Consider the following 121,896-nt stretch of genomic DNA (forward strand, 5'->3'; position numbering starts at 1 on the left):
TTTATAACCTTTGTTTTAAAGTCTATTTTGTCTGATATGAGTATTGCGGCCCCCGCTTTCTTGTCATTTCTGTTTGCATGAAATGTGTTTTTCCATCCCCTCACTTTCAATCTACGTGTGTCCTTTACCCTAAAGTGAGACTTGTATAGGCAGCATATTGTGGGCTCTTTTTTTTTTTTTTTTTAATCCAACCTGCCACCTGTGTCTTTAGATTGGAACATTTAGTCCATTGACATTTAAGGTAATTATTGATAGATATGTATTTATTGCCATTTTAAACCTTATTTCCCATTGATGTTATGTTTCTTCTGTGTCCCTTTCTGTTCTTCCTTTTGTGGTTTGACAATTTCCTTTTGTATTATACTTATGTTCTCTTCTTTTTGTTTTTTGTGAATCTATTGTATGTTTTTGACTTGTGTTTACCCTGTTTTTCAAGTATTATTAACTGCTTCCTATATCTAGTTGCCTTAGACCGGTAGTCATATAGGCTCAAACACCTTCTAGGAAATGAAAAAAACCCTACATTTTCTCATTTTCTTACTCTCCTCCCCCACATTTTATGATTCTGATGTCCTCTTTTACATCTTCACGTTCATTCTTTTGCTGTTCACTGTGGTTATCTTCACTTTCACAGAAATTTTTTGATTTTTTTTTTTTGTTTTTTGATTTGTGTACTGGCTTATTTGGGTGATTTGCTTCCCAATTGTGATTTTCTCTTTCCTATAGATTCTTACTACTTTTCTATTTAGAGAATAGAAATATTTCTTTTAGGATTAGTATTGCTGTATTCTTTTAGTTTTTGCTTGTTTGAGAAATTCTTTCTCTCCTTCTATTCTAAATGATGGTCTTGCTGGGTAGAGTATCCTAGGTTGCAGATTTTTCCCTTTCAGGACTTTGAATATATCTTGCCACTCCATTTCTGGCTTGTAACATTTCTGTTGCAAGGCTATCAGAAATCAGCTGATAGCCTTATAGGGGTTCCCTTGTAATTAACCCTTTGTTTTTCTCTTGCTGCCTTTAGAATCCTCTCTTTAACTTTTGTCATTTTTATTATAATATGCCTTGGTGTAGGTCTGTTTTGGGTTTATCTTGTTTGGGAGTGTTCCTGTGTAGCTTTAATATTTTTGGTGTGAGGGCTGTTTTTAGTGTGGATGTGTGTGGCTGTCTCTGTGCTTCCTGTACCTGGATATGTTTCCTTGTCTAAGTTTGGGAAGTTTTCAGCCATAATTTCTTCAAATACATTTTCATTCCCCTTTCGTCCTTCTTCCCCTTCTGGAATCCCTATTATGCATAGATTAGCACATTCTATACTATCCCATAGGTCTCATATTGCTTTCATTTAAGAAATTTTTTATTTTATATTGGAGTATCATTGATTAACAATGGTGTGTTAGTTTCAGGTGTACAGCAAAATGATTCAGTTATACATATACAAGTATCTATTCTTTTTCAAATTCTTTTCTCATATAGGTTATTACAGAATATTGAATAGAGTTCCCTGTGCTATATGGTAGGTCCTTGTTGGTTATCTATTTTAAATATAACAGTGTGTCTGTGTCAATCCCAAACTCCCAATCTATCCCTCCACTTCCCCTCCCCCTCCCCCCAGTAATAATAAGTTTGTTCTCTAAATCTGTGAGTCTGTTTCTATCTTGTAAATAAGTTCATTTGTATCATTTTTTTTTCATTTTTTTTCATTTGGCCTTCTGTCTGCTGTCCTGATTGGGTACTTTCCATCATTCTATCTTCCAGGTCATTTACTCATTCTGCTATTCATTGCCTTTAGCTCAGCTTTTGTCTCAGCAGATGAGTTTCCTAATTTTTCTTGGTTCTTCTTTAGTCTCTAGTTCCTTTTTACAGTACTCTGCATTTCTGTCAATAGCCTTTCTTAATTGCTTCAGTATCTTCATTATCTCCTTTATGAAATCAGTGTCTGTTAGACTTAAGAGGTCTGTTTCACTGTTTGTTCTTTCAAGGGAATTCTCTTGGTCTTTTAACTGGAAGTGGTTCCTCTGCTTCTTCATTTTACTTATATTTCTCTTATTTTGGGGGTTTAGGAGAAACAATTATCTACTATGGTCTTAGAGGGTTATATATATGTGGAGTGTCCCTGTGTAGCCTTAATATTTTTGGTGTGAGGGCTGTTTTTAGTGTGGATGTCTGTCGCCCCTTTCCTCAGTGTGTGCTGACCATTACGCCCTTGATAGGGACTGTGCAGATGAGGTGATTGGTGCTCTGTCCTGGGGTTTTCGGTGGCATCAGCAGCTCATGTGTACCCCCAGAGCACACGATGGAAATGGTGACAGTTCAAGACCTCTCCTGGAGTCCAGGAGTCCAGCGGCAGTGGCTTGCAACCACTCCTGTAGCCCAGGGGTGGGGGTGGGATGGCGGCTTGTGATTGTTCCTGGAGCTTGTAGCCTTATGTAAGTTTAGGGAGTTAGACAAAGCTCAGGTGGGCTGGGCCTTCTCTCAGCAAATGCCCTTCCTCTTGGGCCTCATCACATCATTCACTGAGCCTGGAACCTTCACTAAAGATCCTTCCAGGAGGGGACTAGCCACCCCACTATCTCTGGGCAACTGTGAAAGCACAGCCTGCTCCTTTGGGTGGCCACTGCATTAACTGGTACTGATTTGATGCAAAGGCAGCATCCAATTTCAGGATAAGGGCAGGCTTAACTTCACCCGGACAAGAGGCTGGTGAGTGGTGACGGTGCTGTGCTGGGTAGCCTTCAGGCACTGTGAGATGAGGTAGCTCCAAACTTACAGGAAAACAAGGATACAGCGACCAATCACGCTGTCATTCTGCATGCTGGGATTCCCCCAGGTATTCCTGCAGCACATGCTCTGGATCTTGTCTTTCTGGTCACACTGTGAGCTCTTCAAGGGCAGAGAATGGGTCTTCAGCATCTTTACCTGCAGTGCCTAACAGAATGCCAGACCCATTCCAGACCCAACAAAATTTGATAAATATGAAAATGCATTCATTAATGGATGGGCAGATCAGGGGGTTTCAGACTATGTAAACTGCCTGCCTGAGTGGCTATTTCACATAATGTGCTTTCAGAATTCCCTGAAGATACATGCCTTCATTTCAAAAACTAATTCTGAAAAGCAGAAAAGATGTTCCCCAGCACAAAACTGACTCCATCAAAACTGTCAAACCCAACAACGCATTAAACATGCTTCAATTCCTCATTCATTCAGTGAACACTTACTGACTCTTCATTACATGTCAAGCACTATGCCAAGTGCTGGAGACAAGAAGAGATAAGATGTGGTCTCTCGCAAGGCTGGGCATCGATCACTTCTTTTTAAACTTCTTGTTGTGGTTGTGATGTGCAGCAAGGGTGGAGAAGGGCTGGCCAGGAGGACCCTCTGCTCACCGCCCTCAGCCTGCAGAGTACAGAGGGCACACCCACCCCATTCTGGGACCACCCACCAACTCCTCTTTTTTCCTCCCGATTTCTTCCTTTTTCTCTCTCAGCCTGTCAAAATCTCAGACTGAAGCACTTACTGATTTTTTGCAACTACTGAATAATATTCCTCTTCTTTATGGTAACCTTAAAACTAAAATAGAAATGTTTTTAATTGAATGAAATATTCTTTAAAGTCTATAGTGCTTTATAATTTTCAAAAGTTTCATATACATGATTTCATATAATCCCATAATAACCCCTTTTTTCTCCTACCCGTGTTGCCCCTCCCTTCCCTCTCCCTACTGGTAACCACTAGTTTGTTCTCTATATCTGTGAGTTTACTTCTTTTGTTTTACTCACTAGTTTGTTGTATTTTTTAGGTTCCACATATAAATGATGTCATACAGTATTTGTCTTTCTGTCTTATTTCACTGAGTATACATAATGCCCTCTAAGTCACTCCATGTTGCTGCAAATGGAAAATTTTCATTCTTTTTTATGGCTGAGTAGTATTCCAGTATGTGTGTGTGTACATATATATGTATATATGTTTGTGTGTGTATCTTCTTTACCCATTCATCTGTTGATGGACATTTAGGTTGCTTCCATACATTGGCAATTGTAAATAATGCTGCTGTGAACACCGGGGTGCTTGTTTCTTTCTGAATTAGTGTTTTGGGGTTTTTTGGATATATATCCAGGAGTGGAATTGTTGAGTCATCTGCTAGTTCTACTTTTAGTTTTTTGAGAAACCTCCATACTGTTTTCCACAGTGACTGTACCAAATCTCACTCCTACCAACAGTGTACAAGGGCTCCCTTTTCTTCACCTTCTTGCCAACATTTGTTACTTGTGTTCTTTTTTTTAATTAATTTTTATTGGAGTATAGTCGCTTTACAATGTTGTTGGTTTCTGCTGTGCAGCAAAATGAATCAGTTATATGTATCCATACATCCACTCTTTTTTAGATTTCCTTCCCATTTAGGTCACCACAGAGCACTGAGTAGAGTTCCCTGTGCTATACAGTAGGTTCTCATTAGTTATCTCTTTTATACATAGTAGTGTATATATGTCAATCCCAATCTCCTAACTCATCCAACCCTCTCCTTCCCCCCTTGATAACTGTAAGTTTGTTCTCTCCATCTGTGACTCTATTTCTCCTTTACAAATAAGCTCATCTGTACCATTTTTCTAGATTCCACATATTTGTTTTTCTCTTTCTGACTTACTTCACTCTCTATGACAATCTCTAGGTCCATCCACGTCTCTGCAAATGGCACTATTTTGTTCCTTTTATGGCTGAGTAATATTCCATTGGACATATGTACCACATCTTCTTTATTCCTCTGTCAATGGACATTTAGGTTGCTTCCATGTCCTGACTATTGTAAATAGTGCTGTAGTGAACATCAGGGTGCATGCATCCTTTAGAATTCTGGTTTTCTCCAGGTATATGCCTAGGAGTAGAATTGCTGGGTCATGTGATAGCTCTAGTTTTAGTTTTTTAAGAACCTCCATACCGTTCTCCATAATAGCTGTACCAATTTACATTCCCACCAAAAGTGTAGGAGGGTTCCCTTTTCTCCATACCCTCTCCAGCATTTACTGTTTGTAGACTTTTTGATGATGGCCAACCTGACCCGTATGAGGTGATACCTCATTGTAGTTTTGATTTGCATTTCTCTAATAATTAGTGATGTTGAGGAGCTTTTCATGTGTTTGTTGGCAATCTGTATGTCTTCTTTGGAGAAATGTCTATTTAGGTCTTCTGCCCATATTTTGATTGGGTTGTTTATTTTTTTTTGATATTGAGCTGCATGAGCTGTTTGTATATTTTGGAAACTATTCCCTTGTCAGTTGCTTTGTTTGCAAATATTTTCTCCCATTCTGAGGGTTGTCTTTTTGTTTTGTTTACGGTTTCCTTTGCTGTGCAAAAGCTTTTAATTAGGTCCTGTTTATTTATTTTTGTTTTTATTTTCATTACTGTAGGCAGTGGATTGAAAAAGATCTTACTGTGATTTATGTCAAAGAGTGTTCTTCCTATATTTTCCTCTAAGTGTTTTATAGTATCCAGCCTTACATTTAGGTCTTTAATCCATTTTGAGTTTATTTTCATGTATGGTGGTAGGGAATGTTCTAATTTCATTCTTTTACATGTAGTTGTCCAGTTTTCCCAGCACCACTTATTGAAGAGACGATCTTTTCTCCATTGTATATTCTCACCGACTTTGTCATAGATTAGGTGACCATAGGTGCATGGGTTTATCTCTGGGCTTTCTATCCTTGTGTTCTTTTTGATGATAGCCATTCTGACTGGTGTGAGGTGAGATCTTATTGTCGTTTTGATTCACATTTCCATGATGATTAGTGATGTTGAACTAGAATAGAATATTTTAAATCTGGCCTTTTCAAAAACAAAACCTAAAAAGTGCTTCTTTTAAACTGCAAGCTCATCGACCCAAAACATATTTATTAAATGCATATTATGTTTAGGACAACTAGGAACTGTAAGGCAATAGGAACAGTCCCAATCTTCTGTTTAAACTTTTGTCCTAAATTGAAATTTTTTCTATGGTTAAATGTTCTCAGGGGAAAAAAGGTACTAATTGCTCTTGGAGTTGTTGTCCTTTTAGTACTGAATAAGGCCTCATAATATGAAAAGGGTGTCCCAGGACCTAGCACTGTCTGAAATAGAGAATCTATAAGCCCAGGTTCCACAGGCTTGACTTCCATTCCATAATGAGTAATTGATTCTGAGTGGTCTCTTAAGGGACCAGTGGTCCTTGTCTGCCCAGGACTGAGAGGTTGGCAGAGTCTCTGCAAAGCAGGACTGCTGGTCTCCCTAATGATCACCTCTCCTCTCGCCACCAAAGTTCTTCTCTCAGAAATGAAGATACTAAATACAGAGAACCCCAGACAGAAATCATGTTGCAAGTTCAAAGATTTCATTGTAAGATGGATTATTCCACACACTCCATGCCAATGGTGATGTATACCATTTTTGCTGGTGTGCAAGATGGGTATTTTTCTTGGTCTTGCACCTCAAAATATTCCTGTTGGAGATAGACCCTGACAGATTTTAGGCACCTACATTCTCTTCCCTCTATCCACTATCTAATATTCCTCCTGGGACAGCAAAGTAGGTTACCACAAGGCTCCCTGGTTAAACTGGGGTAAGCCTCCTATGCTGGCACAAAAGTGCTACTTCTTAACTTCCATTGTCTCACATAAGGACTAGAGCTCAGGTTCTGAGCAGCATCAGGACCACACAAACTATTTAAGGGACAAGCACATCATTTCACATTTCATTGTCCAAAGAGACGCACCAGCAGGATACCTCATAGAAAGATCCACGGCCATTGGCTCTCTTGGGACCGTCTTGGGTTCAAATCTCAGCTCAAGCACTAAGTCTGTGACTCCGGGGCAGTTAGCAGCCATCTTCCTGATTCTGTTTCCTCATCTCTAAAAGGAGGTTAATCTTACCTGCACTGTTAGGAACGAAGATCAGAAATCAAACCAAAAACATCCAAGCACCTGACATGTACATATTGAACGTGTGATGCTCAAATTTTAAGCAAGTAAAACCTTGTACACATTTGTTAAAACACACACAAAATACACACACATGCTTCAGAACGGCAAGTCTGACACAAACAAAAAGCACTTCTTTTTAGAAATATTTCCTTTATGTAGAAATGCAGTATTGATTTAGTAAGAAACTCATTTTTAACCATCTGATTTGAACAAATTCTCTCCTCCCAAAGTATTTGATTGAGGGTACAACATTGTAGCATATATTTTATTATTATCATTATTATTTTCCACATTTAATACCACGTTTCCTTCTCCCACATAGAATATCACCCAATAGAAGTTTCCCAAAGGAGCCACAGCACATTCATTACAAAGATAGAAAGGAAAACCGTTTTTCAATCTCTGCTTTCTAATAGGATGATTCAACTAAAACAATATCGGATTTAATCAGCTATGAAACTGAAAAAAAATGGAGACCAGCCCGAGTGAACATCATGGGCTGTGATCATGAACATCTCTGAGAAGTGAGGGGAGAAAAGAGAAATATCTGCCTCTTCTTCCCAAACTTCAATATAACTTTAAATTACTTTAAAAAATATTTATAAAAAGACATCCCTCTGCCTTAATGGTGTGAAATCTGGGTGTCTTCTCAGGGCCATGCCTGGGCCAGCAGATGGCACATATGCAATGGAAAACAGTAGCCCCTCTGAGACTTCTGGTATGTGGACAGGAGACTTTCTGATTTCCAATCTTGGCTCATTTCAGAAGAAAGAAGGGTTACATCCCTGGGGCAGGGGGGGGTGGGTGGTGGCAGGGGAAACGCAGCCACCTTCAGGGCACGTGCCTGACCTCCAGTCCATTGAAGTGTCCATTCACAGTCCTCCAGGCTCATTGAATTTTCAGTATTCTGCAAACCTCCCTCCACACGGTCCCTCCCCGGCAGTCTTCTGAGTGTAGTTAATGTGTTTGAGAACAGTAATGTCACAAGGCAAGGGACTGGGGGCTTCCCAAGGAACAACCGTCTTGCATATGTTCTGGAAGACAAGTCATCTCAGCTTTACCTTCTAACTTCTGGAGCAGACGCCCGGGTTCCCAACGTCCAGATTTCAGTGGTTGGAGATCATGCCAGAAAAGTGAAGACCCAGCTGGCCCAGAATGGACTGTCTCTGCAGTTCTAGCACATTCTCCACACACCTCCACACTACTCAAATGTCCTAGAAAGTATTAACTCAACTGGACATGGCTGATTCAATGGTACAAAAAAAAGCTTTATAAAAATACTCCCTGCACTTAAAAAATCAAAACAAAATAGATGCATGTAAACATCACCTCTAAGTCACTGGAGAACCCTGGAGTCTTTTTATCTCCTCTGTCCAGTGATTTGCAGTCTTATGTGTTCAGCTTTTGTTTGTTTCTTTTCTTTGGAGGTATCAATCTATTTTTTTCTTATTAACAGAGTTCAGAGTCTGAGGCCGCCTTTGATTATGAGCTTGTGGTTTGATTGGCAGGAACAGTATGATCAGGAGACTGATAATGTGTAAGTAAAAGTACATGGACCTAGGAATAAACACACAAATTATATTTCAAACAAGGGTGTATGTGGGAAATGTCACATGAGGCAATTACATCACCTTTTGGCACTGGCGGACCTGACTGCACTCAGGCTCGCCTTGATCCACTCCACAGATAACTCCCTTTGGTGGGTGAGTGGGCCAGGGATGGACCAAAACCACAAAGCTGGGCAGAGCAAACCAACCAGCCCATCTGCAGACAGACGTATGGCAATGTCCCACTGACGTAATAAGCAGATGGAGAGAATTAACCCTGACAGCTAGAAACCCACCATATTAAAAGTCTAAGGATGCATGGAATGAAATTGAAGCCCTACCCTATGTTCCCCAAACACAAATGCAACTGACCCTTTGGCCAATGTGCTCCACTAAGTGTCAGGGGTTCCTGTATATATTATGAGCCTGAGGAATCCAGATTTCAAAAGCCTACTCCATAACTCGATTTTCATCCAAACTAAAACAAGTTTTGCTTTCGAGGTTTGTGGACTTATTGTTTAAGTGTGATACTGGACACAGGGTAGATGCTCAATAAATGCTGTACACATCAATGAATGCAAGTAATTAGAAAGCAGCTGTTATAAAATTGTTCTACATCCATTTGGGAAAACTGAACTTACACTTTCTCCAATGCTTTTTCAAGGGCAAAGGAAAATAATGTTAAGGGGCAGGGGACCCACAATTGATTTACATATAATTCCCCAGCTTTTGTGATCATAATGTCAGGTCTATATAGAATAGTTAAAAGCTTCAGCAGAAGCAAACATATCTTCATTTCTTCTTTCAATAAGCATTTACTGCCTAGGATGTACGAAGCATTGAACTGGGATCTACAAAAAGGCAAAGACCCCACCCCTCCTTTTGGGAATGGAAAAGAAGAGACGTATAGACACAATGGTAGTAATTAGCAGAGGGGTGAAGAGCCACAGGTAAGTGACCATCTGATTTACTATTTAAACCAGGACATTAAAGGGTGAATAACAGCTCTACAGAGAAACACACTGGTTCAGCAAGTGTAAGCTGGGATTCTCACAGGCACACCCCAGGCAGAGGGAACTCCAGCTTTCAGAGTCTGCTCTCGTAAAATGTACTTTGTTCTTGCATTTTGCCTTAATCTTTTACATGTGGCCAAATCTACACTGGAGCAATTTTGTTAGATTAAAGCCAAATATTCTGGAAGTCAAGGGAGAAAAACTTCAACTTCCCAGGGAGGTTTAGTAACCTATTCTGACACTCCATACTTCTCTCAAATTTTAAGCAATACCTCCATCTTTTTGTTATGGAAAAACTCAGCTAACATTTATAGAGCACGCTAGGACTAAACTAGGTACTCCAGATACACAGATGAATAAAGCATAGTTCTACTCTCAAGGAGTTTGCTATCTACAAAAATTCCTACACAAATTCTAACATTCTTATACATTGAATTTAATAAAGTGCTATCTAGTTAAAGACAACAACATATGAGATTTTGCTTTTGAAAATGATTTCATAGAAAGGTTCTGCTCTGGCTAAATGTTTGTGTCCTCCCCCAAATTCATACGTCGAAGCCCTGACTTCCAATCTGATGGTATTTGGAGAAGCAGACTTTGGGTGGTAATTTGGTTTAGATGAGGCAATGATGGTGGGCCCCCCATGACAGCATTAGTACCCTTATTAGAAAATAAAGGCAAATCAGAGCGTGAGCCATCTTTCTCTGTGTCCCTCTCACTGTCCCTCACCCCATCTCTTTTGCTGTCCTTGTCTCCCTCGGTCTCTCTCTCTGCTATGTGAGGACACAGTGAGAAGGTAGCCTTCTGCAAGCCAGAAAGAGAGCTTTCATCGGAAACCAAATCTGCTGGCATCTTGATCTTGGACTTCTCAGCCTCCAAGATTGTGAGACATAAATGTCTGCTGTTTAAGTCACCCAGTCTATACTATTTAGCCATAGCAGCCTGAGCTAAGACAACTTCGTTCTTTTTTAAAAAAATTTATTGGATTATAGTTGCTTTACAATGTTGTGTTAGTTTCAGGTGTACAGCAAAGGGATTCAGTTTTATATATATATATATATACACCTACATTTTTATTCTTTTCTCATATAGGTTATCACAGAATATTGAGTAGAGTTCCCTGTGCTATACAGGAGGTCCTTGTTGGTTATCAATTGATATCTTATAATATAGTAGTGTTTGTATGTTAATCCCAAGCTCCTGATTTATCCCCCCAACCTACATGTCCCCTTTGGTAAATGTAAGTTTGTTTCTGATATCTGTAAGTCTTTCTGTTTTGTAAATAAATTCACTTGTATCATTTTTTTAAATTAGATTCTAGATATGGGTGATATCATATGATATTTGTCTTTCTCTGTCTGACTTCACTTAGTATGACATCTCTAGGTCCATCCATGTTGCTGCAAATAGCATTATTTCATTCTTTTTTTATGGCTGAGTAGTATTCACTGTATATATGTACTACATCTTCTTTATCCATTCCTCTGTAAAGGGACATTTTATGTTGCTTCCATGTCTTGGCTATTTTAAATAGTGCTGCAATGAACATTGGGGTGCATGTTCCTTTTCAAATTATGGTTTTCTCCGGATATATGCCCAGGAGTGGGATTTCTATTTTTAGTTTTTTAAGGAATCTCCAGACTGTTCTCCATAGTGGTTGTACAAATTTACATTCCTACCAACAGTGTAGGAGGGTTCCTTTTTCTCCATACCCTCTCCAGAATTTAGTGTTCATAGACTTTGATGATGGACATTCTGACTGGTGTGAGGTGATTCCACATTGTAGTTTTGATTTGCAGTTCTCTAATAATTAGTGATGTTGAGCATCTTTTCATATACTTTTTGGCCATCTGTATTGCTTCTTTGGAGAAATGTCTATTTAAGTCTTCTGCCCATTTTTTGATTGGGTTGTTCGTTTTATGGGGTTTTGTTTGACATAGAGCTGCATGAGCTGTTTGCATATTCTGGAGATTAATCCCTTGTCAGCTGCTTCGTTTGCAAATATTATCTTCCATTCTATGGGTTGTCTTTTTGCTTTATGGTTCCTTTTGCTGTACAGAAGCTTTTAAATTTAATTAAGTCCCATTTGTTTATTTTTGTTTTTATTTTTATTAGGAGGTGGGTCCAAAAAGATATTGCTGCAATTTATGTCAGAGTGTTGTGCCTATGTTTTCTTCTAAGAGTTTTACAGGTCTGTGATGCATTTTGAGTTCCTCTTTGCAAATGGTGTTAGAGAATGTTCTGATTTTATTCTTTTACATGTAGCTGTCCCATTTTCCCAGCACCACTTACTGAAAAGACTGTCTTTTCTCCATTGTATATTCTTGCTTCCTTTGTCGTAGATTAATTGACCATAGGTCCGTGGGTTTATTTCTGGGCTTTCTATCCTGTTCCATTGATCTATATGTCTTTTTTTTGTGCCAGTACCATACTGTTTTGATTACTGTAGCTTTGTAAGTATAGTCTGAAGTCAGGGAATCTGATTCCTCCTACTCCGTTTTTCTTTCTCAGGATTGCTTTGGCTATTTGGGGTCTTTTGTGTCTCCATACGAATTTTAAAGTTTTTTGTTCTAGTTCTGTGAAAAATGTCATTGGTAATTTGGTAGGGATTGCATTGAATCTGTAGATTGTCTTGGGTAGTATAGTCATTTTGACAATATTGATTCTTCCAATTCCAAGAACATGGTATATATCTTTCCATCTGTTTGTGTCATCTTTGATTTCTTTCATCAGTGTCATAGTTTTCTGAGTACAGGTCTTTTGTCTCCTTAGGTAGATTTATTCCTATGTATTTTGTTCTTTTTGATGCAATGATAAATGGGATTGTCTCAATTTCTTTTTCTGATCTTTCATTGTTAGTGTATAGGAATGCAAGAGATTTCTGTGTATTAATTTTGTATCCTGCAACTTTACTGAATTCATTGATGAGCTCTAGTAGTTTTCTGGTAGCATCTTTATGACTTTCTACGTATAGTATCATGTCATCTGCAAACAGTGACGGTTTTACTTCTTCTTTTCCAATTTGGGTTCCTTTTATTTCTTCTTTTCTCTGATTGACATGACTAGGACTTCCAAAACTATGTTGAATAAAGGTGGCAACAATGGACATCCTAGCCTTGTTGCTGATCTTAGTGGGAATGCTTTCAGGTTTAACCATTGAGAATGATGTTAGCTGTAGGTTTGTCATATATGGCCTTTATTATGTTGAGGTAATTTCCCTCTATTCCCATTTTCTGGAGAGTTTATATCATAAATGGATGTTGAATTTTGTCCAAAGCTTTTTCTGCATCTATTGAGATGATCATATGGTTTTTATTCTTCAGTTTGTTAATGTGGTGTATCACACTGATTCATTTGTGGATATTGAAAAATTCTTCCATCCCTGGGATAAATCCCACTTGATCATGGTGTATGATCCTTTGAATGTGTTGCTGGATTCAGTTTGCTAGTATTTTGTTGAGGATCAGTGATATTGGCCTGTAATTTTGTGTGTGTGTGATGACTTTGTCTGGTTTTGTTATCAGAATGATGGTGACCTCATAGAATGAGCTTGGGAGTGTTCCTTCCTCTGCAATTTTTTGGAAGGGTTTCAGAAGGATATGTGTTTAACTATTCTCTAAATGTTTGATAGCATTTACCTGTGAAGCCATCTGGTCCTGGAATTTTTTTGTTGGAAGTTTTTAATTGCTGTTTCAGTTACAGTACTTGTAATTGGTCTGTTCATATTTTCTATTTCTTCCTGGTTCAGTCTTGGAAGGTTGTACCTTTGTAAGAATTTGTCCATTTTATTGGCATATAGTTATCTGTAGTAGTCTCTTATCTTTTGTATTTCTGTGCTGTCAGTTTAACTTCTCCTTTTTCATTTCTAACTTTATTGATTTATAGAGTCCTCTTCCTTTTTTTCTTGATGAGTCTGGATAAAGGTTTATCAATTTTGTTTATCTTCTCAAAGAACCTGCTTTTAGTTTCACTGATCTTTGCTAATGTTTTCATCTCTATTTCATTTATTTCTGCTCTGATCTTTATGATTTCTTTCCTTCTGCTAACTTTGGGTTTTCTTTGTTCTTCTTTCTCTAGTTGCTTTAGGTGTAAGGTTAGGTTGTTTGAAATTTTTCTTGTTTCCTGAGGTAAGACTGTATTGCTATAAACTTCCCTCCTATAACTGCTTTTGCTGTGTCCCATAGGTTTTGGGTCATTGTGTTTTCATTGTCATTTGTCTCAAGGTATTTTTTGATTTCCTCTTTGATTTCTTCAGTGATCCATTGGTTGTTTAGTAACATATTGTTTAGCCTCCACATGTTTGTTTCTTACAGTTTTTTTCCTGTAATTGATTTCTAATTTCAAGTGTTGTGGTTGGAAAAGATGCTTGATATGATTTCAATTTTCTTAAAATTACCAAGGCGTGATTTGTGACCCAAGATGTGATCCTAGAGAATGTTCCATCTGCACTTCAGAAGAAAGTGTATTCTGCTGCTTTTGGATGTAATGGTCTACAAATATCAATTAAGTCCATCTGGTCTAATGTGTCATTTAAGGCCTGTGTTTCCTTATTGATTTTCTCTCTGAATGATCTGTCCATTGATGAAAGTGGGGTGTTAAAGTCCCCCCCATTATTGTGTTACTGTCGATTTCTCCTTTTATGGCTGTTAACATTTGCCTAATATATTGAGGTGCTCCTATGTTGGGTGCACACATATTTACAATTGTCATATCTTCTTCTTGGCTTGATCCCTTGATCATTTTGTAGTGTTCTTCTTTGTCTCCTGTAACGGTCTTTATTTTAAAGTTTATTTTGTCTGACATGAGTATTGCTACTCCAGCTTTCTTTTGATTTGCATTTGCGTGGAATACCTTTTTCCATCCCCTCACTTTCAGTCTGTATGTGTCCCTAGATCTGAAGTGGGTCTCTTGTAGACGGCATATATATGGATCTTGTTTTTGTATCCATTCAGCCAGTCTATGTCTTTAGGTAGGAGCATTTAATCCATTTACATTTAAGGTAATTATCAATATTAATGTTCTTATGGCCATTTTGTTAATTGTTTTAGATTTGTTTTTGAAGGTCTTTTTTTCTCCCCTTCCTCTTTTGTTCTCTTCTCTTGTGATTTGATGTCTACCTTTATTGTTGTGTTTGGACTGCTTTTTCTTTTTTTGTGTGTGTATCTATTGTAGATTTTTGGCTTATGGTTCCCATGAGGTTTTGATATAGCAGTCTATATATGTACAAGATTGTTTTAAGTTGCTGGTCACTTAATTTCCAATGCATTTCCAATATCCTGCATTTGTGCTCTCCTCTTCTCACAAGTGCTGGTTTTGATATCATATTTGTGTGCAGATGATTTCCTACCTTTACTTTATGTTTGCCTTTACTGAGCTTTCCCATTCTTAATTTTCTTGATTCTAGTTGTGGCCTTTTCTTTTCTGCCTAGAGAAGTTCCTGTAGGATTTGTTATAAAGCTGGTTTGGTGGTGCTGAATTCTCTTAGCTTTTGCTTGTCTGTAAAACTTTTTCTCTGTTGAATCTGAATGAGAGCCTTGCTGGGTAGGGTATTCTTGGGTGTAGGTTTTTCCCTTTCATCACTTTACATAATATACCACTCCTTTCTGGCCTGCAGAGTTTCTGAGTTTCAGCTCATAACCTTAAGGGGATACCCTTGTATGTTATTTGTTACTTGTCCCTTGGTGCTTTTAATATTTTTTGTCTTTAGTCTCAGTGTGTTCCTCCTTGGGTTTATCTTGTATGGGACTCTCTGCATTTCCTGGACTTGATTGTTTCCTCTCTCATGTTAGGAAAGTTTTCAGCTATAATCTCTCCAAATATTTTCTCAGGCCCTTTATCTCTCTCTTCTCCTTCTGGGACCCCTATGATGTGAATGTTTGTGCATTTAATGTTGTCCCAGAGGTCTCTGAGACTGTCCTCACTTCTTTTCATTCTTTATTCTGTTTCATGGCAGTGATTTCTACCATTCTGTATTTCAGCTTACTTATTTGTTCTTCTGCTTCAGTTATTCTGCTCTCGATCCCTTCTACTTTATTTTTCATTCCAGTTATTGTATTGTTCATTTCTATTCGTTTGTTCTTTAAATCTTCTAGCTCTTTGTTAAACATCTCTTGTAACTTCTTCATCTGTGCCTCCATTCTTTTTCTGAGATCATGATCATCTCTACTATCATTACTCTAAATTCTTTTTCAGGTAGGTTGCCTATGTCCACTTCATTTAGTTGTTCTTGTCGGTTTTTATCTTGTTCCTTCGTCTGGAACATATTTCTCTGCTGTCCCATTTTGTCTAACTTTCTGTGTTTGTGGTCTTCTTTCTGCTGGCTGGAGGATCATAGCTCCTCTTGCTTCTGGTGTCTGCCCTCTGGTGGGTGAGGCTGGTCTTGAGGTTTGTGCAGGCTTCCTGGTGGGAGGGACTGGTGCCTGCCCACTTGTAGGTGGAGCTGGGTCTTATCCCTCTGGTGGTCAGGGCCATGTAAAGGGGTGTGTTTAGAGGTGGCTGTGAGCTCAGTATGGCTTTATGCACTCTGCTGATGGGTGGGGCTGTGTTCCTACCCTACTGGTTGTTTGGCCTGAGGCGTCCAAGCACTGGAGCCTGTAGGCTGGTGGGAAGGGCCATGTCTTGATGCCAAAATGGCAACCTCTGTGAGACCCTCCAAGACTTGTAGGTAGGTCCAGCCCCAGCTCCTATGGAGGTACTGCTTTGTGCTGGGTCCCAGGGTACATGAAAACTTGTGCATGCCCTCCAAGAGTGCAGTCTCTGTTTCCCCCAGTCCTGTGGAGCTCCTGTACTCAAGCCCCACGGGCCTTGAAAGCCAAATGCTCTGATGCCAGACCCTCATGCTGGGGAGCCTGACGTGGGGCTCAGGACTCTCATTCTTGTGGGAGAACCTCTGTGATATAATTATTTTCCAGTTTGTGGGTCACCCACCTGACGGTTATAGGATTTATGTCGCAAAAGCACCCCTCCTACCGTCTCGTTGTGGCTTCTTCTTTGTCTTTGAATATAAAATATCTCTTTTGGTAGATTCCAGTCTTTTTTGTTGATGGTTGGTCAGCAGTTAGTTGTGATTTTGGTGTTTTCACAAGAGGAGGTAAGCTCAAGTCCTTCTACTCTATCATCTTTTCGGAATCACAAGTTCTTTCATAATACATATAGATGTTCACTTGGGGCTGATTTACAACTTAAAGGAAAAAAATTAGACTAAGAAATTTAAAGCTGGGATTTGTAGTCACTGTACATTGAAAAGTGACTAGCCAGAAAAATGAAGCCCATCTGACATTTAAATGTCAATCAGGGAAGGGTATCCTGAGAAATGGATTTGCATACAACTGCCATTCATTGCCAGTTATTTAAATTATCCCCTAGTGAGGAACAGATCTGGAATGCATCTAGACCCACCTCGACTAAAAAGATGATTCAATTTTTATTTCTTTTGCCAGATTCAGTGATTCTCTTAAGAGTTTCTGAAAAAAACTTTTTTTGAGAGGCAATCTAGTAGCCATTGACAACATGTGGCTGTTAAAATTCAAATTAGATAAATTGAAAACTCCGTTCCTCAGTCACACTAGCCACATTTCAAAAGCTCAACAGCCACATGCTCTGGTGGCCAACATATTGGATGGCATTTTGGTCATTGTAGAAACTTCTATTGGACAGAGCTGATCTAGATAGGGAACTTAAATTATATACATAAGCAACTACGAAAACAAGATACCATATTAGGTTGAATTGCTTGTAATTGACAGAAGTGACAGAAATGTCAATTTCACCCTAAACAAAGGTGTTTTCTAAAAAAAAAAAAGATTGTTTTTAAAAAGAAATGGAAATCTACATGAGTGATCTAGATTGATAATGATTGAATTCTTTCCCTAGAACTCCTGCCTAAATATAGAAATTAGCATGCTTAGTTGGTTAAATGCATGTGATCACAAACAAATCACCACTTTGTGCTACTCCCCTAGCAGTAACTTTCTTCCAAAATAGCTTCTCCTAGAGAAATTTTTAGTAACTGCACTACTGCTCTTGCTGTTTAAAAAAAAAAAAAAGAAAAAAAATTTTGCATCTGAAACTCGGGCCTTGCTGTGTGTGTTTTAACTGCTCACCCTCTCTGAGCCTACACTTCCATATATGATAAACAGGGACACTGATACCTACTCTTGTCTCTTCTCAGCTCACTACTCTCTACCTTGGATTGATTCTATATTCTGCCCACACTCATGTTTCTCGGGGCTTCCTCCTATCACAACTGCTCCCTGGGTCTGGAACACAACCCACAGTGTCCCATCCACCACTCTCAGCACCCTCAGACTCCAGGACTCAAACGCTGCTTCCTCCCAAGAGCAGATTCCTGTTACAGGCTCTCATAAATCTTTGTACCATTCACTCAGAGTATGATCTTAGTGGGTATTCATCAATTTGTCAATTATTTCCTGTCACTTCCACCAAGCTATCTCCTCCATGGACGTAAGAATGATTTCTATCTTTTGCTCACCATCCCATCCCCCAGCTTCTAGAAAAGTGCCCAGCACACTGTAGGTATTAAATGGTACTGAGTTAAATACAGGCATTTCTGCTACAACATGATACATATATTCCTGAAAAAAATCTTGCATCTGGCAACATCATGTGCTTAAAACACCAGGACTAGGGTGGTTTTTCTGTCTCTCTCTAGTTCCTGTTTATTAGTCTTCATAGGCACTTAGATTTTCCAAACACGGGGGGAAACCCTCAGCCCCATCCATCTTACTCAGGAATGCAAGTCAATGTGTTTCAATGCCTGTTATAAAAAAACAAGTACCTCATTTTTAAAAATCTGATTTAACGGAACATTTTTTATTTCACCGTTCCATTTCTTTTATAAAAGTCATCTCCTCACTAGCAGCTCTCTGTCCTAGAGTAAGGGAGTGTGGAGGGGATTGGGCACCTCCAAAGAAAAGGGAGAGAAGGGCCCAGGGTTACAAGTTAACCTATGAAGACGGAAGCAGACAACTCAAAACCTATGAGACTTCGTAACACAATGAACACCCAAGCCAGAAACTTGGACAGCCTAGGCAGATAGCTCAACGGGCTAAGGCTGCTTCAGGGGGCAATAAAAGTCCCAGATAATGAAGGGCAAATGCTGGCTAGAGGGCACTGAGACAAGAGAAAGGACAATAGAGCTGTGAGCAAGTGGGGCTGCCCAGAGGGAAGGTGCAGAGGAGGTAAACCAAGACTGTGCAGCTTGGGCAGGGCGCCTCTGAGAAGAGGAAGCCCAGCGCTGGGCGGGCACTCATGGCTCCTACCGCTGTAGCAGCTGAACTGAGGGCTATTTTTGGCTGAAGATTTCATCGTTTTTCCACTCTTCTGGCATCCCTTATCTAGAAAAATTTGTGTATAAACCAGCTCAACTTCCATATTATACGGACATAACTCCTGTGACCTAACCGGCATTATAGAAACAGAATTCATTGAGGAGCACGGTGTACTTCCCTCTACCTTCTTTTCCTATAACCTAAAAAAAAAAAAATCATCCTAGACATTGATACCTGTACCAAGTAGTAAAACTTCTTTGATCATTCCTGACCAGCGAGTCCAATCCCTGACGTACAATAAGGCATGTTTGCATGTTTATTTCTAAGCCACTTTTCTGACGGTAGCTATGGTCCAAACTCAATCTGCAAAAGTCTCTGCAAATCAGTAAAGAACACAAGTTGGTATTTATCCAGTACAGACTACACGCCAGACACTGGGCTGAGCCCCTTGCATGTTTGCCTCATTCAATCCTAACACCTAAAGGTGCTTGGAGGTGAATTCTATTCTTACCTTCATTGTACAGTTGAGAAAACACTGGTAAAAGAGGTTAATAACTTGCCAGAGGTCATGTAACCATTTCTCCAAGAGCAGAGAAACACGACTAATTCAACAAAAGAGGGAAACAATAAAAGCACAAAGAGGTCTGCAATTCATCTGGAGGGCTGGTGTTTGAATATAAGGGCCTGACACCCTTTCCCTAAGACACCCTTTCCCTAAAGGCCTCTTGTCTGTAGGGTGAACCCAGCCCCAGCTGCGGCCTGCTTCTGTCCCTCTCTGAGGCCCCAACATAGCCTAACTCCCGGAAACAGAGGCAAAGGGCAGCGAACTCACCCTCTGAGTCTGTAATCTGGATACATCCCTTCAGAATTCACTGCCATAAGCATCTCTTACTTACATTAGTCATGGCTGAGGGGCTATCTGTCAACTCTGCTCACTGTATTACTATTCGTCTGTTGGCATCTCCAGGATGGACACTTCCTCCTAAAGCTTTCTCTAGACATTTTCCCATCGAAAGCGTACATAGAGATTGTCAGTCCTGATTGATTCAATTTGCCAACTCCTAAGTCCAACACAGAACAGACAAGTTTACTATAGAGCAACCGAGAACAGTGGAAACTTACTTGTATAAACTGATGGTGGGTTCAACGGCCAACATAACGAAGGGGGCGACGGTATAAGAGACGGCCAGCTGAGTGGCAGCCCAGGTGACTATGTCATAAACAACCTTGAGGGTTTTTGACGAAAGGAAGTAATGTCTGTAGTTGTTCCTCACCTGCTCACCAAGGAAGTCATGGTGGATGTGGGGGGGGGGATGAAAAAATAGAAACTTTTACTCCATGCATGCAGGTAATACCCCTCAGGAACACAGGAGATAAAAACTACCAACCATCTGAGTTCTATTTTCAACGAAAAATACCACTATGGTTTTTCTTATTATTAAAAAAATATAAGTTCATTCACTGTAGAAAAATGTTTAAAGAGCTAAGCAGAATCAGATTTTTTTTTCTTTAATATCTCCCAGAGAAAAGCACCGTTGAAAAACTTGGCACATACCTTCCAAGTCCTTTTATATTCATATATATCCATATTTACGTTTCCAGTGGCGTCAATATATGTTTAGCCTGTTTTTTCATTTAGTAACATAGCATGAATGTTCTTCCATGTCATTAAATATTCATCTGATACAATTTTAATTATGGGAAAGTTAGTCTCCTATCCCCTGCTATTGTAAACAATTCTGTGATGTATACTCTTGTAGAGAAGTCTCTGCCCTGTTTCCTAATTATTTCCTTTGAATAACAGTAATAATATAATAGTATAATAACATGAGCTACCATTTATTGAGTGCTTACTGTGTGCCAAGCCTGTGCGAATTCCTTATGGGTATCATCTCTGTTGACTCTCCCGGGACACAGGCCTATCATGTAAGCATCAGTATGCCTATTTTCCAGACAAGGAAACAACATTCTTTGAGATGGAAAATGCTGGGTCAAAGGATACTCATTTGTAGGTCTTTTGACACAGATTTGGCTCCAGAAAGACACTTAATTTCCAGATGCCAGAACCAAAGACAGAGCTGCAACAATGGCAGGCTTACAGGTAGGTCAGCCTCAAATCAGGAAAGGCTTCCTAGGGCTGCCTGGGAAGCTGAGGGCACCTCCTAGGCTCTGAGTTCCTCAGGACAGAGGCTAGGGGTCCATCTGTGGGCAGTACTGAAAAGCATGTAAGAGATTTCACTAGGTAACTTCCTGGGCCTGAGACACTTCATGACTGTTTGAGTTCATTCTCCTTTTGGGAAAAAAATGGAAATACTGTTCTATCAACCCTCTCCCCTCCATCCCTTACCTAACTTATTTGTGAAAAAACATTTCCAGGTCACCCAAGAGGCTTTACATAAATTAATCCTTTTATACCCACTGAAATCAACTAAAGACAGCTTAAGAAATAATACTCTGAAAGTATTAACAAAATTCTGGCCTTTGTTCAAGTTTGTCCTCCCATCTGTGTTTTAGTTTTGTGATCCAAGTCAGTATATGTACGGGAGAAAAGAAAATGTCTTCTGTTTTCAACGCACAAATATGTAAAATATGTACTTTAAAGAGTGCTAATCAGAATAATCAATTATCCATCTTGTTCACACATGTATCCCCACAAACCTTCTTCTAACTAAAATAGAAATTCCATGGGCGAGGAACTTTTGTTCACTGCAATAGCCCAGCACCTACTAGCATATAGTAGGCCTCCTGAAATATTAATAGAACAGATGAATTCAAGAATCAGTGACTAGCTAAAAGAAGTGGAAAAAAATTCCCACTCTACCTGTCTCTCCATCTAACAAATATGAAGAAGTTATCCATTTCTATTCCCGGCACTAGACCAGGAGCAGGGGCCACGTGTGTTCTACTCTCCATTTTTTCTCCAGTACCCATCACAGTACTTGGCACGTACTAGGCACTCAATAAATATATTTTTAAGATAAAAAAAAAAGAACGAGTGAATAGCTGTGCTGGGGCTCCCAAATCCACATCTAAAAATACAGCTCAACAAATCTCAGTAAAAGCTTCTGGCACCTGAATCAGGAATGCCAAAATCATTATCAAGTATTGAAATAAAATTCAGAATACAGTGAATTGTAATTACTTATATACATGTTCATCTCATTCTTTGAGGGCAGGCATATTTTTTAATTCTGTTATTATTCTTGCTCTACAGCCAGCAAATGGCAGGAACAGTCTAGGACAAACGGAAGGCTACCCCCAAAACCTAGAGAACCAAATTTATCAAATTCACAAAGGACTTTACACAAACTAATTTAACTGGATCCAACATGAGGGCTGAGAGCAATCTTTAAGAGAACAGTTCCTATGGCTGCAATTTTTCCAGTTGCTCTGAAACCAAATTATTTTTAGGTGTAGGATAATGAAAAGAGAAATCAAGTAGACTATAAGCAAAATGAAGTTTTACAGAGCCTACGTTATAATCATTGTCACCTGTAATTAGTAGACTGTATGTTTACAGCCTTTAATGATTAAACATGTTTTCATTTCTTAAGGCACTAAACATTGTTCCTAAAAGTCCTTTTGTTTTGCATACACCCCCTGCAAGTAATATGAAAATAAAATGCTTAACCATTTTATGACCATAAGTTCCAATATATTTAAGTATTTCTCTAATGGGAAGACTTTTGTTGATTTTTCAAAACATCACTCCTACCATCACCCCCAACACCACTTCTGCTGGGACCTAAAACACAAACACACAGGCATCCGATTACTAAGGAAAAGACCCCACAGCCAAAGGGAGCTTACCGTTCTGGCTGCTAGTGTGACAAGGATTCCAGTTAAGAAGGTAAAGTAGTATCCAGGGTAGACACCATGCCACAAGGCAGACAGGATGAAGGTTAGCACTGTGGGGTGCCAGGGAACCCGCTCATAGCACACTCTGTGAAGACAGGAAGGTACAACGGGCCACAGGTCAAACATACCAGAAACTTCCGCCTACACCTGCATCATTTTGGAACCAATCATGCAGAAATCATTTGATCCAATATTGATGGGGTGCCTGCCTCACCCTTTTCAGGCACTTGCAGCGCAATCCAAGCAGCTTTGAGCTCTAGTTTTCTTAAACACTCCCAGATGGGCCATTCACACAGTCCAATCCCTTTGTAAGATGCATGAATGTTTAACCTCCATAGGACTAAATGATCTGGACCCCATCACACAATATCTAATAAAAGAGTGGTCGCTTTTCCCCAATGAGAGCTCCTGCCTTATAGAAGCTTATTCCACCAATGGCCTAATCTACCAGGATACTTATGGATAAATAAGTGTCATTGGCACTAAAACTTTTAGAATCAGGGTCTTTAGAAGTGAGATCCTTATTTCGTCTAAATTAAGTTACTTTTCCACACTGGCCCCAATGTCATCTAACTCATCAACACTGCAGCCTTCTCATCTCTCTTGGCCATGACTCCAGCACAAAATCAACGTGTCAGTTATATGGCTTCTTCAGTCCTCAGTATCTATTGGATTCCAATCCATGAATTTGCCTTAAAGAGTGAGGACATCGTAAGAATCTAGAAACTGTCAGCAAATACTCCGGAGATCTTTAGCTTCTTGGTTGTTTATTAAAACAACATGACAGGGGACTTCCTGCCAAATTCAGTCCACGGATTGCCAGTGGCACCATAGGAGCAACGACATGGCTTCCTAAATGAGAGGGCCCAGATGAAAAGTAAAACAGAAATCCCAACAGTTAATACCAATCCAGCCTGGATGGGCTGTCAAAAGTGACCAAGTTAAACCCAAACTAAGGACTATGGCTCTCTCTTCATAGGAAGAAAGGGAATGCATTTGAGGAAAGAAACACAGGATGGGACTCCATTTGTAATGTTTCTTTTTGAAATGAGAGGTAGTTTGCATGGGTATTTGTTTCTTACCCTCTGTATTTTTGTATGAATGAAATATTCCATTTTCTAAAATGATTTTTAAATAGTGTTTTTTCATTTTTTATGTGCCCACATGTATGTTCAGTCACATAAAAAATGTTTATGTAGAACAAACTCCTAGTGGAGACTGTAGGACTCTCCATACATTGGGATTATTCAATATACAGAAAGAGGTTTATGCTAAAATGACTTGCAAAATGAATAGCAATAACATTAAGGGCAAATTTTCGAAAACTGCACGTTCAGAGTAGTTGCATGAGTTTACTTTGTTGGAATTATTATACATTGTCTCTTCTTTTACCCCGATGTTTTAACTGATGAAAAATGCTACTTATCAAAAACAGCAGAATCAACAGCTTAATATCTTTATACTCTCCCTGCACTCATGTGAAAGGAATATTCACGAGCTCAACTTTGCCACTTCAAGGATAGCATATCATTAGCTCCACAATAACTAATGTTTCTAATTTTGGAATGTGTAGAAAAACAAAAGGACAGAGAAACAACAAAAATACAAAGTTGAAAAGCACAAGCATTTGGGGCACCATAAAGCTTTCGATACGGGGGATAAAATAAACACAGCAATCTTCAGTGATCTGATGCTGACACTGACTTTCCATGACATCTGAGCAATAGGCTCTCCTCTAGATAAGAGGCAGCACATCATAGAGCTTAAGAGCCTGGCTCTGGAGAGACACTCATATCTATTATCTATGAGATATGGGCTCATATCTATTGCTCATAAGCTGTGTGACTTTGGGCAAGTTACATAACCCCTCTGTGCCTCACTTTCCTCATCTGTAAAATGGGGATAATAATTACCAACACCTCATGGGATCGTTATGAGGATTAAATGAGTACCTGGTACACAGTAATGGCAGTATGAAGTATTTGGTACAGTAAAATAAATATGCTACCTTGTGACCTTCTCAAATTACTGTATTTCTACTTTTTCATTTACACAGCATAGATGTTAATACCAAACACAAGTGTCAGATGAGGTTACCACTGGCAGACTATCGCTGTTCATCTAATGACACCCATCTAAACATATCCCAGTGCCATGAGTAATGAGGTCGTTTTTGGTTTCCTTACCGCTTTAGCCAAGTAGCTGTCTGAATATTCCAGTTTTCTAAGTACATTTTGAAACTTGTGGCAGTCTAGAAAGGAGAAAATAACACCTATCATTAGCTTTAAAAATACCCCAAGAAATGGAAAGTCCTCCCCAGAATTTCCCTGGCGGCAGATTAGACGTGCTATTTCAACAGTGAGTACTGACTCAGGAGCAGATCCGCTGTTCCATTGCACACAGTCAAATTTTCGGGGGTTTATAAGATTTACTTTGCAACTAAAACTTGGCTCACAAAGTCTCAATTTTTCTCAATCTATTTTCAAATTATAGGACGACTGAAGGAACGTTTTGTAGGTTTTCCTTCCATTCTGGTGAAACACAAAATTTAAGTCATCTGAATTTTAAAACTAAATACTCTAAAATGGGATTTGCCACCGGAAAAGTTTCATCATGTGAATTTAGCGCCTTTACGGAGACGGCTTGAATTTAATTGTCATCTTTTCATTCTGTGGCCATCTGTAAACCAGGTCAGTCTGGTGAAGTTATTCTACAAATAGCACAGGTTCAAGTGCTTCCACTTGTATCTAGAATAGTAAGGAGATTTTATGCAGGAAGGAGTCACAATACAGAAAAGGAAACAGATATCACCCAACTGGCAATGATGCAGGTAAATCAACCATTGAGAAAAAGAGATTCCAAAATAAGTCATCAACTGGGTTTTCTCATTCAAAAGAAAAAAGAAGACAAAAAGACTTAATAAAGGCTGGTGGTAGACAGCATGAAGCAAACATTTAAGAACCAGAATTCCTAACGAAGTTGAAAAGTGCAAATGTCACTGTTTTCTGTTTCAACCGTAAGAAAATCTTAGGCCACACACTGGCCTAATGTAATATGTTTGGAAGGAAGGGAGAGAGATATCAGACCAATGATGGACGGACAGACAGACAGACTTTTGTACTATGAGTTTTTAATGTCAAAACCCTACGGAGTTTTATTTAGCCATTTAGACACCTTCTATGGCTGATAAAATGCTATACACACAGCTTCAAGGTGCCTTAAATAAGTCGCACTTCCTTGGTATCCTTTAGCTCCTTGCTCTATATCAACTTTATTGGAAATACAAACTTTCTCCTTCTGGTTTTCTTTTATAATAAATACATAACTCAGCCCTTTACCCAGAACACAGGTCCCCTGAAGGCCTAGTTTCCACCAAATGTGGGTGGCAGGTGGTCAGTCTCCACATCCCGGGTTTCCTGCCCTATATGGCATCCCCTTTCTGCCCAAACTCTCCAGTGGCACTCTGCCTGCCCTGTGGCAGGTGGAAAATCAACCACCAGCAACCATGAGTCACGTGGCTGGAGAACCAACACTTTGGTATGTTGAGAATCATGCCCTTCCTCCCAACCAGCTGCCAGGAGGAAAAGGGCCCAAGACTTGGCATTCCTTTCAGCTCCGAGGGATGACAATGCCAAGGGAACCAAGAAGGATGGGGCCCCAGAGAGACCACCTCTAGAGACGGAAACATATCCAGAACTGTGGTCCAAGAACAAAGCCAGCGAAAAAGAAAAACCACACTAATTCTAGTGGCCTAAAAGCTGTGCACCAATTACAATTCTTAAAAGCGAAGGCATTACAAATGTTTCCAAAGGAACCACCAAGAACACTGGCAATGCTGAAATCTAAATACAACTGCTAGTCTGTACCCTTGACTGAGGAAAGGAGAATGTGAACAAGAGAAAATGATATCTGTACTTTCTAGTTGACAGGACAGGAATGTAAGCAACAAAAAGATTTTCCTGGCTCTTTTTCAGATTTTTCGTGTGTTGTTACTACTTGAACCATTAATACTGCCAAGAAAGTAGGCACCTTAAAAGAAAAGAAAAAAAAAAAAAAAAAAAAAGGAAAGAGTTCCAAGATACAAAATGTCCCCGAGCCTGCTGGAGCCAGCATTTCCTGCTAGCAGCTTTTCCTCGCACACTGATGATAAACTTCTGTGGATGCCACACTCACAGCAAACCATCTGCTTTATTCACAATGGCAGCTTGATTCAAAAGCATGATAAACTCACCTCAATTTTCCAGATGTTTAGGTTAGAAAGCAGATCCCAACAGAAATTTCCATTCTTATCCACTCCGCTGAACCCAAAGCCAGCTGCGTTATTCACTGCGTCAGCTATGGTTTTTAAAACAACACATTAGGATGTGGAGCAAAAGTCACATTGCTGCTTTAACAGATACTAAATGTCTGTCTAGCTTTAAGATGAAGAGAGAGAGTTTCCTTGGAAAAGAAACCAAAATAAATTTAAAGGACCTGGCACCATTATGAATCAGTTTGGGCTCTTGGGTGACCTCAACTTTTATTCATTTTTATTCATTCACTAGCATTTAGTGAGCACCTGCTAAGTAAGAAGGAAGGTGCTAGATGCTCACAGAATGCAAAATGAAAAAAAGAGAAATGAAGAAGCAAAACAAAGAAACAGGAAGATTTAGTGACCAACTGGGTATAAGGGGAGAAAGGGGAAAAGGTGAAAATACATGTAAGCTCAGAGACCAGAAGATATAGGGGACTCCGTCCAAGAGCTGTCATTAAAGATGGCGGGACACAGGCTGATATCATTGTATCAGGAGGAGAACCAGCTCTGAAAGAGAAATTGGAGCTCGTTCTGGACACGTTAAGCATGACATGCCAGTAGGATATCAGTTGGGGCAGCCAAGATACAGTTAGAAAAATTTAGAACCTAAGAAAAAGAACGGTTCTAGAGATGTGAATTTGGGACCAGCTGCCATAGAGGCCACATGTGGACACAATGACCAAAGCCACCCTACCCACAAAGTCAGTCCAAAAGCTCCTGTGTCCACCGTTATGTCACTTCACTGAACTCTATGAAAATGTCCCCCTGCTGTAATTCAGTTCTACTCAATTCCTTAATGAAATTTTTTACACTCAAAAAGAGATCTGATGAAATCAACACAGTTGTATTATGATAGCCAAGAGGCTAATTTTTTCTCTTCACTTATCTTCTTTCAAGTTCAGTCTGTTAGAATATTTTCCTAAGAAAAATAAACTCATGAAATTTTAAAGTCTGAGATCTGGGGGAGAGCTCAGAGAAACCTTTCCTTCGCTAGTTCTGTTCATTCCATTTCTATGGGAGTTCAGGTCCAACTCCAGCTGGACTTCTGAAGAAAAATCACCCGCTCTAAGTATGCCTCCTTTCCCTTTTGGCATCGTTGATGATTTAGTATCGCTTATCTTATTCTTAGCTTCACTGTAAAATGATCTGGTTTCTTTTAGAAGAAAGGAGGAAAAGTACCGAGTCCTAACACGTCTTTCTCCCAAGCCGACCGGAGGGAAACTCAGTGGAAAAGAAAAAGAAGAACAAAGGCAGAGTGTACCAGTTAAGAAACCAAGAGTTTTAAAATGTGTGGGCACAAACTGTGAATGACAGAAATAAACTAAACCAGGAGAGGACAAGCCCTTGAGGGTTGTGTTGACAACTAAAAACAGGGCTGGGCTGACCATGCTGGGACCGGCATAGCAACCCCGGAATTCCCTCTCCCATCTCCAGCCTCAGATCTAAAAAAAAGAAGAAGAATGACTTTTTTTTTTTGGTCCTTACTATTTTCCCAGGATTCTGTAAAGCATTCCATAGACATTTCTCATTTAATCACACCATTGTGAGCAAGGTGGTGGTTCAGGGTGGGAATGACAGCTCTCCTGGGTTCCCTTCTCCACTTGGGAACAGGGTCAATTCACAGCCTTGGGAGAGTTGTCTAACTTCTAGAAACCTATTCCCCTGAGTAGAAAATGGATGTAATAACAGTACCCATTTTAAAGGGATGTTGAAAGGATTAAACCAAATTGAATATATGTAGAGTGCATAACACAGGGCCCGGCCCAAGACAGCGCTCAAGAATGGTCAGCTGCCACCATTATTATCATTATTATTACCACCCCCATCTTGCTATTGAGAAGACTAAAGCTTAGTAATGTTACCACCTGAGTGATCTTAATGTTAAACAGTGCTAGAATCTGAATACTAGAACTCTGGTTCCACAGCCTGAGTGGCTAGGAGTCGTCTGAAAGATAAATGTAAGAACCAGAAGCGGTGACTCTCCGAACTGCTGCATTTAGAGGAGGTCAGAATTCCCTGCTCCCCCGAGCGCATTCTGCTACTCTGTATCCAAGACTGGTTTTTGCTTTAGAGCAGTTAGAGGTTCTAATTTCACCAGTCTAAAACTGGCTTCGCTTGCATGGTACACGGCTCTAACATATGACTGAAGATAAATTCATTTAGACACCCACATTTTGGAATCTGTGATCTTTAGAACACAGCCTGGGCTAAAATTGAGTCTCACTCATTAGTACTAATTAGAAGAAAAACAACCACCCAGCCTCCTATGCTAAGTCCAAAGAAAATAGCTGTACTCTTTCCATAGAAACGGTAACTAGAATTAGGCTTACACAGTGCAACTTAGCTGAGATTCATCAAGAGGCCAGCTTTAAGGATTAAATTTATAATCATGTATTATTAATCAATTATATGTAAATGGTGTTTGAAGGAGCTGGATAAAACAATTATTCAGTTAAGCAGTTTAAACATTCCCTGTTACACTATTCATTGCTTCTTTACTCATAAATAATACAAAGCTTAATTTCAGACCAGCCCATGCAATCGAAACTACAACAAACTTCAAATGGAGGTCAAAGTAATGAAGTGTTTCTACGGAAGCCACGAGAAACAATAAAGAAAGGGCAGTGGGGGAGAACAAAGAGGTAAGTCCACAGAGAAAGCTGTCCATGGAAAGGGTCACTCCTCTATTCCAAATATCTGGGGTCACTCCGCAACGAGCAGACTGACGGCGGACACCCCTGTGCCCCGTAAGCCCCTCCCCACCCAGGTCCCCGCCAGCACAACCCACCTCGTGTTAGACTTTCCCTATGAGACTACGGCATGGCCTTTCTTTCCTCCTTAAATCAGGAGCTGCTTTACTCCAGAAGCCAGCCCATAAGCCCTGGGATACAGAATACGGCAGCGGGAAGGGGAGGGAGAGGGGAAAAGAAAAGGAGGAAAAGTGAAGAAGTAGAGGTTAGGAAAGGAGTGAGATTCTATTACACACACACACACACTCTCTCTCTCTCTCTCTCTCTCCCTCTCTCTCTCTCTCAAGGTTGGAGCAAAGCGAAAACTCTACTTCACATACAAAAATATGCCCAGTATTCCATCCATAGTAGGCCTAATGCCTACCTACGAAGGAAATTAGTTTTCAATAATAAAGCATCTGCAGAAAAAGGAATCAGATACACGGAGACTCTGGAAGCCCTCCCCAAGGACCAGTCCATATACATCATCCCCTCTGTAATCCTACTCCTGGGGCAGCTCTTGACGTGTATTGCCTGGTTGGTGTACACGTCTGTGTCCTCACAGACTGTAACGGTCTTGAGGGCTGAGATATCTTACTCACCTTTGAGTTCCTCACAGCACACAGACTGGTACTCCACAAAAAAACTCCTTGAATTAAACTGAATGGGACCAGAAACAAAATTTCCCCCGTGGCAAATTTTGGAAAAGCTCTGAAGTCTCTCTCTGGTCAAGCGTAACATAAATACTGCGCTAGACTGAACCTGTCTCTGAACATTGTGACCTTTAAAAATAATTTGGACCAGGAGCAGGGAAGAAAGAGGAATGGGGGGTTATTGCTTTGTTTAATGGACAGTTTCTGTTTCAGGAAAAGTTCTGGAGATGGATGGCGGTGACGATGGTTGCACAACACTGTAAACGAACTTAACGCCATTAAATCGTACACTAAAGATGGTTAAAATGGCAACTTTTACATTCTGTATATTTTACCGTAATAAAAATAATAAATGAAAAAAACAGTAGCTACGAACTTGATTTGGGGGCTATAAACGTGGAGCATGAAATGAGAGAAGAGAACTCAATTAAGTGCTGTGCCCTTATGAAATATGGACTAAGCACTGGGAACTGAGTTTAATAATCTATTTGGCTTCATAAACCAAGTCACTGTTCCCTGACATCAAGCCCCAGGTCACTGGCAGCTAAGGTGTTAAACTTCCATTCCTGAAAGGGTTCCAAATGTGAAATAGATACGGTTACCATGCCTTATCAAAATACTTTACCATTCTTGGTAAGTAAACAGAAGGTTTACTGCTCACTTTAGCAAAGGTTTCAACTTTTCTGGTCTAAAATTATTTAAAAGGAAAGAGATGAAACCTTAATATTGACTAAAGTTATCTCACAGGGGGGAAACAAGTGTGATAATACCAAATTAAGTTGAACTTTCTACCTTTAAAAAAAAAAAGTCACTTGAAATCAGTTTCTTTCTAAGGCATAAAGCTTAACCAACCATTTCTTAAAGAAGTGTAACCTAAATGAGCATGTGTGTTGATACAATTAAGTCAGTGTATATCCTGTATTACAGACAAGCCAGAAAAATTACCAGAAAGCCAGATCATTCTGGAATTTTCCCCTAACTTTCCAAGTAGGATTGGTAGAAGCAGCAGCTTCCAGGTTGTGACGTCTGTTGATAACAACAGCCGGGATTTCTTTCCTCCTTATCACAGATAATTGAGTTTATGGGCGGCGGGAAAGAAGAGGGTTACTCCGGAAGGTAGAAAGTGACCCTGGCTCAACTGCCTTCCATCACGCATTGGACTTTTTTTAGATTAGCTGATCCAAATGCTGCCCTGGCCAAGCCGTCCAAGGAGTATCATTTTTCCCTCATTCATTTAGCACCCTCCAACAAACTCACCTAACGTCCAGGCAAAGTAATACTTCGGCTTCGAGGCTTGCATGACCACATATAAGTAGCAGAGTCGGGTCAGAAAGTTTGCTTTATGAACAAACCAGTCGTCAACCAGGCAGGTGACAGGGAAGGTCTTCGTAAGCGTCAAAAACAAAAGGAGAGACACCAAGGTCATGCACAATTTGTGTATCACGGCTCCCTGAAAATGGGGGGAAAAATGAGGTAACTATTCAGAAGACACTGGTATGAGGAAAACAATTTCAGCAAAGGCATACTGAGAACAAAGCCGTTTCAAAGCTGCTTTGGCAATATTCTCTAGAAGGAGTGGCAAAAGGCATTCTTCCTCAGGGCACGTATTGGGTGATGGGCATTATGTGCTATATTTAGATGCAGAATACACCTCTGACACCGGAGGTGGATGGATCTAAAACAAAAGAAAACGTTTACCGGCACATTCTACCAACAATGGGCAGCTGGTTTATTACCCAAAACGTAAGAGAAATCAGTAACATTACAGGGTGGCGATCTTCCATCAGAAAGAACGAACCATTGGCCTTGCGGTCCTGCAGCCAGCAGAGCCAAGCAAATGGGTTTGAATCACCAGCAAGGGGCACAGAGGCTTAGTTGGGAAGGATTATGTGCACATGATTACATGTCTGAGCCAGAACGTGGGCAGGTAGTAGAAAGCTTTAGAAAACCTTTCCGGATGGTTTACATGTAGTCTACTCTGGGGTTAAGCTATACAGAGGTTTCAGATTCCTCTGGATGGAATCGTTTTGCCTGGTTCCCCTGACATTCCAAACATCAACAGAATTATAGTTCCCAACTTTATAAAAACAGACTTCTTTTACTTGTAACATAGGGATAGCAGTAGCACCTCCCCCAGAGGGTGGCTTGGGGTTTCAGCGCGTCAATATTTACAAGGGGCTGAAAGCAGTGCGGGGCTCCCCGTTAAGTGCGCACCACGCTTAACTATGATGACACTGCTGAGGGGCCAGCAGCTTGTGTGCGCCAGCCCCTCCCATCCGTGTGTCCTTAGCCAAAATGCAACCTTACCGCTTCATGTTCTCTGGGCACAAAAAAATGCGAGAGTCTCCTTGGAGAGTGATGTGAAGACTCTCTAATAATGTTATTTTCCAAATTCAAGTATGTGAAACGCAGCACTCCTGTGACAGAGACTCCCTAGAAACACCTGTGGTTACTTTGATGTCTCCCAGCCACGGTGACCTCACTCCTAGATTATGTCAATAAAACCGCTGGGGCTGAGACATCTAAGTAATCATAAAGAGCAGAGGACCCAAATGTGTCAAAACTCTCCAAAAATGCATGCTGTATTAATCACTTAAATTTTCAAATACTTAATGCTGCCTGATGGTAGCACTTTAAAAATATTTAAATTATCCTCAATTTCTCCCTTTCCAATGTTCCCTATCCCTTCAATTAATTACAAATTTCCCTTAAATATAGGATATTTGATCTGGATAAATTCAGCATATTTGTAAAGTTCAGTGAATTAAGCGCATGTTGACTAATCTGAGGTTAATACACTTCAGATTAAAATTTAAATGTTGTTTTAAAAAACCACCTAAACTCTCTCAAAGTCAATATGACCAAACTACAGGCATGCCAGTGTAAAACTGGTTTCCCTTGCCATAAAAGCAGGATCTGCAATAAAAAGCACATTTATTCTGGTCCCACTCTTTCCTCCTCCACCATTTATGACATAGTATCTTTTGGCTGTCTATGAATTTCTATTCATAAAGAGAAAACACTCATAAATTTGAATGTGTTCACAAGCACAGTCATAGGCACATTGTAGGCACTAAATATTGGCTGGTTGGCAAATGGGTTAATTGCTTCAATATTCCCAGCCAATGAGCTGTGAATTGGCTCTGTGAAATAAACATCTGTTGCTCCAACACAGAGAACTACTGCAAATAAATACCAATATTGATATTTTAAACAAACGGGGGGAAAATGTTACCAGCCAAGATTTCTGATAAACTGTTTGGCTTTTTAATTAGAACAATTAAAAGTGACAGTCAGCCCTGGCAGCAAAGCTCATTTTCTGGACCTCTGGGTAAATACTTGGCACTAAAAACTTACAGTGGGAGAAGGCTCTGGCAGGCTGTGGAAGCCTTTTTCCTTCCAGTTCACTTCCAGCAACTTCATGTGTGTATGTCTTCCCTCAATGAAGGCTATATACTCCTTGAAATTGTTACAAGGGCCTGCTATGACACTCATGAAGTTGAGAAGGTAGCTTACGTATTCCAAAAAGGAGGGTTTTGCTCTGCGAAAATAAAGTAAAAAGTTGAAGAGTCTTCGGTCTTTGATTTTTCGTTCATATTTGCAAATATGCCGATCGTAAACACAGGTGTTGTTTCTGTGGGTTGTTAAACGCGGCATGATCTTTCCTTGTTCTGGTTCTTTAAAAATCCGTCTAAGGAGAAATCTAGTTGAAAGGAAGTTATTGAGGTGGGTGGCGCAGAGAAGGCACAGCACTCCGTGGCGCCCTCTGCTGGCCACCCACAGCTATAAACGCGGAGGGCCAGGAGTGGGCCAAAGGCAACCCTGAGGCTGGGAAACGTTCTTTCTCAACAACCTTGGCTTTCTGTCTACCAGAGAAAATGAAGGTACTGAACATAAGGCAGGGTCGGAACCCGACCTAACGTGAGTTGGTTGAGATGCTTTGAAATGGGAAAACTCCCTCCCAACTGCCAAAATAAATACAAAACAAATGATGGGTGGAACCGGTTTCCACTTGAGGCCACACAAACTACAGCTGTAACAGCCTCTTGTCTGCTTTGGCATCCAGACACGAGGTCCTGGACAACGGACAAGGGTAGTGGCGGGAAAAAATTTCTAGAGACCAGTTCTGTCTAGTGTTTTAAGGGCCTTTGAAAGGGCATGCTCGTCAAGCAGGACAGAATTGTGGGCAAAGGCTTCCTCAGATGCCATTGCTAACCAGTCACTGGAATTATGCCCTATAGCATTTACACCCCCATGATGCTTAGCAAAGAACTTGGTTCATTAGACTTCCAATGATAACTTTCTATGTGGCTTCCAAGTCCCAATATCTTAATGAAGGAATGAAGCTGGGACCCTCTCTTACATATCCCAGTTATTTCCCGCTACTCTCTGGTAGGAACCCTCCACCATGGCTGCACCACTCTCCCCCATGTGCTACCCCATGAGCCATTTCTGCTCCTCCGTCAGCGTTATTCTCCTACTTTATACGGCCTCCCTTCCTCTCCGATACCCATCCTCTTTCTACTACATATCAACACTGGCCGAAGACCACCTTCAGCTTCCTCCTTCATCCTATTCTCCAGCCCATATTTATCTCTCCAACCCCACTTCCTATCTTTTTTCATGCCAGCATAATCATACTGATAGGCACTGATAATTAACTGTTTCTTGGCAACCCTCAGACACATGCCCAATAAAAATAATTTTGGAATAAAGAGAACAACCCCACTGAAGGAGAATCCTGTAAAACTAACAAAATACAGAGCCATTTACCCTTCGATCTAGCACTCTCAGTTCTGGGAATCTATCCCACAGCTATACCCAAACCCATTTAAAATGACCTATGGACAAGGTTATCATGGCTTACCATTTATAAGAGCCAAAGACTGGTAGACAACCCAAGTGTCCATCAATAGCAGATTCATTCAATAAACAACATTAAGGAAGATCTCTGGATACTGATACCCAAGGGGCTCAAGAATATATTGTCACACTTACTTTACAGCAAGCCGACGTTGCTCAGTGGAAAGATCTTCAGCCTTTCGACCTAATCCTATGAAAAGAAATATTGAGAAATAAGAAGTTTTTTGTTTTTTGTTTTTTTTTAAATATTTATTTATTTATTTAATTTATTTGGCTGCACTGGGTCTTAGTTGCAGCATATGGGATCTTCCTTGTGGCATGTGAGCTCTTAGTTGTGGAATGTGGGATCTAGTTCCCTGACCAGGGATGGAACCTGGGCCCCCTGCACTGAGAGTGCAGTCTTAACCACTGTGCCACCGGGGAAGTCCCAAGAAATAAGAAGTTTTAAGTGAAGTAGATAACTTAATCCTTAAAGAGGCTTATAAAAACTCATTTGAAAGAAGTGATTCGCTTTTGTTTCATCAATCATAAACAGTCCCCGTTCTCCATTTTTTTCAATGGATCAAAGCGCTGCCTGTAAGGACACGTGTGAGGAGGAAAGTCTCTATAGGTTATGAAGAGGGGAGAATTCAGGGGTTACCCCGATTTAATTCACACAGTATGAACATGGATCCCAGAGAACCCTTCACACCTCATACACTCCTTACCACGCTGTATACGTTTTCAATGCTCCATGAGAGACATAAGCCTGCCTTTGCAGCCAGCACCTGCCTAACTGCCTTCCTGATTATGCTGGGTGCAGATACCTGGTATAAGCTGGGAATGCAATGGAATGGATGGGGAAAGGAATAGGGGACTTTCCTCTTCCACAAAAAACAGGAAACGTAACCCTGAATGCACGGAAAACACAAAAGAATTATCAAGAGGTTTTTCTTCTTTTAAAACTCATCCATGCCAGAAAAACTCCCAACCAAATCACATTTGTGCTTCCTATAAAATCTGTATGTTAACTAATAGTCAAGGAAACCGAACTGTCATCTTAAGAGCAGAAGAAGTCGACTTTAAAACTGTATATTCAGCTAAGACTGATTAGGGTTACCGACCATCAAGGCAACTCAAAAACATGCCTAAGAGAAGGCAGAGTGTTTCTGGAATTTACTTGTTCCTCCCACACACAAGAAAAAAAAAAGAAAAAGGCAAATAAACATTTTGCTGCATGTAAGGGATGTTCCAAAAAACAGGGTAAACTGAGAATGCTTTAAAAAGTAAATTTAGGCAAAAATCCTGTGTATTAAAAACAAAACAAAACCAAGAAGCAATGTTAATAAAAGAAAAATATCACACTCACTTTTTTCTAAGATCTCATCAAATAGTACAGCTCTGGCAATCCCAGGAATTAAATTGATTTTAGCTATTGACTTACGGTGCTAATGTGAGTCTATAACAACTACCAAATGGTTTTCAGGTACAAAAATATTGACCAAATCATCCCATTTTGCCCAGGACTTTGCCAACGTGGGCACTAAAAATCTCATATCCTGGGAAACTTCTGGGTTCTGGGCAAACCAGGACAGTTGCTCACCCTAGAAAGACTCCATCCTCAGAATAAAATTACTCAGTTCTCTACAGAATGACTAAATCACCAAGTATGAACTAGGAATAAACAGGGTCAAAATGAAATTAAATCAGCTCCCCAGCTGTAAGGAAAAACAGGAAGACTCGCTAGCAGAGACTAAATCTTCCCACCCGTCAACACATAAAGAAGTTTCAACAGTCGCAAAGCATTTGCCAGAGCCGTACAAATCCGCAGAAGATACCTTTACTAATTGCACCTGGCATCTCTTAAGCCCATATTGAAACCTTCCACATGGATGGAAGGGCCATCCTCCTTTCCTGGAACCCAGTATCAACAGTGGAAATAATCACACTTTCTGGCCATTATCAGGAAGGGCCTGAGCGAAGAAAATGTTCAGTTTTATAGAAAGAAAAGATAATTTTTCTTCCCAGCTTTTTATAGGTTTGGGCTAATCTCATTAGATAATTTTCCAAGCCCCCGCACCCCCCAAAAATGGTTAACTAGCCAATGCTGTTTAACATTTTATTACCTCATGAGCTTCTCAGAGATTAAACCAAAGAAAAAGGATTCCATTTCTTCTGAATGGATTTGGAAATGAAGGGCAGAGAGCACCACACATTAACTTAAATTTAAAACGCTGTAAAACTAAACAGAAAACCCACCATTCTCAATATAAACATTTTAGCCAAGACTATGGATTCAGCAGGGAAATGGTAAATAATAGCTGGGAAAGTAAAAAGCTATGATTAAAGTGGGCTGCAATTTTTTTTGCAAGATCTGCCAGCCCTTGTCTAACCTTTGGACTGTGTATACGGTAGAAAAGAAGAGCTCTGAAGGTCAGGCTCACTCTTAGAACCAAAAGGAGGGCTGTTTTTCTCACCGTCATGAACTTGGAATGCCAAGGTTGTGATCTTCTGAGTGACAATCATCAAAGGCCTAAAAGGAAGATAGAAAACAATCAAGATTGGCAGGACTGCCACTGGAGAAAACGTTTATTCCATTTCTGGGCATGGTAGTGTTTCATCTTGAAGATTATGAAATAAAATACAGAATTCAAACAATTGTTTTTCCCTTCCAAATCACTTTAAAGAAGTAGATAGGCAACAGTGAACAAGGAGATCACCGGAAACTCCCTCTTGCGTTCTCACTCTAAGCTAAGTTCTAGGACCAGCCCCGCCAGCATCGCCTGGAGCTTGTCAGAAACATAGACTTTCACACTCCATTCCCACCGGAAAATGAGAACCTGCATTTTCACAAGATCTCCATGGAATTCAAATGCACATTTAAATGTAAGCAGCGCTGGTTTGGGAGGTGACCTAATCCAGGGCCCTGGTTCCACCTGGATGGATATGATCTTGGCTTCTTCATGTGAATATGCTCTAACCTGCTTCGTTCTATTTAAAGGCAATTCTTTCATTCACACATAGTAAAAGATACATTTGTAAAATGTAGCTGCCTGGAAATAAACCATTTAGTGACCAAAAATAGCACCAATCTTATTTTGAAAAAAGCCATCCAATACAAGCCTAAGAAGTGACACCCATGTCGACAAGCATGTCAAGATAATTCAGTGTATACCTATATCCCCATATATATGTATACATATAGCTGATTCACTTTGTTATACAGCAGAAACTAACACAACACTGTAAAGCAATTATGCTGCAATGAAGATGTTCAAAAAAAAAATCATACACACACAAAAAGATAATTCAATGGAAGCAATAGTCTCTTCAACAAATAGCGATGGGACAACTAGATATCCACATAAAAAGCATACAAAAAGTAACTAAAAATGGTTCAAAGACCTAAATGTAAGCGTTAAACTATAAAACTCTTAGAAGAAAACACAGGCATAAATCTTCATGACCTTAGATTTGGCGATGGCTTCTTAGATGTAACACCAAAAGCACAAGTAACAAAAGGAAAAGATAGATTAAATGGATATCATTAAAACTTAAAATTTTGTGCTTCAAAGGACACACACAATCAAGAAAGTGAAATTCACAGAATGCATGAAAATATGTGCAAATCATATATCTGCTAAGGAACTCGTACTAGACTATATAAAGAACACTTCCAACTCAATAATAAAAAGACAAAAGTAACAATTTAAAAATGGCCAAAGGATCTGAATGGACATTTATATTAAAAAAAGATAAAGAAATGGTGAATAAGCACATGAAAAGATGCTCAGTAGTAATCAACCCTCAGAGAAATGCAAATCAAAACCATGAGATACGACTTCACAAGCACTAGGATGACCAGAATCAAAAAGACAGATTGTTTTGGCCACAACGTGGAGAATTGGAACCCTCACACATTACTGGTGGGAACATTAAACAGTGCAGCTACCTGAGAAACAGTCTGGCAGTTCCTCAAAACGTTAAACATAGAATTACCACATGACCAAGCAATTCCACTCCTAGGTATATACCCATGAGAAATAAAAACATGTCTACACAAAAACTTGTACATACATGTTCAGAGCAACATTATTCATAACAGCCCCAAAAGAAATAACCCAAATGTCCATCAACTGATGAATGGATAAATAAAATGTGATATGTCCCTCTAATAGACTATTATTCAGCAATAGAAACAATAAAGTACTGATACATGCTACAACATGGATAGACCTTGAAAACACTATGCTAAGTGAAAAAAGCCAGACATAAATGGCCACATATTGTATGATTCCATTTCTATGAACTATCTAGACTAGGCAAATCCACAGAGAAATGGGTTGCTGGTTGCCTAAGTCTCGGGGAATTGGGAGGAAGTGAGGTGTGACAGCTAATGCATACAGGTTTCTTCGGGTTGGGTGGGTGACGAAAATGTTGCAAGATTAACTGTGGTAAAATGGTTACACTCTGTAAATTCACTCTGCATATGTGTTTAAACCTGCTGAATTGTATACTTTAAGTGGTTGAATTGCATTGTATGTGAATTATATCTCAATAAAGCTGCAATTAAAATGACACCTGAAAACTGAACAGCTACACGTAAAAGAATGAAACGAGAACATCCTCTAACACCATAAAAATAAACACAAAATAAGCACAAAAATAAACTCAAAATGGATTAAAGATCTAAATGTAAGGCCAGACACTATAAAACTCTTGGAAACATAGGCAGAACACTCTCTGACATAAATCGCAGCAAGATCTTTTTTGATCCACCTCTGAGAGTAATGAAAATAAAAATAAACAAATGGGACCTAATGAAACTTACAAGCTTTTACACTGTGAAGGAAACCATCAATAAAACAAAAAGAAAACCCACAGAATGGGAGAAAATATTTGCAAGCGAAGCAGCAGATAAGGGATTAATCTCCAAACTATACAAATAGCACATGCATCTCAATATCAAAAAAACAAACAACCCAATCAAAAAATGGGCAGAAGATCTAAATAGACATTTCTCCAAAGAAGACATAGAGATGGCCAAGAGGCATATGAAAAGATGCTCAACATCACTAATTATTAGAGAAATGCAAATCAAAACTACAATGAGGTATCACCTCCTACCGGTTTAGACTGGCCATCATCAAAAAAATCTACAAACAATAAATGCTGGCGAGGGTGTGGAGAAAAGGGAACCCTCTGACACTGTTGGTGGGAATGTAAATTGGTACAGCCACTATGGAGAACAGTATGGAGGTTCCTTAAAAAACTAAAAATAGAGCTACCATATGATCCAGCAATCCCACTCCTGGGGATATATCCAGAGAAAACCATAATTCGAAATGATACATCCACCTCAATGTTCATTGCAGCACTATTTACAATAACCAGGACATGGAAGCAACCTAAATGTCCATCAGTGGAGGAATGGATAAAGAAGATGTAGTGTGTACATATATATATATATATATATACACATACACACATCTCACACACACACACACACACCCACACCCACACCCACACACACACAATGGAATATTACTCAGCCATAAAAAAGAATGAAAAATGCCATTTGCAGCAACGTGGTTGGACCTAGAGATTATCATACTGAGTGAAGTAAGTCAGACAAAGACAGACAAATATCGTATCGCTTATATGTGGAATCTAAAAAATGGTACAAAGGAACGTACTTACAAAACAGAATAGAGTCACAGATGTAGAAAACAAACTTGTGGTTACCAGGGGGGAAAGGGAGGGAGGGATAAATTGGGAGATTGGGTTTGATATATACACACTACTGTATGTAGATCACATAACTAATAAGAACCTACTGAATAGCACAGGGAACTCTATTCAATACTCTGTAATGACCTATATGGGAATAGAATCTAAAAACCAGTGGATATATGTGAATGTATAACTCACTCACTTTGCCGTACAGCAGAAATGAACATAACATTGTAAATCAACTCTACTCCAATAAAAAATTAATTTTAAAAAAGACATCTGTTTTTCCAATCATCTAGCCTAGCTTAGTACCTTTAATAGCTCTATCCTTGCCCAGTGAGACAAGATAAAATCCCACTGCCCAACTACCCTACTTTCCTTCAAACCTTCTAAGTTTAGCCTGGTTATCTGATCTCCATTCTCATAGCGTCTTATTGAATTTGCTATCTCTGACCCGTATGAACTGATGACTCATTTACATAGAAAGCTGAGGTTTGGTCAACGTCCTATGACAGCATCCCTGGGATAAACCTAGGATGCCGCACAGCCTCTGTGCCCTGAGCTCAGGCCACACCCAGGTGTGGCAGGATGGGATCAGACGCAAACCATCTTTAGGCCAAGGCTGATGTGTCCACTGCACTCGGCCACCTCTCTGTGAGTCCATTTTCTTTAATTCCTCTCGTTCTCATTTCCATTTTCCATCTCTTTAAAATAATAAGCATGTAATATTTTCAACTGTCAATATGAACGAATAAGATAAACTATTTTAAAGAAAGTGTCAACAAATGCCCTTTGACATCTTAACACCTACACCCAACTTTATATCTTATTTGTAAAAGTCCAGTGGCCAACGTTTGAAACAAGATTCCTAATGTTGTGTAAGGCGAAGAGAAGGAGAAGTGATTTGTCTGACTGTGGAAGGGAGGGGTGACTTGCTCTCCAGGACTGGGGAGAAGTGGGGGGTGGCAGACAAGGGAGCCCCCAAAGTGGTCATTCTAGGGCAGCAAGACATGCTCACAGCTGACAGTAATTTTGACCACTCTCTTGTATAGTGAAAAAAATAACTGCTTCCAGAACACCGAGGTTGGGGTCCTAGAAATAAGGATTACATCAAAACTTTCTATAAGAGCAATTTCGTCTTACAGACAAATATATAACTTCACAGCTCATCTTCTTGATGTTCAACAACACCTCTGACCCAGAATGTATAACAGATGCTGAGAGCTGTTTTTCTTGACAGGGACTTACACTAAGCATCACATTCAATGTAGTTGCCAAATATGACTGTTTTTGTTTTCAAAGCCTCTTTGTGCTTTTTTTTTTCCTGTAAGATTGTAAGCCTGAGGAATCAGTAACAGGACTTAAACTCCCAGCCTTCTTTACACAAAGCCCGGCACACGTTTTTTGTGTTTTGAGACACACATTCTGGTGACCATGCAATTTGCAAACCAAGTTCCTACATCTGATTTAATTCACAACTTCATTTTCAAAGGGTCTAAAACATTGATATATCCATAAAGGAAATGTGTCATGGAATTAGCCTGACCTTCAGCCTCTATAGAAATGTACCATTTGTTTTCCTCTTTCTGGGGTTAGATTTAATGTATTCCATAATTAGGCACACGTTCAGCAAAGCATTTAGAGTCTATTCACAGAAGTGGTGGGCATGAGAACGCACCTCTCAGGTTGGCTGCTGGGGGTGCGTAACTGACTGGCTGCAGCTGCATCCTCTGATTCCACCACCTTGCTGGTGCTCAGCCCACGCCTCCCTGAGGCTACGTCCAGCCAATGACTGAGCACAGCAGGGTAGCCACACCCTCCAGACCAGGCGTGGTGCTCCTCAGCCCGGGAATTCCAGCTCGAGGACTCATCCTTGAACTCGCTGAAACAGGCTCAGAACTGCACCGCAGCCCAAGACCTCCCTTCCTTCCTTCCCTCTCCCATCTCAGGAGTGAGACGTGCATTTTAATCTGATGGCTCTCCCAGCCTCATCCAGTTGCCTCCCTGTTTTCCCTCACAGGTATTTCGCCCAACAAATCTCATACATCTGTTCTCGCCTTGGCGTCTGCTTCTCAGAGAACCCAGACTAATGTAATACACACTACTGAGCATCTAGATCAATGTAAATAAATAATAATTACTCCATGTTCAATCTGTACCTTTGAGCCTATGTAAGAACCACATTGTTATCATTCTTTAAGGGAAAAAAAGTCTCCCTTTTGGGGGGAAAAAACAAGAAGCTATGGATCAAATTTTGTTACCCATGATCTAGACTATACTTTTAATAATATATTGTTTCTGTTTTAAATATCTGAAGAAGTTTCTAGTAACTTAAATAAGAAGCGACTCACACATGTGATCATGGGCTTATAAAAAACAACATACTGACAACTTGCAGAAAAGGAAATGGAGTTAGAGTCCTCCTACATTCTTACTTTTCTGTGGGTGTAGGGAAGAGCGCCATACGCTCCTGAACAGAGGAAGTCCATTCTGAACACTTTTCACTGATCAATTTATTTAAACCGATGGGTAGATCAGATGCCAAACTCAGACTGCACAGCTTACTGAGATTTCAGAGTCAAATCCAGAGAGTTACCGACTTAGGATAAAACTCAAATACCGGGACTTCCCTGGTGGCACAGTGGTTAAGAATCCGCCTGCCAATGCAGGGGACACGGGTTCGAGCCCTGATCCGAGAAGATCCCACATGCCGCGGAGCAACTAAGCCCGTGCACCACAACTACTGATCCTGCACTCTAGAGCCCATGAGCCACAACCACTGAGCCCGTGTACCACAACTACTGAAGCCAGCGTGCCTAGAGCCCATGCTCCGCAATAAGAGAAGCCACCGCAATGAGAAGCCCGCGCACCACAATGAAGAGTAGCCCCCGCTCACCGCAACTAGAGAAAGCCCGTGTGCAGCAACAAAGACCCAATGCAGCCAAAATAAATACATAAATATATTTTAAAAAACACTCAAATACCATCAACGTTGCATTTCAATCAAAACATAATATAATCTAAGACGTGTTTGTTGGTCTGTGATCGGAATTCATGTTTTTTCCGGCAAAAATACAAAACCCAGGAGATCGAAGCACATACTACAAGCACACGAAGGGCACAGAAAGGCTCCCTGATGCAGCCAAAGGACTTCCTCAGGACAACGAGGCCTTAGAAGCTTAGCTGTGCTCAGATCATCCACCCCCTGAGAAGTAGGCCCTGTCCCTGGATTTTTACACACTCACCAGTCAGAGGCCCCTGCCCTTGCACCTATGGGAACTATCTGACCAATCGGAAACCAAGGTTTGAATCCAGCAGGGTTGAGATGGGGCCATTTCTCTTTTGTCCTGTGAATTTTTTTCATGATAAAAAAAAAAGTGCTGAAGAAAATTTTTTCTTCCTGAACCTAAAATTATTAGTCTAATTTGGATAAAGAAATATAGGGGGAAATAAAGTACGGGGAAAACAGGCAGATAGAGATATGTTTAGAGTAAAAAGAAACAACCATGCCACTCTGCTCTCCCCACCACACACACACACACACACACACAAAATCAATGTCTTCTGATACAGACTTCGGGCAATTTACCAGTAGTGGTACCCATTCATTCATTTCCATTTCCTGTATCAACTCCCAACAAAAAATAACCTGTTTTTAAAACACTAAGCAAAACTCTGTTTTGAGCAGTATTCCAGGATAACCTGCCTATTGTAGCTTAATCTTTGGACCTTAAGTGGTTAAGTTCTCTGTCCTGGTAAAGCTAGGATGGAACAATGAGATGATGCAGTCATCAGTTAGAGGTGTCAAAAGAGCCAACCAATCACAGCTGGCTGGACAGCATCAAGCCAAATCTGACATTCAAGGATCTTATTTTCCCTAACAGGTAATTTTAGATGCAAAAAGTTATACTTTATCTTTTCATCAATTCTTTGTTTATAATACAAATCCACTTACAATGCATACATACTAGGAAAGCAAGGAGTCAGGGCAGCAAGAAGTTTGACAGGATGGGAGAATCCAATGCAACAAACTTCCAATCAACCACAATCTAGGACAGGGCTGGATCTTGCACAACAACTAGGGGCGCCAAGATACAATGCAAACTGCAGCCCGTGGCCCAGACCCAAGAGCTGAGGGCCAGACAGGAGGCTCTTGCTTCTGCCCCTCCAGTATCCCCCTGCTCCCGGGATTACTGAAGAGGAGGGTGATGATATCATACCTTTAGTACAATGCTCCCAAACTCCTATCAACTATGCCAGCCTGGGGGAAGAAAACAAGGGACTCCTGGAGTCACAGCAAAGAAAGTACATGGTTCCACCAGGCTTCCTAGGGCTGCAAATGAAGGCAATGGAAACTCCTCTGGACTCACTTCAGAGTTCACTGGTATCTGTTCAGACCCATCTAATCTCTATATTTTTGGCACTCAACAACAACAAAATCACCAGCTCTCCATTTTAACAGGAACCCGCCAAATATACTTGGTATAACTTATACTCGTGTCCTCAGAATTAAATTCCAAGTGATGGTGCTAATTACTGAAAAGCTGGCAGCAGACTGAAGGAGAAACATGAAATACGCTAATCTGGAAATCTCTTTGCAAATCTCTTCTTTTGTTCATATTATAGAACGCAGTTATTTGCACGTACTGGGCTGGTTAGGTAGAGTGATCAGGATATCATAAACCAACAGAGGAAAACATCTCGCATGGAACAACAGGGCAATGATCTCCACTGCTCCAAGGGATGTGGGCAAGTGATACTTCTAGAATGCCCAACAGGATAACCAGGAACACAAACGACTATCGTTCCACTGGTGTAGGCTGCAGTTCACCACGATACGCATGCATAGTATGCATTCAAATATATTTAAATAACATTTAGAATTTATTATTATAATCATATAAAACAATTATTAAAATCTCCAATAAAGACCACCCCCCAACCCCAGACAGAATCACTGTCTTAGTATGTATTATTTCCTTCCACTCTTTTTTCTACACATGTCCACATTCATAAAAATGGAATCTTAGGGCTTCCCTGGTGGCACAGTGGTTGAGAGTCCTCCTGTCGATGCAGGGGACATGGGTTCGTGCCCTGGTCTGGGAAGATCCCACATGCCGCGGAGCGGCTGGGCCCGTGAGCCACGGCCGCTGAGGCTGCGCGTCCGGAACCTGTTGCTCCACAATGGGAGAGGCCACAACAGTGAGAGACCCACGTATCACAAAAAAAAAAAAAAGGAATCTTAATACATGTATTTGTTTTGTGGTTTTGATTTTCCATTATATTGTAAGCATTTTCCAATGTCATTAAATATTCTTTGACGACATCATTTTTAATGGACGTATATTAGTATCATAATTTAATCATTCACCTCTTTTGGACCAATTAGGAGCTTCCAATTTTGCACTATTATCGACAACAGCTGAACACGCTTATGAATAAATTTGATTTCCTTAAGGTAATTCAGTTCCTAGGAATTTATCCTATTATAGGATATAAACTTTAAAAAAATTCTTGCTTAAAATTTATGGCTAACTTGCCTTCCAGAACGGTTGTACCAATTCATACTCCCACTAGCAGCGTATGAGTTCTCATTTCATAATGTTTTCAAAAACACATGGGTAACTCAGATTGCCAACATGATGGGAGAGCAATTATCTGCCTGAATCTGGCCTCGCCTGCAAAAGGAATTAAGGTTCCTTCTTGCTGCTTCCCTCAGAAGAAAACTCGATTTGCGCCCTTCTGTGAGCAAAAAGGAATCAGTTCACTATCACCAACTTAAAAGGAATCAAGTATCAGCTTTATTACAAGCAGTTGTTGAGCTTCCCCGGGGAGAACAGTAAATGTTCCAGTATTGTTAATCACCCATATTCACAGAGAAAACATGGAGGACACTGGCTTCTACATGTATTGAGACAAACTACATTAGCAGCACTAATAAAAGTGTATCTTGTGCGTCGTCCTCACCATTTAACATCAGGCTTGATTACTTTCAGAATGGTAACAAAATTGCAAGCCCCAGAATCATCTGAAGTACAAGTTTATGTGCTCTCCCCAAATTAAAAACATATATACGTCATTGGACACAAACACTAACATACTCCAATCCTGTTCAATTCCTGTCTGTGCTCTTACTCTAAGTAAGTATGTTAAGCACATAGGTTCACATGCATGCTCAAAAGAGAATAGCTATCACATCAGGCTGCTTTAAAACGCCAAGTTCAACTTCAAATCACTGCTTCATTCCTCAACAAAATCCTAAATAAGATTTTTAGGCTGAAATAAATAGTAGTGTTAAACAAATTCCGTTCTGAAGGAGAACTGGTGGTTGCTTGCATGTTCTTAATGAGACTAGACACTGGAAAAGAATTTCTCTTATTGACCATTTGTGATTTAAAACATCTTATCAATTTCAGTACGTACCCGTCCATTTATGTTTCTGACATTATCCGAGAAGATGGATTTATATCAGTGAGGCACTGTGCATTTATGGTGACAGGAAAAAAAAATAATTCTGCTGCTTAATAATGCCCTATAATTTTTTTAAAAAAAGACATACCCTCCAAGAACTGGATAAAGTATGGTCACTCCACAATCAGGGATCTAAATCACATTCTACTTACAGGAGCAGACACATTTTTGTTGTATCCTTTCCCAAACAAAAGTGTCCTTTCTCATTCAAACAGTCTACACTTTTGTGTGTAAAGTCAGAGATTTCTTAATACAAGAAGATCCAAAAAATGCCAGAGAACAAACACCACCTAAGGAAATTTATCATGACTATGCCTATGCCACTGAAAGCGGAATGGACAGGAACTGATTTCCATCCTCCCCTGCTGTCAAACCCCAAATCCACCCCATTTCACAAGCACATGACTGTCTTCCCTTTATTTGCTCTTTATTTTTTCCTTTCGGTAACTTTCCACAATTCTGATTATATTAAAAATGACATAACAGTCATTCACGAGTTTACAGTTTTATGGGCAAAACCACTGGAGGAGGAGATGTGACGAGAACAGAGTGAAACGTGGAGAGTGGAGGCATGACCAGGACCAGGGGACAGCTGTCAGCTCATCAAAGGGTATGGAATCATATAAAAATGGGTATTCATTTCCTAGAGCTGCCATAACAGATGACCACAGATTGGGGGGCTTAAAACCAGAAACGTAATGTCTCACAGTTCCGGAGATCAGAAAGTCCCAATCAAGGTGTTGGCAGAGTTGGTTTTTTCTGGAAGCTTCGAAGGAGAATCTGTTCCATGCTTCTTCCTAGCTTCTGTGGCTGATGGCAACCCCTGGAGCTCCTTGGCTTGTGGCTGTGTCACTCTTACCTCCACCTCCACCTTCACATGGCCATCTTCCCTGTGTCTCTGTGTCTGTCTCTCTCGTGGCCTTCTTAGAAGGACACCAGTCATAATGAATTTAGGGCCCACCCGAATCTAGTATGCCCTCACTTTAGCTAGTTACATCTGCCAAGGTCCTATTTCCATATAAGGACATATTCTGAGGCTCCAGGGGGACGCGAATTTGGGGGAACACGCGTCAAGCCAGTACACAATGACATGCTCACATTTGACCTTCCTGTACAAACCTGAAATAGGTAACTACATTCATTCCACAGTCTTTGGTCACCCGTGTCTCCTATAATTGTGCCTGCCATATAGAGCTTCTCAGTCAGGTCTGCTGAATGATGAATGAATGAACCTTTCAATGCAGGACCAAAGCTCTTCCTTGGAGTGTGGATCTGATCAATGGAGGCTACTCTCTTACATAAATCCCATCCACTATCTCCAGAGTTGTTTCCTCTAACAAGGATTGAGAAGGTAAAAGGAAGTAAAGATGCTTGCAGAGCAATCTGAGTGCAGAGTTTTTACTTGGTATAATCCTCCCTGAGGTCCTTTCGGCCTTCTCAGCCACATCACATTTGATTCAACCACTATTACTTTTAATATACTAAATTTGCTTCAGTGGCTTTCCAAAGGACCCTACCTAGATTTAGACAAACCACTCTCTCTCCTTTCACATCCATATGTAATCAGCTTATTTATAATAAGTACAAACTGGAATAAACAAATTTGGGGATAAACACATGACACTACCTAAGCGTACAAATCAATGGATGAGAGCAGAAGTGCCCATGCTCACCACCTACAAACACTCCGTGCACTGGGGTCTCAGTGAGTATGATTCACGGGCGATGGGCAGCACCAGCCAGTGAGAGCAGATGAGAGGCCTCCTGCTACACAGGTCCAAATGCAGGGACTCACGAGGTGGAAGGAAGGGGGCGCGGGAGGGAGGAGGCGGCCAGCAGGGAAAGCTCTGTAAAGCAGTAATCTTTGAGCTGGGTTATAAAAAGTGAAGTGAGAGATTTCCATGCACTTAAGGATGGAAAAGGGGCTTCTAATCAGGGGAACGAGTAAGGCAGAGGCGCAGAGACATGAAGTAACCAAGCGCATGCACAGACCCTAAACTTTTCTGCACTGCTGCCACATGCAGTGCACACAGGGAGGCGATGCAGCAGAGGAAGCAGGTCCAAATCACCATTGGCTTTGATACTCCAGAGAGCATAGACTGGAGAAGAGGTGCAGGATGGAAGGAAAGATGGCCAATTAGGAAAGGTGCAGACATGGTGATCCAGGGTGGTGGCAGTGGGCATGAGGGGCAGTGGACGGATTCTGGGAACTGCCAGGCTGCTGACATAAGAATGTGGGTGGCAGAGGAAGGAAGGTGGCTTTCTGAGACCTCCACAAGCACCTCACATGTCTGTGCTCCTGCAGAGCTATTCCCTTTGCCAGGAATACCCCTCCTCCTGCTAAAATGCATGGTGTCTCTGACACTTGGCACTGTGCATAGCATATTGCAGACTAAAAAATTGTTGTAGAAATGAATGAATGAATATACACTTGTGTCCTAAAAAGAAAGATGATATAGATGAGAAACAAATAATAATCTACTTTAGGCTAAAGTCAAAGTTTTTTGTTCAATATCCCAACCAAATATGGCTGGAGGGGCTGTTTAATTGAGGCTCCTGGAAGCATTAAAAAAAAAAAAAAGGACTGACAAATACTAGAGTATTTAACTCATTCCTTTAGTGAACATCTATGAAGAGCCAGGAACTCTTCTAAGTATGGGGGACAGGGTGGGGGGCCCAGTTGTGAGGTTGAACCAAAAAAAATAAAATTTGCTGATTAAACACTAGGGAAAGTTATGACCACCATTTAAAACTACTTTTGAGACTTCCCTAGTGGTCCAGTGGTTAAGATTCCACCTTCCAATACAGGGGACAGGGGTTCGATCCCTGTTCAGGGAACTAAGATCCCACCTGCCGTGGGGCAATTAAGCTGGCGCGCAACTACCGAGTCCACACACCACAACCAGAGAGCCGACATGCCGCCACTACAGAGGCTGCACACTCTGGAGCCCACGCGCCACAACTGGAGAGAAGCCCGCGCACTGCAGAGGAGGATGCGTGTCACAACTGAGACCCAATGCAGCCAAAAATAAATAAATAAATAAATATTGTTAAAAAGGGGGCCTTCAAGATAGCGGAGAAGTAAGATATGGGGATCACCTTCCTCCCCACAAATACATCAAAACTACACGTACATGTGGAACAACTCCTACAGAACACCTACTGAACACTGGCAGAAGACCTCAGACCTCCCAAAAGGCAAGAAACTCCACACGTACCTGGGCAGGGCAAAAGAAAAAAGAAAAAACAGAGACAAAAGGACAGGGATGGGACCTGCACCAGTGGGAGGGAGCTGTGAAGGAGGAAAAGTTTCCAAACACTAGGAAGCCCCTTCACTGGTGGAGACGGGGCGTGGGCAGGGGGGAATCTTCAGAGAGCGCAGCCACAGGGGTGCGGAGGGCAAAGAGGAGAGATTCCCGCACAGAGGATCCCTGCCGACCAGCACTCATCAGCCCAAGAGGCTTGTCTGCTCACCCGCCGGGGCGGGCGGGACCTGGGAGCTGAGGCTCAGGCTTCGGAGGTCAGATCCCAGAGACAGGACTGGGGTTGGTGGCGTGAACACAGCCTGAAGGGGGCTAGTGCGCCACAGCTAGCCGGGAGGGAGTCCGGGAAAAACTCTGGATCTGCCTAAGAGGCAGGAGACCATTGTTTCAGGGTGCATGAGGAGAGGGGATTCAGAGCACCGCCTAAACGAGCTCCAGAGACAGGCATAAGCCGCGGCTAAAAGCGCGAACCCCAGAGACGGGCATGAGACGCTAAGGCTGCTGCTGCTGCCACCAAGAAGCCTGTGTGCGAGCACAGGTCACTATCCACACCTCCCCTCCCGGGAGCCTGTGCAGCCCACCACTGCCAGGGTCCCGTGACCCAGGGACAACTTCACCGGGAGAACACACGGCGCACCTCAGGCTGGTGCAACGTCATGCCGGCCTCTGCCGCCACAGGCTTGCCCCGCATTCTGCACCCCTACTCCCTTCCCCGAGTGAGCCAGAGCCCCCAAATCAACTGCTACTTTAACCCTGTCCTGTATGAGCAAAGGACTTATGCCCTCAGGTGACCTACACACAGAGGCGGGTCCAAATCCAAAGCTGAGCCCCGGGAGCTGTGAGAACAAAGAAGAGAAAACGAAATCTCTCCCAGCAGCCTCAGGAGCAGCAGATTAAATCTCCACAATCAACTTGATGTACCTGCATCTGAGGAATACCTGAATAGGCAATGAATCATCCCAAAATTGAGGTGGTGGACTTTGGGAGCAACTGTAGACTTGGGGTTTCCTTTCTGCATCTAATTTGTTTCTGGTTTTATGTTTATCTTAGTTTAGTATTTACAGCTTATTATCATTGGTAGATTTGTTTATTGATTTGGTTGCCCTCTTCCTTTTTAAATTTTTTTATATATACATTTTTTCCTTTTTCTCTTTTTGTGAGTATGTATGCTTCTTTGTGTGATTTTGTCTGTATAGCTTTGCTTTTGCCATTTCTCCTATGGTTCTGACTGTCTGTTTTGGGGGGATTTTTTGGGTTTTTTTAGTATAGTTTTTAGCGTTTGTTATCATTGGTGGATTTGTTTTTTGGTTTGGTTGCTCTCTTCTTTCTTTCTCTCTTTCCTTTTTTTTTATTACTTTTTTATTTTTAATAATTCTTTTCTATTTTAACAACTTTATTTAATTTCCTTCCTTCCTTCCTCCTTCCTTCCTTCCTCCCTCCCTCTCTCCCTCCCTCCCTCTTTTCTCCCTTTTCTTCTGAGCCATGTGGCTGACAGGGTCTTGGTGTTCTGGCCAGGTGTCAGGCCTGAGCCTCTGAAGTGGGACAGCTGAGTTTAGGACACTGGTCCACCAGAGACCTCCCGGTCCCAAGTAATATGAAACAGCGAAAGATCTCCCAGAGATCTCCATCTCAACACTAAGACCAAGCTCCACTCAACGACCAGCAAGCCACAATGCTGAACACCCTATGTCAAACAACTAGCAAGACAGGAACACAAACCCACCCGTTAGCAGAGAGGTTGCCTAAAATCATAATAAGTTCACAGACACCCCCAAAAACACCACTGGACGTGGTCCTGCCCACCATAAAGACAAGATCCACCTCATCCACCAAAACACAGGCACCAGTCCCCTCCACCAGGAAGGCTACACAACCCACTGAACCAACCTTTGGTGTCTTCCTGGGAGCAGACACCAAAAACAACAGGACCTATGAACCTGCCGCCTGCTAAACGGAGACCCCAAACAGAGTAAGTTAAGCAAAATGAGAAGACAGAGAAATACACAGCAGGTGAAGGAGCAAGGTAAAAACCCACCAGACCAAACAAATGGAGAGGAAATAGGCAGTCTACCTGAAAAAGAATTCAGAGTAATCATAGTAAAGATGATCCAAAATCTTGGAAATAGAATGGACAAAATATAAGAAATGTTTAACAAGGACCTAGAAGAACTAAAGAGCAAACAAACCATGATGAACAACACAATAAATGAAATTTAAAATTATCTAGAAAGAATCAATAGCAGAATAACTGAGGCAGAAGAAGGGATAAGTGACCTGGAATATAAAATAGTGGAATTAACTACTGCAGAGCAGAATAAAGAAAAAAGAAAAAAAAAAGAATGAAAAGAATTGAGGACAGTCTTAGAGACCTCTGGGACAGCATTAAATGCACGAACATTCGAATTAAAGGGGTCCTAGAAGAAGAAGAGGAAAAGAAAGGGACTGAGAAAATATTTGAAGAGATTATAGTAGAAAACTTCCCTAATATGGGAAAGGAAATAGTAAATCAAGTCCAGTAAGCACAGAAAGTCCCATACAGGATAAATCCAAGGAGCAACACACCAAGATACATATCAATCAAACTATCAAAAATTAAATACAAAGAAAACATATTAAAAGCAGCAAGGGAAAAACAACAAATAACACACAAGGAAATCCCCATAAGGTTAACAGCTGATCTTTCAGCAGAAACTCTGCAAGCCAGAAGGGTGTGGCAGGACATATTTAAAGTGATGAAGGAGAAAAACCTACAAACAAGATTACTCTACCCAGCAAGGATCTCATTCAGATTAGATGGAGAAATTAAAACCTTTACAGACAAGCAAAAGCTGAGAGAGTTCAGCACCACCAAACCAGCTTTACAACAAATGCTAAAGGATCTTTTCTAGGCAAGAAACACAAGAGAAGGAAAAGACCTACAATAACAAACCCAAAACAATTAAGAAAATGGGAATAGGAACATACATATCGATAACACCCTTAAATGTAAATGGATTAAATGCTCCAACCAAAAGACATAGACTGGTTGAATGGATACAAAAACAAGACCCGTATATATGCTGTCTACAAGAGACCCACTTCAGACCTAGAGACACATACAGACTGAAAGTGAGGGGCTGGAAAAAGATATTCCATGCAACTGGAAATCAAAAGAAAGCTGGAGTAGCAATTCTCATATCAGACAAAATAGACTTTAAAATAAAGACTATTACAAGAGACAAAGAAGGACATTACATACTAATCAAGGGATCAATCCAAGACACAATTGTAAATATTTATGCACACAAAAGAGGAGCACCTCAATGCATAAGGCAAATGCTAACAGGCATAAAAGGGGAAATCGACAGTAATACAATCATAGAAGGGGACTTTTAACACCCCACTTTCACCAATGGACAGATCATCCAAAATGAAAATAAATAAGGAAACACAAGCTTTAAATGATACATTAAACAAGATGCACTTAATTGATATTTATAGGACATTCCATCCAAAAACAGCAGAATACACTTTCTTCTTAAGTGCTCATGGAACATTCTCCAGGATAGATCATATCTTGGGTCACAAATCAAGCCTTGGTAAATTTAAGAAAACTGAAATCATATCAAGTATCTTTTCCGACCACAATGCTATGAGATTAGATATCAATTACAGGAAAAAGTCTGTAAAAAATACACACACGTGGAGGCTAAACAATACACTACTAAATAACCAAGAGATCACTGAAGAAATCAGAGAGGAAATCAAAAAATACCTAGAAGCAAATGACAATGAAAACACAATGACCCAAAACCTATGGGATGCAGCAAAAGCAGTTCTAAGAGTGAACGTTATAGCAATACAATCCTACCTCAAGAAATAGGAAAAACCTCGAATAAACAACCTAACCTTACACCTAAAGGAATTATAGAAATTAGAACAAAAAACCCCCAAAGTTAGCAGAAGGAAAGAAGTCATAAAGATCGGATCGGAAATAAATGAAAAGGAAATGAAGGAAATGATAGCGAAGATCAATAAAACTAAAAACTGGTTCTGTGAGAAGATAAACAAAATTGATAAACCATTAGCCAGACTCATCACGAACAAAGGGAGAATACTCAAATCAATAGAATTAGAAATGAAAATGGAGAAGTAACAACCGACACTGCAGAAATACAAAGGATCATGAGAGATTACTACAATCAACTCTATGCCAATAAAATGGACAACCTCAAAGAAATAGACAAATTCTTAGAAAAGCACAACATTCTGGGACTGAACCAGGAAGAAATAGAAAATGTAAACAGACCAAGAACAAGCACTGAAATTGAAACTGTGATTAAAAATCTTCCAACAGGGGCTTCCCTGGTGGTGCAGTGGTTGAGAGTCCGCCTGCCGATGCAGGGGACACGGGTTCGTGCCCAGGTCTGGGAAGATCCCACATGCCGCAGAGCGGCTAGGCCCGTGAGCCATGGCCGCTGAGCCTGCGCATCCGGAGCCTGTGCTCCGCAACGGGAGAGGCCACAACAGTGAGAGGCCCGCGTACCGCAAAAAAAAAACAAACAAAAAACTTCCAACAAACAAAAGCCCAGGACCAGATGGCTTCACAGGCGAATTCTATCAAACATTTAGAGAAGAGCTAACACCTATCCTTCTCAAACTCGTCCAAAATATAGCAGAGGGAGGAACACTCCCAAACTCATTCTACGAGGCCATCATTACCCTGATACCAAAACCAAACAAAGATGTCACAGAAAAAGAAAACTATAGGCCAACATCACTGATGAACATAGAAGCAAAAATCCTCAACAAAATACCAGCAAACAGAATCCAACAGCACATTAAAAGGATCATACACCATAAGCAAGTGGGGTTTATCCCAGGAATGCAAGAATTCTTCAGTATACAGAAATCAATCAATGCGATAAACCATATTAACAAATTGAAGGAGAGAAACCATATGATCATCTCAATAGATGCAGAAAAAGCTTTCGACAAAATTCAATACCTATTTATGATAAACACCCTCCAGAAAGCAGGCATAGAGGGAACTTACCTCAACATAATAAAGGCCATATATGAGAAACCCCCAGCCAATATCGTTCTCAATGGTAAAAAACTGAAACCATTTCCTCTAAGATCAGGAACAAGACAGGGTTGCCCATTCGCACCACTACTCTTCAACATAGTTTTGGAAGTTCTAGCCACAGCAGTCAGAGAAGAAAAAGAAATAAAAGGAATCCAAATCGGAAAGGAAGTAAAGCTGTCACTGTTTGCAAATGCCATGATACTATACACAGAGAATCCTAAAGACGCTACCAGAAAACTACTAGAGCTAATCAATGAATTTGGTAAAGTAGCAGGATACAAAATTGATGCACAGAAGTCTCTTGCATTCCTATACACTAATGATGAAAAATCTGAAAGAGAAATTAAGGAAACACTCCCATTTACCATTGCAAGAAGAATAAAATACCTAGGAATAAGCCTACCTAGGGAGACAAAAGACCTGTATGCAGAAAACTATAAGACACTGATGAAAGAAATTAAAGATGATCCAAGCAGACGGAGAGGTATACCATGTTCTTGGATTGGAAGAATCAACATTGTGAAAATGACTATACTACCCAAAGCAATCTACAGATTCAGTGCAATTCCTATCAAAGTACCAATGGCATTTTTCACAGAAGTAGAACAAAAAATTTCACAATTTGTATGGAAACACAAAAGACCCCGAATAGCCAAAGCAATCTTGAGAAAGAAAAACGGAGCTGGAGGAATCAGACTCCCTGACTTCAGACTATAGTACAAAGTTACGGTAAACAAGACAGTATGGTACTGGCACAAAAACAGAAATATAGATCAATGGAACAGGATAGAAAGCCCAGAGATAAACCCACGCACATATGGTCACCTTATCTTTGATAAAGGAGGCAAGAATATACAATGGAGAAAAGACAGCCTCTTCAATAAGTGGTGCTGGGAAAACTAGACAGCTATACGTAAAAGAATGAAATTAGAACACTCCCTAACACCATACACAAAAATAAACTCAAAATGGATTAAAGACCTAAATGTAAGGCCAGACACTATGAAACTCTCAGAGTAAAGCACAAGCAGAACACTCCATGACATAAATCACAGCAAGATCCTTTTTGACCCACCTCCTAGAGAAATGGAAATAAAAACAAAAATAAACAAATGGGAACTAATGAAACTTAAAAGCTTTTGCACAGCAAAGGAAACCATAAACAAGATGAAAAGACAACCCTCAGGATGGGAGAAAATCTTTACAAATGAAGCAACTGACAAAGGATTAATCTCCAACATTTACAAGCAGCTCATGCAGCTCAATATCAAAAAAACAAAGAGCCCAATCCAAAAATGGGCAGAAGTCCTAAATGGACATTTCTCCAAAGAAGATATACAGATTGCCAGCAATCACATGAAAGGATGCTCAACATCACTAATCATTAGAGAAATGCAAATCAAAACTACAATAAGGTGTCACTCCACACCAGTCAGAATGGCCATCATCAAAAAATCTACAAACAATAAATGCCGGAGAGGGTGTGGAAAAAAGGGAACCCTCTTACATTGTTGGTGGGAATATACATTGCTACAGCCACTATGGAGAACAGTATGGAGGTTCCTCAAAAAACTAAAAATAGAACTACCATACAACCCAGCAATCCCACTACTGGGCATATACCCTGAGAAAACCATAATTCAAAAAGAGTCATGTACCACAATGTTCATTCTCTATTTACAATAGCCAGGACATGGAAGCAACCTAAGTGTCCATCGACAGATGAATGGATAAAGAAGATATGGCACATATATACAATGGAATATTACTCAGCCACAAAAAGAAACAAAATTGAGTTATTTGCAGTGAGGTGGATGGACCTAGAGACTGTCATACACAGTGAAGTAAGTCAGAAAGAGAAAATCAAATACCATATGCTAACACATATATATGGAATCTGAAAAAAAAATGGTTCTGAAGAACCTAGGGGCAGGACAGGAATAAACACGCAGATATAGAGAATGGACTTGAGGACATAGGGAGAGGGAATGTTAAGCTGGAACGAAGTGAGAGAGTGGCATGGACATATATACACTACCAAATGTAAAATAGATAGCTAGTGGGAAGCAGTCGCATAGCACAGGGAGATCAGCTGTGCTTTGTGTCCACCTGCAGGGGTGGGAGAGGGAGGGTTGGAGCGAGATGCAAGAGGGAGAAGATATGGGGATGTATGTTTATGTATAGCTGATTCACTTTGTTATACAGCAGAAACTAACACACCATTGTAACGCAATTATACTGCAATAAAGATGTTAAAAAATATATTAAAAAAAACAAGGGATTACAATTACTCCTCTAAAGGACACATGTGTGTTATTATTAAAAATAAAATAAAATTACTTTTAATGCTATAACTTCACGACTATATTGTTATCTTTGTTGCTGCCATATTTTCCGTATTTTATTAGCAGTACACATTGTTAAAAAGTAAAGAAGTTTGTGAACATGTTTCAGAAAAATTGAAAAATTATGCTCTACAATCTGGGAGGAAAGGAATAAAGAAAGGAGGCAATTCAAAGAGAAAATGGTAAAATCGAAAGGACCGAGGGTAAGAGGAACCGATGCCCAAAAAGCTAGTCTGAGACCAAACTACGGTCATCGAAATCCCAATGCAACAGTTTCTGTGTCCCAAACCACACTTTGCCTTCCGAAGCCTCTTCACAGTGGGACAGTTTAGTTGCACAACTTGCAAAGTTCACAGCAATGGGCAGTAATCTGTAGGTCTTTATTTCATTGACTATTCTCTACCAACTCATCCAATGAAAGGCAATTCAACCTGAGAGGAGAACCCAGGCTCTCCCTGACTCCAGGCTGCCTGCGTAGACCATGACCAAACTCCTAAGGAAATAACGTGGATAATGTACAATGTGTCATGAGAAGTAGCTCTGCTTTAGTACCCATTCCTCAAGATTCATAAAAAGTTGCTCCTAAACAAATACCAACAGAGCAATAGAATTTTCACTGATCCACCGCCGTCTTCACCCAGTGACCAATCAGGAGAGGGGTGGCCCCCACGTTAAGGCTATGGTAACAGACAAAATTTTTAGAAGAAGTATGGAGACCCTTGCTGTGCCAGGCATTGCCCTTCTCATCGCTAGAAGTCTGGGGGATCTGGGGAGGGGGCCAGGGCAGCCAGGCAGCACTCACGGGGCTCAGGGTAGCAGCTATTCATCAACTAGTATGGAAGAATTTTGTATTATTAACCAGTAGGTGATAAACACCAACTCTGTGTTAAGGGCCTTAGAATAGGGGTTGGCAGACTTTCCCTGTAAAGAGCAAGATTGTAAATATTTTGGCTTTTGTGGGTCATATAATTTCTGTCATAACTACTCAACTCTACCACTGTAGTGCCAAAGCAGACAGAGACAACACATAAATGAGTGCCTGGGTATGTTCCAGTGTAACTACAAAAACGGGTGGCCGGACAGATATAGCCCGTGGGCCATAGCAGAGCTCACCGTCTCACAGAGCAATCAAATCTTCAACCTCAACCTCATTAGCACAGTCTTACCAACTGATTTAATGAGCTGCCGATGACTCTTACGCGCATGCTTGATCTTTACAGACCCCAAGGGACCGAGTCAAGGGACTCAGCAGTCAAGGGGCTGCTGGACTGAGTCAGCAGTCCAACTGTCCCCACACGAATTAAGATACTCACCCAGAAAAATCTGTAGTGAGAATGCCGTAGTGGAAGATGTATATTCGGCTGATGTGGCATATCGTAAGGTAGCCCATTGCTACAAAAAAGGAGTATCTGGAACCAAAAACACAGAGGATCAGATTGTTGCGCACCCGTTCAGTCAACTTTCTCTTCTTTCTCTCCCTCACCCGCCACATGCAATTAGTCACAAAGTCCTACGTGGTCCATCTCCATCCCAGCCCATCCCCTCTCCTCACTTTCACACCCGCTGCTCTGAGCCCTTCGTCTTTTCTCACCTGGACCACTGCAGTAGTTCTCAACTACGGCAGCGTAATGGAATCACCTGGGGAGCACCGGGCCCCACCCCCAGATACCCTGATTTCATTGGGATGGGGTGCACCTAGCAGGTATAATTCCAACGTGCAGCCAGAGCTGGGAACCGCTGGCCTGTAAGGTCCTTCACTCAGATTTTCCTCTTCACAAACCATCCTGTTTACACAATGATCTTCCTAAAATACAAACCATCATCATACTGCCAACCACTCCCTTCCCAAAACACTTTGTTCTCTTGGCTTCCATTCCCCTTGTTTCCTTCCCAGCTCTCTGGTCAGTTCTTCCAAGGCGTTTGCTCAGCTCATCTTCCTCAATCTACTCCTTAGGTGTTAGCATTCCCAGTGCTCTGCTTAGGACCCTCCCTGCTGATGCCTGAGGCTTCAATTACCACCTACCTACTCACGTTCACTCCCCGGCCTCCTTCAGAGACAGGTCCTGACCGTCCTATAGTATAAACCCCCAATGCACAGACACACACCATTCAAAACATTCATCAACTTGTACCTATAAAGATCGGTGATAATCTGATTAACTACCGTCTCCCTTACAAGCCTGAAAGCTCTATGAAAGCAAGGATGGTCATGTGTGTTTCATTCACCACTGTGTGCTGAGTGAACCTACTGTGTGCTGAGTGAACAAACAACAAATGAATGTTACTGGTCTTAAAAGTCTCCAGTGCTCAGCCATAAAAAGAAACGAAATTGAGCTATTTGTAATGAGGTGGATAGACCTAGAGTCTGTCATACAGAGTGAAGTAAGTCAGAAAGAAAAAGACAAATACCGTATGCTAACACATATATATGGAATTTAAGAAAAAAATGTCATGAAGAACCTAGGGGTAAAGCAGGAATAAAGACGCAGACCTCTTAGAGAACGGACTTGTGGTTATGGGGAGGGGGAAGGGTGAGCTGTGACAGGGCGAGAGAGAGTCATGGGCATATACACACTAACAAACGCAGTAAGGTAGATAGCTAGTGGGAAGCAGCCGCATGGCACAGGGATATTGGCTCGGTGCTTTGTGACAGCCTGGAGGGGTGGGATGGGGAGGGTGGGAGGGAGGGAGAGGCAACAGGGAAGACATATGGGAACATATGTTTATGTATGACTGATTCACTTTGTTATAAAGCAGAAACTAACACACCATTGTAAAGCAATTATACCCCAATAAAGATGTTAAAAAAAAAAAAAAAAGTCTCCAGTGGATCCCCCTATCTAATCACATCAGAACTCCTGAACACAGCATCCAAGGTGCTTCGCATGCTAAGCTCTACCTTTCCTTCTGGACTCATCTCCAACCATGTTCCATATCCACCCTGTGTTAAACCACAGTGGACTGCTCCCTTTCCACAACTACATCCTGCATTTTCAGGCCAGGAATCTTTCTCCTTCCTCTGCCTGCAACTCCTTGCTCCCTCCTATGGTCTAGCTGGAAACTATCAGATAAGGCTCAGCTCCAATGTCACCTGGCATAGTCTTGCTGTATCCATCCCACCCCCACTCCCAACACCATTCACTGCTCCACTGCCTGTATTTCTCTAGTGCTACCTGATAACATATATAATTATAACGTTAAAATCATATGTATGGATCTGTTTCCCCAACTCTGAGCTTTCATTTTTCTCCATCTCAGGAAAAAAGTCTGTATCCTATAGAGTTGTCCTAGAAAGAATATATTAGCAATAATGATAGGAAATATTAAATGTAATAGAACATTAAGTGATATACTAAATAAGGGTCTATAGATCAAAATAGTGAAACATAATATATTTACGAGGGCTCAGCCTAGCACCTGGCACTAAGCAAGTACTCCAGAATTGGCAACTGCATCACCAAGTTCCCACATGAGGCCTTCCATCCCAGGAGATATTATATTCTGTTCCAGTCGGTTCATATGAGGTAAGTGACTACCTGTGATTTCTGCCCAACAGAGTGGCTTGGGAAGGAAACAGAAATGGTACCCCAAGAACTCTCTAGATAAATCCTGAATAACAACAATCAGTCCTGAAATGGGTTAGTTCCACATAGCTGCAAATGTTCCCTGTCCCCTCCTATTCCCAGCTATGCATAGGACAGGGCTCATAACTCGGTGAAAGGAAGAGGAAAACAATTCACAGAGAACCCAGAAATTCTAGTCTTGAAGAGAACTTAAGCTCAAACCACCACAAACCCTACATTTCATAGGCAGGAAACCTGACATGTGAAGAAGCTGCCCGGCTTTTCCAAACCCACACTGCTGGAAAGAGCCAGGCTTCCTGACTCCAGCTTCTTGTCCTTTCCCAGCGGCAATAGGAAACAACTTCCATCCATCGGGAAATGTGAACCACTCCCTATTTCTGCAGTATTGGCAACCACACAAGCAAAGAAAGAGGGGAGGAACTTGTTCTGGCATTTTTTCTTTTCGGTCTTATGACATGGCTCTCTGCTACCACAACATTATTTGGGGGAAACAGTCAGAGCCTGTCTGTAAAGTCTCTGCCAAAGCTGGAAGATTCCACTCCTGGCCGGAGACTAACCCAGAGACCTGGAAATGCAGCTTGACCCTCTGCAAAACAGACTGCACCTCACCAACACCACACAAGTGTGGGGAAAGGTGACAAATTACAACTGGTAAGGCAGCTGGAAATGTGCTCTAGAGATGCAACAACGCTTTTATAAATCATTTAATTGCTTCCAACATCAAGTGCAGGAAAAGCCAGGCATCTTTACCTCCCAGGGAAAAAAGCATTTTGTCATAATATGAAGCATTTCCAAAACCCATTCGTACCAAATTATAGAAATACGGATTTCCTATTTCCCTTCTGAAGGAATGACTCTATCCCCTTCAAGAAGGGCACTTAGAAGAGAGATGATTAGAATTCAAATTTCCAGAGCTCCTTTGAATACAAAGTTGAATGACTATTCAAGTTAAAAGCAGGCAAAAATATTTTCCCTTACAAATCAGAAATTTATTGGAAGTAATTACAAGATTATACACTCAAAAATTAAATTACAGTGCTTTTAAGAAGGAAAACGATTGTGCTAATAGTCTCAGTAATCAAAGAACTTTCTGAGGCTGAAATAAGGCATCTGCTTTTTAAGAGAAGCCATCAGAAAGGAAGCCATAGAAGGGTGAAGCTCTTTTCAAGTATACTCAGTCATTCCATAAATATTTATTGAGCCTTTATTTGTGCCAGGTATTGTTCTAGGCTCTGAGGCTATAACAGTGAAAAGGAGAGAAAAGTCTTTGTTCCCACAGAGCTTCCATTCCAGTGTTACTGAGGCTGAATTAATTCTGAGGTTTCAGAAAGACCATGGGAAACAGAGACAGTGCAAAACAGCTCTTCCAGGTATCTCCCTGGATTGTTCAAGCGTGTAGTCTTCAAGGGAGAATTAAATTACTTCTGCACTTTGAAGTCAAAATAGCATAGTAAGAATATTTCTTCCTTTTTTTTAACACTTATTGGAAATATGTAAAGTATACACAATTTTGACCTATTTCATACTCAGAAAACCTCAGCCAAGTTCAAGATAACAGACATACCCATCACCCCCCAGGTTGCTTCATGCCTCTTGTGGTTCCTTTCACATCTCCCTGAGCCCTCTCACCCCTGGTTACCTCTGATCTGATTTCTGTCACTACAGATTAGCTTGCATTTTTGAGAACAGAATTTGTGGGTCCTCCTTCATTCAGCATGTTGATTTTGAAATTCATCCGTGGCACTGTGTGTAGCAATCATTCGTTCTTTTCTATTGCTGAGTAGTATTCCATAGTGTGACCATCTGGGTTGCTTCCAGGTTGGTGCTATCACAAATGAGGCTGCCTCATTCTGACAAACTCTCTTTTTCCTGAGTCCCAATTCACATCACACTTTTTTTCCATAAAGCTTTCTCTGAAGACTCCCAGCATTTAAGGTCTCCCATCCCTCCTTTCTGATATCCCAAAGCACTTAGGATACGCCACATGTGGCAAATGGGGAGGGCATCCCTTCATCCTAGAAATATATTTCAAAGATCATGAAAAGCTTCACCTTGCATCGTTCATTCCCAGGGTCTTACCTGTGAATATTGGATGTGCTTGCAGTGACCATGATTCCATAGCACATTAACACCAGCACAAAAAGATGCACAGAGTACCTGTAGGCCATCATGGGGAGGAAAGGGAAACACTGAATATATTTCATATTAACATACCTCTTGGCCACCCATACTGCACCTCCACCTCCACTCCCACAAAAAAGCAAGTGATCAGTTACCCCATGTTTATGTAGGAGAAAATAAATCAAGTATTTTCGTCCTATGTAATTAAGATACTGTGTGACACTAGGAAGACATGACATAGTCTGCCAACTGCAGTGAAGAGAGTTCTTTCTTTCAATTTTAAAGTATCAAGACCACAACCGAGCTGCCCCAGATACCAAAATACTCATCATCCTTTCTCAAATTTTCATTGAAGGAGGAAGAGCCATAATCTACTACCCTGAACAAAGTCACAATTCCCTTAAGTTGTACTTCTAGAAATGTTCATTCCTAAAACTTCTTCCCCAAGAAGTACCCCTCCCAGGGGATTTGCCCAGCTTTCCTAGTAGAGAACGTCTTAGACCACAGGTTTTCTCTGTTAAAGAATGACACATTCCCTAACACCAGCACGAAAACTATTGTTCTATTCTAAATGCAGGATTAACACCAGTATCTCTAGCAGTGATGCAAGAAAAACACCAACATCTACAACAGTTAGGAAAGGTCCCTCGTTGGGAAAATTAAACCTTAGAACATTCCATTTACATGACCCAAGGTGAGATCAGCAGAAGTCTAATTTAAGAAAAATTCACTGAATTGATTTCTAATAGAGTCCGTTTATTGGTTCCAGTTTCTTACAGTAAAGAGATTTCTCAACATCCCCAACATTTTACAATACGAGTAAATATCTTTTTTTTTTTCCTTAGTGCCTGGGAAATGCCAAGAATATCGCTACAAAACCAAATGATAAATATTAGAATTCAGGAGGCTCGTACTCACCAGCCAAAACAAAAGATGACAAAACAGATGCCAAAAATGGTGGCGAACGCATGCCGGACATCGGGACTGGTTTTACCAGGACTCAAGTAGCTGCGGAACCAGAAAGCAGCAAACAAAGCAAAGAGCTGGCATGCCACAAAATTCACCTGTATGGGAAAAAAAAGAGAGAATCGAGACTTTTACTGTTTGGCCTGTGTGTGAGTTTTCCCTACTTCTTTCAGATTCTACGTCAAGGTGCATCTCAGACTTGGATGTTTTCCTCAGTAGAGCGTTCGTTTGGAGGAGGTGCGAGAGACTGAAAACATAACCACACCCTCATCTGTTATAAGAAGTGACAAACCCAAAACTTCCTTCGCCAATCTCTGAGACTAGCCAAAGCTGCTTTCCCACCAACAAACCGGAGACTTTCTATTGGAAGGGGCCTTATCAGACTGCGAGATCACTTTGCTGGGTGTCTTCCCCTCCCCCACCACCCAGCATTATGTTCTTCTCGAGATGCAGATGAATCAAATCCATGAGGCTTCCCTCACTGGTACCTCAGAAAACACATGCTTCTCCAAAACAATCATCAGCTGTTTTCTGAGTCTAATTTTTCTCATTTTAAATTAACACGAAATAAACAAGAACATTGCTCAAATCCAAGGTGCACCAGTAAAGACCCACAAAGAAAGAACCAGCCCTGCAATGAACTTTCAACACCAAAACTATCCGGTTATGCAGAATAGGCACCACATCTCCTTAGAAAAATCTCGGTGATCTCTCTCTCAAAAATATTTTACCTAAAAGAAACTATAAAATAATTCCCCAATACCCTTAGAAAAGATCAGCTGATTTAACACAAAACCAAAATACATTAAGTGGTTTAACCATTAATTAACATGGGAAAAGCAGTTTAAGCTTTGCAGAGTATTCAGCATGAAAACTTCGGTATCAATTTGCTTTTAGAACGGATGGAGGATATGAGTATCTGAATAAACCCTCAACTTCAGTCTCGACAGTTTTTCATGCTACAGAAAAACTGTGGCTGGCTGTTAGTGAAATTCATCAGGGTTATGCTCCAAGGTAGGGCTGCAAGCCGCCAACGTCAGCTCCACCCAAAGCTCATTTGTTTTCCCAACAACAGGAATACTTTAAACTCCTTATAATTCATAGAAAATAACACTTTCAGAGAATTTCTTGTTTTTAAAATTGACTGTGCTGTATTTCCCCTCTATTTGGAGATCACCCTTCCCCAGTTTTTCCAAAAACTTATTCCTAATAAATTTTATTACTGTTCATACTTGATTTCTACCTTGAAAGACAGGAGATGAACTGGGATCCTATCCTGCATGATGTGGTCATATCTCTTTATAGCCTAAATGCACAACCAACAACACACACACACACTCACACACACACGCACACACATATACACAAAAAGAAAAATAACTGTCTTAGCAAGGTTCAGAATGTAAAGGAATTGGCAACTAGAAAGTCAAAGTTATGATTATTTGTAGACGATCGGTCACACATTGTTTCATTCTCTCAGCCCACAGTGAGAGCAGAACATAGTTACTCAGAAGAGCAAGCAAGGGGAAATTTGCACCATTCTTTTTGGCTGGCCAGTAATTATTGAGCACCCTTGTGCATGAAGAATGGTTCAGGGGCTAGAGCAGCAGTTCTCAAAAGTATGGTCCCCAGACCAGCAGGAGTAGCACCACCTGGAAACTTGTTAGAAATGCACACTCCCCGGCCCCACCCAGACCTACTAAATGAGACATTCCCAGAGTGGGCCCAGCAATCTGTGTTTTATCAGGCCCCCCAAGTGACTGTGGTGCACACTCGAGTTTGAGAGCCAACAGGACAAAGGAGAAAAAAGGCATGATCCCTGCCTCCAGGAGTTTATAATCTAACTGGCAAGAGAACACAAATAACCTACAAGAAATTGTAAAGTAACATCAACATTGTGTGCCTTTAGATCCAAAGTAAATGACAAGAAGTTCATCGTTAAGGAGGGATGAGATTCAGGCAGACAATCAGGAAAACTGTTGAAACAGGTGAAAATTGAGGGATGTTACAAACATTAAAAAATTTAAAAAATAATGCCTGGGTCCTATCCTCAACCATTCTGATTGATCTGGCCTGTCGTCAGGCCTTTTCAAAGTGTTCAGGTGATTCTAACATGCAGGCAGGATGGCGACCTCCTAGATTAGAAGAATAAAGAGAGAGACCTACAGAGGCACCCATTAGGAGCCGGGCTTACCCAGAATGCAAAACACAAATACAGGACAGGGAGGTTGGACCATACAAGCTTGAGGCAAGGATGAAGTGGAAGAGATTTAAGAGTGATCAAAGCCTGACTGCCATCACTCAGCCAACCCAGGGCTCCTCAGGGCTCCTGAGCTGGGCTGGTCGTCTTCAAGACCCCTTCAAACCTATCTCCAAGGAAGAGAGGGCCTCACTGTGGGAAAACTACATCTAGTCTTATCACGCCAGCAACTGAAAAGGAGAAAGAGAAGACTCACTTGGCCATTGAAGCAAACTGCCATTATTTAGTCACCATAATGTCATACGTAACCAACTGAATGCCCTAGTCCTGACACTGAAAAGCCAACTGGTCAGGCTTAGGTAATTCATGGATTAGTTCCACAAACATTTAGTGGTTGACTCTATGTGTTAGATACTGGGGACAGTGAGCGAGACATTGTCACTACCCTCAAGTCAAGAAGAGGAGCTTTACACGCTCTGGGTTTCAATTTCCTTTTATGAACTGGTCTCTAATGCCTCTTCCAGCTCTAATGGTCTCTGATTCCATACATATCTAACCAGAATCTTTTCCCTTAACTGTTCATGGTAAACGTGCAAATGCAACACTTCAATATGGATTAAAAGCTTTCCCCTATATACAAACACAACCCACTCCCCCCGCCTCTTCCCAGGAGTAAGTCACAGATGGCTAGCTGAGGGTTCAGGGCAAACTGTTCAAAGGTAAAAGTAGAAATGCACAATAGCAGCACTTAGTTCTAGCAGGAAGGTTCTAGCAGAATTGCTTTTCAATTACCAGAGGTACAGCTTAAAAGGTACGGGCTGAACCACAAGTAGACACCGCTTCACACCATTAGGATGGTGATTATTTTAAAGACAAAATAATGAGCATTGGCAAGGATGTGGAGAAATTAGAACCCTTGTGCACTGCTGGTGGGAATGCAAAGTGGTGCAGCTGCCATGGAAAGCAGTGGTTCTTCAAAAAATTAAAAATATAATTACATACAATCCAGCAATTCCGCTCCTGAGTATATACCCAAAAGAACTGAAAGCAGGGTCTTGAAGAGATATTTGCCCACCATGTTTATAGCAGTATTAACCACAATAGCCAAAATGTGGAAACAACCCAAATATCTATAAACAGTTGAAGGGATAAACAAAATGTCGTATATATACATACAGTGGAATATTATTCAGCCTTAAAATGGAGAAAATTCTGACACATGCTACAACATGGATGAACCTTGAAGATATTATGCTGAGTGAAATCATCCAGACACAGAAGGACAAGTATCTAACTCCACTTACATGAGGTACCTAGAAGAGTAAAATTCATCAAGACTGAAAGTAGAATAGTGGTTGCCAAGGACTGAGGAGTGGAGAGATGGATGGTGGTGACAGTCTCATGACAATGTGAATGTACTTAATGACACTGAACTGCACTATATGCTTAAAAATGGGTAAAATGGAAAATTTTACACTATGTATATTTTACTACGGTTTTAAAAAATGTACAGGCTGGAGCACGATACCAATTTCTTAGTGTTTCCTTGTTCATATCAATACTGGTAGCTGGTAGGAACTATGGGCATCTCTGCAGCCAAGAGTGGCTAGCTGCCGTGACAACAATTCGTACAGGAACATAATGAGATCTTTGTTCCCTTCCTCTCTAATGGACTAACAAACTTGGAGACATTCTATTTTAAAAATATATCCCCAAATGGGTTTGATTTAATGTATGGGATCTACTTCCAAATAATCTTGAGGGGATGGGAAGAGTGGAGTGAGCATAAATCCGTGGTCCTCAGCTAGGGATGAACTGCTCCCCAGGGGACACTTTTGGTTGTCATAACCAGAAAGGGGGTGGGGGGCTGGTGCTACTGGCATCTAGTAGGTAGAGGCCAGGGATACTGCTAAACATCCTGCAAGGCACAGGGCAGCCTCCCACACAGAGAATTTTCCAGTCCAAAATGTCAGTAGTGCCAAGGTTAAGAACTCCTGGTATAGATGAAACAAGATTGGCCATGAGCTTCAAACTGCTGAGGCTGAGTGCTGGGCACATGAAAAGTTCACTCTACTCATCTCTCCACTTTCACATATTTTTGCCCTTTTCCCTAATAAACAGGTTTTTATAACTACACAACTCTGGAAAGCAGATCACTGGCCTGAGATGATACAGAGGTTAGTTAAACCCTAGTGATAAAGAAGTCTCTTTATCCACATCAGAGAAACAGCTAAGTTAGTGAGGAAATATACGTAAGTATAGAAACAAACCAAAACAATAAAGGGATGATGCCTTCCTAAACAGGAAAAGAACCACCTTTTATGAAATGATCAAACTCCCGAAAGAAGAGAACCAAATTATAACAAATGCAAGAGAAAAGCATTTTTCAATAATAATCAGTTAAGTACTTGTGGCCTCCCAGCCCGTGACCAGCAACAGAACCAGCGGTTACCAGCAGAGGCAGACTACTGGGCTGCAAGACCCAGCTTCACCACTTACTGGCTGAAGAGTTACAAAGCTCGCTTCGTCTAGGCTCCGGGTTCATGTGACGGAGGCAGTAACAGTAGTACTACTTCTCAGGTTGTTTTGAGGGCTAAAGAAGTTAACGTAGAAAATCACTGGAAACAGTCCTGGCTCTGACACGCACTTGCTATTAATATTATTCTATATCCACTAAGTTAACACACAAATTGTGCACAGATTAAACTCAATATGCGGTCACCACTGTTGGGCTGTTAAGAATCGGCTTCCCCAGTCCCCTCCCTGCTGCTCTTGGACGGATGCCCTTTCGCACCCATCATCCAGGCAGCTGCCTGAGTCTTCCACGTACCCTTTCTTCCACAGGGAGAGGCAATGCAGCCTAGGACGAGAGAGTCAACCCCTGGGTTTTCCAGTTCCTGATTAGATTCTTCTAAACCTAAAGCAGAGGTAAATCTGAAAGTCAAAGCAGTCTCCGGAAATTTAGGAAAGCTCTCTTTTTCCTTTTTAATCCTGAAAGCTTATCTTCATAGATCAGGAGCAAAACTGAAGAATTTAAAGCATTGGAGTTTCTACCATAATCCCAGAGGGAAGAAAAGCTCTTAATGATATAAGAGCTGTTTTTCGGCACAAAAGTTGATAAAGAGCTTGGCCAGGGGGCTTCCCTGGTGGCACAGTGGTTGAGAGTCCGCCTGCCGATGCAGGGGACACGGGTTCGTGCCCCGGTCCGGGAGGATCCCACATGCCGCGGAGCGGCTGGGCCCGTGAGCCATGGCCGCTGAGCCTGCGCGTCCGGAGCCTGTGCTCCGCAACGGGAGAGGCCACAGCGGTGAGAGGCCCACGTACCACAAAAAAAAAAAAGAGTTTGGCCAGGGATCTGAAGGAGGGATTCCGTGGGTCAGGACTACCACTTAGACATGGGGACAAAAGGGTAAGAGCAAAGATGCTCAGACCATCGAAACGGATGGCATCCCTAGAGAAGTCTGGAGGAAGATGCAGGTTATCACAGAAGAGAGGGTGGCCCGGCTTCTCAGAATGCAGCCCGGGGAGATGGCCAGCCCTGTAGAGAGGCACTCCAGAGGACCACAAGATGGGCTCCTCTTGAGCAGAGGCCAGCAAGGTTCCAATGGCACGGGAACCCGATGCCTGCCGAGGCCGCGGGGAAGGTCTGCTTCTCAGTCCCAGGTGCAGAGGGAGACGAAGCTTTACAGCCTTAAATGGGAGGTGAGCTGCCTAAAACTGGCAATTCAGCTTGAAAGGTAAATTAAGTTTAGTAGGGAGAAATTTTAAAAGTTCCGTTTTTGCATATCTGTCTGTGGCTATAAATTTTAAACCCACTGTTATTACCTCTATTAGAAATGTGCACCAAATTTTTACACACAAAAAAAGTACACCTCAGTATTATTTCTAGTAGCAAGAAGAAGGAACCTAAAAGTTCAAGGCGCTGGTTAACATGTAAAACAAAGGATGCACCTTGCACTACAATCCTTTTCAAAAGGAATATGGTAGTATTTGCTACAAGTCATACTTTTGACCAATTCCTGGAAATGTATTCATTGGTTGGTAAAAAGCTTAATGCTGAAAAACTGTCAAGGCATTATTTACAAGACAAAATAAAGCAAAATCTACCTACATATAGGATAATAGAGGAATAGTAATTAATGGTAAACCCGTTCAGTATAGTAGTATTAAAATGGGCATTACAAAGCACCTATAATGAAATGAAAAACATTTGCTGTAACTAATAAAAAGCAGAATATAAAACTGTATGGACATGTACAACCATGTTTTAAAAAAACAATAATGGCATATGGAAAAAAGGCAAAGATAACATGTAAAATTGAACATGGCGGTTTTATCAAGATGACAGGAATCCAGGCAAATTCTTTGTAAATTTTTTTTCAACTCATAATGTAATTTCCATAACGAATTTCTCTCTCTCTCTCTCTCTCTCACACACACACACACACACACACACACACACACACAATCAGGGCACTCTAAGAAACTCACAACAATTCTTATTTAATTCTACTCTATCCTCAGGGTTGCATTTATTAGCATCTACTATAAATAAAGTTTAGGGAGGAGTTAGGCATAAATAGAAGTCAACTTGTAAAAAGTTTCACCTTAGAGAAAAACGCCCTTTTTACAGGCAGCAAAATGTCAGGAGTAACCGTGGTGTGCATGGCCAGAGAAGATGAAAATACGCAGCTTTACACTTAATAAACTCTTCACATTTAAAAGGTAAGTGTTAATTCTCGATAGCACTCGAGAATCTCGATAGCACTCTGCAGTCAAAGAGTCAAGTTTTTACTTTTAGTATTAGAAACTACATGAATAAATGTATTTATAAACATATTTGTTCTAGTAATGCTATATTGGATGCACTATTTAATTTTAAAAAATCGCTTTTAAAACCTCTTTTCCATTTCTTAAATTTTACTATTTTGAAACAAACATGCCAAGCGGCGAGTTAATTTCTAGTTCCATTCTACTATTTAAACTCATATATGAATATTACATTCTGTCAATAGCACAGACCACTGTATTTTCATTTAAAACATGTAAAAATTGTATTTGTATATTTCATTTGTGTATTTATAAATTTTTACAGAACGTTGTTACTAACTAGACCTCTAAAATTACAAAATTATTTTGTTTTTGCAAAACAATTACAATTGTTTTTGCAAAATAATTACAAAATTATTTTGTTTTAAATTTTAAAAATTTAAATTAAAAAAAAAAAGGAAGGTGTGCCAAGTTTTTATTTTTCTACTGATGCCCTCCCTCTAGAGCAGGAAAGAAAGCTGCGCTTTCATTCGTGATCTCCAACAATACGCCCTCCACAGTTAAACAATTATGTGGGCCCTTCTACAGAAGGAAGCAGTAGAGCACAGTTGTTTTGATCCAACATAACTTGGATTCAGCAAGAGCTCAATTTTCACTGCTCTCGCAAGATTTCAAAGTCACGTACCCAAGGGTTTGACTTCTTATTTCACCAAAGCCCAATCACACTGAGCTGCAATTTTCCAGTGTAAGTTTTCAATCTTTGTGCTCTCATGTGCTGCTAGAAAGGCATTTCTTTGGGAGTTGTGTTCTATGGCCTTCATACGCTTCCCAAAAAAACCAAACTTTGCCAGGAGCACAAAACATTGCCTTCCTCCTAATGAAGAGATGCAAGCAGGCTATTTTTTTTAATGGCTGTGTTGGGTCTTCGTTGCTGTGCGCGGGCTTTCTCTAGTTGCGGCGAGTGGGGGCCACTCTTCATCGCGGTGCGCGGGCCTCTCACTATCGCGGCCTCTCTTGTTGCCGAGCACAGGCTCCGATGCGCAGGCTCAGTAGCTGTGGCTCACAGGCCCAGTTGCTCCGCGGCATGTGGGATCCTCCCAGACCAGGGCTCGAACCTGTGTCCCCTGCATTGGCAGGCAGATTCTCAACCACTGCATCACCAGGGAAGCCCCCAAGCAGGCTATTTTTAACGAACAGCAAAGATTAACAGTCCAAAATGATTTCCCTGCTACAGTGATTTACCGGAGGTTCACCAGTGAGACCGAGGCAACTGTCCAGGCCTGGAATGTTCTTCTCAGCAACGCTGCCTTATATGTTCCCAGACAAAACCAATCTAATTAAGCAATTCCTTATTTAAAGGCGGCTGTCCCTCCTCCACAAACAGTGCTTTTTGTGCACCGCCTCCTACAAATGTGTGTGGCCCAGGAAAGTATGAAAAATGCTATTCCCTTCTGTACCACAGAACAAAAAGTGGCTGTCCCATACTCTCCAGCTACTTTGCACTTTCAAAGACATCCTTGTTGTACTTTAAATCTAAACTCCTTGGAATGTCAGCAAGAAATGCTTTTAAATCTGTAATAAGCCAGTGTTTTCCAAGCTTGTAGATGAACAAATATGATTTAAGACTGATAATGTGGGTAATGTATAACCACACAAACTTCTAGTTGATAGTCTGTCTCATCATAACAATAAGCACTTTTTTTTTCTGAGCGCTTACCAAGTGTTGGGCACAGTGATAAACTTTACATAAATGATGTAATTTCAGCTTCACAACTTGATGAAGTAGTTTACTCCCACTTTACACAGTAAGAGAAGGAAAAACAAAGGCTGAATTCACAAAGCTAGTGAGTGACACAGCCAGGGTTTAAAACCTGGCCTGAGTCCTCACTCATTGCATTGTACTGCTTCCCCTCAACTTCAAACATTCTCCCCAGAAATACCGTCACTCAGGGAGAATTTAGTAGCTGCCTGGATTAATTTCCTCAGGCTGCCATATCAAAGTACCACAGACTGGGGGGCTTAAACAACAGAACTTTATTATCTCACAATTCTGGAGGCTCTGGATTCAAGACGTCGGCAGGGTTGTTTTCTTCTGAGGCCTCTCTCCTTGCCTCTTTTTTATAAGGACATCCGTCATTGGATTAGGACCTACCCAAATGACCTCATTTAACTGAGTTACCTCTTTAAAGACACTATCTCCAAATACAGTCATGTTCTGAGATACTGGGGGTTAGGACTTCAATATTTGGATTTTGCAGGAACACAGTTCAACCTGTAACACTTCCCAATAAAAATCGTCTACTCAAAGACATGGAATGAAACAGACCTCATTTTCCTTGCTCCTGCAGGTGGGAAGTTAGCAAGACCCAAAGCAAACTGTGAGGGATGCTGAGTCTCAGCAAAAGCTGGAGCCCCCTCCTCGCCTGGAGATACCTCTGTACGGGGAAGACTTGATAGAATTCAAAACCATTTGAGGAATCCTGAAAAACCTTGTCCACAAGCATGCTGTGACCCACCTCCTCTGGAGATATCATTTCGCCATTAGAATTAATTCCATTGTTAGCCAGTTAAAATATTAATAATAATAGTAGCTAGTATTTAGGGTGCTTACTATATCCCAGCACTGCTCTAAGTCCTTCTGCCTGTAAGTCACAGAGAGGTTAAGAAATTTTCCCAAAAATCACACACCTGGTAAGTGGCAACACTGCAATTTAAACTTGGGGATACTGGGTCCAGAGTCCATCGGCTCAGCCACCCCAGAATGATTCAGTTAGTTCAATCTTCTCACGTAATTCCAACATCTCATTTTCCGGATAAGGAAAGTGGAGCCCAGAGATGCCCACTCACTCAGCCTGGGTCACACAGTCTCTGAGAATCAGACTAGGACAAGAACGAAGGAGGCCAGCACAACTTCCCAAAATTCCCCACCAGCCTTGGGTGTGGGATGGAAATAAAACAGGGTGCAGGGGGTCAGACAGGCCCATCTAGAAATAAGTTCTGAGTAAGGATCCCTGGACTGCCAAAGCGGGGAGGGGAAACAGGCTGCTGTAGAAAACACCACTGAACAAGCACGTGTAACATCTGCAGATGACTTTATAAACTTTTCTTTTTTTTATTGAGATACAACTGACATATAACATTATATTAGTTTCAGGTGTACAACATAATGATTTGATATTTGCATGTACTGTAAATGATCAATACAGTAATTCTAGTTAACAGCCATCACCACACACAGTTACAACTTTTTTTTCTTGTGATGAGAAATTTCAAGATCTATCTCATAGTTACTGTACAACACAGGGAACAATATTCAATATCCTGTAACAACCTATAATGGAAAAGTAATCTGAAAAAAAATATATATGGTAGCATATAGCATATATATATATGGTAGCAACTTTCAAATATACATTTCATTTTCTTATAAAATTAATAATTGCTCATTTGAACAACTGAACAAATACAGAGACGTGCAGGGTAAAAGCTCAGTTTCCCCATTGCCAACTTTCCACACACACTCCCCACCATTCTTCTTAGCAAACTACAGTATGTTTTTAAATACTTTCTACTATTTGCAAAAATATACTCATACACGGTTTCTCCTTTGAATATAATCACGGTATAAAAATTACCTGCAACTCAATTTTTCACTAACAAAATATCACAGATATCTTCCCAAGTCTGCTCACATTGAGCTAGTTTATACTTTGAAAAGTAAAAAGCTGCATGATATTCCGAAATACGTGTTGGGGGAGGGGGAACACTCCCCACCTCGTAGATTTCCATAAGGACAAAATAATTTCCAGTCCATTCCCTAGGAGGGAAAATAAAAAAGGAGAATTTCCACCTTCTGTCCACCCTGACCCCTTGCTTCCTCCTCCCCAGGGAGGGAAGAATGACTTAGCCAACTGGTGAATCGCAGAGGAGACACTGGGCATGCCTGGTTCAGCCCCCTGGGACTTCTGTCTTTGGGGGCCAGTCTGCATTTAAACAAGGACATTCTCTGCTCTGTGCTCCCTGCCCTACTGCCCTTCTCCCATGAGTACCAGTAGTTGGGGGCATAAGTCTTTCTCATTCAAGGGTAAAGATTGGTCAATCAGCTTTATCACTAATAAAGATAATATTTTGATCTCCCTCTGGCTGTCTCTTGGGTCTTATTTCCTAACTGGCTCCACATCTAGGAGAGGAAGAAAAGGGTTTTGCTGATTAGTTTCCCAAAACGCCAATATTATGTATGTGACATAATTTATGCAAGCATCCTCCAACTGCCAAGTGGTTTCCAGTTTGGGACCATTACAAATAGCACCATTAAAAAAAAAAATCCTTGTACATACATCCTTATGTACTGGTGATTTTATGTCTCTAAGATAAATTCCTAGGAGTTTGATCAAACAGAATATTTATTTAAAATTTCAATAAATATGACCAAGTTATTTTCTCTAAAAGTTTAAGCAGTTTTGTAATAACTGCTGGCCCTCCCGCCAGCTACATATGAGTATGTGTCCTTTCCCCACACCCTTGCCTGCAGCAGATGTTATGAATCTGTTTAATCTTTCCGATCAGGTAGAGAACTGGTAGTATATTAATTTCAATTTGCATTTTCCTGACTACTGGTTGAACATCTTTTCACTTATTATTGGCCTTTGGCCAATGAATTTATTAGCCACTGGATTAACATTTTCATTACAGTAGAAAGGCAGTGATGCAGATCAATGAAGCACTCAGATTTAATCAATAGTACAGGGTCCCTCAGTATCTGTGGGGATTGGTTCTAAGACCCTAGCAGATGCCAAAATCTGTGGACTGTTGGCCCTCCTTATCCTCAGGTTCTATCCACGGATTCAACCAACTTCTAATCCGCAGACAAAGGAGGGCACACTGTAATGAGAGCTAGCAGAGTATAGGGATAAGAGTACAGGCTCTGGAGCCAGACTACCGAGGATTGAATCCCACCCTAACTTACCTCCTAGCTCTTCAACTTTAGCTAGTTATCTAATCTGTACTCCAATTCTTCTGTGAAATGAGGATAATAATATAGCTACCCTCATAGAATTAAATGAGTTAATACATGTAAAGTGATGAGCACGGTGCCTGACCAGCATGAAATGCTCCAAGTGTGCTAAATATTATCTTTTTTTCCCCATCAAGCTGTTTACCCAACACAGTAACAAGAAGAAGAGCTCAAATGTACTAATTAGAATTGATCAATTTCTCAGCACATCCTTTAGTAAAAAAGCATATAAATGATGAACGTCCCCCCCATCACTTATGGCCTACCAAATGCATAAGTTCTTATACAGTCAGCAGCTGTCCTAAATGTAAAAATGCAATTAGTCCATCTTCTCTCCCAAGTGAGATTCAACTGAGTACTTTAACGAGGCCACATTCATTACTCTAACATTTTAAAAAATCTCCTTATTATTTAAAAGTTCTTAGACATTACCGATCTGAAATAGTAGAATTAATCAATAAACAAGCCAACTGGAATGGAGCATGAATCAATTACACTAGGATACTATAGTGTCATCTTATAAAAAAGTAACTAGACACACACACACACACACACACACACACTGTATTTGGTTATTTCATGTCCCTAGGGAGGCAGTACGTACAAATATCATCAGTGTTTCCCCAGTGGGTAAAATGGAGAGGTTAAATAAGGTTTATTTAATAAAACAGAGGAAAACAGACTCCCAAGTCACCTCTTTCCCCAACAGCCTATCACTGCCTCGTAAACAAAACACCTGACCTGAACAATTTCCTTCCTGGTGGACTTAAGTAAAAACTTTACCACTCCAAAGAAAGTGCCTTCCACAGGTGGATCTGCTTTTCCATCACCCATAATACTACTTACTATTTAAGATGCTACTGTGAAAGACATATGGGAACATACGTATAGGTACAACTGATTCACTTTGTTATAAAGCAGAAACTAACACACCATTGTAAAGCAATTGTACTCCAATAAAGATGAAAAAAAAAAAAGATGCTACTGTGAGTGAGATCTTTGGGGACAAGGGAAAATGCAGAACCAGGGCTATATTTTCTTATGCAACACCCTAGGGTGTGACCCATTATCTCAGACTTATGAAATTCTCAAAAGTCTCAACACGGAATTAATTTTAATTCAGTTTTAAGTTGAAAATAAAACAGATCACCTTTTAGCTTTTATAAAACAGAGCTCTTGTGGAGCCAGACGGGACACAACACAAATGCCACAATTCCAAGAGAGGGCAGACCGAAGGCCTCGTGGCCACTGTACAACCAGGGAACATCAAAATAGGAATATCCGTGATTCTGCCTGTCCCTAAGTACTAAGCTATTTCCAGTTTCTATTATGTAATCACCTTCTCTAAAATATGTTTATAATAAAAGGGAAACTCCAATTTGGACCATGAGTCAAAGGAACTGTGTATCCCTTTTTAAAAAAACAAACGAACAAACAAAAAACAACCTTAGCCTACTCAACAGGAAACAAGACAACCGTTTTCAAAGGCAGGAAACAAATGACCAACTACAGGTTAAAAAAAAAATTCAAGTAGTGGGCAAACGTTTCTTTGGTGCTTATTAATTCTCCCACCTATAGAGTCATAGGGAGGGACTGGGGGAAGGATTTGTACTTTTAAAATTTAATTACAAAGAACCCCTAAAATCAGACTCTATTTCTTTCCCTCCCCCTCATGCCATAAATCAGGATATCTCCCTACCACTCCAAAACAACTGCTCTGAGCAAATCGCCAACCATCTCCTTGTTTGCTAGAGTCAATGAACCTTACCCAGTCTGTGCCTGCCATGAGCTCTCAGCAACATCTAACACAGTGCATTATCCTCTGCTCTTTCTTCTTGACTCCCTGACATTCCCTTGGTTGTCTTTACCTTCTGATCACTCCTTACCCCTCTCCTTTGAGAGCTGCTCCCCTATCGCCCACCCCTGCTAAGATGGTGCCCTCTGGGCCAGCTTCGCTTCCCATGCCGAGTGATTGCCAATATATGCCAAAGGATCTCTCTTACGCCTGTGCCTCCAATTACCAGCCGATGACTTCCAGATCTTTTTCTGCAACCCAGATGTCTCTCCTACATTCCCAGGCATACACCCCCGTGCCTACTGGAATCCTCACTTGGATAAACCACAGACGCCTAAATTTCACGAGGTCCGTAACAGCTCATCATCTTCCACCTCACCTAGTCCTTTTCGCCAGGCCTCTTATCTAAGGATGGGCCCTTCAACCATCCAATTATTCAGGCCAGAAACCAGAGAACTGTACCTCTCTCTTAAATCCCATAAACGGAATCAATCTCCTCACTATATTAATTCTACCTCCTAAGTCTCTCAAATCCATCTGCTTCCCCCGCTACATCTACCTTCATTCATTCATTTCACCTGGACAACTTCAACAGCCATTTAACTAATCTCCCAGCCTCTGACCGTGCCCACCCTTCCCTCCCCTCCTCCTCCATCCTCCTAATTGCAGCTTAGAAGTCACCTCCTACAGGAAGTCTTCCCTTCTGCCGCTCCCCAGCACCCAAGCTTCTGCGGTCACAGCACTTCTTGCACTGTGTTGTAATGATCTCATTGCCTGGGCAATAGCTTCAAGAAGGCAGAGGTCAGGTCTATCCTTTTGATCAGTGTATCCAGAGAGCCTGCTATATATTGGGTTCTCAATATTGGAATGAATGAATGAATGAATGAATGAATGAAAGGCTCAGGAGCAAGGGAGGTTAGTCAGCACATTAGGGGGATAAGAAAAGGTAGGTAAAGGAAAGGCAGAGCAGAGAATAAGTAATAAAGGGCTCTGAAGGCCATGCTTACTCTTTATCCTGTAAGGAATACAGTTCCAGGCCTCTACCGGGCATTCAGAAAACATTTACTGAAAAGCTGATGTGCAAGGATGGGCTGTTTCGGAGCCACGGGTGACTTCATCAGAAGTGGCCTTCTTTGAGACACAGGTGTCACTTTTTAAAATGATCAATGTTATTTCACGTGCATACATTTAGAGGAAATTAATAGAAACCAAACCCCAAAATCTCTTTCCAATCTAATCCTCCCTCCCAACTTCAACAGTAAACATTACAGTTAACCCCATCAATCCAACCCCAGCAGCACTGCTAACAGCAGGGGATCCTTACACATTCTTGAACAGAAGGAAAACAAAAGAGGAGATAATAAATACGCTGTGGTACAAACTGCTACGAGAAACTGATTCCTAGGAATGCCTCAATTTTCCAACACTCTACCTGCAAATCAGAGGATCTGCTGCCTTGCTTTCTCAACTTTTGCTCTTAAAAGCAAACAGAACGTGAAATCAGCTTTCTTGCCTTTCCAAATCTGTAGTTAGCAAATACCATATTCTTGTTCCAAGGAAAGTAAGTTCCCAGAACTACAGTGAAAAGTCCTGCAAACACATAAATGTAAAATAGGTGTGTGTATGTATACACACATATACATATATACGTATATAACACCTTGGTGTAGATCTACAGATCAATCGTATATTTAGTGAACATTTCAGTGTGACAGGATGCACAAAAACATATGGGAAAAAAGGCCAAAAGTGTAACAATGTATGAACACGGTTTAGCTTCCTGGATGGACTCTATGAAGAAAAGGCAAGTTCTCCTCCCTGTCACACAAAACTGGAATTTTGTGGTCTCTGAGTAATAGAAACTGGTATTTTCTAGACCTCTGTTCCCATACAAGAGAAAAACTTCTGAAAGTTAATCCAGGATTTAAATCTTAAAATTCCATAAAATAATCATAGAGATTCAAACCGGTTTTTAAAAGACACCACAATTGAATGGAAACATTTCATCAGAAACGATTAATGACTCATTTTGGAAAATACCTGAAATAAAGTCAGAATACATTTGGCTGTTCATACGTAGGAGGACACAAAAGAGATTAAAAATTTTGTTTGACTTAGAAGAGACAGACCAGAAATCGGACAAATCTTTAGATCTGAGTATTACATGAAGAACTAGGCAGTGCCAGTAAACATTTAGGAATACTGGGTTGAAAGTACAGAGAAGGGAGAAAGACAAAAGTGTTGGGGAAGGGAAATAAACAAGAAGGGAAAAGACAAAAAGGATACGGTTTAACTGCTGCTTCTTACAAGACTGTTCTACAACTCAGATGAGGTCCTAGAATTGGCAGAACAGTGTAAACAATTAAAACTCTAGATAAAGTCTATTTTCCGAACAGAATGTGAGGGTCTCATGGACAGAAACCTAGTGGCTTATTACTCTCTGGATCCCCGGCACCTAGCACAGTACCTGGCACGTGATAAGCACTTAATCTCTGTAGAGTGAAGGAATGAGAAAAGGCATAAAAAAGAAAGCTAAGGGCTTCCCTGGTGGCGCAGTGGTTGAGGGTCCGCCTGCCGATGCAGGGGACACGGGTTCGTGCGCAGGTCCGGGAAGATCCCACGTGCCGCGGAGCGGCTGGGCCCGTGAGCCATGGCCGCTGAGCCTGCGCGTCCGGAGCCTGTGCTCCGCAACGGGAGAGGCCACAGCAGTGAGAGGCCCGCGTAACGCAAAAAAAAAAAAAAAGAAAGCTAAAAAAAACCTAGGAAAGAAAGGAGAAATGAAAGGAGAAATACTAAGACAGCTACAACAGGTATCACTCAGTGGTGCCCACCACTGGTGGCTCCAAAGAATGACTCTAACTAGCTCCCTTCTTGGCTTTACAGTGGATCACAGCTATGTGAGTAAAGGCAAAATGACACCCAGGCTTTGCTGACTGGAAGACTGCCGACTTCTTTTTTCTCTAGAGTGGAAGAGCAAAGGTCAATCTACCCTGATGTTCTCACACTCCACCCATCCCTTCTCAATGCCCAAGGGACCAACCAGTCCTACACATCACAGTATGCACCAGGCCGGGGGCGGGGGCGGGGGCCGGGGAGCAGCTCTCTCTCCATCCTGAGGACCAAGTTCCACAGGCTACCTGTCCCAGTAACCTGGGGCCAGCCACTTACTGGGGCCTCTGCAGACTCAAATGAAAAACGGGACTAATAATAAACGTCAGGACTTCTGCAGAGATTTGCATGTTTTACAAAAAACAAAGGGTTTGAAGGAACCTTGGAAATGATAGCACAGTAACTCAACAAATCTGTGATGGCACTAATTGCAATGCTTGTGGTGCCCTCCAGATCCAAGGCGGTCCAAGAAAGACATGTATGTGTGTGTGTGTGTGTGTGTACGCATATACACAATGTACGTGGATGTCAGTGGACCACCTCTTCCAGGTGGTAAGGACGTACTTGTTCTTAGATAAAAACTGAGCCTTATAATACGGTTCATGCTGTTTAGTATGCTCGAAAGAGGAAAATTAAAACATCTGAGGGAGAAATGGGGAAAAAAAAGTATCACGTGTCCAGGTGCCCAGGCCACCAATCTATAGAAGGGTGTGTAGCACGGCCACACTGGTCACCTCCAGGCGGCCCCTCCTGGTGTCACGCACAGCACCAGGTGCCCTGCTGTGTGCCACACTGGGGGGTCAAGAGTACTTGCAAACAGTTCCACTCATGGGATCCACACTGAATAAAAATAATACCAAGTAGCTAATTATGGAGAGGAATTTTCAAAGCAAAAATTTAGTTACTATTTTTAAATTCCTTCGATTTCTATTTTCATGTCTGACATGATGGGGACACACCAGAAGAGGGGCAGTGACATCCACGAGAGGCAAATTAATCTACCCTGGATATATCATTTACTAAGACAGTCAAGAAAAAGAGTTCACAGCAAAGCTGCTGCCTGGTAAGTTCAGAATGCAGAATGAAGATGGCTGCGGGCAAGGAGGGGAAACAGAGAAGTAACCAAAAACCATTCCCTCCCCTAAAATCTGGTCCCCTTTAAGAGCCCACAAAAATATGTCTTTTAGCTAATAAAAATAATATAGCCAGAAAGGTCCTAGGAGAGAAATTATCTGTAGCACAGACACTGCTTTCTCTTAAATGGTGAATTTTAAGCCTAGGTTCTTAAGAGAAATTTGTATTTTTCTCTTCAAGAGAAATTCAAGAAAAAAAATATTACATATTGAAAAAGATATATATAATTGCAACACATATCAAGTAGCCCAAGAGAGCATCACAACTGTTGCTGGCACAGAACTCTCTGGAGCGTGATTATGAGGGCACGCGCGTTCTTGGCTTTGTTTGTTTCAGGATTAATACAGTGCAGCGTTGTGGTTAAAAGCTAATTTTTTTTTAAGCTGAAGCTTTAAGCAGTCCCAAAGTAAGAGGCAGAAGGGATACTGGCATTTACCATCAGTTTTTACTCCATTTCAAAGATGATAAAGATGTCTAGCTTCATAATTATTAACCATAAAAATGGATAGAACTGGACAGTTTACAAAGCTATCTCATACACAGTAGAAACCCTGAAATTTTTTTTAACCGTCTAGCCTACCATCAAGAATTACCGGCCCATAGTCACTACCCGGATGAAAACACTAGTAAAGACCCTAATTGTTGGTGTTTCGGCAATTAAAAATAGGCTGGTGCTCAGTCACCTTTCGCCGGTGAGCTGGCCTTTGATCTTCAGGAAGTTACATTCTCTCCTGCTTCATGAACTTATGCAGCAAACAGAAGCGTTCAGACCTGCCTTGGGGACGCTATAATAACAAGTATGCCTATAAAAAAATCCACCAAGGTACGTCGATATGGACAGTACAGTGAAGCACAACACCGGATTTCTTATGAAACTTGGCAAATGTTTCTGACGCATCATCCTAAAACGTCTGCTTTCTCTAAAACTTTATTTTCTCACTTTTGTTTTTTCCCCCAAAGCTCAGCCTGTCTGCCGCCACCTCTACCACCTTGCTTCCCTCCTTCCCTTTACTCTGATGCCAGCTTCTCTAAGTCCCTGGTGGCAGGATGAATGACGATGGGGCAGATTAGCTGGCATCAGGTGTCACTCACAAGACTCACATCCCACAGTTGTCTAAAGGTTCTACAGGTGCACGTGAGCATTAAAGCTACTCCCTGTCAGTGTGGAGTGAAAAGACCTTTGGGTTTTATATGTAACCCATTCATCCTCTAAAGTATGTAATTTAATTTTTTTCAGTAGTGTAAACATAAAAAAAAAAATTACTCACCTCAGAAGCCTACCAAGCCAAGAGGCGACTTCCTGTCTCCTACTGTGGTTTTCCTATTTGTCTTACATTTACATCTGACCATTCCACAGTATAAGGCAGAAGTTACTGCCTCCTGCTACTGGCTTCCAATGATGTAAATTCTACGGGGAAAGAAGAAGAGGCAGAGGAAGAAGGGCACCTGCACATGATGACCAAGGAAGTCCCTACAATGTGTACGTACTGTACACACAGCCATGACTTGTTTATTCAATGAATGGACTCCTAACACCACCCCACACGACACCATTTTTCTTTAGAGCAAAAGCTAAGCCTGCCATGGCTACCTACTTCTATGAAGATTCCACTGTTGCAATACTTAGCAAGTAGCTAATGCTACAGAAACAGGACAGTGTTAGAGAAGGATCACAGGACTCCAGGAAATATTTAGTTGTTGTTCTAAATGTGATGGCACTTCCAAGGACACCTGGAATCAGAGTAAGGATCTCCATTCCCTGATCTTGGACCAGACACAGACTGGCTCTGAGATAGGCTCATCGTGGGCTGCAGTCAACGACTATTATACACTGAACATCAGACAACTCATCTAATCCCCTAGGTCCTAAGCTTTCCAAGTGGAAGAATCAGGAGATCATACTAATGATCAGTAAGATCCTTTCTAACTCAAAAAATTCTTACAAATGTTTTCAGTGCTTTGGCTGGGACGAAGTGACTTAGCCTGTGGGAGCAGGCTGGCTGCCATCTGTCAGGCAATGATGAACTGATCCACTTCACGTAAAGTCACTGGTGTCTACACCGACAGCATGGGAAATAAATCCATTACACTGACACCAATAGAACGGTTAGAGCACAGTCATCCCACCGAACGGCCACTCTCAGAAAACCAAACCTACAGTGGGTGCCTCGTTGGTATCAGGGACTTGCTAAGAGTTGGATTTTAAAAAAGAAAAAGCCAGTAGCTTCTCTCAAAGAATCAGAGAGAGGCAAGCATTGAATCTCTCCCTCCCTTCGGCGGCCACTGCGATTGCCTTATGCCAGCCTGTTGCACCCATCACATCCTATCTAGTCCCCTAAGTATCTGTGTACATGCCACCTCCACTACTAGGCTGTTTCTTCCTTGCAGAGTGGGTCCTTACCCGGATGATCTTTGCACTGCCCAGAAAGTAGACACCTCTCAGCTCTTTTTGACAAACCTCTGATGTAGTTTAATACCCTCCGACCTGTTTTAATTTCCCCCTCATTCCTTTTTCCAACCACTCCCAATCCCCCTTGCTCTTACTACTGGCCATTTTCATATGTTCCCGATTCTCCTGCCCATCTTTCCCCACGCTGGCCCTGCCATTGTCCATCCTTTGCCCACCCCTGCCATCTCCCCAGGGCCTCCCAGCGTGGATTCTCAGGCCTCATGGGCAACTCACTAACCCCTTTCTTGTTCCAATAACCACCAGTGACCCTGGATTGCCTGCACCCCACATTCTGCCCCTCACAGAATCAGCTGCTCTGATATTTTGCTAACTAAACTCAACAGTCATCTGCATTTGGTGAATCTGCCCACGAAATTCCGCTTTTGAGTTATACCCTAACATTATTTAAATTTCTGGCCTTTAAATATGACACCAACTCTCCCTTCTACCACCCAACAAATACCAATTATTTTTTAATACGAATTATTTGTTAATTTTCATTTTTTAACTTCAAAACATACAGTATCCATGGACAAGTGAATTTAATGAAAACTTCTATTTAATAAATGGCATCTCTTATGCAAACTTGTGAAATGTTTTCCAGTTGGAGGTATAGAATTTTAAGTTCATTAGAACTTAAAATCTAAGAATGAAAGAAAGTGAAATGACCAGAAACCAGTTTGATGTGGCCCAAACTGAGTTTAAGGAGACTATAATTAAAATAGAAATAGTAGCAAATGATTACCTTAAACTGATCAGTTCTAGGCAGTGCTAACAGCAGGCTAAAAATAGAAACCAGATAATTTAATCTTGTCTACTTCACAGCTGCCAGAGGACTTGCCCGTTGAGGGCATTTCCCATCTTGGTGGCTCCAACAGAGAGGGATGAATTAGGAATGACCTCTGGCCACTGCTGTAGTGATTCCCCTCCCTAAGCACCCACCCAACCCCACTAAGACAAGAGTGATCAGAGCCACTCAAAAGGGTAGGACCGTCTCAGGTGGAGGAGGAAGCACAACATCCCGGACCTGAGTCACTTCTTCCTTCTTTTTTAAAATTTCTTTTCTTTCACCTCCTCATTATCAGTTTCCCTCTGTCCTCCTCTTCCTGTTCCCACTTCATTCTGTTTTCAACTGCTGGCCTTTCCTCTCCATTATATTTTCTTCTCTCTCAAACTCTTAAAGTAGATGAAAAGTAGTCACTTAAATTTATTCAACTAAAAAACTAATCCCAGGGCTTCCCTGGTGGCGCAGTGGCTGGGAGTCCGCCTGCCGATGCAGGGGACGCGGGTTCGTGCCCCGGTCCGGGAAGATCCCACATGCTGCGGAGCAGCCGGGCCCGTGAGCCATGGCCGCTGAGCCTGCGCGTCCGGAGCCTGTGCTCCGCAACGGGAGAGGCCACAACAGTGAGAGGCCCACATACCGCTAAAAAAAAAAAAGAACAAGTTGACATACAGAGCTCTCCAGACACTGAAAATCCACTCACCTTATCTCCCACTCCACTTCAGAGAGCTGAGCTATAGCTACAGCCAAGGAGAACTCTCTGTCCTCTTCTCCCCTTTGTTACTCTCTCAGTCAAGGTGACTGGAAGGCCATCTTGTCCTCCAGGCTGGAATGTAACTAAAATAAACTGTAATCTAATCCATGGTTCTATGATCTAGATAATGTGTTTACAGAAAGGGGAGGTCTGCAAGGATTTCATTAAAAAACAAATAAAAAAAGACAAAAGAGTTGACTACGTGAGCACCCTCTAGGTAAACAGGTACAACAAACGGCTGACTCAGGTACAGCCATACTGGGTCCATCTGGCCAGCCTGGCTCAATCACCCGTGACCATGATGCCCACACCCAGCTGACTCCATTTATTTCTGATCCGACTTTGAATTTGCAGAGAAAGTCTCCTATATGGGAGATAAACAGAATGACTACCCAACATCAGTATTTCCATCCGGCTTACCAGTTGTATTAGTCACAGTGAATGGATAAGATGGCATTCTGTTTGGTTGGAGTCTATCACTGAGTCCCATCAAGTGTAAGTTCACCAACAAAAATCAAGATTCTAGACTAATTAGCAAAGCTAACAACAGGACCTGGACAGTTGTTACTACTGTTGACAGGGCCCTGCGCCAAAGGCTTGCCACTCAGTTCCAAAATCTTTGACATCGCTTCTCCTTAAATTGAACAGTATCTTAGGAATCCATAGGCAATAATTCACAGCAAGACAGAAGGGAAGAGGCAGGGACCTAGCATCAGGGTTACCCAGGAGGGGAGCATGCTGGGGACCATCTAGGGGCTGGTGTTAACAGGGAAGTCCAGCCTGGCTGCCAAAGCCAGCTCTGTTGATCACGGCATCCCTGGTCACTGTGCAGATGGGGTAGGTGGTGGCGCAGGGGGAGGACGGGACTCTGTCTACAGTGATGCCATTCACAACAGGTAGGCAGAGAAGAGCTGGGACAATGCAGGTAGACTAGACTAGACTGGAAGCCCACACCGGCAGACAGGCACACAAGGGATGGGCAGTTACCCTGGAGAGCAGGACTCTAGTCACTGAGCCAAGGCTGAGGGTTGGGCCTCAATCACTGGTTGGATAACTAGCCCCTGTGTGACTATAAGACTCGCCAAAGTTTGTGGTGAGCAATTCGTCTATACTTACCCAAACCATCCTCCACCAAATGAACTGCTTAGAGCAACCCAGCCATGTCTCTCCCAGGCTTAAAGCCCTTCAGATACAGCCCAGCGTCTGCCATCATCTAACCCCCAACTCCCTACCTAACTCCATTCTTTTGGAAACCATCTCCTCATTCCCACCCTCCAACCCCCATCTCTGGACACACATATGCACACAGAGCTAGGTATCTGCCTGTACGTTACCTCTGTACTACCGTATGTATCAAATATTTTAATTGGCACACATAATTGCAATGTTTTTTTGTGTGTGTGTATATTCTAGCTACGTTTGAATTCTCTGTAGGCAAGGAACAAGTTTTACTCATCTCTGTAAGCCTACCACCTAGGAGAGTGCCCACCACGGGATAAGCAAAATTAATTTCATTCTCTATAGTCTCAGCACTTTCCATATTTTTTCATTCCATCCTCTTAAGAAAGCTGTGAGGCAGGTATTCTCATATCCATTCAACAAATGAAAAGACTTAAAACTCAGGGAGGACAGATGGCCAGTAGGCACATGAAAAGATGCTCAACAATGCTAATTATCAGAGAAATGCAAATCAAAACTACAATGACGTATCACCACATGCCAGTCAGAATGGCCATCATCAAAAAATCTACAAACAATAAATGCTGGAGAGGGTGTGGAAAAAGAGAACCTTCAGGCACTGTTGGTGGGAATATAAATTGGTATAACCACTATGGAGAACAGTATGGAGGGTCCTTAAAAAAGTAAAATTAGTTTCAGCTGCATCGCTCAAATATATGCATTGGGCATATTATCTGGAGAAAAACATGGTTAGGAAGGATACATGAACCCCAACGTTCATTGCAGTGCTGTTTACAGTAGCCAAGACATGGAAGCACCCTAAATGTCCAACGACAGATGAATGGATAAAGAAGATGTGGTACAGGGGAGACCTTCAAGATGGCGGAGGAGTAAGACACGAAGATCATCTTCCTCCCCACAAATACATCAGAAATACATCTACATGTGGAACAACTCCTATAGAACACCTACTGAACGCTGGCAGAAGACCTCAGACCTCCCCAAAGGCAAGAAACCCCCCATGTACCTGGGTAGGGCAAAAGAAAAAGACAAAACAGAGACAAAAGAATAGGGATGGGGCCAGCACCTCGGGGAGAGAGCTGTGAAGGAGGAAAAGTTCCCACACACTAGGAAGCCCCTTCGTGAGCAGAGACGGGGGGGTGGCGGAGGGGGGAAGCTTCGGAACCACGGAGGAGAGCGCAGCCACAGGGGTGCGGAGGGCAAAGCGGCAAGATTCCCGCACAGAGGATCAGGGCCCACCGGCACTCACCTGCCCGAGAGGCTTGTCTGCTCACCCGCCGGGGCGGGCGGGGGCTGGGACCTGAGGCTCGGGCATCGGTCAGAGGGCCAGGAGAGGACTGGGGTTGGCGGCGTGAACACAGCCTGCAGGGAGTTAGTGCACCACGGCTAGCCGGGAGGGAGTCTGGGAAAAGTCTGGAACTGCCTAAGAGGCAAGAGATCATTGTTTATGGTTGCGCGAGGAGAGGGGATTCAGAGCACCGCGTAAATGAGCTCCAGAGACGGGCGCAAGCTGCGGCTATCAGCGCAGACCCCAGAGACAGGCATGAAACACTAAGGCTGCTGCTGCCGCCACCAAGAAGCCTGTGTGCGAGCACAGGTCACTATCCACACCCTGCTTCCGGGGAGTCTGTGCAGCCCGCCACTGCCAGGGTCCTGTGACCCAGTGACAACTTCACGGGGAGAACACACGGCAATCCTCAGGCTGATGCAACTTCACGCTGGCCTCTGCTGCCCCCGAATTCCATACCCTCCATTCCCGCGGCATGAGTGAGCCAGAGCCCCCTAATCAACTGCTACTTTAACCCCGTTCTGTCTGAGCGAAGAACAGACGCCCTAAGGTGACCTACACGCAGAGGCGGGTCCAAATCCAAAGCTGAACCCCGGGAGCTGTGCGAACAGAGAAGAGAAAGGGAAATCTCTCCCAGCAGCCTCAGGAGCAGCGGATTAAATCTCCACAATCAACTTGATGTACCTGCATCTGTAGAATACCTGAATAGACAACGAATCAACCCAAAATTGAGGCAGTGGACTTTGGGAGCAACTGGAGACTTGGGGTTTGCTGTATGCAACTGACTGGTTTCTGCTTTTATGTTTATCTTACTTTAGTATTTAGAGTTTATTATCATTGGTAGATTTGTTTATTGATATGGTTGCTCTCTTTTTTTTGCGGTATGCAGGCCTCTCACTGCTGTGGCCTCTCCCGTTGCGGAGCACAGGCTCCGGATGCGCAGGCTCAGCGGCCATGGCTCACGGGCCCAGCCGCTCCGCGGCATGTGGGATCTTCCCGGACCGGGGCACGAACCCGTGTCCCCTGCATTGGCAGGAGGACCCTCAACCACTGCACCAGCAGGGAAGCCCTTTTTTAAAAAAAATAGAGATATATATTTTTCCTTTTTCTCTTTTTGTGAGTGTGTATGTGTATGCTTCTTTGGGTGATGTTGTCTGTATAGCTTTGCTTTTACCATTTGTCCTAGGGTTCTGCCTCTCCATTTTTCTTTTTTGTAGTATACTTTTTAGCACTTGTTATTATTGGTGGATTTACTTTTTTATCTTAATAACTTTATTTCTTTTTATATCCTTTTTCTTTTCTCTCTCTCTCTCTCTTTCTCCCTTTTCTTCTGAGCCGTGTGGCTGACAGGTCTTGATGCTCCAGCCAGGTGTCAGGCATGTGCCGCTGAAGTGGCAGAGCAGACAGAGCTCAGGACACTGGTCCACCAGAGACCTCCCGGCCCCACGTAATATCAAATGGCAAAAGCTCTCCCAGAGATCTCCATCTCAATGCTAAGACCCAGCTCTACTCAACAACCAGCAAGCTACAGTGCTGAACACCCTATGCCAAACAACTAGCAAGACCAGAACACAACCCCACCCATTAGCAGAGAAGGTACCTAAAATCATAATAAGTTCACAGAAACCCCAAACAACACCACTGGACATGGTCATGCCCACCAGAAAGACAGGATACAGCCTCATCCACCAGAACACAGGCACTAGTCCCTCTACCAGGAAGCCTACACAACCCACTGGGCCAACCTTAGCCACTGGGGGCAGACACCAAAAACAATGGGAACTATGAACCTGCAGCCTGCGAAAAGGAGACCACAAACACAGTAAGTTAAGCAAAATGAGAGACAGAAAAACACAGCAGATGAAGGAGCAAGATAAAAACCCACCAGACCAAACAAATGAAGAGGAAATAGGTAGTACCTGAAAAAGAATTCAGAGTAATGATAGTAAAGATGACCCAAAATCTTGGAAATAGAATAAATACAAGACACTTTTAACAAGGACATAGAAGAACTAAAGAGCAAACAATGATGAACAAACAATAAATGAAATTTAAAATTCTTTAGAAGGAATCAATAGAAAAATAACTGAGGCAGAAGAACGGATAAGTGAGCTGGAAGATAAAATAGTGGAATTAACTACTGCAGAGCAGAATAAAGAAAAAAGAATGAAAAGAATTGAGGACAGTCTCAGAGACCTCTGGGACAACATTAAACGCACCAACATTCGAATTATAGGGGTCCCAGAAGAAGACAAGAAAACAAAAGGGACTGAGAAAATATTTGAAGAGATTATACTTGAAAACATCTCTAATATGGGAAAGGACATAGTCAACCAAGTCCAGGAAGTGCAGAGAGTCCTATATACGATAAATCCAAGGAGAAACACGCCAAGACACATATTAATCAAACTATCAAAAATTAAATACGAAGAAAAAATATTAAAAGCAGCAAGGGAGAAACAACAGATAACATACAAGGGAATCCCCATTAGGTTAACAGCTGATCATTGAGCAGAAACTCTGCAAGCCAGAAGGGAGTGGCAAGATATATTTAAAGTGATGAAAGGGAAAAACGTACCACCAAGATTACTCTACCCAGCAAGGATCTCATTCAGATTCAATGGAGAAATTAAAACCTTTACAGACAAGCAAAAGCTAAGAGAATTCAGCACCACCAAACAATTACTAAAGGAACTTTACAGCAATTACTAAAGGAACTTCTCTAGGCAGGAAACACAAGAGAAGGAAAAGACCTACAATAACAAACCCAAAACAATTAAGAAAATGGGAATAGGAACATACATATCTATAACACCCTTAAATGTAAATGGATTAAATGCTCCAACCAAAAGACATGGATTGGATGAATGGATACAAAAACAAGACCCGTATATATGCTGTCTACAAGAGACCCACTTCAGACCTAGAGACACATACAGACTGAAAGTGAGGGGCTGGAAAAAGATATTCCATGCAACTGGAAATCAAAAGAAAGCTGGAGTAGCAATTCTCATATCAGACAAAATAGACTTTAAAATAAAAACTATTACAAGAGAAAAAGAAGGACACTACATACTGATCACGGGATCAATCCATGAAAAGGATATAACAATTGTAAATATTTATGCACCCAACATAGGAGCACCTCAATAGATAAGGCAAATGCTAACAGCCAAAAAGGGGAAATCGACAGTTAACACACTCATAGAAGGGGACTTTAACACCTCACTTTCACCAATGGACAGATTATCCAAAATGAAAATAAATAAGGAAACACAAGCTTTAAATGATATATTAAACAAGATGGACTTTATTGATATTTATAGGACATTCCATCCAAAAACAGCAGAACACACTTTCTTCTCAAGTGCTCATGGAACATTTTCCAGGATAGATCATATCTTGGGTCACAAATCAAGCCTTGGTAAATTTAACAAAGTTGAAATCATTATCAAGTATCTTTTCTGACCACAACACTATGAGACTAGATATCAATTACAGGAAAAAATCTGTAAAACATACAAACACATGGAGGCTAAACAATACACTACTTAATAACCAAGATGTCACTGAATAAATCAAAGAGGAAATCAAAAAATACCTAGAAACAAATGACAATGAAAACACGACGACCCAAAACCTATGGGATGCAGCAAAAGCAGTTCTAAGAAGGAAGTTTATAGCAATACAATTCTACCTCAAGAAGCAAGAAACACCTCAAATAAACAACCTAACCTTACACCTAAAGCAATTAGTGAAAGAAGAACAAAAAACCCCAAAGTTAGCAAAAGGAAAGAAATCATAAAGATCAGATCAGAAATAAATGAAAAAGAAATGAAGGAAACGATAGCAAAGATCAATAAACTAAAAGCTGGTTCTTTGAGAAGATAAACAAAATTGATAAACCATTAGCCAGCCTCATTAAGAAAAAAAGGGAGAAGACTCAATTCAATAGAATTAGAAATGAAAAAGGAGAAGTAACAACTGACACTGCAGAAATACAAAGGATCATGAGAGATTACTACGAGCAGCTCTATGCCAATAAAATGGACAACCTGGAAGAAATGGACAAATTCTGAGAAAAGCACAACCTTCCAAGACTAAACCAGGAAGAAGTAGAAAATATAAACAGACCAATCACAAGCACTGAAATTGAAACTGTGATTAAAAATCTTCCAACAAACAAAAGCCCAGGACCACATGGCTTCACAGGCCAAGTCTATCAAACATTTAGAGAAGAGCTAACAGTTATCCTTCTCAAACTCTTCCAAAATATAGCAGAAGGAGGAACACTCCCAAACTCATTCTACGAGGCCACCATCACCCTGATACCAAAAACAGACAAAGAGGTCACAAAAACGAAAACTAGAGGCCAATATCACTGATGAACATAGATGGAAAAATCCTCAACAAAATACTAGCAAACAGAATCCAACAGCACATTAAAGGATATCACCATGATCAAGTGGGGTTTATCCCAGGAATGCAAGGATTCTTCAGTATACAGAATCAATCAACGTAATAAACCAAATTAACAAACTGAAGGAAAAAACATATGACCATCTCAATAGATGCGGAAAAAGTTTTCGACAAAATTCAACAGCCATTTATGATAAAAACCCTCCAGAAAGTAGGCATAGAGGGAACTTACCTCAACATAATAAAGGCCATATATGAGAAACCCACAGCCAACATCGTTCTCAGTGGTGGAAAAACTGAAAACATTTCCTCTAAGATCAGGAACAAGACAACATTGTCCACTCTCACCACTACTATTCAACATAATTTTGCAAGTTTTAGCCACAGCAATCAGAGAAGAAAAAGAAATAAAAGGAATCCAAATCGGAAAAGAAGAAGTAAAGCTGTCACTTTTTGCAGATGACATGATACTATACACAGAGAATCCTAAAGATGCTACCAGAAAACTACTAGAGCTAATCAATGAATCTGGTAAAGTAGCATGATACAAAATTGATGCACAGAAATCTCTTGCATTCCTATACACTAATGATGAAAAATCTGAAAGAGAAATTAAGGAAATACTCCCATTTACCACTGCAACAAAAAGAATAAAATACCTAGGAATAAACCTATCTACGGAGACAATTATAAGAAAATTATAAGACACTGATGAAAGAAATTAAAGATGATACAAACAGATGGCGAGATATACCATGTTCTTGGATTGGAAGAATCAACATTGTGAAAATGACTATACTATCCAAAGCAATCTACAGATTCAATGCAATCCCTATCAAAGTACAAATGGCATTTTTCACAGAACTAGAACAAAAAATTTCACAATTTGTATGGAAACACAAAAGACCCCGAATAGCCAAAGCAATCTTGAGAAAGAAACACGGAGCTGGAGGAATTAGGCTCTCAGACTTCAGACTATACTACAAAGCTTCAGTAATCAAGACAGTATGGTTCTGGCACAAAAACAGAAATACAGGTCAATGGAACAGGATAGAAAACCCAGAGATAAACCCACGCACATATAGTCACTTTATTTTGGATAAAGGAGGCAAGAATATACAGTGGAGAAAAGACAGCCTCTTCAATAAGTGATGCTGGGAAAACTGGACAGCTACATGTAAAAGAATGAAATTAGAACACTCCCTAACACCATACACAAAAATAAGCTCAAAATGGGTTAAAAACCTAAATGTAAGGCCAGACACTATAAAATTCTTAGAGGAAAACATAGGCAGAACACTCTATGACATAAATCACAGCAAGATCCTTTTTGACCCACCTCCTAGAGAAATGAAAATAAAAACAGAAATAAACAAATGGGAACTAATGAAACTTAAAAGCTTTTGCACAGCAAAGGAAACCATAAACAAGATGAAAAGGCAACCCTCAGAATGGGAGAAAATATTTGCAAATGAAGCAACTGACAAAGGATTAATCTCCAAAATTTACAAGCAGCTCATGCAGCTCAATATCAAAAAACACAAACAACCCAATCCAAAAATGGGCAGAAAACCTAAACAGACATTTCTCCAAAGAAGATATACAAATTGCCAACAAACACATGAAAGGATGCTCAACATCATTAATCATTAGAGAAACGCAAATCAAAACTATAATGAGCTATCACCTCACACCGGTCAGAATGGCCATCATCAAAAAATCTACAAACAGTAAATGCTGGAGAGGGTGTGGAGAAAAGGGAACCCTCTTGCACTGTTGGTGGGAATGTAAATTGATACCGCCCCTATGGAGAACTGTATGGAGGTTCCTTAAAAAACTAAAAAGAGAACTACCATATGACCCAGCAATCCCACTACTGGGCATATACCCTGAGAAAAACAGAATTCAAAGAGTCACGTACCACAGTGTTCACTGCAGCTCTATTTATAATAGCCAGGACATGGAAGCAACCTAAGTGTCCATCGACAGATGAATGGATAAAGAAGATGTGGCACATATATACAATGGAATATTACTCAGCCATAAAAAGAAATGAAATTGAGTTATTTGTAGGGAGGTGGATGGACCTAGAGACTGTCATACAGAGTGAAGTAAGTCAGAAAGAGAAAAATAAATACCATACGCTAACACATATATATGGAATCTACAAAAAAAAAAAAGGTTCTGAAGAACCTAGGGGCAGGACAGGAATAAAGATGCAGAAGTAGAGAATGGACTTGAGGACATGGGGAGGTGGAAGGGTAAGGTGGGACGAAGTGAGAGAGTGGCATGGATATATACACACTACTAAAGGTAAAACAGGTAGCTAGTGGGAAGCAGCCGCATAGCACAGGGAGATCAGCTCAGTGCTTTGCCACCACCTAGAGGGATGGGATAGGGAGTGTGGGAGGGAGACGCAAGAGCGAGGAGTACGGGGATATGTGTATATGTATAGCTGATTCACTTTGTTATAAAGCAGAAACTAACACACCATTGTAAAGCAATTATACTCTAATAAAGGTGTTAAAAAAAAAAGACGTGGTACATGTATACAATGGAATATTACTTAGCCATTAAAAAGAATGAAATAATGCCATTTGTAGCAATATGGATGGACCTGGAGATTATTATACTAAGTGAAGTAAGTCAGACAGAGAAAGACAAATATCATATCACTTATATGCATTATCTAAAAAAATGATACAAATGAATTTAGTTATAAAACAGAAACAGACTTAGAGAAGGAACTTATGGTTACTGGGGGGAAGGGGGGATAGACTGGGAGTTTGGGATTGACATGTATACAGTGCTATATTTAAAACAGATAACCAACAAGGACCTACTATGTAACACTGAGAACTCTGCACAATATTCTGTAATAACCTAAATGGGAAAAGAATTTGAAAAAGAATAGATACATGTATAACTGAATCACTTTGCTGTATACCTGAAACTAACACAACATTGTTAATCAACTATACTCCAACATAAAATAAAACTTTTTTTTAAAATGCAGGGAGGGTTAGCCAATTGCCCTCACAGGGAGTTAATACCAGCTCTGACTCCCTGCCTTTAACTACTATTGTACATCAATAAATGATTGGGAGGAAGGAAATGTGGGTAAGAGGGCTGGAGTTTGCCGGAAGCTTCCATACAGTGCTTATCTGTATCTGACTCATCTCACTTAGCATAATGCCCTCAAGGTTCATCGAGGTTGTCACAAATGGTAAGACTTCCTTTTTTGGTTGCGGGGGGGGGGGGGGGGGGGGGGGGGGGGGGGGGGAGGGCTGGATAATATTCTATAGTACATATACAAACCACACTTTCTTTATCCATTCATCTGTCATTGGACACAGGTTGTTTCCATGTCTTGGCTATTGTGAATAATGCTGCAGTGAAAATGGGGATGCAGATATCTCTTCGAGATAGTGATTTCGTTTCCTCTGTAAATATACCCAGAAGTGGGATTGCTCAATCATACAGTGATTCTATTTTTAGTTTTGTGAGGAACCTCCACATTGTTTTTCATAGTGGCTGTACCAACAAGTGTTCCATCTTCAGTGACGCTTCTAGCATACCTATTCCTACTGTCCTCATTCTCCAGGTCCAACCACTTACAAATCCACGTGTCCTGAGTTTCACCACCCTTCCTACAGCCTAGGGTAAGGGAATGAGAAACAGAGAGGCAATAGTGTGACCCTGTGTAGAACAGATAAGCACTTGCTCTTTGAAGCAAGTTTGCCGGGCAAGTTCTTCCCTGGCTGGCTGCCGGGCCTGAATCTGGAGGGTCAATGAGGCCAGACTGAAATGCCATCACTTTGAACCAGAGCCCTGGCGGAACCTTTGAAGAAGTAGCACAGATCAGAATATTCCATCAAAGGTACACCTTGGACAATGTAAAGGCTTTTTAACTCTATCTGAGTCTGGGACTTAAGAAAACCACATGAGAAAGAGAACATCTACTTCTGAAAGTAAATAAACTAACCAGAAATTCAGAAGAAAAAACATAGAACCTTGAGTTATTCCCGATGACTAATTTCTAGTTAATTAAACAAGTTCTACACTCTGACATGTGGAAAGCAAAGCATAAGCCACTCCGTTTTAAGCAAAACCTGCAGCCTGTAAATATGGTTAGAAAACTATTTACCAAGTTGGTTGGAAACATTTATTTCAAACCTAAACATCTTTGGGATAAAAATACCTTCCTACGTTTTTCCGCTAAAACATCTTGGACCGTCACAACTTGTTCATTCAGATACGAATATAACGTCCTTCTGAGACATAAGAGAGGATTCCCAAGCTTCCTGGAATGTTTAAACACCGACCAACAGCAACTCTGTGTGCAATGACCATGTAATACAGAGGTCTAGCCTTCTCACCATGGCCACCTTTTATTAATTCTGAAGATATGAACAAAATAGTAAGCATGCCATATAGGAAAGAGCATCAACTTTGGTGTCAGACAACCAGTTCTGCCACCAGCTAGCTCGGGTGTCCTTGGACAAGTGATCTAATCTTAATGAGCCTAGATCTGCTCGTCTTTAAAATGAGGAAGGGAAAAAAATAATTGTCAGGATAATTCTGAAAATTCCATAACAAAATATAGGGATCACATCTCGTACAAGCACCTAAACGGCTCTTCCACAGTTTATGGGGAGTGTTCTCCGGGGCAAATGTCTACTATGGTTCCATAGAGCTCACTTTCTTCTTCCCACTTCCCCTACAAAAATAGTTCCAAATTCTTATTTTACAAATTTAAAACAATTTACAACACCAGAAGAGGTTCAGCAATCTCTACCTTCGGCAAGAAGGAAGAAAAGAGAGTCTCGGCACTAAGAGTTAGACTCCTGGATTAATTAATGTGAAAGAATAAGCAGAAAAAGAAGAATTTCCATAAGTCAGGTCAAGAAAGGAAGAAACTTGTTTCTACTTAGGTAGAAAACCTAAGTTTAAAAGTGAAATGGGAACACTATACAGGCACACCTCGTCTGATTGCACTTCACTTTTCTGTGCTTTGCAGATAATGTTTTTTACGAATTGAAGGTCTGTGGCAACCTTGTGTAGTCAGATGATGGTTAGCATTTTTTAGCAATAAGGTATTCTTTAATTAAGGTGGGCACATTTGTTTTTTTAGACATAATGCTATTGCACATTTAACAGACTATAGCATAGTGTAAATATAACTTTTACATGCACCGGGAAACCAGAAAAAATTGCTATATTGAGATACTCGCTTTATTGCAGTGGTCTGGAACTGAACCCCCAAGATATCTGAGGTCTGCCTGTGTGAGGCGTAAGAGGCAACCCTGTGAACCTGGAAGAGCACCTAGAGAAAAGGACTCCACGGTGCTCAGAAATGCCTTGGAATCTTTGTGGGAACAAGACACGGCAGGCTAAGAACAGTAAACAACCAAACACATATCCACACCTACAAACGCCAGCCCAGCCTTAGAAATAGCAAGGTGCCTGATCACCATGGAAGACTTGACATCCCTAAGGGAGCAAAAATTCAGAACAAGCCCCCAGAGAAGTAAAGGCTCAGACAAACCTTCAGACAATATGCAAAGTATTTATGCTCCAGAAAGGCATGCTTCCTCTTAAATGACTCCTAGCATCCCAGGCAGATCCTGAAGTGTAGACTGAGTCTGGTTTTTTTCCTTCCAGTTTTATTGAGATATTATTGACATACAGCACCGCAGAAGTTTCAGGTGTACCACGTAATGATATGACTTACATACATCATGAACAACTATCACAATAAGTTTAGTGAATGGCCATCATCTCTTATAGATACAAAATGAAAGAAACAAAGATTTTCCTTGTGATGCGCAATCTTAGGATTTACTCACTTAACAGCTTTCATATATAACGTACAGCAGTGTTCATTCTATTTATCATGTGGTACATTGCATCCCTAGTACTTATTTGTCTTACAGCTGGAAGTTTGTACCCTTTGACCACCTTCATCCAGTTCCGCCTCTTTCCACCCCCTGCTTCTCGTAACAACAAATCTGATCTCTTTCTCTATGAGATCATTTGTTTGCTTTTGAAGTGTAATTGACCTATCACACTACGCTAGCTCCATTTACACATAATAATTCGATGTTTCTATACATTTCAAAATGATCACCACAAAGAGTCTAGTTACATCACCATACAATGATATTACATAGCTATTGACTATATTCCCCATTCTGTAAATTTTATACCTGTAACTCATGTTTGGTTACTGTAACTTTTTTTTTTAAACATCTTTATTGGAGTATAATTGCTTTACAATGGTGTGTTAGTTTCTGCTGTATAACAAAGTGAATCAGCTATACGTACACATATATTCCCATATCCCCTCCCTCTTCCATCTCCCTCCCACCCTCCCTATCCCACCCCTCCAGGTGGTCACAAAGCACCGAGCTGATCTCCCTGTGCTATGTGGCTGCTTCCCACTAGCTATCTATTTTACATTTGGTAGTGTATATATGTCCATGCTACTCTCTCACTTCGTCCCAGCTTACCCTTCCCACTCCCCATGTCTTCAAGTCCATTCTCTACGTCTGCGTCTTTATTCCTGTCCTGCCCCTAGGTTCTTCAGAACCTTTTTTTTTTTTTTTTAGATTCCATACATATGTGTTAGAACTGGAAGTTTGTATTTCTTAATCTCCCTCACCTATTTCTTTTCTCCTTCCACTACCCTCCCCTCCGGCAACCACTTGTTTGTTCTCTGTATCTATAACTCTGTTCTGTTTTGCTATGTTTGGTCATTTGTTTTGTTTTTTAGATTCCACATATAAGTGAAATCACACAGTATTTATCTTTCTCTGTCTGACTTATTTCACTTAGCATAATACCCTCTAGGTATACCCATGTTGTCACAAATGGCAAGATTACATTATTTTCATGGCTGAGTAATATTCCATTGTGTATATATACCATATCTTCTTTATCCATTCATCTATTGATAGGCACTTAGGTCACTTCCATATCTTGGCTATTGTAAATAATGTTGCAGTGAACATAAGGGTGCATATATCTTTTCTAATTAGTGTTTTTGTTTTCTCTGAGTAAATAGCCAGGAGAGGAATTGCTGGATTATATAATTCTATTTTTACTTTTTTGAGGAATCTCCATACTGTTTTCCATGATGACTGCACCAGTTTATATTCCCACCAACAGTGCAGAAGGGCTCTCTTTTCTCTACATCCTTGTCAATACTTGTTAATTGTTGTCTTTCTGAAATAGCCATTCTGACAGGGGTGAGGTTGTATCTCACTGTGGTTTTGATTTGCATTTCCCTGGTGATTAGTGATGTTGAACATCCTTTCATGTACCTGTTGGCCAGCTGTATGTCTTCTTTGGGAAAATGTCTATGCAGATTGTCTGCCCCCCCATTTTGGGGACCCAAACAGGGATGTGAACATCTGCTTATTTTTTAATCAGGTTGTTTGGTTTTTTGACATTGAGTTTTCTGAGTTCTTTGTATATTTTGGTTACTAACCCCTTATCAGATATACTGCTTGTAAATGTCATCCCCAATTCATTAGGTGACCTTTCTGTGTGGTTGATAGTTTTCTTCAATGTGAAAAAGCTTTTTTTTTTTTTTTTTTTTGCGGTACACGGGCCTCTCACTGTTGTGGCCTCTCCCATTGCGGAGCACAGGCTCCAGACGCGCAGGCTCAGCAGCCATGGCTCACGGGCCCAGCCGCTCCACGGCATGTGGGATCTTCCCAGACCGGGGCACGAACCCGTGTCCCCTGCATCGGCAGGCGGACTCTCAACCACTGCGCCACCAGGGAAGCCCTAAAAAGCTTTTTAGTTTGATGTAGTCCCATATGTTCATTTTCATTTTTGCTTCCCTTGCCTGAGGAGACATACCCAAAAAAATATTACCTAAGACCGATGTCAAAGAGCTCACTGCTTATGTTTTCTTCTAGAAGTTTTATGGTTTCAGATCTTACATTTAAGTCTTTGATCCATTTTCAATTTTTTTGTGTGCACGGTGAGAGAGAGTAGTCTAGTTTGATTCTTGTGCATGAAGCTGTCCAAAATTCCCAACACCATTTATTGAAGAGGCTGTCTTTTCCCCATTGTAAATTCTTACCTCCTTTGTCATAATTTCCCATTTAGGTGTGGGCTCATTTCTGGGCCCTCTATTCTGTTCCATTAATCTGTGTGTCTGGTTTTGTGCCAATATCATACTATTTTAATTACTGTAGCTTTGTAGTATAGTTTGAAATCAGGGAACATGACCTTCAGCTTTGTTCTTCTTTCTCAAGATTGTTTTGGCTATTCAGGACCTTTTGTTTTTCCATACAAATTTTAGAATTATTTGTTCTAGTTCTATGAAAAATGTCATTGGTTTTTTGACAGAGATGACATTAAATCTGTAGACTGCATTGGGGAGTATGGTCATTTTAACAATATTAATTCTTCCAATCCATGAGCACAGTATATCTTTCCATCTGCTTGTGTCATATTCAATTTCTTTCAGCAGTGTATTACAGTTTTTCAAGTACAGGTCTTTTTCCTCCTTAGTTAGATTTATTTCTAGGTATTTTATTCTTTTTGATGCAATTATAAATGGGATTAATTTTGTAATTTTTCTTTCTGATAGTTCATTGTTAGTATGTAGAAATGCAACAGATTTCTGTACATTAATGGTATCCTGCAATTTTACTAAATTCATTAATGAGCTCTAGTAGTTTTTGGTGGTGTCTTTAGGATTTTCTATGTAGAGTATCATGTCATCTGTAGTGTCAGTTTTACTTCTTCCGTTCCAATTTGGATTCCTTTTATTTCTTTTTCTTATCTAATTGCTGTGGCTAAGACTGCTAATAGTAGTTGAATAAAAGTGGCAAGCATGGGCAGCCTTGTCTTGATCTTAGAGGAAATGCTTTCAGCTTTTCACCATTGAGTATGATGTTAGCTGTGGGCTTGGCATATATGGTCTTTATTATTTTGAGGTATGTTCCCTCTATTCCCACTTGTTGAGAGTTTTTATCATAAATGAATGTTGACTTTGTCAAAAGCTTTCTCTGCATCTATTAGGATGATCATATGATTTTTTTTTTTTTTTGGCAGCACTGCACGGCATGCAGGGTCCCAGTTCCCCAACCAGGGATCAAACCATTGCCCACTGTAGTGGAAGCACGGAGTCCCAACCACTGGACCACCACCGAGTCCCAATCATATGATTTTTATTCTTCAGTTAATGTGGTGTATCATACTGATTGATTTGTGAATATTGAACCATATTGTACCCCTTGGATAAATCCGATTTGATCATGCCACTCCCTTCTTGCCTGTAACTTGTGTTTCCCTTGATGCTTTTAAGATTCTCTCTTTATCTTTAATTTTTGCCATTTGAATTACAGTGTCTCTTGATGTAGTCCTCTTTGGGTTGATCCTATTTGGGACTCTGTGTGCTTCCTGGATCTGAATATATGTTTCCTTTCTCAGGTTAGGGAAGTTTTCAGTTATTATGTCTTCAAATATGTTCTCTGCCCCTTTCTCTTTCTCTTCTCTTTCTGGGACCAGTAAAATGTGAATGTTAGTATGCTTGATGCTGTCCTGGAAGTCTCTTAAACTGTCCTCATTTCTTTTTATTCTTTTTTTCTGTTTTCCTTCACTGATTTCCACTACTCTGTCTCCCTGCTCGCTGATGTAGGTCGATTCTTTAGACTCCCTCAGTCTTAGACTGAGACTTCTTAGGAAATTCTGACTCAGAAAGATCAGGGGTGGGGCCTAGGAATCCCTGTGTTTAAAGTGTTGCCCAGGTGATTCTGATGGTGACCACTGTAAACAAGGACAACTTGAGCCACCTCATGACACCTTATGTCCTGAGGATGCCTTAAGTCCTTATGATACTTTGAGCCCCGTCCCACCCTTTTGATGGTTCCCATCTACTCGGCTCTTTCTGAAGAACAAATGCTGATAAACCTGTTTTCACACGTTCATCCAGGTACTCTTCAGTCAAATGAAGAACCAAAGCCAAGGCTATTCAGGAGGAGCACCCCATGCTTCTTCCTGTCTCCATCTTGAAGTGATTCAGGCCCACACCCACCCTTCCAGGTGCAGAGGGGACCTTGTCTCCATGTCCTCAGCTGACCATGTGCTGGATCCTGTCCCCTCTCACACTTAACCCACTCTGCATCAAGTCTCTGTCAACTTCTTCTCCACAGGTTTTGTGATTTCTTCACTTCTGTCTTCAGATATGGATAACTCCCCTCTTTTTTTTTTTTTTTTTTTTTGTGGTATGCGGGCCTCACACTGTTGTGGCCTCTCCCTTTGCGGAACACAGGCTCCGGACGCGCAGGCTCAGCGGCCATGGCTCACGGGTCCAGCCACTCCGCAGCATGTGGGATCTTCCCTGACCAGGGCACGAACCCGTGTCCCCTGCATCAGCAGGCGGACTCTCAACCACTGCGCCACCAGGGAAGCCCTCCCCTCTATCTTTAAAACCGAAAACAAACCTCCCCTTGGCCCTTCCTGCCATTGTCTCATCTCTCTTCTTCAAAGCCATCAGATGCCTCTTATGAATGGTCTACACATATGTCCATTTCTTCCCTAAACACTGTATCATTTTCCCTCTTCACCACTTCTCTAAAACTGCCTTCTCCACCATCCCAAACAATATTTTTCTCAAAAAATTCAACCCTCCTCCTCCCTTGAGGGCCCTGCAACACCCCTCCCACCCTCACCCATTTCTGTGCTACTAAATTACCTTCCTAATGCTGCGCTCTCTCTGGGCTCCTCCACAGGCGTTCAATGGGGAGTGTTCACCAGAACAAGTCTCTGCTGTGGTCTCATCTCATTTCCACCCTCAGTGAGTTTGTTCCTTTTCCTGGTTTCATTCACCCCACCCCAACCCATGCCAATGACTTCCAAGTCTCCATCTCCCCAGCTCTGATCTCTCATGCCTCACACTGCCTTCAGGGCATTTCTTTTTTGAAATCCTGCTCTCATCTTAATATGGCTCAAGCAGAAGTCATTAGTTCACCTCTTAGTCAACCTCTGTTTCCAGTTTCTCCATTTCTGTCAGGAGAAGTTGCGTTCGCCAAGACACTCTTATACTCCCCTCTGCAACCCCATTGGCCTTATGACTGGGAGAGCCCCAAAATAACCACCAGACAACCTGATATTTTGCACAATTATTTCATTCCTTTGGGTCTTGAAGATCTTTCCTTTTAATGTTTTTAAATACCCAAATACTATGTTTGCTTAAGAGAACACAGATGTAAAAAATTTAAAGTTTCCTTTATCCTCTGCAGCAATCGGGGTGACTGTTAAGAGGGTCAAGGTCACTGTGACCACTAGCTACACGTTGGTGACTATCATTCCAAAACCAGATAGATAAATAGATGAAAGAGAGAGCATTTTTATTTTTTTAAATTTAAACAGGACATGGGATCATAATATATATACTGTTCTTCAACTTGCTCTTTTCACTCAATATGATGAATATCTTTCAATCTGACTTTATTTTCTCTAACACTTGTATATAATTCCACAGCTAGAGTATACCATAATTCAATCTAACTATTCCTCTACTGCTTAACATTTAGGGATCTTTCTACCTTTAAATGCCCATTGAGAAAGGTCACTCTTTAAACCACTGACTTACTTGTCAATTAATACTGAAACTAGGATCACTGTGGACTGACAGCTAGATAAAGAAAGAACTCAGGGCAAGCAGGGAGGGACATCAGGAAGGAAGGGAGTAGACCCTGACAATAGGAGTCATCACCACACAGCCTCTGCTTGAATACTGCCTGGGATGGGGGACTCATGAACTCCAATGATGATCAATTCTTTTATCTACACAACTCTCATTAATAAGAAATTTCTGACAATTGAAACCTACCTCGCTAAAGTTTCCATCCTTTAATTCTGCAGAGGACACATCATAATTATATTCTTCAAATATCTGAAAACTACTATTATATCCTATCTAAGGCTTTTCTTCTTTAAGTTAAACACCTCTTCTTCCTTCTGTAATCCTCCTCATAGGAACTAGGTTCAAAATCTCTCACCTTCCCTCTCACGTTATCTGATTCCAACACAGGTAATGTTTACCTGATAAAAAGAGTCATTCCTATGCGAGATTCTTTCTCACTTCCTGGGTTCACTAAGTTTACTAATGTTTCAGCTTGGATCCTCACCTTCCCATTTCACTACAGTCAAAAAAAAAAGTTTTCTTTCCAGCTGTCACCCCTTTCTTTACTCACTGCCTTCTTCTGCCCCATCTTTTCTGCCTTGAAGTATGAAATTCCTTCATCCCATAGAATCCCCAAAGTCGAGTCTTTTCTTACTCTTCACCAGATTCTAACTGAAAGCCCAACTTCCCCTCCAAATGCCACCTACACTCACCTCACTTAAGCTCAGTGCTATAACATAAGCATTTTTCCCTATGAGCTTCAAAAATGTGATGAAGGTGGTGATGGGGAAATGATAGCAAACAACATCCACATAATTACTGAGCAGTTTACTAAAATCTTCCCTATGGATCACCTGCCTCATTTGAAATACACAAACACCCCTCATGTATATATATTAGCTCATTTTACAAATAAGGAATCAGGCTCTGAAAGGTTAAATAGCTTGTCCAAGGTCACACATCTACAAAAGACTGGCTCTAAGCCTAGAACCCGGCTCTTCAAAGTCTATTCCAGCATTGTTCCTACTATGTTAGAGCAAGGTAAGTTCACAGGACAGAACCCAGAAGGAAACACAAACATTCATTACACAGCCTGGGTCTAAAATTTAGTCACTTTTTACAGCTTGCACTCCATAATGCCTTGAGAAGATTTTCGCGTGAATTCTTGTGGCTTAAGCAATATACACTCAGAATGGTCCGGTTGAATGGACAACTGAGATGCAGAATAGCATTTCTGTGGTCAAAATAATGAGGAAATACCTCATTGAGCAATGGTAAATGCCTGGAGAGTTTTGTCCGGGGGTGGTTCTGCTGTTTGATGTTACAGGGAGAGAAATATTTATCTTACTAAACAACTGTTCATTCATGAAGATTACCGGATGGATTCAGGATGAACCAAAAGTCCTTTATATCTTTACTGAAAGTGACTTAGATGCATGCAATGATTTTAATAAATCTGACTTTAAAGTAAAGCACAGACACATATCAGTGTAACTGTGTGCTTTCTTTCCATTCTTCTGACTCGAAAATTCTCTAAAAGCACGCTGGTCCCAATGTTCACAGACATAGCACAACTAACAATCCTTGATTTAAAATAAAAAGCATCATGTCTTAAATAAAATTTATTTTTCAGAACAGTTTTAGATTTACAGAAAAATTGCAAAGATAATACAGAGAGTTCTCATATATCCTACAACGTATTTCCTTTATTATTAGCATATAAAGGTTTCATCTGTCATAGTTAATGAACCAATATTGATACACTAGTATTAACTAAAGCCCATACTTTATTCAGATTTCCTTACTACCCAATGCCCTTCTTCTGCTCCAGGATCCCATCCAGGACACCACATTGCATTCACTTGTCATGTCTCCTGAGACTTCTCTTGGTTATGCCAATGGTTACACAACCTGGTGAATATACTAAAAAAAACACTGACTGGTACACTTGAAATGGGTGAATTGTAAGGTATAGAATCCTAGACTAGAAAGAGGACATTAGTGGAAAAATGGGTGAAATTCAAAAAGTCTGGAATTTATTTAATGGTTTTCTATCAGTGTTGATGTTTGACTTTTGACAAGTGTACCTAACATTGAGGAAAACCTGGGGAGGCACATATAAAAACTGTCTGTACTATCAGTACAGTTTTTCTATGAATTTTAAATTATTCCAAAATAAGTTTGTTTTTCTTTAATTACCATAGAATGTGATCTATTATTATGAAGCAAAGGGCAAACCTTAGATGAGGTACAAGTCGCTTCTTGAAATATTGGTGAGACCCTTAGTATTTTCCCTCGAGCTAAAGAGGGATAATTACAAAATGACACAACAAAGGACTTCTCTGAGGCCATCAAGTTCAAGGCCTTCTTCAGGAAATGAGGCGCATCAGTGGCACACCCCATCCATGGTTACCTAACCGGCATTTTATGGTCCTCACTGATGGCTACTCCACAGTCTGTGGCTCTTGCCATCTTTTGTCAACTCTTTTACTCAAGTTCATTTCCTTTTTTGTTTAGGAACCTTCAGTCCAGTTGTTCTTAGAACCATTTTTCCTGCTCGTTTCTAACTTCTCCATATCATCTAGAAACTCTGCAACAGAGAACCAAATCTCGACACATATAACTCTAATAAATGTTTGAGGGTTGCCAACCACACAAGAGCTGGTTTTCCAGCTCTCCTAAAAACTTGTAAGTGGTCAATTTCTAAATCATTTTACAGCCCACTACTGTCTTTCTAATTCTCTCTGCAGTTTCCACTAGCTAAGATGCACAGGCATAATTCATTATTGGTTATGACAGTGAAATTGGGTCCCACCTGGTATCTTGATGAAATGATTACTTTTAGTTTATAGCCTCCTTTCGCCCTTCTTTCAAACTAAGATAACAAAACTGGCCGTCGGATAAAGATATCTATGAAGGCTCTCAATACCTCAGTAGAAAGATAAACACATAAGTCAACTTAAGCTTTGCAACGTAGGCTCACTATAAAACTGAGGTAAATGTTAACTCGATAAGGCTGAGGTTACAAAATAGTCCTTTATTATACTCTTTTTGTAAACTCCGCCCCCAGACCCTACACATTAAGAAAATGAAAAATCTTCTTGTTCTTCCCTCCACAATGTGTAGAAAACAGCTCTCTGAGTAGAATTTCATATACAAATTGAGTTGCTTCCCTTTTGTTCAGTAACCTGCAGGCAGGTTAACACTTACTGTTTGAAGATGAATGGCGATTCTCTTTTGGAATTGAGAAGGGAGGGAAACCAGCTCAACATCTCTAGTAAACAAGAAACAGAAGCTCTTTTTCACACGGTCTTATTTCCATTGTAAAGCACACAAATTCCTAAGGCGTTCTGACCTTGCTCTAAGGAGGAGGTGGAAGAAGAGAGATTCCAGAGCCCTGAAGGTCAATTCGCTTCAGCCAACATGCATGGAAATGCACTCATTTCACTGGGAGAAACAAGAAAGGAAAATATACAGATACAATCCTTTTAGCTACATCCACTGAAAAGTAAAAAGAGAAAGAAAAGGCCTTGGAGGGGGGCCTTTACCCTCAAGAAGTGTTTCTTTACAATCTAAAACCAAGCCTTCCTTGCTATTGTTGAAGATCTTGGAATCACAGAATTTTAGAGCTGCATTGGGCTTAAAGAGCATCATTTCCAGCAGACGGAGAGACCAAAACTTCCGCTGACACCGGGTCAGTGGGAGGCAGAACCATTTTCATCCCTGGGGCACAAGGGAAAGGGAATCTTTAATGTCCTCATGCCTAAGTCCAGAGTGTACGCTCTCCCTCCCAGGGAAATTGGAGGCAAAGCCCATCTTCTGCTCGCCCTGAACTCAGTGCTCATCCCGTCGCCCCACCTGCCCCACTGAACGTGGTCCCCATGTTCTCCATGTTCCTGGGGACCATGCCAATGTGGGAGACCCCTCTCCAAACTCATCACCCACCCCCACCAGCGTCTTTCAGCGTCTGCTAAAGGACAAGGCCGTTCCTGGAAGCAGAGAAGCAGAACTCTCAGAAAAGGCAGAAAGGAAGTCAACGTCACAAGAACTCTGTAGATGCAGATATGAATCTGTTAAGTTTTTTTAAAAAGGCGAAGAGTGGAAGAACCGTACACTCTCGTTTGTGTCAGAAAAGACAAAAAGATTCTGTGTACATGGAAGCCTCGCCTACCTCTGGCCACCAGCGGGGAGCGGATCTGAGCAGCTGCAAACTGGGGGCGGGGCGTGAGGGGGGTGTACACCACAGGGACTGACCTTTCATTATACCCCCTTTTCTGCCTTGTGGTTTGATACTAAGTCCATAAGCTACCTAGTCAGAAAACTCATTTTTTTAAACTGTATTTATACAAAATAAAAACCAAAAAAATTAATCAAACACAAAACATTACAGATAAATAAATATTTAAAATAAATGAAATTAAATTTTTAAAAAGAGCAAAAAATGATGCCAGGGATAAAAAAAAAAAGCCGTTGGAGGAAAGAAGTCTCAACCCAGGGACACTCACAGTTAAACCACTTCATAAAATTTCACAAAATGACTTTTGAATTTAGCAACTTCCTCTAGGCCTTAGCAACCTTGTGTTGTATACCTCTGCTGACTGTTTCAAATGAGAAGTACAGAATGATGAATGAGACAAAAATAGGGGTGGGGGGGAGACAACCACTCATTTTTTAATTACTTGTTTGAAATAAGAAGTTAGAACTCTCTGAACAAAACTTTTCCAATGTACCCCTGCTCCTTTTTCAAATGAAGCTTTCAAACCCGAGCTTTGTGTTGTTGTTTTGGTAAATAGGCTGGAGAATGGAGTATCTGTAATAATATGATGGTTGCAAAATCCCCAGCACCATCCCCCAGCCAGAAATCCTAACGCAACACTGAGAGCCCCTTTTATGCTGTGTGGACTTTCAAAACCATACTTCAAAAAATGATTAACCACTGATAACAAAGTTATAGGCAGAGCCCCACTATTACAAGGAAGACGGTAAATGATTAACCGAGTGCCTATTTTTTGGCTAACTAAAATGGGTTAATGAGTTCATCTTGTGGCAGATGATCACATTTCTAAGCCCTATGGGACAGTGGGCTTTTAAAAAAGCACACTTTTAACCCGAATAAACTACTTGAAGTTACTTTTCCCGCTGATTATTCTCTATCCTTCTGCTATCCTGGCAAAACTACTAGATATTGTCATTAACAAGACTGCAGCAAGTTCTCCCTTTGTCTTGTTTACTGAAAGGGTTGACTTACTTAAAATAGAAAGCTTCTGAAAAGCATACAACCAAATACTGTTATTAAATTACACAGGCTGAATTCTTTTTACAAGTTGCTGCTACAAAAAGATATTTCCAGATTGTATCTCCTTATAATCTTTCCATGAAATTTTTCTTTATAAATGTAATTCAGAGGCTGTGCTTCAAAAACACTTGGGAGTACTTGGGTATACGGCACTTTCTGTATGTAAGTGACTTGACTTCAAACTGCAAAAGGAAAACTGTACATGGTGTTCACACACACTTGAGACAACTGGTCCAAAAAAATGATATTAATATCTGCCTTTATAATGGTAGGTAATGCATCTATCAACTCCACATAATGAAAACGGGAATGGAGAATTTTATATTTAAACCACCCAAGATTCACATTTAACTATCAGTAATTGGGCCATTAATTAACTCTCAAATCAGAAATTAGGCCTATTCGATCTGAAGTGTAGGGTCCAAATAATAAACAGGTTTAACCAGTTGGTAAAAAGAACCGGCTCCTAATTTTATCATCACTTAGTCATCCATTCCAGTGCAAATTATGTAAATAAAATTCCACTTCAAGGGAACCAAGTTTATTTAGTTCTTACTTCGTACTAACAAGCATACCAAGATGACTAAGATGCAGCCTCACTCACTGCCCAAGAAGAAAGGTCATCTTTCCTCAGCCTCAGTACCTTTGCTCAAACAGCTTCCTCTTCCTGGCATATTCTGCCTGTCCCACCTGGCCTCACCGCTGCACTTTCCCCTTCTCCTTCTAAAGCAGCAGCTCCCAGGAAGCTCCCCTCACCTTCCCCAGGACAGGCCCAGGAGTGCTGAGGCCCACACGTACACATTTTCTGGAGCATTGAGCACACTGCTTTACAAGAGTTTACACGTAATAAAGTAATTTACCAAGTGCGTATTGGTTTGCCTCCTAGAAGGCAGAGATCCTAATTAATCTCTGTATCCCCTTCTAGCCCAATATTTGGCATCCGGTACTCCATAAGCAAGTACAGAGAGAAGCCTCTCAGAATCAGGCAGGGCAGCAAGACGATAAATATCTGAGACATAAAGTAAGAGGCACCATGTGGGAGAAAAGAATGAAATATTGCCATTTGCAGTGACATGGATGGACCTAGCGTATATCCTACTAAGTGAAGTAAGTCAAAGACAAATATTACATGATATCACTTATATATGGAACCTAAAAAATAATACCAATGCATTTATATACAAAACAGAAAGAGACTCACAGACATAGAAAACAAATTCATGGTTACCAATGGGGAAAGGGAGGGGGGAGGGATAAATTACAAGTATGGGATTAACAGATACAAACTACTGCGCATAAAATAGGTAAGCAACAAGGATGTACTGTATAGCACAGGGAATATATGTACTGTATATTCAATATATTGTAATAACCTACAATGGAATATACTCTGAAAAATATACATATAACTGAATCACTTTGCTGTACAGCTGAAACTAGCATTGTAAATCAACTATATATTTCAATTTTTTAAAAAAGACAGAAACACACACATAACCAATATGCAGACAAGTAGATATGCATATACAAAGTCAATAAACATAATCTCTCCCACCAAAAAGAGAAGCACATACAGTATGGAGAGAGTGCTATGGAGAAAAAAAGAAAATAAAATCGGATCCATTTGGCCCTGGGGGAGGCGGGGGGATGATCTATAAGGGGAGAGGAGAGAGCAAGGCCAGGGTTCCAGAGAGCAGACAGGAGGGGATGAAAAAGGAAATGAGGATGAGGATGAGGACTAATATCAGGCAGAGGGAAAAGTGTGAGCAGAAGCTGGAAGGTGTGAACGACGCAGTGGATCTGAGGCACAGGAAAGAACTCATCCGCTGCACTGATGGTACAGCGCCCAGGGAAGCAGCGGCTGGGATGCAGGGCAGTGACTACGAGCAAAGTCTGCAGAGGCAGTCCTGGGTTCGAGCCCTGCCCAGCTCCCAGGCTGCCCACCCTCTTTGTGTGCAGCTCCAGGAAAGACCACAAGGCCCAGGGTGAGTCGCTGGCCGCGGCCTTACCAGGACTCTGGGGCCCCCAGGGACCCCTCTACCTGCCAAGCACCCCGCCGCTCATCCCTGAGCCTCCTGTGCCCGGCATGCAGGCTTGCAGTCATGGGCTCCGAGGTCCTCCTCAAAGCCTTCAGTCTGCTCTGCTCCCGGAAGCCTCGGTGTCTTCCCAGCTCTCTCCCTCCCTCTTAGCCTTGAGGGAGAACTGTCCGCCCCCAGGTGTCTGCTTTCCCATTTTACCACCACAAACGGCAAGGAGAGAGAAGAAAGTCACTGCTTTTCCAGATTCCCCCATTGCTGCTTTGGACCATTTTTCTTCCACCATCCTTCTGTCATTTAAGAATATACTTGTGGACTAAAAGATATAAGTGCTGTATAGAATCAGCCAATTATGTGAAAGTAGCGTATCTGCCTTTACTGTGTTTGTCATTAACCTGAATGGAAAGACCTTTAAAATTGACTTCTTTAGAAAGCATTTGAATGCATTTTGTTTGGTATTGTATTTATTCAATAAAGTGTTTAAGTAGTGCCAAGTGTGAACTGGGCCCTAGGATGGCGGTTGGAGGGAACAGGGGGTGGTGGGACTGAAAGAACAGAGCAGGCTGACCCCCGCTCAACAGGCTCAGCTGCTGCCTCCTTTGATAAAGGGGCTAAGAGAGCTCTTCCAACGCCCTTTGAGAGGCACCGTCCTTCCAGCCAGGAAGTACCTCCCTCCAGACCCCACTCTGCGTCCTAACATTAAATGAGATGCGCCCTGGAGAGTGGCTGGCTGACTGCCTGATAGCAGAGCCTGTCATACCCTCTCTGGTCCTTCTTCATTGTCAGGATCTACCAATCTACCTCCACATTCCTGGAGAGTTTAGGTAGCACAGAGTCTTTCTCTCCACTTCACATCCCCAGTCACCTAGGCAGCTTCAATGTTTAGGACGATCAACCAAATTCCCCAGTTCCTCAACTTGCTAAACTGAGTCGACTTTCACCCCTTCTCCCATGGCCACACCTTGACTTTCATCCTTGCCCAGGGAAGCTTCCCTAGGAATCTTCATCTTAAATACCCTGGCCCCCGGCTCTCTCACTTCCCCTGCACCCGCCCCTCAAAGTCCCTCCAATCTCCAAATGTTTCCCTTTTCACTGCCATCACCTCCAGCTACCTGTCAGCATCTTTCAACACCCTTACTTCTTAACGTTCCAACAACCTTCCCTGCAAACGTCCAGCGATTTATTTTACTTTTGCTCCTACAAGGAGCTGCTGAAAGACAAAAACCACATATTGGCACCAATCCTGAAATTTTTGATTTTCAGTGCGTCGATTATACTCAGCAACCCATTAAATTGACCCCAGGCCGCTCCTTCTCTGCTCCCCCATTAAGACTACTCCAAACATCCACTCATTGTCAAAAACCCCTGCTCCATCCCTGCCTCCTTCAGCCAGGACCTCCCGCCCCACTTCACAAAATGAAAATCCTTTCACATCTTAAACCCTTCAACGCCTTCCCTTGGACGGTAGTAATGCCTCTAAACTTCAGGTAGCACAAGGATCACCTGGGCAGCCCTGTCACTCGGAAATGTATTTGGATTCACTAGGTCTGAGTCAAATCCCAGAAGCATATTTGGCAATAGATACTGATGATGGTCCATCCGACAAATATCATCATATAGACAGAAAATTATCTATAACAGGGGTCTCAAACTCCAGTCCTCAGGCCAAATCCAGCCCTTGCCTGTTTTGTGTGGCCTGCATGTTAGCTACGTATTTTTACATCTTTAAAGGGTTGGGAAAAAAATATCAAAAGAAGAAAATTTCACAACATGTGCAAATTACATAAAATTCAAATTTCAGTCCATAAATAAAGTTTCATGAGAACACAGCCAGGCCCAACGATTTACATACTGTCTATGGCTGCTCTCACCGCACAATGGCACAGTTGAGTCGTGCAACAAAGGCTGTACTGCCTGCAAAGCCGAAAATATTTACTGTCTGGCCCGTTACAGAAATAGTTTGCTTCCCCCTGGTCTCTGCAGGGTGAAGTACAAACACCTCACCAGAGCCTCCCAGCTTCCTCATGATGTGACCCCTGCCTCCCTCCCCAGCCTGGAGTCCCAAAATCTTCACAAGGGCAGCCTCACCAGCCACTTCAGTGGACTCAGTTCCTTGAACGAAGTGCACAGTTTCACACCTCCCCACCTCTGTATGTGCTGTTCTTTCTACCCACTTTGCCTGACAAATACCTCTTCGGCCTTCAAGACCCAGTTCGTGGTCCTCCCCGCCTGTGAGATGCTCTCTGACAACCACACCTCACCCGCCTCCACGGCGCTTAATTAATTTGTATCCCATTTATCTGCATACAGCAGTGGTTCTCAAATTTTGGGGCATCCCAGCACCACCGAGAGGGCTCATGAAATCCCCCGCTGGCTGGGTCTGTGCCCAGAGCAGCAGACAGGGTGCCAGGCAGAGAATAACTTTTCTAACAAGTTTCAAGGCTGATGCTGCAGGTCCAGGCACCACACAGGAGCAACATTGGTTGACTTCTGTGTCCCCACCCCACCCAACAATGAGTTTTTCGAGGATGGACCCTATTTTATTCATGTTTGAATGATAACAGCCTCACCCAGTCCCAGGAATTCCTGGAACATGGCAGAAACTCAGTATTTGCTGTTTGTAGTCTAACCAAATGATGCTCCTCCCATAAGCCGATGATTTCACTATCAGACAGTGAAAGGGAAATTAAGTGGGGAGAGGAGACCTAGCCTTGTAGGCCAAAAAAATGAATGAAGTGGCTCTCTGCAGGATGGACATTCTGTGACCTGCCATATGCATCCTGAGCCTGGGGTCAGCTGGAAAGCCCCAGGGTGGAGAGTAGATTGTTCAAGTCAGAAACCCAAGAGTACAGCCTGGAGGCAGCACCCACAGGGGGAATGTTCGGTAGAGGACCCTCCCCACCCCTCCCACAAAGATCCATCTCTCTCCACTTTAAAAACAGAAGATTCTGTATCAAAGTCTGATCATGTATATCGTCAGCACTGGCATATATTGCTACTAATGAAAAGCATTTGTTGAGCACGCTACTACTTGCTTGGAATACCAGGATAGAGAAAACCTAGACTTCAAGGAGACTTTAAATTAGTTTGAAACTCAGTATTATAAACCAGGCAGGATACCTAACAAAATAAGGTAACATTTTGTGTCAAGTGTCAAATATAAACCGTGTCAAAGGTAAACAGTAAATTCCACAAGAGTCCAAGGTGTCCTGTGGCTTTCCCTTCTCTGTTTCACTAAGGTACCACCTACAAACCTCTATTAGTACCTACATAGGTCTGTGAGGACATAGCACTTCTATAGGTCTTTTGTCTCCTCCATGGGCGTATAAACTCTTCAAAGATAGGAACCTTGATTTTTTTTTTAAGACCTGGTACTACTAGTGTTAAATAAATATTTAATTGATTTAATAATGACTGTGGAATGTGAGCTGGGCTTTTAACCAAGGGCAAGACTTAGATAAGAAGAGAAAATTGAGGGTTGGGCTTTCCAAGAATAGGCAAAAGAACCAACCAGGTGACTGAAAGCTCCAGGCAGGTACAGACACTGTGGTCAGAGGCCCCGGTGGAGTCATCAAAACCCACTGCTGATATCACCATAAGTCGAGAGGGTCAGGCCTTCAGAGCTGGTCTTCACTGATCTTGCCTTTTAAACTGTAACACAAGCTTACATAAATAGGCCTAAACCTGGACTGCTTTAATCTCAAAAATCATTTCCTGGCACTCAGAGTTCCCCACCACCAAATTGCAAATTCCTTAAAGCCAGGAATTTCTCCTCTTGCACAGCTCCTAGGATACGACCGTGTACCACACAAATTAGGAACGTCAGTATTACCGCGTCTATCCTGGTAGCTGAGTCAACTCTGCAAACTTCGAAGGCTAGGATAGTTTAAAGACAGATCATGCCATACCCCACGACCAAAACCGAGTGGAGAGGGCATGAGCAGATGATTTAAACAAAAAAATCAAACAAAATAGTCATCCTCAGTTCTTTGCCCGAGCTCCACATCTGCTCGAAAGAAACTCATTCTAGAAACGCAGTTTTCATCAAACTCATCTGTGAGGCACCTGTGAAGGCCCCAAGTCATCCATTTCCTATACTCTGGATCTGAACTGCTGTGCTCTAGTCTCTAATTAAATAAGATGATTTTGCATTTAACATCTTTAGGAGGAGGCCAGGCTAGTAAAAGTCCCTGGAAACTAAAACCATAGACTTTTCCTGAGTATAGTCACAATTGCACACAGGCTCCCCCCATAAGCTAACAGAACAGATAAATGGAAGAATCAGATGAAAAATAATTAAAGACAGCCGCTATGGAGAATAGTATGGAGGTTCCTTAAAAAACTAAAAATAGAGCTACCATATATATGATCCAGCAATCCCACTCCTGAGTATATATCCAGAGAAAACCATAATTTGAAAAGATACATGCAACCCCAATGTTCACTGCAGCACTATTTACAATAGCCAGGACATGGAAGCCACCTAAATGTCCATCAACAGATGAATGGATAAAGAACAGGTGGTACATGTATACAATGGAATGTTACTCAGCCATTAAAAAAAAAAATGAAATAATGCCATCTGCAGCAATATGAATAGACCTAGAGATTGTCATACTGAGTGAAGTAAGTCAGACAAATATCATATGATATCGCTTATATGTGGAATCTAAAAAAAATGGTACAAATGAACTTATTTACAAGACAGAGTCACAGATATAGAAAACAAACATGGTTACCAGGGGGAAAGGGTTGGGGGAGGGACAAATTGGGAGATTGGGACTGACATATACACACTACTATTTATAAAATAGATAACTAATAAGGACCTACTGTATAGCACAGGGAACTCTACTCAATACTCTGTAATAACCTATATGGGAAAATAACCTAAGAAAGAGTAGATATATGTATATGTATAACTGATTCACTTTGCTGTACACCTGAAACTAACATAACATTTAAATCAACTGTACTCCAGTAAAAATATTTAAAAAAAGAGTTCTTCACTCACATAGTAGAATGCTCAACAGATATTTCAGGTTTTGCAAATAATAAACAACTTGACACAGGGAGACCCAGAAGCCAAAGACATTCTCACAAGTGCAATCAATACAGAAATTAAAAATATACGTGTGAAATGTTAAGACATTAAGAAAAGGATTCACTATCTTTAAGTGGCATATGAAGAACCACTTGGACAACGTGAGGTTAATGTTTTATCACTGTTAGCAAATCGAAGGCCAATAAAAAGTCACTCTTTAATGGGCCAGGAGCAAACATGTATCAAGGACTGGGCTCTCACCCTAGGACTGTCCTCCAGACCTGGCTCCACTTTTCTCTTCCCAATTTTGTGCCCCAGGGGGAGCCCCTGCAGACCACATCGCCCAGGTGCCCCAGGCCAGCCACCCACTGGGGGCCACTGCAAGAGATGGAAGGGGGCTTCCCTGGTGGTGCAGTGGTTGAGAGTCCGCCTGCCGATGCAGGGGACACGGGTTCGTGCCCCAGTCCGGGAAGATCCCACATGCCGCGGAGCAGCTGGGCCCGTGAGCCATGGCCGCTGAGCCTGAGCATCCGGAGCCTGTGCTCCGCAGCGAGAGAGGCCACAACAGTGAGAGGCCCGCGTACCGCAAGAAAAAAGAGACGGAAAGGCCAGGAGATGGGGAGCAGAAGGGCTGAGGTTCTCTCTCTACTTCCCCCCTGTATCCTGGCAAGAGGACTTTCTTCCCTTTCCCTTGCCCAGGTCTTGGTACCTGAACCTCCTTTATTGGTTCCCTTAATGCCACCCACACCTCTCTAAGTAGTTCATCAAAGTTTCTTCATTGCCGTCCATTGAGTTGAATTGTTTCCTGCCAGGACCCTGTCTGATACAAGGACTGTAGGGCATTTCATATCTATATAAAATGTCTCGGCTCCAAAATGTAGGTCTTTTTGTCATCTCCCATTTTACACGTGAAGACTCTGAGGCTCCAGGAGGGTAGAATACCAGCCAGCAGTCATAAAGGAAGTTTTCTGGCAGAGCACAAATTACTCCCAAGTCAGTCTAACAACTAAAAAGCCCCTGAAAGTGCGAGGGAGAAAAACACATCAAGCTTCCAAACTCTCAAGCCACAGTTTAGCCTCAAACCACATTATTTATGGTTTGGGATTCTCCCTCGGCCTGAAATGAGCCAGCTGGGGCATTGCCCTTTCAGTGCTTCTTCCACTGAGAGTTGCTTAGATTTGACCCTGCTGGAGGGCAGTGGGGTTTCCTAAGATCTAAGAGATCACAGGTGCTCCTTCCTTGCCTATCGCCCACATTTTTCCTTCAGTTCATCCCAGAAATCCCTTCCTTCCAGCCTTAAACATCCCACAGGCTCTCTTGTTCTTGTTTATAAATTAAAGCCAGAATTCCTTTGCCAGAAATCCAGGAGATGGAAGATGAGGGTGGATGCAGTTACAAAGCACTTAATAACATCATCCTAGGCACCTCTCAGTCGTCAATCTCTGGGATTCATTAACAATCTAACTCTTTCCATACAAAAAACCTCCCTGGATTCCTCTTCTCTGTAGCTGTGCTGAATTGCTGAAAATGGAAAATGCAATTAAAATAAATTGTGATGGAGAGTAGAGGGGTAAGTACCAACGAACTCCCCTGAAGGAAATTCAGCTCTGAGTTATATTTCATTTCAGGGCTAAAGAATTTGCTATTATTTCTGCCTTTGCAGGTCCTTGGCAGTCACTACACTCTCACTACAAGAACAGGCGTTAGCAGCTGATACCTCTCCCAATTTCCTGACCGTCTGGATTTTACAACTGATGGCCGACAGTCAGGTCAGGTGGAGTTCTGAATCAGATCCTCAGAGGGAGCCAGGTGGAAGGGTGGCTCAGTAAACAGCATCTGAGTACGGGAAACATCTAGGTCTCACTTCCTCGTTGCTGAGGGAATGTGAGTGGAAAGAGCAGCAGGTATACTCTTGTTTGAAGGAAAGAAGAATTTTTTAAAAGATCACTAGTGGGCCGTCCTCCAGCATGCCTTACCCAATTCCATTTAAATAACATACAGCTGACCCTTGAACTACATAGGGGTTAATCTGTCTATAATTTACTGTCGGCCCCTTGTATCTGTGGTTCCTCGGAAACTGTGGATTCAAGCAACCTCGGATGGTACAGTACTGTAGTATTTTCTATTGAAAAATATACACATATAAGTGGGCCCATGCAGTTCAAACCCGTGTTGTTCGCGGGTCAACTGTATATTTATTGACTCACTGCTAAATACAGGGCCTATCTAGCCTGCAGCACCTAAGGAGACAAGAAAAGAGGTTAAGATAGCCTCAACCCTTGGGAAAATTTCTTACCTGGAATTACTGTTGTTTGCTGCCATTTTCAGTTTTAATGGTAGCAGACAGTTGCTGGACAGTCCAAATACCTGCAACAGTGCCTCTCTTCTCCCACTAACCCGTCCTACTAGGGAGCCTGGACCCCCGAGGGTAGACTGACTGAATAACCTAAGGCCCTCGGAAAACCACAGCATCCTGTGTCCCTCCTCCCTTGACGATGTTGATCACAGGTGGTACAAAATAACTGTCAACCCGATTTCACAAGCCTCACTGCAGAAAACCCAGGTCTCTCATTCAAAAGCTACAGGCTTTTGCATATAGATCACTCAGGTTCAGTTTCTAAGTAGTTTCATCTAACTTAAAAATAATAAAGACTTGACTACACTGATGAAAGAAACACTTGAGTCATTTATCAGAATGTTTTAGCCCTGGGTTACAGGAAACGAGGAAACCCAAAACTTCAAACAAAACAAAAAAGTTTATTCGAACCTTCTGTGCAAGGTATACCAATTTTTTTCACACTCACAGGAGAAAAACATCAATTTAAAGCCAACAAACAAAACTCCACCTGTCTAGTTTGTAGCAGTGAAATCTGCTATGGGGGCGGGGACGGAGGTAGATAACATCCCAACCAACACCCCCGCAGGCTTCACGCCCGCTCCGGCTCCTGGAGGGTTCCCGCGCTCTCGCCCCAGCCGAGGGCCGCCCGCCCGCCCGCCGTTACCTGGTCCAGAGGGATGCCCAGGAGCTCGCTGAGCGGGTGCAGACAGGTGGAGCCCGTGGTGCGGTAGGAGAGGCTGGGAGGAGGCTCTGCTGCCATCCTGCATCTTCGGGAGGCGGCAGCCCCGGCCCCAGGCCGCGCCACCCCGCTCGGCGTCCTCCCGCCCGAGTGCGCGCGGGTGGCTGTCCCGAGGGCCGCGCGGCCGCCTGGCTCGCGGGGACCGAGCGGCGAGCCGGAGGACGCGACCCAGCGCAAACTCTCGGGGCGCAAACTTGGCGTTGGCGCAGTGGCCGCGGGCGCGGCAGGAGGGCTGCGGCCGAGAGCGTTTGCTTCCCGCTCCCCTCCTCTCGCCGCTCATTGGCCCGGCCGCCCGGGACTGCCCGGGAGGAGGGAGGAAGGGAGGGAGGAAAAGTGCGGACTCGGAGCCCGGCCCTCGAGCGCCACCCGGCCCGCCCTGCCCGGGCCAACCCGAGAGGGAAAGCGACGACAAGGACGCCGCCGCCTAGCCCGGCGCCTGGTGGCGCGCGGCCCCGGGGGCGGGAGGATCCTCTGCTCTTACTTCGCCCGAGCTCCCCATCCTCCCTCCCCGCCACAAGAAACGACCTCCATCCCGGTCACCCTGGCGGGCTCCTTGCGCTAGGGAGCACCCTGACCCCACCCCGTTCTGGTTCCGTCGCAGCGTCGGCACCGCGGCCCTCCCGGTCCCCGCGCCGGCTAAGATTTCCTGCACTTTCCTTGCAAGGCTTCTCCCTCGCAGTCCTTGCGGCAAAGGGTTAATCTGCCAGGGGCTCGAAGCCCAAGGACGCCCCGGGGCTCCCAGCCAGCACCCCAGCACCCAGCCTCCTTTTCTCCTTACGTGCCTGTGGGCAAGACATAGTTTCCTACACCCTGATCTGACATGGTCTGTGTCACACAGGCTCAGACACTAGGACTGCTAGCTTCTGACCATTAATGTTCGGCCCTTTGGATTGTGAATTCTTTTTACCCCTGTAAGAAACGGCGCTACAGTTATGTGCATTCTGATCAGCTTTTGCCAGAACCGGTTCTAAAAAGAGGTACCTGGCCCCTTCGCTTCTCTGTCCTCAGACACCCAAGTGTATCACTGGCACTTGGAAAACTTTAGTTGATTAATAGGTTTTGAGAATCATAAACGTCTTGATCCTTTCCAAGAACTGTTGTATGCTCGCTGATGAAGAAGGCTTTCGGGAAAGCAGGAAATCAGATGGGTAGGAAAAAACAAAAAACAAAGAAAACTGAGTTGGTGTCAATCTCTAGGCTTCACCAGGTAACCAAGCCCAAAGCTTTGCATCAGCAGTTTCCTGGGAGCTGGTAGGAGCCACAGAGCCGCGGATTAGTTGGTGGAGAATCCGACCAAACAGGGGGCCAGTAACTTTGGGGCAGAACTAACATTGTCATCCACATGGCTTCCAGCTTCAAATCCAACTGAAGGC

General features: G+C 41.6%; 1 protein-coding gene across 1 annotated transcript; it reads right to left on the reverse strand.

Moving 5' to 3' along the window:
• Positions 1-7,086: 7,086 nt before the first annotated feature.
• Positions 7,087-120,696, reverse strand: MBOAT1 (membrane bound O-acyltransferase domain containing 1). Its single transcript, XM_060021575.1, has 13 exons — positions 120,449-120,696; positions 64,680-64,825; positions 63,720-63,797; positions 59,370-59,465; positions 37,654-37,709; positions 35,333-35,387; positions 33,692-33,875; positions 31,592-31,784; positions 26,890-26,993; positions 24,845-24,909; positions 22,611-22,743; positions 19,923-20,074; positions 7,087-8,507 (listed from the first exon to the last, which is right to left on the reverse strand). The coding sequence occupies exons 1-13, from the start codon at positions 120,542-120,544 to the stop codon at positions 8,381-8,383; spliced, it is 1,485 nt and encodes a 494-aa protein (XP_059877558.1). The 5' UTR covers positions 120,545-120,696; the 3' UTR covers positions 7,087-8,380.
• Positions 120,697-121,896: the final 1,200 nt, after the last annotated feature.

Source organism: Delphinus delphis, chromosome 10 (assembly GCF_949987515.2).
Source record: "Delphinus delphis chromosome 10, mDelDel1.2, whole genome shotgun sequence".
In the NCBI taxonomy this organism is placed as follows: domain Eukaryota; kingdom Metazoa; phylum Chordata; class Mammalia; order Artiodactyla; family Delphinidae; genus Delphinus; species Delphinus delphis.

What these genes read in the sequence shown, in the direction of transcription:
- MBOAT1 (XM_060021575.1), bottom strand. Translation starts at nt 120,544, where the DNA reads ATGGCAGCAGAGCCTCCTCCCAGCCTCTCCTACCGCACCACGGGCTCC. An exon ending in AGCACATCCAATATTCACAG is followed by an intron (nt 59,466 to 63,719) that starts GTAAGACCCTGG and finishes TTTTGGTTCCAG; the next exon opens with ATACTCCTTTTTTGTAGCAA. An exon ending in TTACTTTGCCTGGACGTTAG is followed by an intron (nt 26,994 to 31,591) that starts GTGAGTTTGTTG and finishes TAAAAACCATAG; the next exon opens with CTGACGCAGTGAATAACGCA.